General features: G+C 35.9%; 6 protein-coding genes and 1 long non-coding RNA gene across 7 annotated transcripts; 1 reads left to right on the plus strand and 6 right to left on the minus strand.

Moving 5' to 3' along the window:
* The first annotated feature begins 30,121 nt into the window (after positions 1-30,121).
* On the plus strand, positions 30,122-30,466 carry LOC140163465 (uncharacterized). The gene has a single exon (XM_072186780.1). It carries the CDS (start codon positions 30,122-30,124, stop codon positions 30,464-30,466), a length of 345 nt encoding a protein of 114 aa, XP_072042881.1.
* A 272-nt stretch (positions 30,467-30,738) lies between these two features.
* On the minus strand, positions 30,739-34,312 carry LOC140163467 (lactadherin-like). Its single transcript, XM_072186781.1, has 2 exons — positions 34,242-34,312; positions 30,739-31,000 (listed from the first exon to the last, which is right to left on the minus strand). Exons 1-2 carry the CDS (start codon positions 34,310-34,312, stop codon positions 30,739-30,741), a joined length of 333 nt encoding a protein of 110 aa, XP_072042882.1.
* Positions 34,313-44,907: 10,595 nt separating this feature from the next.
* On the minus strand, positions 44,908-96,456 carry LOC140163468 (uncharacterized). Its single transcript, XM_072186782.1, has 5 exons — positions 96,339-96,456; positions 95,768-96,031; positions 46,038-46,112; positions 45,367-45,435; positions 44,908-44,924 (listed from the first exon to the last, which is right to left on the minus strand). The coding sequence occupies exons 1-5, from the start codon at positions 96,376-96,378 to the stop codon at positions 44,908-44,910; spliced, it is 465 nt and encodes a 154-aa protein (XP_072042883.1). The 5' UTR covers positions 96,379-96,456.
* Positions 96,457-104,770: 8,314 nt separating this feature from the next.
* LOC140164338 (uncharacterized) lies at positions 104,771-107,925 on the minus strand. The gene is made up of 3 exons (XR_011860513.1): positions 107,828-107,925; positions 107,220-107,442; positions 104,771-104,810 (listed from the first exon to the last, which is right to left on the minus strand). It is a non-coding gene; the product is annotated as an uncharacterized lncRNA (long non-coding RNA).
* A 2,136-nt stretch (positions 107,926-110,061) lies between these two features.
* On the minus strand, positions 110,062-116,176 carry LOC140163469 (alpha-N-acetylgalactosamine-specific lectin-like). The gene is made up of 5 exons (XM_072186783.1): positions 116,132-116,176; positions 115,094-115,232; positions 113,165-113,335; positions 111,766-111,866; positions 110,062-110,265 (listed from the first exon to the last, which is right to left on the minus strand). The coding sequence occupies exons 1-5, from the start codon at positions 116,174-116,176 to the stop codon at positions 110,062-110,064; spliced, it is 660 nt and encodes a 219-aa protein (XP_072042884.1).
* Positions 116,177-122,007: 5,831 nt separating this feature from the next.
* Positions 122,008-128,726, minus strand: LOC140163470 (uncharacterized). Its single transcript, XM_072186785.1, has 6 exons — positions 128,687-128,726; positions 127,817-128,086; positions 125,334-125,411; positions 124,551-124,631; positions 124,224-124,367; positions 122,008-122,198 (listed from the first exon to the last, which is right to left on the minus strand). The coding sequence occupies exons 1-6, from the start codon at positions 128,724-128,726 to the stop codon at positions 122,008-122,010; spliced, it is 804 nt and encodes a 267-aa protein (XP_072042886.1).
* A 4,782-nt stretch (positions 128,727-133,508) lies between these two features.
* On the minus strand, positions 133,509-139,670 carry LOC140163471 (lactadherin-like). The gene is made up of 5 exons (XM_072186786.1): positions 139,508-139,670; positions 136,275-136,365; positions 135,629-135,854; positions 134,412-134,526; positions 133,509-133,594 (listed from the first exon to the last, which is right to left on the minus strand). Exons 1-5 carry the CDS (start codon positions 139,668-139,670, stop codon positions 133,509-133,511), a joined length of 681 nt encoding a protein of 226 aa, XP_072042887.1.
* Between the last annotated feature and the right edge of the window lie 4,509 nt (positions 139,671-144,179).

Below are 144,179 nucleotides of genomic sequence, written 5' to 3' on the forward strand. Positions count from 1 at the left end.
ATATAGAAGAAAAGTTTACTGGTTTGAATAAGTCACACAAAAAAAAGGAAAAAAAAGTGAAACTGTTGGGGCTCGAACCACTAGCCTTTCGTTTCACCGTCTGAAGTACTGTCCATTACACCACGCTGTCATGTTGAAATAATTACGGGATTCCGTGATATATGGGTGCGCATTGCATTCTCGTGATTATGAAAATGGTAAATCTCGACAGACGATTTACATTTGCTAAAATCAGTAAAATGTAAATAATGTTAGAGCTAACAAAACGTAAAATAGTAAAATTAGATGTAGTTTTGAACAAGCTTTCAAACAAAACACTTTCCAAATAAAAGTTGACACCAAATCGGCCTAAATTATGAATTTTGTCAACGGTTTACCATTTCTAAATTAAAGAAACTCCTTGTATTAATATTCAGTATTAGACTATGGTAAACCGTCAAATCACTATGTGATTCAATGGGACGATTTACAATCGCACTTTACCATTTCACGCAAATAAAATGATCAATTTTAAAGATATTTCTGCATGAGTAGGCCTACTTCATGAGCGTACTAATGCGATTTTTTTATTGGTTCGTTTTTTTTGTTTTGTTTTTTGCTTTGGGGGAGGGCGTTGATCTGAAAAAGGTGAAAAAGGTCGTTTTTTGACTATATTGCCCTGCACTGCAGCGTTCACGCGATACATATCCACTGAACTATATCATGCTGATCACTCACATCTGTAAGATTAGTAATGTTTGAAAAGAGCGCTATTGTATTCAATCTATGATTATAGACATACACAGGTGATGGGTGCAACCTGCTTGTAGTGCAGGGCGATATAGTCAAAATTGATACAATAAGTTGTTTTATTTTATATCCACATCATAGCTTATGCATTAACTAATATTCATTGAAAATTTGGAGTAATTCTATCAAGTAGTTTTAAAGTTACAGCCAAAAGTTTAAAATCAGATGTTAATTTTAGCGATTGCCTCATACAATCCCCGAAATATGTCTTGAAACATTAAAGCGTCTTTAGGGGGAAAATAAGTCCCCCCACTCCCCGTGCAATGTTGAAACGTGCAAATGTGTTCAGCGTGTCTCCAAAGTGTCGCAACATTGTATGATGGGGGGTGGGGAAGGACAAGTGTTAATTGATGGCCCAGCTTTCTTCTAATTCCTAATATTGAACATTTTTATCCACATTAAAAATACACTTTTGATTTCATTCAAGATGCCTAAAGCGTTTCAAGGACATTTTTCGGGGATTGTCTGAGGCAATCGCTAAAATTAACATCTGATTTTAATCTTTTGGCTATAACTTTAAAACTACTTGAAAGAATCACTCCAAATTTTCAATGAATATTAGATAGTGCATAAGCTATGATGTGGATATAAAATAAAACAACTAATTGTATCAATTTTGACTATATCGCCCTGCACTGCAAGCAGGTTGCACCTATCACCTGTGTATGTCTACAATCATAGATTGAATACAATAGCGCTCTTTTCATACATACTAATCTTACAGATGTGAGTGATCAGCATGATATAGTTCAATGCATAGGTACCGCGTGAAAAAATTTCCATGACTATTTATTAATAGATAGGCTATGATGTGGGCACAAAATAAAGCAACTAATCTTTTATTTAGATAGTGGTCAAATAATTCTTTTGTACTGCATCCATTTGCATATCTTCTGGAGCGTGCCTATAGAGGAGATGATTTGAACTAATGACCTTATGTGCAAGCACTCTATAAGTAAATACTTATGAAAACGTATGAAACTTGAACGTGGGGTGTGTGGGGAGGGGGTTACACGATAATCGATTATCGATTTTCCTCCACCACCCTCAACCACACAAATATAACACCCCCTAATCATCCTTAGCGACTGCGATTGAACATGACAGTCTGTGATCATCATTTCCGTGTTAGGTTTTAGAATTTAATTGAAAATTGAAAATTAATTGATCATTGATTGTCGGTTATCGACTGTCTATTACCCCCTCCCACCACCACCAACAACTCAAACACTGCTTAACAACGACATCTACCGGCGTGGCGTGTTAAATAAAGACTGTGATAACGAACTCCTAAACTAGTGGAAGTTTTGATGAGAAACGGACATTTTGATGAGAATCGGCCAAAATGGTGAGAATTTAATTTTCTCATTCTCTTGGATGAGAAACTTCCTGGTGTGTGTGTCAATCATTATTGTCTTATTAAAACTGGTGACAATTGCTAATCCCCGATTATTATTTTCTCATCCAAAAGAATGATAAAATTAAATTCTCACCATTTTGGCCGTTTCTCATCAAAATGTCCGTTTTCTCATCCAAAACTTCCACTAGTGTTATCTGACAATTGCTATATTGCCCATATTCATGACATTTAAAGATGTCGGATCTATGTGTGTCTTTATTACAATTAAAAAACCCAATCAATTATCATGCCATAGATAAATTAGGGTTTTAAAACTTATTTTCGTGTTTCACAATGTCAATTGTCATGAATATAGAAGAAAAGTTTACTGGTTTGAATAAGTCACACAAAAAAAAAAAAAAAAAGTGAAACTGTTGGGGCTCGAACCACTAGCCTTTCGTTTCACCGTCTGAAGTACTGTCCATTACACCACGCTGTCATGTTGAAATAATTACGGGATTCCGTGATATATGGGTGCGCATTGCATTCTCGTGATTATGAAAATGGTAAATCTCGACAGACGATTTACATTTGCTAAAATCAGTAAAATGTAAATAATGTTAGAGCTAACAAAACGTAAAATAGTAAAATTAGATGTAGTTTTGAACAAGCTTTCAAACAAAACACTTTCCAAATAAAAGTTGACACCAAATCGGCCTAAATTATGAATTTTGTCAACGGTTTACCATTTCTAAATTAAAGAAACTCCTTGTATTAATATTCAGTATTAGACTATGGTAAACCGTCAAATCACTATGTGATTCAATGGGACGATTTACAATCGCACTTTACCATTTCACGCAAATAAAATGATCAATTTTAAAGATATTTCTGCATGAGTAGGCCTACTTCATGAGCGTACTAATGCGATTTTTTTTATTGGTTCGGTTTTTTTTGTTTTGTTTTTGCTTTGGGGGAGGGCGTTGATCTGAAAAAGGTGAAAAAGGTCGTTTTTGACTATATTGCCCTGCACTGCAGCGTTCACGCGATACATATCCACTGAACTATATCATGCTGATCACTCACATCTGTAAGATTAGTAATGTTTGAAAAGAGCGCTATTGTATTCAATCTATGATTATAGACATACACAGGTGATGGGTGCAACCTGCTTGTAGTGCAGGGCGATATAGTCAAAATTGATACAATAAGTTGTTTTATTTTATATCCACATCATAGCTTATGCATTAACTAATATTCATTGAAAATTTGGAGTAATTCTATCAAGTAGTTTTAAAGTTACAGCCAAAAGTTTAAAATCAGATGTTAATTTTAGCGATTGCCTCATACAATCCCCGAAATATGTCTTGAAACATTAAAGCGTCTTTAGGGGAAATAAGTCCCCTCTCCCCCGTGTAATGTTGAAACGTGCAAATGTGTTCAGCGTGTCTCCAAAGTGTCGCAACATTGTATGATGGGGGTGGGGAAGGGACAAGTGTTAATTGATGGCCCAGCTTTCTTCTAATTCCTAATATTGAACATTTTATCCACATTAAAAATACACTTTTGATTTCATTCAAGATGCCTAAAGCGTTTCAAGGACATTTTCGGGGATTGTCTGAGGCAATCGCTAAAATTAACATCTGATTTTAATCTTTTGGCTATAACTTTAAAACTACTTGAAAGAATCACTCCAAATTTTCAATGAATATTAGATAGTGCATAAGCTATGATGTGGATATAAAATAAAACAACTAATTGTATCAATTTTGACTATATCGCCCTGCACTGCAAGCAGGTTGCACCTATCACCTGTGTATGTCTACAATCATAGATTGAATACAATAGCGCTCTTTTCATACATACTAATCTTACAGATGTGAGTGATCAGCATGATATAGTTCAATGCATAGGTACCGCGTGAAAAAATTTCCATGACTATTTATTAATAGATAGGCTATGATGTGGGCACAAAATAAAGCAACTAATCTTTTATTTAGATAGTGGTCAAATAATTCTTTTGTACTGCATCCATTTGCATATCTTCTGGAGCGTGCCTATAGAGGAGATGATTTGAACTAATGACCTTATGTGCAAGCACTCTATAAGTAAATACTTATGAAAACGTATGAAACTTGAACGTGGGGTGTGGGGGGGGGGGGGTTACACGATAATCGATTATCGATTTTCCTCCACCACCCTCAACCACACAAATATAACACCCCCTAATCATCCTTAGCGACTGCGATTGAACATGACAGTCTGTGATCATCATTTCCGTGTTAGGTTTTAGAATTTAATTGAAAATTGAAAATTAATTGATCATTGATTGTCGGTTATCGACTGTCTATTACCCCCCCCTCCCACCACCACCAACAACTCAAACACTGCTTAACAACGACATCTACCGGCGTGGCGTGTTAAATAAAGACTGTGATAACGAACTCCTAAACTAGTGGAAGTTTTGGATGAGACAACGGACATTTTGATGAGAATCGGCCAAAATGGTGAGAATTTAATTTTCTCATTCTCTTGGATGAGAAACTTCCTGGTGTGTGTGTCAATCATTATTGTCTTATTAAAACTGGTGACAATTGCTAATCCTCGATTATTATTTTCTCATCCAAAAGAATGATAAAATTAAATTCTCACCATTTTGGCCGTTTCTCATCAAAATGTCCGTTTTCTCATCCAAAACTTCCACTAGTGTTATCTGACAATTGCTATATTGCCCATATTCATGACATTTAAAGATGTCCGGATCTATGTGTGTCTTTATTACAATTAAAAAACCCAATCAATTATCATGCCATAGATAAATTAGGGTTTTAAAACTTATTTTCGTGTTTCACAATGTCAATTGTCATGAATATAGAAGAAAAGTTTACTGGTTTGAATAAGTCACACACAAAAAAAAAGGAAAAAAAAGTGAAACTGTTGGGGCTCGAACCACTAGCCTTTCGTTTCACCGTCTGAAGTACTGTCCATTACACCACGCTGTCATGTTGAAATAATTACGGGATTCCGTGATATATGGGTGCGCATTGCATTCTCGTGATTATGAAAATGGTAAATCTCGACAGACGATTTACATTTGCTAAAATCAGTAAAATGTAAATAATGTTAGAGCTAACAAAACGTAAAATAGTAAAATTAGATGTAGTTTTGAACAAGCTTTCAAACAAAACACTTTCCAAATAAAAGTTGACACCAAATCGGCCTAAATTATGAATTTTGTCAACGGTTTACCATTTCTAAATTAAAGAAACTCCTTGTATTAATATTCAGTATTAGACTATGGTAAACCGTCAAATCACTATGTGATTCAATGGGACGATTTACAATCGCACTTTACCATTTCACGCAAATAAAATGATCAATTTTAAAGATATTTCTGCATGAGTAGGCCTACTTCATGAGCGTACTAATGCGATTTTTTTATTGGTTCGGTTTTTTTTGTTTTGTTTTTGCTTTGGAGGAGGGCGTTGATCTGAAAAAGGTGAAAAAGGTCGTTTTTGACTATATTGCCCTGCACTGCAGCGTTCACGCGATACATATCCACTGAACTATATCATGCTGATCACTCACATCTGTAAGATTAGTAATGTTTGAAAAGAGCGCTATTGTATTCAATCTATGATTATAGACATACACAGGTGATGGGTGCAACCTGCTTGTAGTGCAGGGCGATATAGTCAAAATTGATACAATAAGTTGTTTTATTTTATATCCACATCATAGCTTATGCATTAACTAATATTCATTGAAAATTTGGAGTAATTCTATCAAGTAGTTTTAAAGTTACAGCCAAAAGTTTAAAATCAGATGTTAATTTTAGCGATTGCCTCATACAATCCCCGAAATATGTCTTGAAACATTAAAGCGTCTTTAGGGAAAATAAGTCCCCCACTCCCCCGTGCAATGTTGAAACGTGCAAATGTGTTCAGCGTGTCTCCAAAGTGTCGCAACATTGTATGATGGGGGGGGGGGAAGGGACAAGTGTTAATTGATGGCCCAGCTTTCTTCTAATTCCTAATATTGAACATTTTTATCCACATTAAAAATACACTTTTGATTTCATTCAAGATGCCTAAAGCGTTTCAAGGACATTTTTCGGGGATTGTCTGAGGCAATCGCTAAAATTAACATCTGATTTTAATCTTTTGGCTATAACTTTAAAACTACTTGAAAGAATCACTCCAAATTTTCAATGAATATTAGATAGTGCATAAGCTATGATGTGGATATAAAATAAAACAACTAATTGTATCAATTTTGACTATATCGCCCTGCACTGCAAGCAGGTTGCACCTATCACCTGTGTATGTCTACAATCATAGATTGAATACAATAGCGCTCTTTTCATACATACTAATCTTACAGATGTGAGTGATCAGCATGATATAGTTCAATGCATAGGTACCGCGTGAAAAATTTCCATGACTATTTATTAATAGATAGGCTATGATGTGGGCACAAAATAAAGCAACTAATCTTTTATTTAGATAGTGGTCAAATAATTCTTTTGTACTGCATCCATTTGCATATCTTCTGGAGCGTGCCTATAGAGGAGATGATTTGAACTAATGACCTTATGTGCAAGCACTCTATAAGTAAATACTTATGAAAACGTATGAAACTTGAACGTGGGGTGTGTGGGGGGGGGGTTACACGATAATCGATTATCGATTTTCCTCCACCACCCTCAACCACACAAATATAACACCCCCCCCCCCTAATCATCCTTAGCGACTGCGATTGAACATGACAGTCTGTGATCATCATTTCCGTGTTAGGTTTTAGAATTTAATTGAAAATTGAAAATTAATTGATCATTGATTGTCGGTTATCGACTGTCTATTACCCCCCCTCCCACCACCACCAACAACTCAAACACTGCTTAACAACGACATCTACCGGCGTGGCGTGTTAAATAAAGACTGTGATAACGAACTCCTAAACTAGTGGAAGTTTTGGATGAGACAACGGACATTTTGATGAGAATCGGCCAAAATGGTGAGAATTTAATTTTCTCATTCTCTTGGATGAGAAACTTCCTGGTGTGTGTGTCAATCATTATTGTCTTATTAAAACTGGTGACAATTGCTAATCCCCGATTATTATTTTCTCATCCAAAAGAATGATAAAATTAAATTCTCACCATTTTGGCCGTTTCTCATCAAAATGTCCGTTTTCTCATCCAAAACTTCCACTAGTGTTATCTGACAATTGCTATATTGCCCATATTCATGACATTTAAAGATGTCCGGATCTATGTGTGTCTTTATAAAAAAAAAAAAAACCCAATCAATTATCATGCCATAGATAAATTAGGGTTTTAAAACTTATTTTCGTGTTTCACAATGTCAATTGTCATGAATATAGAAGAAAAGTTTACTGGTTTGAATAAGTCACACAAAAAAAAAGGAAAAAAAAAGTGAAACTGTTGGGGCTCGAACCACTAGCCTTTCGTTTCACCGTCTGAAGTACTGTCCATTACACCACGCTGTCATGTTGAAATAATTACGGGATTCCGTGATATATGGGTGCGCATTGCATTCTCGTGATTATGAAAATGGTAAATCTCGACAGACGATTTACATTTGCTAAAATCAGTAAAATGTAAATAATGTTAGAGCTAACAAAACGTAAAATAGTAAAATTAGATGTAGTTTTGAACAAGCTTTCAAACAAAACACTTTCCAAATAAAAGTTGACACCAAATCGGCCTAAATTATGAATTTTGTCAACGGTTTACCATTTCTAAATTAAAGAAACTCCTTGTATTAATATTCAGTATTAGACTATGGTAAACCGTCAAATCACTATGTGATTCAATGGGACGATTTACAATCGCACTTTACCATTTCACGCAAATAAAATGATCAATTTTAAAGATATTTCTGCATGAGTAGGCCTACTTCATGAGCGTACTAATGCGATTTTTTTATTGGTTCGGTTTTTTTTTGTTTTGTTTTTTTGCTTTGGGGCAGGGCGTTGATCTGAAAAAGGTGAAAAAGGTCGTTTTTTGACTATATTGCCCTGCACTGCAGCGTTCACGCGATACATATCCACTGAACTATATCATGCTGATCACTCACATCTGTAAGATTAGTAATGTTTGAAAAGAGCGCTATTGTATTCAATCTATGATTATAGACATACACAGGTGATGGGTGCAACCTGCTTGTAGTGCAGGGCGATATAGTCAAAATTGATACAATAAGTTGTTTTATTTTATATCCACATCATAGCTTATGCATTAACTAATATTCATTGAAAATTTGGAGTAATTCTATCAAGTAGTTTTAAAGTTACAGCCAAAAGTTTAAAATCAGATGTTAATTTTAGCGATTGCCTCATACAATCCCCGAAATATGTCTTGAAACATTAAAGCGTCTTTAGGGAATAAGTCCCCACTCCCCCGTGCAATGTTGAAACGTGCAAATGTGTTCAGCGTGTCTCCAAAGTGTCGCAACATTGTATGATGGGGGGTGGGGAAGGGACAAGTGTTAATTGATGGCCCAGCTTTCTTCTAATTCCTAATATTGAACATTTTTATCCACATTAAAAATACACTTTTGATTTCATTCAAGATGCCTAAAAGCGTTTCAAGGACATTTTTCGGGGATTGTCTGAGGCAATCGCTAAAATTAACATCTGATTTTAATCTTTTGGCTATAACTTTAAAACTACTTGAAAGAATCACTCCAAATTTTCAATGAATATTAGATAGTGCATAAGCTATGATGTGGATATAAAATAAAACAACTAATTGTATCAATTTTGACTATATCGCCCTGCACTGCAAGCAGGTTGCACCTATCACCTGTGTATGTCTACAATCATAGATTGAATACAATAGCGCTCTTTTCATACATACTAATCTTACAGATGTGAGTGATCAGCATGATATAGTTCAATGCATAGGTACCGCGTGAAAAAATTTCCATGACTATTTATTAATAGATAGGCTATGATGTGGGCACAAAATAAAACAACTAATCTTTTATTTAGATAGTGGTCAAATAATTCTTTTGTACTGCATCCATTTGCATATCTTCTGGAGCGTGCCTATAGAGGAGATGATTTGAACTAATGACCTTATGTGCAAGCACTCTATAAGTAAATACTTATGAAAACGTATGAAACTTGAACGTGGGGTGTGGGGGAGGGGGGTTACACGATAATCGATTATCGATTTTCCTCCACCACCCTCAACCACACAAATATAACACCCCCTAATCATCCTTAGCGACTGCGATTGAACATGACAGTCTGTGATCATCATTTCCGTGTTAGGTTTTAGAATTTAATTGAAAATTGAAAATTAATTGATCATTGATTGTCGGTTATCGACTGTCTATTACCCCCTCCCACCACCACCAACAACTCAAACACTGCTTAACAACGACATCTACCGGCGTGGCGTGTTAAATAAAGACTGTGATAACGAACTCCTAAACTAGTGGAAGTTTTGATGAGAAACGGACATTTTGATGAGAATCGGCCAAAATGGTGAGAATTTAATTTTCTCATTCTCTTGGATGAGAAACTTCCTGGTGTGTGTGTCAATCATTATTGTCTTATTAAAACTGGTGACAATTGCTAATCCTCGATTATTATTTTCTCATCCAAAAGAATGAGAAAATTAAATTCTAACCATTTTGGCCGTTTCTCATCAAAATGTCCGTTTTCTCATCCAAAACTTCCACTAGTGTTATCTGACAATTGCTATATTGCCCATATTCATGACATTTAAAGATGTCCGGATCTATGTGTGTCTTTATTACAATTAAAAAACCCAATCAATTATCATGCCATAGATAAATTAGGGTTTTAAAACTTATTTTCGTGTTTCACAATGTCAATTGTCATGAATATAGAAGAAAAGTTTACTGGTTTGAATAAGTCACACAAAAAAAGGAAAAAAAAAGTGAAACTGTTGGGGCTCGAACCACTAGCCTTTCGTTTCACCGTCTGAAGTACTGTCCATTACACCACGCTGTCATGTTGAAATAATTACGGGATTCCGTGATATATGGGTGCGCATTGCATTCTCGTGATTATGAAAATGGTAAATCTCGACAGACGATTTACATTTGCTAAAATCAGTAAAATGTAAATAATGTTAGAGCTAACAAAACGTAAAATAGTAAAATTAGATGTAGTTTTGAACAAGCTTTCAAACAAAACACTTTCCAAATAAAAGTTGACACCAAATCGGCCTAAATTATGAATTTTGTCAACGGTTTACCATTTCTAAATTAAAGAAACTCCTTGTATTAATATTCAGTATTAGACTATGGTAAACCGTCAAATCACTATGTGATTCAATGGGACGATTTACAATCGCACTTTACCATTTCACGCAAATAAAATGATCAATTTTAAAGATATTTCTGCATGAGTAGGCCTACTTCATGAGCGTACTAATGCGATTTTTTTATTGGTTCGGTTTTTTTTGTTTTTTTTTTGTTTGGGGGAGGGCGTTGATCTGAAAAAGGTGAAAAAGGTCGTTTTTGACTATATTGCCCTGCACTGCAGCGTTCACGCGATACATATCCACTGAACTATATCATGCTGATCACTCACATCTGTAAGATTAGTAATGTTTGAAAAGAGCGCTATTGTATTCAATCTATGATTATAGACATACACAGGTGATGGGTGCAACCTGCTTGTAGTGCAGGGCGATATAGTCAAAATTGATACAATAAGTTGTTTTATTTTATATCCACATCATAGCTTATGCATTAACTAATATTCATTGAAAATTTGGAGTAATTCTATCAAGTAGTTTTAAAGTTACAGCCAAAAGTTTAAAATCAGATGTTAATTTTAGCGATTGCCTCATACAATCCCCGAAATATGTCTTGAAACATTAAAGCGTCTTTAGGGAAAATAAGTCCCCACTCCCCCGTGCAATGTTGAAACGTGCAAATGTGTTCAGCGTGTCTCCAAAGTGTCGCAACATTGAATGCTGGGGGTGGGGAAGGGACAAGTGTTAATTGATGGCCCAGCTTTCTTCTAATTCCTAATATTGAACATTTTTATCCACATTAAAAATACACTTTTGATTTCATTCAAGATGCCTAAAGCGTTTCAAGGACATTTTTCGGGGATTGTCTGAGGCAATCGCTAAAATTAACATCTGATTTTAATCTTTTGGCTATAACTTTAAAACTACTTGAAAGAATCACTCCAAATTTTCAATGAATATTAGATAGTGCATAAGCTATGATGTGGATATAAAATAAAACAACTAATTGTATCAATTTTGACTATATCGCCCTGCACTGCAAGCAGGTTGCACCTATCACCTGTGTATGTCTACAATCATAGATTGAATACAATAGCGCTCTTTTCATACATACTAATCTTACAGATGTGAGTGATCAGCATGATATAGTTCAATGCATAGGTACCGCGTGAAAAAATTTCCATGACTATTTATTAATAGATAGGCTATGATGTGGGCACAAAATAAAGCAACTAATCTTTTATTTAGATAGTGGTCAAATAATTCTTTTGTACTGCATCCATTTGCATATCTTCTGGAGCGTGCCTATAGAGGAGATGATTTGAACTAATGACCTTATGTGCAAGCACTCTATAAGTAAATACTTATGAAAACGTATGAAACTTGAACGTGGGTGTGTGGGGAGGGGGGTTACACGATAATCGATTATCGATTTTCCTCCACCACCCTCAACCACACAAATATAACACCCCCTAATCATCCTTAGCGACTGCGATTGAACATGACAGTCTGTGATCATCATTTCCGTGTTAGGTTTTAGAATTTAATTGAAAATTGAAATTAATTGATCATTGATTGTCGGTTATCGACTGTCTATTACCCCCCCTCCCACCACCACCAACAACTCAAACACTGCTTAACAACGACATCTACCGGCGTGGCGTGTTAAATAAAGACTGTGATAACGAACTCCTAAACTAGTGGAAGTTTTGGATGAGAAAACGGACATTTTGATGAGAATCGGCCAAAATGGTGAGAATTTAATTTTCTCATTCTCTTGGATGAGAAACTTCCTGGTGTGTGTGTCAATCATTATTGTCTTATTAAAACTGGTGACAATTGCTAATCCCCGATTATTATTTTCTCATCCAAAAGAATGATAAAATTAAATTCTCACCATTTTGGCCGTTTCTCATCAAAATGTCCGTTTTCTCATCCAAAACTTCCACTAGTGTTATCTGACAATTGCTATATTGCCCATATTCATGACATTTAAAGATGTCCGGATCTATGTGTGTCTTTATTACAATTAAAAAACACAATCAATTATCATGCCATAGATAAATTAGGGTTTTAAAACTTATTTTCGTGTTTCACAATGTCAATTGTCATGAATATAGAAGAAAAGTTTACTGGTTTGAATAAGTCACACAAAAAAAAAGGAAAAAAAGTGAAACTGTTGGGGCTCGAACCACTAGCCTTTCGTTTCACCGTCTGAAGTACTGTCCATTACACCACGCTGTCATGTTGAAATAATTACGGGATTCCGTGATATATGGGTGCGCATTGCATTCTCGTGATTATGAAAATGGTAAATCTCGACAGACGATTTACATTTGCTAAAATCAGTAAAATGTAAATAATGTTAGAGCTAACAAAACGTAAAATAGTAAAATTAGATGTAGTTTTGAACAAGCTTTCAAACAAAACACTTTCCAAATAAAAGTTGACACCAAATCGGCCTAAATTATGAATTTTGTCAACGGTTTACCATTTCTAAATTAAAGAAACTCCTTGTATTAATATTCAGTATTAGACTATGGTAAACCGTCAAATCACTATGTGATTCAATGGGACGATTTACAATCGCACTTTACCATTTCACGCAAATAAAATGATCAATTTTAAAGATATTTCTGCATGAGTAGGCCTACTTCATGAGCGTACTAATGCGATTTTTTTATTGGTTCGGTTTTTTTGTTTTGTTTTTGCTTTGGGGAGGGCGTTGATCTGAAAAAGGTGAAAAGGTCGTTTTTGACTATATTGCCCTGCACTGCAGCGTTCACGCGATACATATCCACTGAACTATATCATGCTGATCACTCACATCTGTAAGATTAGTAATGTTTGAAAAGAGCGCTATTGTATTCAATCTATGATTATAGACATACACAGGTGATGGGTGCAACCTGCTTGTAGTGCAGGGCGATATAGTCAAAATTGATACAATAAGTTGTTTTATTTTATATCCACATCATAGCTTATGCATTAACTAATATTCATTGAAAATTTGGAGTAATTCTATCAAGTAGTTTTAAAGTTACAGCCAAAAGTTTAAAATCAGATGTTAATTTTAGCGATTGCCTCATACAATCCCCGAAATATGTCTTGAAACATTAAAGCGTCTTTAGGGGAAAGAAGTCCCCCCACTCCCCCGTGCAATGTTGAAACGTGCAAATGTGTTCAGCGTGTCTCCAAAGTGTCGAAACATTGAATGATGGGGGGTGGGGAAGGGACAAGTGTTAATTGATGGCCCAGCTTTCTTCTAATTCCTAATATTGAACATTTTTATCCACATTAAAATACACTTTTGATTTCATTCAAGATGCCTAAAGCGTTTCAAGGACATTTTTCGGGGATTGTCTGAGGCAATCGCTAAAATTAACATCTGATTTTAATCTTTTGGCTATAACTTTAAAACTACTTGAAAGAATCACTCCAAATTTTCAATGAATATTAGATAGTGCATAAGCTATGATGTGGATATAAAATAAAACAACTAATTGTATCAATTTTGACTATATCGCCCTGCACTGCAAGCAGGTTGCACCTATCACCTGTGTATGTCTACAATCATAGATTGAATACAATAGCGCTCTTTTCATACATACTAATCTTACAGATGTGAGTGATCAGCATGATATAGTTCAATGCATAGGTACCGCGTGAAAAATTTCCATGACTATTTATTAATAGATAGGCTATGATGTGGGCACAAAATAAAGCAACTAATCTTTTATTTAGATAGTGGTCAAATAATTCTTTTGTACTGCATCCATTTGCATATCTTCTGGAGCGTGCCTATAGAGGAGATGATTTGAACTAATGACCTTATGTGCAAGCACTCTATAAGTAAATACTTATGAAAACGTATGAAACTTGAACGTGGGGTGTGGGGAGGGGGGTTACACGATAATCGATTATCGATTTTCCTCCACCACCCTCAACCACACAAATATAACACCCCCTAATCATCCTTAGCGACTGCGATTGAACATGACAGTCTGTGATCATCATTTCCGTGTTAGGTTTTAGAATTTAATTGAAAATTGAAAATTAATTGATCATTGATTGTCGGTTATCGACTGTCTATTACCCCCCCCTCCCACCACCACCAACAACTCAAACACTGCTTAACAACGACATCTACCGGCGTGGCGTGTTAAATAAAGACTGTGATAACGAACTCCTAAACTAGTGGAAGTTTTGGATGAGAAAACGGACATTTTGATGAGAATCGGCCAAAATGGTGAGAATTTAATTTTCTCATTCTCTTGGATGAGAAACTTCCTGGTGTGTGTGTCAATCATTATTGTCTTATTAAAACTGGTGACAATTGCTAATCCCCGATTATTATTTTCTCATCCAAAAGAATGATAAAATTAAATTCTCACCATTTTGGCCGTTTCTCATCAAAATGTCCGTTTTCTCATCCAAAACTTCCACTAGTGTTATCTGACAATTGCTATATTGCCCATATTCATGACATTTAAAGATGTCCGGATCTATGTGTGTCTTTATTACAATTAAAAAAACCCAATCAATTATCATGCCATAGATAAATTAGGGTTTTAAAACTTATTTTCGTGTTTCACAATGTCAATTGTCATGAATATAGAAGAAAAGTTTACTGGTTTGAATAAGTCACACAAAAAAAGGAAAAAAAAAAGTGAAACTGTTGGGGCTCGAACCACTAGCCTTTCGTTTCACCGTCTGAAGTACTGTCCATTACACCACGCTGTCATGTTGAAATAATTACGGGATTCCGTGATATATGGGTGCGCATTGCATTCTCGTGATTATGAAAATGGTAAATCTCGACAGACGATTTACATTTGCTAAAATCAGTAAAATGTAAATAATGTTAGAGCTAACAAAACGTAAAATAGTAAAATTAGATGTAGTTTTGAACAAGCTTTCAAACAAAACACTTTCCAAATAAAAGTTGACACCAAATCGGCCTAAATTATGAATTTTGTCAACGGTTTACCATTTCTAAATTAAAGAAACTCCTTGTATTAATATTCAGTATTAGACTATGGTAAACCGTCAAATCACTATGTGATTCAATGGGACGATTTACAATCGCACTTTACCATTTCACGCAAATAAAATGATCAATTTTAAAGATATTTCTGCATGAGTAGGCCTACTTCATGAGCGTACTAATGCGATTTTTTTTATTGGTTCGGTTTTTTTTTTTTTTTTTTTCTTTGGGGAGGGCGTTGATCTGAAAAAGGTGAAAAAGGTCGTTTTTGACTATATTGCCCTGCACTGCAGCGTTCACGCGATACATATCCACTGAACTATATCATGCTGATCACTCACATCTGTAAGATTAGTAATGTTTTAAAAGAGCGCTATTGTATTCAATCTATGATTATAGACATACACAGGTGATGGGTGCAACCTGCTTGTAGTGCAGGGCGATATAGTCAAAATTGATACAATAAGTTGTTTTATTTTATATCCACATCATAGCTTATGCATTAACTAATATTCATTGAAAATTTGGAGTAATTCTATCAAGTAGTTTTAAAGTTACAGCCAAAAGTTTAAAATCAGATGTTAATTTTAGCGATTGCCTCATACAATCCCCGAAATATGTCTTGAAACATTAAAGCGTCTTTAGGGAAAATAAGTCCCCACTCCCCCGTGCAATGTTGAAACGTGCAAATGTGTTCAGCGTGTCTCCAAAGTGTCGCAACATTGTATGATGGGGGTGGGGAAGGGACAAGTGTTAATTGATGGCCCAGCTTTCTTCTAATTCCTAATATTGAACATTTTTATCCACATTAAAAATACACTTTTGATTTCATTCAAGATGCCTAAAGCGTTTCAAGGACATTTTTCGGGGATTGTCTGAGGCAATCGCTAAAATTAACATCTGATTTTAATCTTTTGGCTATAACTTTAAAACTACTTGAAAGAATCACTCCAAATTTTCAATGAATATTAGATAGTGCATAAGCTATGATGTGGATATAAAATAAAACAACTAATTGTATCAATTTTGACTATATCGCCCTGCACTGCAAGCAGGTTGCACCTATCACCTGTGTATGTCTACAATCATAGATTGAATACAATAGCGCTCTTTTCATACATACTAATCTTACAGATGTGAGTGATCAGCATGATATAGTTCAATGCATAGGTACCGCGTGAAAAAATTTCCATGACTATTTATTAATAGATAGGCTATGATGTGGGCACAAAATAAAACAACTAATCTTTTATTTAGATAGTGGTCAAATAATTCTTTTGTACTGCATCCATTTGCATATCTTCTGGAGCGTGCCTATAGAGGAGATGATTTGAACTAATGACCTTATGTGCAAGCACTCTATAAGTAAATACTTATGAAAACGTATGAAACTTGAACGTGGGGTGTGGGGGGGGGGGGGTTACACGATAATCGATTATCGATTTTCCTCCACCACCCTCAACCACACAAATATAACACTCCCCTAATCATCCTTAGCGACTGCGATTGAACATGACAGTCTGTGATCATCATTTCCGTGTTAGGTTTTAGAATTTAATTGAAAATTGAAAATTAATTGATCATTGATTGTCGGTTATCGACTGTCTATTACCCCCTCCCACCACCACCAACAACTCAAACACTGCTTAACAACGACATCTACCGGCGTGGCGTGTTAAATAAAGACTGTGATAACGAACTCCTAAACTAGTGGAAGTTTTGGATGAGACAACGGACATTTTGATGAGAATCGGCCAAAATGGTGAGAATTTAATTTTCTCATTCTCTTGGATGAGAAACTTCCTGGTGTGTGTGTCAATCATTATTGTCTTATTAAAACTGGTGACAATTGCTAATCCCCGATTATTATTTTCTCATCCAAAAGAATGAAAATTAAATTCTCACCATTTTGCCCGTTTCTCATCAAAATGTCCGTTTTCTCATCCAAAACTTCAACTAGTGTTATCTGACAATTGCTATATTGCCCATATTCATGACATTTAAAGATGTCCGGATCTATGTGTGTCTTTATTACAATTAAAAAAAAACCCAATCAATTATCATGCCATAGATAAATTAGGGTTTTAAAACTTATTTTCGTGTTTCACAATGTCAATTGTCATGAATATAGAAGAAAAGTTTACTGGTTTGAATAAGTCACACAAAAAAAAGGAAAAAAAAAGTGAAACTGTTGGGGCTCGAACCACTAGCCTTTCGTTTCACCGTCTGAAGTACTGTCCATTACACCACGCTGTCATGTTGAAATAATTACGGGATTCCGTGATATATGGGTGCGCATTGCATTCTCGTGATTATGAAAATGGTAAATCTCGACAGACGATTTACATTTGCTAAAATCAGTAAAATGTAAATAATGTTAGAGCTAACAAAACGTAAAATAGTAAAATTAGATGTAGTTTTGAACAAGCTTTCAAACAAAACACTTTCCAAATAAAAGTTGACACCAAATCGGCCTAAATTATGAATTTTGTCAACGGTTTACCATTTCTAAATTAAAGAAACTCCTTGTATTAATATTCAGTATTAGACTATGGTAAACCGTCAAATCACTATGTGATTCAATGGGACGATTTACAATCGCACTTTACCATTTCACGCAAATAAAATGATCAATTTTAAAGATATTTCTGCATGAGTAGGCCTACTTCATGAGCGTACTAATGCGATTTTTTTATTGGTTCGTTTTTTTGTTTTGTTTTTTGCTTTGGGGAGGGCGTTGATCTGAAAAAGGTGAAAAGGTCGTTTTTGACTATATTGCCCTGCACTGCAGCGTTCACGCGATACATATCCACTGAACTATATCATGCTGATCACTCACATCTGTAAGATTAGTAATGTTTTAAAAGAGCGCTATTGTATTCAATCTATGATTATAGACATACACAGGTGATGGGTGCAACCTGCTTGTAGTGCAGGGCGATATAGTCAAAATTGATACAATAAGTTGTTTTATTTTATATCCACATCATAGCTTATGCATTAACTAATATTCATTGAAAATTTGGAGTAATTCTATCAAGTAGTTTTAAAGTTACAGCCAAAAGTTTAAAATCAGATGTTAATTTTAGCGATTGCCTCATACAATCCCCGAAATATGTCTTGAAACATTAAAGCGTCTTTAGGGGAAAATAAGTCCCCCCACTCCCCCGTGCAATGTTGAAACGTGCAAATGTGTTCAGCGTGTCTCCAAAGTGTCGCAACATTGTATGATGGGGGGTGGGGAAGGGACAAGTGTTAATTGATGGCCCAGCTTTCTTCTAATTCCTAATATTGAACATTTTTATCCACATTAAAAATACACTTTTGATTTCATTCAAGATGCCTAAAGCGTTTCAAGGACATTTTTCGGGGATTGTCTGAGGCAATCGCTAAAATTAACATCTGATTTTAATCTTTTGGCTATAACTTTAAAACTACTTGAAAGAATCACTCCAAATTTTCAATGAATATTAGATAGTGCATAAGCTATGATGTGGATATAAAATAAAACAACTAATTGTATCAATTTTGACTATATCGCCCTGCACTGCAAGCAGGTTGCACCTATCACCTGTGTATGTCTACAATCATAGATTGAATACAATAGCGCTCTTTTCATACATACTAATCTTACAGATGTGAGTGATCAGCATGATATAGTTCAATGCATAGGTACCGCGTGAAAAAATTTCCATGACTATTTATTAATAGATAGGCTATGATGTGGGCACAAAATAAAGCAACTAATCTTTTATTTAGATAGTGGTCAAATAATTCTTTTGTACTGCATCCATTTGCATATCTTCTGGAGCGTGCCTATAGAGGAGATGATTTGAACTAATGACCTTATGTGCAAGCACTCTATAAGTAAATACTTATGAAAACGTATGAAACTTGAACGTGGGGGTGTGGGGGGGGAGGGGGGTTACACGATAATCGATTATCGATTTTCCTCCACCACCCTCAACCACACAAATATAACACCCCCCTAATCATCCTTAGCGACTGCGATTGAACATGACAGTCTGTGATCATCATTTCCGTGTTAGGTTTTAGAATTTAATTGAAAATTGAAAATTAATTGATCATTGATTGTCGGTTATCGACTGTCTATTACCCCCCCCCCCACCACCACCAACAACTCAAACACTGCTTAACAACGACATCTACCGGCGTGGCGTGTTAAATAAAGACTGTGATAACGAACTCCTAAACTAGTGGAAGTTTTGGATGAGACAACGGACATTTTGATGAGAATCGGCCAAAATGGTGAGAATTTAATTTTCTCATTCTCTTGGATGAGAAACTTCCTGGTGTGTGTGTCAATCATTATTGTCTTATTAAAACTGGTGACAATTGCTAATCCCCGATTATTATTTTCTCATCCAAAAGAATGATAAAATTAAATTCTCACCATTTTGGCCGTTTCTCATCAAAATGTCCGTTTTCTCATCCAAAACTTCCACTAGTGTTATCTGACAATTGCTATATTGCCCATATTCATGACATTTAAAGATGTCCGGATCTATGTGTGTCTTTATTACAATTAAAAAACCAATCAATTATCATGCCATAGATAAATTAGGGTTTTAAAACTTATTTTCGTGTTTCACAATGTCAATTGTCATGAATATAGAAGAAAAGTTTACTGGTTTGAATAAGTCACACAAAAAAAGGAAAAAAAGTGAAACTGTTGGGGCTCGAACCACTAGCCTTTCGTTTCACCGTCTGAAGTACTGTCCATTACACCACGCTGTCATGTTGAAATAATTACGGGATTCCGTGATATATGGGTGCGCATTGCATTCTCGTGATTATGAAAATGGTAAATCTCGACAGACGATTTACATTTGCTAAAATCAGTAAAATGTAAATAATGTTAGAGCTAACAAAACGTAAAATAGTAAAATTAGATGTAGTTTTGAACAAGCTTTCAAACAAAACACTTTCCAAATAAAAGTTGACACCAAATCGGCCTAAATTATGAATTTTGTCAACGGTTTACCATTTCTAAATTAAAGAAACTCCTTGTATTAATATTCAGTATTAGACTATGGTAAACCGTCAAATCACTATGTGATTCAATGGGACGATTTACAATCGCACTTTACCATTTCACGCAAATAAAATGATCAATTTTAAAGATATTTCTGCATGAGTAGGCCTACTTCATGAGCGTACTAATGCGATTTTTTTTATTGGTTCGGTTTTTTTTGTTTTGTTTTTGCTTTGGGGAGGGCGTTGATCTGAAAAAGGTGAAAAAGGTCGTTTTTTGACTATATTGCCCTGCACTGCAGCGTTCACGCGATACATATCCACTGAACTATATCATGCTGATCACTCACATCTGTAAGATTAGTAATGTTTGAAAAGAGCGCTATTGTATTCAATCTATGATTATAGACATACACAGGTGATGGGTGCAACCTGCTTGTAGTGCAGGGCGATATAGTCAAAATTGATACAATAAGTTGTTTTATTTTATATCCACATCATAGCTTATGCATTAACTAATATTCATTGAAAATTTGGAGTAATTCTATCAAGTAGTTTTAAAGTTACAGCCAAAAGTTTAAAATCAGATGTTAATTTTAGCGATTGCCTCATACAATCCCCGAAATATGTCTTGAAACATTAAAGCGTCTTTAGGGAAAATAAGTCCCCACTCCCCCGTGCAATGTTGAAACGTGCAAATGTGTTCAGCGTGTCTCCAAAGTGTCGCAACATTGTATGATGGGGGGTGGGGAAGGACAAGTGTTAATTGATGGCCCAGCTTTCTTCTAATTCCTAATATTGAACATTTTATCCACATTAAAAATACACTTTTGATTGCATTCAAGATGCCTAAAGCGTTTCAAGGACATTTTTCGGGTATTGTCTGAGGCAATCGCTAAAATTAACATCTGATTTTAATCTTTTGGCTATAACTTTAAAACTACTTGAAAGAATCACTCCAAATTTTCAATGAATATTAGATAGTGCATAAGCTATGATGTGGATATAAAATAAAACAACTAATTGTATCAATTTTGACTATATCGCCCTGCACTGCAAGCAGGTTGCACCTATCACCTGTGTATGTCTACAATCATAGATTGAATACAATAGCGCTCTTTTCATACATACTAATCTTACAGATGTGAGTGATCAGCATGATATAGTTCAATGCATAGGTACCGCGTGAAAAAATTTCCATGACTATTTATTAATAGATAGGCTATGATGTGGGCACAAAATAAAGCAACTAATCTTTTATTTAGATAGTGGTCAAATAATTCTTTTGTACTGCATCCATTTGCATATCTTCTGGAGCGTGCCTATAGAGGAGATGATTTGAACTAATGACCTTATGTGCAAGCACTCTATAAGTAAATACTTATGAAAACGTATGAAACTTGAACGTGGGGGTGTGTGGGGGGGGGGTTACACGATAATCGATTATCGATTTTCCTCCACCACCCTCAACCACACAAATATAACACTCCCCTAATCATCCTTAGCGACTGCGATTGAACATGACAGTCTGTGATCATCATTTCCGTGTTAGGTTTTAGAATTTAATTGAAAATTGAAAATTAATTGATCATTGATTGTCGGTTATCGACTGTCTATTACCCCCCCTCCCACCACCACCAACAACTCAAACACTGCTTAACAACGACATCTACCGGCGTGGCGTGTTAAATAAAGACTGTGATAACGAACTCCTAAACTAGTGGAAGTTTTGGATGAGACAACGGACATTTTGATGAGAATCGGCCAAAATGGTGAGAATTTAATTTTCTCATTCTCTTGGATGAGAAACTTCCTGGTGTGTGTGTCAATCATTATTGTCTTATTAAAACTGGTGACAATTGCTAATCCCCGATTATTATTTTCTCATCCAAAAGAATGATAAAATTAAATTCTCACCATTTTGGCCGTTTCTCATCAAAATGTCCGTTTTCTCATCCAAAACTTCCACTAGTGTTATCTGACAATTGCTATATTGCCCATATTCATGACATTTAAAGATGTCCGGATCTATGTGTGTCTTTATTACAATTAAAAAAACCCAATCAATTATCATGCCATAGATAAATTAGGGTTTTAAAACTTATTTTCGTGTTTCACAATGTCAATTGTCATGAATATAGAAGAAAAGTTTACTGGTTTGAATAAGTCACACAAAAAAAGAAAAAAAAAGTGAAACTGTTGGGGCTCGAACCACTAGCCTTTCGTTTCACCGTCTGAAGTACTGTCCATTACACCACGCTGTCATGTTGAAATAATTACGGGATTCCGTGATATATGGGTGCGCATTGCATTCTCGTGATTATGAAAATGGTAAATCTCGACAGACGATTTACATTTGCTAAAATCAGTAAAATGTAAATAATGTTAGAGCTAACAAAACGTAAAATAGTAAAATTAGATGTAGTTTTGAACAAGCTTTCAAACAAAACACTTTCCAAATAAAAGTTGACACCAAATCGGCCTAAATTATGAATTTTGTCAACGGTTTACCATTTCTAAATTAAAGAAACTCCTTGTATTAATATTCAGTATTAGACTATGGTAAACCGTCAAATCACTATGTGATTCAATGGGACGATTTACAATCGCACTTTACCATTTCACGCAAATAAAATGATCAATTTTAAAGATATTTCTGCATGAGTAGGCCTACTTCATGAGCGTACTAATGCGATTTTTTATTGGTTCGGTTTTTTTTGTTTTGTTTTTTGTTGGGGGGGGGGGTCGTTGGTCTGAAAAAGGTGAAAAAGGTCGTTTTTGACTATATTGCCCTGCACTGCAGCGTTCACGCGATACATATCCACTGAACTATATCATGCTGATCACTCACATCTGTAAGATTAGTAATGTTTGAAAAGAGCGCTATTGTATTCAATCTATGATTGTAGACATACACAGGTGATGGGTGCAACCTGCTTGTAGTGCAGGGCGATATAGTCAAAATTGATACAATAAGTTGTTTTATTTTATATCCACATCATAGCTTATGCATTAACTAATATTCATTGAAAATTTGGAGTAATTCTATCAAGTAGTTTTAAAGTTACAGCCAAAAGTTTAAAATCAGATGTTAATTTTAGCGATTGCCTCATACAATCCCCGAAATATGTCTTGAAACATTAAAGCGTCTTGGGGGGAAAATAGGTCCCCCCCCCCCCACTCCCCCGTGCAATGTTGAAACGTGCAAATGTGTTCAGCGTGTCTCCAAAGTGTCGCAACATTGTATGATGGGGGGTGGGGAAGGGACAAGTGTTAATTGATGGCCCAGCTTTCTTCTAATTCCTAATATTGAACATTTTTATCCACATTAAAAATACACTTTTGATTTCATTCAAGATGCCTAAAGCGTTTCAAGGACATTTTTCGGGGATTGTCTGAGGCAATCGCTAAAATTAACATCTGATTTTAATCTTTTGGCTATAACTTTAAAACTACTTGAAAGAATCACTCCAAATTTTCAATGAATATTAGATAGTGCATAAGCTATGATGTGGATATAAAATAAAACAACTAATTGTATCAATTTTGACTATATCGCCCTGCACTGCAAGCAGGTTGCACCTATCACCTGTGTATGTCTACAATCATAGATTGAATACAATAGCGCTCTTTTCATACATACTAATCTTACAGATGTGAGTGATCAGCATGATATAGTTCAATGCATAGGTACCGCGTGAAAAAATTTCCATGACTATTTATTAATAGATAGGCTATGATGTGGGCACAAAATAAAGCAACTAATCTTTTATTTAGATAGTGGTCAAATAATTCTTTTGTACTGCATCCATTTGCATATCTTCTGGAGCGTGCCTATAGAGGAGATGATTTGAACTAATGACCTTATGTGCAAGCACTCTATAAGTAAATACTTATGAAAACGTATGAAACTTGAACGTGGGGTGTGTGGGGGAGGGGGGGTTACACGATAATCGATTATCGATTTTCCTCCACCACCCTCAACCACACAAATATAACACCCCCTAATCATCCTTAGCGACTGCGATTGAACATGACAGTCTGTGATCATCATTTCCGTGTTAGGTTTTAGAATTTAATTGAAAATTGAAAATTAATTGATCATTGATTGTCGGTTATCGACTGTCTATTACCCCCTCCCACCACCACCAACAACTCAAACACTGCTTAACAACGACATCTACCGGCGTGGCGTGTTAAATAAAGACTGTGATAACGAACTCCTAAACTAGTGTAAGTTTTGGATGAGACAACGGACATTTTGATGAGAATCGGCCAAAATGGTGAGAATTTAATTTTCTCATTCTCTTGGATGAGAAACTTCCTGGTGTGTGTGTCAATCATTATTGTCTTATTAAAACTGGTGACAATTGCTAATCCCCGATTATTATTTTCTCATCCAAAAGAATGATAAAATTAAATTCTCACCATTTTGGCCGTTTCTCATCAAAATGTCCGTTTTCTCATCCAAAACTTCCACTAGTGTTATCTGACAATTGCTATATTGCCCATATTCATGACATTTAAAGATGTCCGGATCTATGTGTGTCTTTATTACAATTAAAAAACCCAATCAATTATCATGCCATAGATAAATTAGGGTTTTAAAACTTATTTTCGTGTTTCACAATGTCAATTGTCATGAATATAGAAGAAAAGTTTACTGGTTTGAATAAGTCACACAAAAATAAAGGAAAAAAAAAAAAAAGTGAAACTGTTGGGGCTCGAACCACTAGCCTTTCGTTTCACCGTCTGAAGTACTGTCCATTACACCACGCTGTCATGTTGAAATAATTACGGGATTCCGTGATATATGGGTGCGCATTGCATTCTCGTGATTATGAAAATGGTAAATCTCGACAGACGATTTACATTTGCTAAAATCAGTAAAATGTAAATAATGTTAGAGCTAACAAAACGTAAAATAGTAAAATTAGATGTAGTTTTGAACAAGCTTTCAAACAAAACACTTTCCAAATAAAAGTTGACACCAAATCGGCCTAAATTATGAATTTTGTCAACGGTTTACCATTTCTAAATTAAAGAAACTCCTTGTATTAATATTCAGTATTAGACTATGGTAAACCGTCAAATCACTATGTGATTCAATGGGACGATTTACAATCGCACTTTACCATTTCACGCAAATAAAATGATCAATTTTAAAGATATTTCTGCATGAGTAGGCCTACTTCATGAGCGTACTAATGCGATTTTTTTATTGGTTCGGTTTTTTTTTGTTTTGTTTTTGCTTTGGGGAGGGCGTTGATCTGAAAAAGGTGAAAAGGTCGTTTTTGACTATATTGCCCTGCACTGCAGCGTTCACGCGATACATATCCACTGAACTATATCATGCTGATCACTCACATCTGTAAGATTAGTAATGTTTTAAAAGAGCGCTATTGTATTCAATCTATGATTATAGACATACACAGGTGATGGGTGCAACCTGCTTGTAGTGCAGGGCGATATAGTCAAAATTGATACAATAAGTTGTTTTATTTTATATCCACATCATAGCTTATGCATTAACTAATATTCATTGAAAATTTGGAGTAATTCTATCAAGTAGTTTTAAAGTTACAGCCAAAAGTTTAAAATCAGATGTTAATTTTAGCGATTGCCTCATACAATCCCCGAAATATGTCTTGAAACATTAAAGCGTCTTTAGGGAAAATAAGTCCCCCACTCCCCGTGCAATGTTGAAACGTGCAAATGTGTTCAGCGTGTCTCCAAAGTGTCGCAACATTGTATGATGGGGGGTGGGGAAGGGACAAGTGTTAATTGATGGCCCAGCTTTCTTCTAATTCCTAATATTGAACATTTTTATCCACATTAAAAATACACTTTTGATTTCATTCAAGATGCCTAAAGCGTTTCAAGGACATTTTTTCGGGGATTGTCTGAGGCAATCGCTAAAATTAACATCTGATTTTAATCTTTTGGCTATAACTTTAAAACTACTTGAAAGAATCACTCCAAATTTTCAATGAATATTAGATAGTGCATAAGCTATGATGTGGATAAAAAATAAAACAACTAATTGTATCAATTTTGACTATATCGCCCTGCACTGCAAGCAGGTTGCACCTATCACCTGTGTATGTCTACAATCATAGATTGAATACAATAGCGCTCTTTTCATACATACTAATCTTACAGATGTGAGTGATCAGCATGATATAGTTCAATGCATAGGTACCGCGTGAAAAAATTTCCATGACTATTTATTAATAGATAGGCTATGATGTGGGCACAAAATAAAGCAACTAATCTTTTATTTAGATAGTGGTCAAATAATTCTTTTGTACTGCATCCATTTGCATATCTTCTGGAGCGTGCCTATAGAGGAGATGATTTGAACTAATGACCTTATGTGCAAGCACTCTATAAGTAAATACTTATGAAAACGTATGAAACTTGAACGTGGGGTGTGTGGGGGAGGGGGTTACACGATAATCGATTATCGATTTTCCTCCACCACCCTCAACCACACAAATATAACACCCCCCCTAATCATCCTTAGCGACTGCGATTGAACATGACAGTCTGTGATCATCATTTCCGTGTTAGGTTTTAGAATTTAATTGAAAATTGAAAATTAATTGATCATTGATTGTCGGTTATCGACTGTCTATTACCCCCCCCACCACCACCAACAACTCAAACACTGCTTAACAACGACATCTACCGGCGTGGCGTGTTAAATAAAGACTGTGATAACGAACTCCTAAACTAGTGTAAGTTTTGGATGAGACAACGGACATTTTGATGAGAATCGGCCAAAATGGTGAGAATTTAATTTTCTCATTCTCTTGGATGAGAAACTTCCTGTGTGTGTGTCAATCATTATTGTCTTATTAAAACTGGTGACAATTGCTAATCCCCGATTATTATTTTCTCATCCAAAAGAATGATAAAATTAAATTCTCACCATTTTGGCCGTTTCTCATCAAAATGTCCGTTTTCTCATCCAAAACTTCCACTAGTGTTATCTGACAATTGCTATATTGCCCATATTCATGACATTTAAAGATGTCCGGATCTATGTGTGTCTTTATTACAATTAAAAAACCCAATCAATTATCATGCCATAGATAAATTAGGGTTTTAAAACTTATTTTCGTGTTTCACAATGTCAATTGTCATGAATATAGAAGAAAAGTTTACTGGTTTGAATAAGTCACACAAAAATAAAGGAAAAAAAAAGTGAAACTGTTGGGGCTCGAACCACTAGCCTTTCGTTTCACCGTCTGAAGTACTGTCCATTACACCACGCTGTCATGTTGAAATAATTACGGGATTCCGTGATATATGGGTGCGCATTGCATTCTCGTGATTATGAAAATGGTAAATCTCGACAGACGATTTACATTTGCTAAAATCAGTAAAATGTAAATAATGTTAGAGCTAACAAAACGTAAAATAGTAAAATTAGATGTAGTTTTGAACAAGCTTTCAAACAAAACACTTTCCAAATAAAAGTTGACACCAAATCGGCCTAAATTATGAATTTTGTCAACGGTTTACCATTTCTAAATTAAAGAAACTCCTTGTATTAATATTCAGTATTAGACTATGGTAAACCGTCAAATCACTATGTGATTCAATGGGACGATTTACAATCGCACTTTACCATTTCACGCAAATAAAATGATCAATTTTAAAGATATTTCTGCATGAGTAGGCCTACTTCATGAGCGTACTAATGCGATTTTTTTATTGGTTCGGTTTTTTTTTTGTTTTTGCTTTGGGTAGGGCGTTGATCTGAAAAAGGTGAAAAAGGTCGTTTTTTGACTATATTGCCCTGCACTGCAGCGTTCACGCGATACATATCCACTGAACTATATCATGCTGATCACTCACATCTGTAAGATTAGTAATGTTTTAAAAGAGCGCTATTGTATTCAATCTATGATTATAGACATACACAGGTGATGGGTGCAACCTGCTTGTAGTGCAGGGCGATATAGTCAAAATTGATACAATAAGTTGTTTTATTTTATATCCACATCATAGCTTATGCATTAACTAATATTCATTGAAAATTTGGAGTAATTCTATCAAGTAGTTTTAAAGTTACAGCCAAAAGTTTAAAATCAGATGTTAATTTTAGCGATTGCCTCATACAATCCCCGAAATATGTCTTGAAACATTAAAGCGTCTTTAGGGAAAATAAGTCCCCACTCCCCGTGCAATGTTGAAACGTGCAAATGTGTTCAGCGTGTCTCCAAAGTGTCGCAACATTGTATGATGGGGGGTGGGGAAGGACAAGTGTTAATTGATGGCCCAGCTTTCTTCTAATTCCTAATATTGAACATTTTTATCCACATTAAAAATACACTTTTGATTTCATTCAAGATGCCTAAAGCGTTTCAAGGACATTTTTCGGGGATTGTAGGTCTGGTCGATCAATTACCTGTACTGTGGTATCCGAATTCGGAAATCTTCTTCCAAGTCTTGACAGGAAAGTGAACACCAAAATCCACAAAATTACGGCTAATTGCTCCCGAAAATGCACAAATGACTTGACCATTTTGATCCTTGTGCAAATCCATGCATCAATCAGCACATTCGATCTGGTATTAGATCTGGTATTTACACAACATTTAGACGGAGCACCATACGAGAGCGACCTGTACAGGCGCTACGTATATGTACAGGTCGACTCTTTTCATTCCAATTTTAGCTGAAATTGTCAACGTGTCATTTAATACAGGTATTTTTCCCGATTCTTTGAAAGATGCTATCATAACACCCGTTATTAAGAAGCAGAGTATGGATCCTAATATTCTTAAGAACTACAGGCCCATCTCAAATATCAAGGTTGTTGCTAAAGTTGCTGAAATGGTAGCTTCTAGTAGGTTAACTGAGCATCTCAATCAAAATAACCTAAATGAATCGTTCCAATCTGCTTATAAACCATTGCATTCTACCGAGACAGCCCTGCTTAGGGTAAAGAATGACATTACCTCAGCAATTGACAACAAGAATGCAGTCTTTCTCGTCATGCTCGACTTATCGGCTGCATTTGATACAATCGATCACACCATATTTGTCAACAGACTTTGTCATACTTTTCATATTCAGGGTTGCGCTCTACAATGGTTTGCTAGTTACCTTAAAAACAGGACAGTTCTCCAACGAGCATGTATTGAATTTTGGCCTGCCGCAAGGATCCATCTTAGGACCCAGGGAATATACAATGTATACTCATCCTGTTGGGGACATTTTGCGCAGGAACAATGTGAGTTTTCATATTTATGCAGACGATACCCAGGTGTATGTTTCATTCGACCCGCGAATTCCTGATGAGTGTGAGCGAGCTCTCAATAGACTCAAGGCATGTGTACATCAAATAAAATCTTGGATGTCACAAAACAAGTTGCAGCTAAACCAGGAAAAAACTGAGTTTTATATTGCTGCGTCTTCGAGATTCATAAGTAATCTTTCGGGTATCAAGTTAAATATTGATGGTGTCATAATTGAGCCTACATTGACACTGAAGAATCTCGGAGTCATTTTTGATCCAGTTTTAAACATTTCATCAGTTGTGAAGTGCGTCAGTTTTCACCTACGCAATCTTTCCAGGATTCGTCGTTTTTTAGATCTGGACACATGCAAGCTGGCTGTTCAAGCTCTTGTATTTTCTCGCATAGACTATGGTAACGCCTTACTGTTTGGAGCCATTGAATATGACCTAACACGTCTGCAACGCCTACAAAATAGAGCCGCGAGACTTATAATGATGGTTGGCCGTGATACATCTAGTGCCCCTCTGTTACGCCATCTTCATTGGCTACCGATCCGTAAGCGTATCGAATTCAAGCTATTGGTCATCACATACAAGTGTGTCAACTCACAAGCTCCGGAATACCTGCAAGAACTGATCACATTTCGCAAACCAAAGTACGCCACTCGTTCATCACTTGACAGAACACTTCTCATTGTTCCGAAAACCAGGACTCTCACCGGTGACAAAGCGTATCAAACCGCAGGTCCTCGTCTATGGAATTCACTTCCAATCAACATCAGGCAGGCCAAAACACTGGACATTTTCAAAACCAATTTAAAAACTCATCTGTTTGTTTAATTCTTTGCTTATCTGGTAATTGTATGTTTATTATGTAGAATGCATTGATTTTTGTTTTATTATTATTATATGTGTTCTTTTTTCTGGAAAGCGCTGTGGTCCTTGGAGGGCGCTAAATAAATGCTTGGTATTGTATTTTTTTAAAATCTCAAAACATCCCCTGTTAAAAAATAAAAGAGATTCCCGTATAGCCGAATACAGCGCCTCAGTCTGGTGCCTGGGGTTTTCCTTTTAGGGTAAATTCATAAAAAAGACTTCTATAATCAATTCAATCACAGACCCCCTCCCAAAAAGAGGGGCATGCATAATACCTTTTCTCCTATTCCGTCGTTATCTTGTACATAGGAAAGTAATGTCTCCGACACCCCTGTCTTCACTCTGAATTCCTCCACACAGTATTCATGTGCCATAGTCTGGAGGCCTTGGGTTAAAATACCAATAATTTTCATCTCCTGTCCAAGATCGACCTGGATCCATGATGCATTGTCAGTCGACTGACTTGTCCACGCTTTATCGTGGTGCAGCCTACCATACCTGAAATAAAAGAAAAGTAAACACATATATTTCTAGAAATGAATTAGCTTACGTTATTTTGTATTATAATAATTTAGGACAAATAAGATGATTAACATTATGTTTTGTTACCTGGAGAGATTTGATCATGTCTAACCTCCTTTTTCAACCAAATCGATGGTAATAATTCTTGTAGTGAGGGATCAACATTTAACCACAAATTGCTTGTTAGGATTATGGTTAGCTGAGGGTTAGGATTAGGATTAGGGTTAGCTTACATGAAATAATTACATGAAGGATCGACCTGAACTTGACTGCAACCAAATCCACTAAAACGCGGACAGTAAACAAGATAATCCAAATAATCCAAAACTGATCTAGACGGATGAAATGTCAGTTGGTGAGTATTTTATCATCATTTCATCACTAATCTATTGGTTTTGTAGAAATAATCTGCAATATTTGAACAATAACAAACCTGCTGAATCTCTATACCCAGCAAACACAATATATTTTGGCTTTTGGTTTAGGTTAAAACGTTTTAATAACATTAAAATGTCGGGTTATATAAAGGTCATGAAAACGTTTTAAAACGTTTTGTATGAAAACACACTACAACAATATTTCTAAAATGTTTTCAAAAATGTTATTGTAAACTATTTTTGCAAACATTTTTTGCCACATATTTTGTCAACACTTAAATAACATTATGTTAAAATATTTGCCCCCAGCAAACACAAAAATGTTCTTAAAATGTTTTCTTCAAATCGTTTTAATAACATTTAAATGTCGGGTTATATAAAAGTGATAAAAACGATTTAAAACGTTATTGCAAATATTTTGGGCAAACATTTTTCGCAAAATATTTTTTCAACCCAAAAATAACATTCTGTTTAGAATGTTTTGTATCAGGTTTTCAAAAATGTTTTGGGAATGTTATTAAAACGTTTTTATACCATTTATATAACCCGACATTTAAACGTTTTCTGTAAAACATTTTGTGTTTCCTGGGCAGTAGATTATCAAAAAATGTTTTTCAATGTTATGAAAACGTTTTATACCCTTAATATACCCTTTATATAACCCGACATTTAAACGTTTTCTGACAACATTTTATAACCTTTTGCGAATGATGTCGAAAACGTTTTGTGTTTGCTGGGTAGTAACTACTCTAACAGTTCCATCATCTATGAATCCACATAGAAACGTCCTCATTTTAATACGTGAGCGTATCTTTTACGTGTCCAACTTCAACTTATTCCTCTCAAACTTTGAGAAAATGGCTAGCATTTTGCGATATGCAAAGAGCAACAAAACAATTGTTGTTAATACATAATCGATCCAAGGTTTTTTATTTCTTAATTAACATGTTGATTAGCTGACTGACTTGAATATGTCTTAACTTTCCGCCGTATAACTTTGAACCTTCGTGGTACATGAAGGAGAGTTGTTATAGTGCATAATAGCTCATAGTTCTTGAGTAAAGAGTACAACCCCTTTCTCCTTTCCACTACTGACACCCGGGGGGGGAGGGGCACTCAACACAAATGACCATACGGGTATGCTCCCCCGGAAAGACCCCCCCTTTTTGGGTTTCGCAGCTCCGAAAGACCCCCTATATTTGACCAAAATAAAGCTCCGAAAGACCCTTGATTTTGATAATTTCGGCTCTAAAAGACCCAAAATTGCTCATTCCTCATATTTCTTGTTTTTTCAGGCGATTTTCAACCAAAAAGCCAAGAAAGACCCTTGATTTTGACTTTTGCAGCTCCAAAAGACCCCATTTTACTTGTTCACAGCCCGGTGTTGTGCCCCCCCCCCCCCCGGGTACTGACAGAGCTCTTCCATGATTAGCTTCATTTCTCCTGACCATGAATAATAATAACTTCATGTTGTAAAAAGTTAACTAGCCACTGTTTTCCCGGCACTGCAGTCCATGCCGTCATCGTAGTCACCCTGTCCACCATGACCAAAAGTCCTATATAAACTGCAGCTAATGGTAGCATCTTTCTGATCATCTCTTGCGTGTATGTCTCATCCCATCGCTAGCCACTAGTGTTGATGTTGCGAACCCGTTATTTTGGGCTATCACAATGATTATATATAGGCCTCATTAACATACGAGCCAAATATATTGTTGGGGGTCAAACTACAAATTTCAGGGAGGTCATGCACACATTTTTGGAGTAACCCTCGGGCGATAATCGGGGGGGGCCCCCGAATATGAAAGTGCCGTAGCTGTGCCTACAGGAGTGCAAAACTAGGGTTCTATCGGAGGCGAAATTTGTTTTAAAATTTGCAGATTTGGTGTAAAGCTGTTGAAAAAAGGGGGTTCATTGGGTGGCAGATTTGAAAAAAATGGTCATTGGGTGTAAGCTGATGAAAAAGGGGGTCATTGCATGGGTGGCAGATTTGCCTAAAAAATGGGGGTCTATTGACAGGCACATGACGCGTACCAATATTATGAAAGTGCCCCCCCCCCTTCCGGGGCCTATTTTCTGGGCCCAGATCTGTGGATTTGTTCGCACCAAAATATTTGTAGTAGTGCACGGCCTTGGATCTGAATCTGTGGTTTTAGAACCACGCCTATTTTTTGGATCACCATCTGTGGTTCAGTTGGCTACACTTAATTTGAGAGTCATAAATTAATGATATACAATTCTTATATAGGCCATAAACGTGCATAATATTATCAAACATGATCTAACGGGATCATAACAATATTTTGAACACCACAGGGGCGACGAACTAATCACTTCTTCTGAAGAGGACATATATACATTTTAGACACATTTAAAAAAACCCATTATTTTCGCTTAATATTTCTACATCACATCTTTCACGATTGTGTGTGTCGACAGCGAGCCTAATGATTTACGTGTAAATAATGTTACAACATTGTGCGGAGCAATACCAAATATAGGCATAGCGTGGGTAATAACAACGATTTCCACAAGAGACATTTTTTCAGAAAAAGTTCACTTTGCGGAGTTTGCCCGAAAAAGTGAGCTCAAATCGCACAAGAAAAATCACATGTCAGAAAAAAGTCAGCGGAGATGCTTTAACTTAGGGATAAAGACAAGAAACCATTTTATGTCACTAATGAAGTTAGACGGTAGAAAATACCAGCCTATTTGATCTCTCTATTTACCAATCTTAAACCCACTATTTATTTCTTCATTAGCACACGATTCCAATTATACCCATCATATCGGCATATTCAATCGTGTATGAGCTACAGTAGAACACATAGATAACTTACTGAGGGAGGCGTTCATTCCCTTCATAAGATGATGCGGTAATCTTGTTGTCTGCTATCCCACCATTCTCCATTCCAAGAGGCCGCATACACTCTAAAGGAAGAAAACAAGAAAGTATATAGTCTATAATGTCTGTATAAGATGATGCGGTAATCTTGTCGTCTGCTATTTCATAATTCTCCATTCCAAGAGGTCTCATACACTCTAAAGGAAGAAAACAAGAAAATATATAGTCTATAATGTCTGTATCAGATGATGCGGTAATCTTGTCGTCTGCTATTTCATAATTCTCCATTCCAAGAGGCCTCATACACTCTAAAGAAAGAAAACAAGAAAGTATATAGTCTATAATGTCTGTATAAGATGATGCGGTAATCTTGTCGTCTGCTATTTCATAATTCTCCATTCCAAGAGGTCTCATACACTCTAAAGGAAGAAAACAAGAAAGTATATAGTCTATAATGTCTGTATAAGATGATGCGGTAATCTTGTCGTCTGCTATTTCATAATTCTCCATTCCAAGAGGCCTCATACACTCTCAAGGAAGAAAACAAGAAAGTATATAGTCTATAATGTCTGTATGAGATGATGCGGTAATCTTGTAGTCTGCTATTTCATAATTCTCCATTCCAAGAGGTCTCATACACTCTCAAGGAAGAAAACAAGAAAGTATATAGTCTATAATGTCTGTATAAGATGATGCGGTAATCTTGTCGTCTGCTATTTCATAATTCTCCATTCAAAGAGGCCTCATACACTCTAAAGGATGAAAACAAGAAAGTATATAGTCTATAATGTCTGCATAAGATGATGCGGTAATCTTGTCGTCTGCTATTTCATAATTCTCCATTCCAAGAGTCCTCATACACTCTAAAGGAAGAAAACAAGAAAGTATATAGTCTATAATGTCTGCATAAGATGATGCAGTAATCTTGTCGTCTGCTATGTCATAATTCTCCATTCCAAGAGGTCTCATACACTCTAAAGGAAGAAAACAAGAAAGTATATAGTTAGTCTATAATGTCTGTATAAGATGATGCGGTAATCTTGTCGTCTGCTATTTCATAATTCTCCATTCCAAGAGGTCTCATACACTCTAAAGGAAGAAAACTAGAAAGTATATAGTCTATAATGTCTGCATAAGATGATGCAGTAATCATGTCGTCTGCTATGTCATAATTCTCCATTCCAAGAGGTCTCATACACTCTAAAGGAAAAAAAAAACAAGAAAGTATATAGTCTATAATGTCTGCATAAGATGATGCAGTAATCTTGTCGTCTGCTATGTCATAATTCTCCATTCCAAGAGGTCTCATACACTCTAAAGGAAGAAAACAAGAAAGTATATAGTCTATAATGTCTGTATAAGATGATGCGGCAATCCTGTCGTCTGCTATTTCATAATTCTCCATTCCAAGAGGTCTCATACACTCTAAAGGAAGAAAACAAGAAAGTATATAGTCTATAATGTCTGTATAAAATGATGCGGTAATCTTGTCGTCTGCTATTTCATAATTCTCCATTCCAAGAGGCCTCATACACTCTAAAGGAAGAAAACAAGAAACTATATAGTCTATAATGTCTGTATAAGATGATGCGGTAATCTTGTCGTCTGCTATTTCATTATTCTCCATTCCAAGAGGCCTCATACACTCTAAAGGATGAAAACAAGAAAGTATATAGTCTATAATGTCTGTATAAGATGATGCAGTAATCATGTCGTCTGCCATTTCATAATTCTCCATTCCAAGAGGCCTCATACACTCTAAAGGAAGAAAACAAGAAAGTACATAGTCTATAATGTCTGTATAAGATGATGCGGTAATCTTGTCGTCTGCTATTTCATAATTCTCCATTCCAAGAGGTCTCATACACTCTAAAAGGAAGAAAACAACAAAATATAAAGTATACATTGTGTGTTTATAATGCACATGTCTAAATAATGAAAGTTATGAATACGAATTTGCACAAAAAACACTTATTTCCAAAATTTCAGTTACACATGTATTACAGTACCCCATAGTTGTAATCTATGTGTAAACATCTATGATATAATAACATACATTCCCCGTCGGCAGTCGGACAAACCTACAAACCTTAAGTGACATCTGGTAAAGATAACGCTGAATGTTTTTCACCACTATTAGCTACTATCCCTGAAGACAAGATCAGCCAGGCAGTTCTTTCTGTGATATCAAAGTACTTGAGTAGCTCATCCTCAATAAGATGTGAACCAACATTGTCTAATTTAGTCAGTTGGGAGGATGAGGCTGTGGATTGCCCTCTTTTAAATTTATTTAGTTAAATGCATTTTTAGACATTCTGGTTAACCGGGTTGAACGGAGTAAATAATGATCTCTGAACATGTCGCAGAGAGATACAAAATAATTAAAATATTATTTTGTAATATTAATATTAGTATCTCATTGGTATATTAATTACTTTGCATTGCATTTTTATATATCATAATTATTACTTATTTGTACCAATGTGTGTCGAGATTAAATAAACTGAACTGAACTGAACTGAGATATAAAATCAATCAAATTTTATTTGATTTATTATTTTAAAATAAGAGAAGAGATAACATACCCTCTATGCAACTAAAGCTGATTTCAAGGTATTTTGTAGTGCCTTTACACGGATCACCAAACACACCATTGCTAGCATTTGCTGCACACATTTGTTCCCCAGTACATTGATTTCGGACAACTTGCAGTGAGTTTTCAGAAGCGCAGCTCGTGTTTTTTACTGGTCCGGAACAATTTCTCTCATCTTGCCGACCGTAGATAGCAGAAGTAATATTAATGAATCGTCCTTCCTCGCATTCTAGATGCAATGTCTCGTGTTCGCAAACATATCTCAACGTTTCACCTGCGTATAATAATCGTAAGGAGTTCATAAAATATTATGTGAACAATCAGATGCATTACTGTCTTAGGAACCAGGAATGGGAAACACCAATAATCACTAGAATGTTAGTGAAAAATAATATAAATCAGTAAAATCACCCAACTATCAGGTCCTCGGGACATGGACCACTCCCAACACGTGTCCTGTAACGAGACTTTGTCCCACCGCCACATGTCCTGCTGCAAGAGTCCCAGGAACCCCACGAATCCAGAAAGCTATTTACTTCCCTCTACCCTGTGATATATATACGTCTAGCCCTGTTCTTTTGTGTCATTATCCATTGTATCTCTTTTGTTCAAAGTATGATCAACCAACCGTCGATTATATCAAGTAATGTGGACAGATGATGATCATCTTGGTCAGGTGACGATCATCTTCGTCAGGTGATGATCATCTTGGTCAGGTCAAGATCATCTTGGTCAGGTCAAGATCATCTTGAACAGGTTAATACTTGTAATCTTGGACAGGTTAATACATTTTGAACAAAAGAAATACATTTTCGTATTTAGAAACACTACATGGCTACATTATCGGACTTTTTTTGGATATTTCAACAAAATTAAAATGCATCAAAGTTCAATCATCAGTTAATTAGTTGGATGAAACGATCAAACTATCAGAGAACTCTAACGCTATAATAGAGAATTTAGAACTTATATACTCGTATGCTACACCTTATATGTCTCTTAAGGTTATTAATTATTTTAAACTGTTGTGATTTGGTAGTTCACAGCATCTTACGAATGATAGTGAGCTTTGGCAAAAACTGCATTGCTCAATTCATAGCGAGCGTGTAGAAGAATTAAAATATCACAGATATACTTTATAGGTGCTGCGGTTCTTGAGTTACGTTGTAAAGAGGGTACAAAACGTACATAACTCATTAACAACAATAAATTAAATAATGAAGAATGCTGGATTACCGGTGACCGGGGTTCAATCCCCGCTGAGTCCTGATTTTTTCTCTCTCAATATTTTCATATGCCAGTTTGCTCGAGCCCCAATCACGCCATTTATATGATTTAGATGTAGATAAGTTTGTTGTTTTTAAAAGTAAAAACCAACAGAACCATCCCACCACTAGGCTCTCTGCAGATCCTCTTATGTTATCTTTTCAGAGGTGTAAGACTGAATCCCACAAACAATCATACTTCAACCGCATTGTTCCCTTGTGGAACCAGCTGCCTCTGGAAACCAGATTATCTAATTCCATTTCTTCTTTCAAATTTCAAGCTTTGGATTTTTTGAAGTCTCAATTTTATTCCAAATTTGTTCCTTCTGATACCTGCACTTGGTTTTCCACTTGCCGTTGCCCAAATTGTAGGCCCATTTAAGGTCTTGCCCTGGCTTTCCATTCTTTTTCCAAATTATTTAGGTTTTTTCCTAGGTGGGATGGTTCTAGAGGTGAATTTACACCTGTTTATCCCAGCCTATTTGCTGGTCTTTTAACATGTTTTTTTAAAAAAAGCTTTTATATTATATTTTTCAAAATTTTGATGTGCAATAATGTTATACATGTTTGTACCAGTGATGAAGTCTAATAAATAAAATAAATAAATAAATAAATAAATTTAAATTATAATTTCTCGAGCTTGCATCGTTTATTTCCGATCCTCGTATATATTAATTTGTGCTTCGCATTGTCTTACGCCCTACTAGGGTGAAGCATATAGGCCGCCTCCTTCTTCATTATTTAATATATAATTGGCCGCTGAGACACAATGAGAGAGTTATCATGGGGACTTAAGTTGAGATTGCCCGAGTACCGACTGTGAACTCAGGTAGCACAGTGGTAAAGCTCTAGACCGGTAATCCAGCGACCGGGGTTCAATCCCCGCTGAGTCCTGATTTTTTCTCTCTCAATATTTTCATATGCCAGTTTGCTCGAGCCCCAATTACGCTATTTAAATTATAATTTCTCGAGCTTGCATCGTTTATTTCCGATCCTCGCATATATTAATTTGTGTTTCGCATTGCCTCATTTCAAATATTGAGTTTTAGTTTTGGTTTTGGTTTTGGTCACGTGGTTTCCTATTGTCCTGCCTAACCATTTGAATCACAAGATATCGAACTCATTGTTTCTACCTTTTGTTTATAAAACTAAACATTTGTGACAGGTAGTTTCGGTTTTGGTTTCAGTTTCTTATAAGTGGTGTGACGAAAAAAATTACAGGATTTTCGAGTTACATGATCTAAGTATACAAAAGAAATGTTTAAATTTCGCAGTGCAATATTCACGAGCAGAGAAGTCGAACAAAGCAGTCTACATTTGAAAGCATTGATTTAGTTTGAAAGCATTGACTTGAGACTACGAATTAGCCTAAGCTGATTTCACTGTGAAAATATATAGACCATCAAAATATTTCCACAGACATTACAATAGGCACTTGACAGATTATGACTTCAGTGATATAAACACTATTATACACAACTCTATTTATGTGCATGTCGCATGACGGAAGATCAATATCATAGAAAGCTGGTTTAAACTAACTTTTATTCAATTTATTTATTGGAGAATAGAGAGAGAGAGAGAGATAGAAGAGATCGCCAGGGAAAGAGGGTATGTGTGTGTGTGGGGGGAGGGGGTAAGGGTAAGGGAGAAAGAGAAACAGAGGGGAGAGAGCATTGGAAGTGGGAAGGGAAGGAGGGGGAGAGGGGGGCTCAAGAGTGGAGTGGAATAATAGGGAAGAGTCGATATCGAGTGCGGGGGGGGGGAGGGAGGAGGATATATATAGGTGGCGGAGGGAACATAGGTAAGAGGTATGGGTTGTGCTTTCCGGGGAATAATCTAATTCATCATCAAATCATCTACATCATCATGCATCGTTTATATTTCAGACAAATAAACAAAACACCCCCCCCCCCCCACCCCTCAATATATGCACATGATTTCTACATGTAGGTCTAGGCCTCGTATATATCCATCCTTTATGTCTCAACGATGTCTATGCATAACTTATCAAACGAATCTCGGAACTCGGGTGCAATTTTATGGTGTCATGGAAGTGTGCCACCTACGGCAGAGAGCATCAAAAGTCGCCGGCGTTGATAGATATCGATAATGAAAATGTTAGCACAATAGGCTATTTTATACGTATGGTTATAGGCCATTATACTTTTGATTATATATACCCTCTTGTGTCCTCCCAGCACGATAGTGTTATGATTGCATACCAGTTCATCTCCACATTTTAATCCCTTGATTTTTGGTTTCTGAACAATAGAGAAACCAAAACTATATATTTGAAATGAGGGATTGTCTTACGCCCTGCTAGGGTGAAGCATATAGGCCGCCTCCTTCTTCATTATTTAATATATAATTGGCCGCTGAAACACAATGAGAGAGTTATCATGGGGACTTAAGTTGAGATTTCCCGAGTACCGACTGTGAACTCAGGTAGCACAGTGGTAAAGCTCTGGACCGGTAATCCAGCGACCGGGGTTCAATCCCCGCTGAGTCCTGATTTTTTCTCTCTCAATATTTTCATATGCCAGTTTGCTCGAGCCCCAATCACGCCATTTAAATTATAATTTCTCGAGCTTGCATCGTTTATTTCCGATCCTCGCATATATTAATTTGTGTTTCGCATTGTCTTACGCCCTGCTAGGGTGAAGCATATAGGCCGCCTCCTTCTTCATTATTTAATATATAATTGGCCGCTGAGACACAATGAGAGAGTTATCATGGGGACTTAAGTTGAGATTGCCCGAGTACCGACTGTGAACTCAGGTAGCACAGTGGTAAAGCTCTGGACCGGTAATCCATCGACCGGGGTTCAATCCCCGCTGAGTCCTGATTTTTTTTCTCTCAATATTTTCATATGCCAGTTTGCTCGAGCACCAATCACGCCATTTAAACAATAAATTAAGAAAGTTTGCAAAGTATACGATTTGTAGAATGAACTTTTGCAAAACATCAAGGTGTTAATTTTCAATAATATATTGATCTAGATAATAAAAATCGACCAACAATACCTCGTCTACCCTTAAAGTTGGCATACTTAACTGAATAATTAGGCAATTAAAACATAGGACGATGGAATCGATATACCTTTGTCACCCCCCCTTTAAAGTGGATCTACTATTCAGCGTAGTACTAAAAGCCTGACAATTTCCGTCTGTTTAGTACTGATCAGAGTATAGGGGTAAATTATTTGATTGACAGATCCATATGGAGAGCCCGAATTTGTTGACACGAAATAAATAACAAAATAGCAATGTTATTTAACGAGTTTAACGAAACATTCGAGCACCAAATGAACACCCCCAATTCATATATGATTTTCTCATCATTATCTAACCATTATCTAACAGAGACAGCTGATGAAATAAAAATAAAACAAGAAATATATCACTTTAGATTGAATGACCTCTATCGTTGCCAGGGTACCAAAAGTCTACATGTAGCCGCACCGTTTGCCATGGTCTAGTTCATGAAGTGAAGAGTAGCTGGAGAACTAATTTACTTCGTCACCGCCTATAGTTTTTTAACTTCGCAAAAATGAAGAAGTGAATACCTTGTATATAAGCATATAACAATTCATTTTAAAATGGTTGACATTTCGTTATTTGTTCGTAGGTACATTAAAGCGCTTGGGGATGTTGTTGTATTTTAATTTAAAAAATCGGCGCGTAAACACTTGAACGGAAAATCACACGGACAACCGGAATTCGAAAGAAATAGCACATTATCATCTAAGCTATTAGATGTTCTTTCTCATTATTATCTAACAAAAACAAAGTACATTTTCCCGACATTTTTACCTTGAGTTGTAAGCTGCTCGGTACTTCCACGATTCGTGGTGACTTCACTTGTGGTTGATGCAACGACAGCTAAAACAAACAAACAAACAAACAAAGCCTGTCATCGGAGGTGTCAAGTACATCGTTTAAAGTGGGTCTACTTTTCAGTGTAGTACTCAAAGCCTAGCAAATCCCGCCTACTTAATACTGATCGAAGTATAACTTGAATACATGAATACAAAACCCACCCAAGTCCATACATTGGCCAAATTGAGTTAAGCATGGGAAATTGTTGCTATACATAGGCCTGTCATATGAATGAAAGAACAACTCAAATTCATCCTCTGTGTTTATTGAGCATGTGAAAAATAGCATGTATGAAAGAACCACCCAAGTCCAAGATTAGAGTCTTGTAACACATTGATTGAAATCCAGTATGTATAAAAAGTCCACGTGTAACACATTCATTGCTAGAGAGTAACTTTTGAAAAAAAATGGGTTTAATCATGGAAAGTGTGTGGTATATATTACATGGCAGTATGCTTATCAACATTATACATACCTGTGTGCTTTATTTTGTATTATATTACTAGTGGTAATCTCATTCCAATATTGTTGTCTTTGTATATGATTAAAAAACCACCCAAGTCCAGCATTTAAAATGAACCCCACGAAGTCCCTGAAAGGTTAATCGTCATACCTAATACAGTTTAACTCATTCATTTGCACGTAAATGAATAAAAGCCTGACAATTTCCGTCTGTTTAGTACTGATCAGAATATAGGGGTAAATTATTTGATTGGCAGATCCATATGGAGAGCCCGAATTTGTTGACACGGAATAAATAACAAAATAGCAATGTTATTTAACGAGTTTAACAAAACATTCGAGCACCAAATGAACACCCCAATTCATATATGATTTTCTCATCATTATCTAACCATTATCTAACAGAGACAGCTGATGAAATAAAAATAAAACAAGAAATATATCACTTTAGATTGAATGACCTCTATCGTTGCCAGGGTACCAAAAGTCTACATGTAGCCGCACCGTTTGTCATGGTCTAGTTCATGAAGTGAAGAGTAGCTGGAGAACTAATTTACTTTGTCACCGCCTATAGTTTTTTAACTTCGCAAAAATGAAGAAGTGAATACCTTGTATATAAGCATATAACAATTCATTTAAAAATGGTTGACATTTCGTTATTTGTTCGTAGGTACATTAAAGCGCTTGGGGATGTTGTTGTATTTTAATTTAAAAAATCGGCGCGTAAACACTTGAACGGAAAATCACACGGACAACCGGAATTCGATAGAAATAGCACATTATCATCTAAGCTAAGACGTTCTTTCTCATTATTATCTAACAAAAACAAAATACATTTTCCCCTCATTTTTACCTTGAGTTGTAAGCTGCTCGGTACTTCCACGATTCGTGGTGACTTCACTTGTGGTTGATGCAACGGCAGCTAAAACAAACAAACAAACAAACAAACAAACAAACAAACAAAGCCTGTCATCGGAGGTGTCAAGTACATCGTTTAAAGTGGGTCTACTTTTCAGTGTAGTACTCAAAGCCTAGCAAATCCCGCCTACTTATTACTGATCGAAGTATAACTTGAATACATGAATACAAAACCCACCAAGTCCATACATTGGCCAAATTGAGTTAAGCATGGGAAATTGTTGCTATACATAGGCCTGTCATATGAATGAAAGAACAACTCAAATTCATCCTCTGTGTTTATTGAGCATGTGAAAAATAGCATGTATGAAAGAACCACCCAAGTCCGCCTCACGATCGGGAGGTCACGGGTTCGAATCCCGGCAGGGCCATACCAAAGACTTTGAAAATGGTACCTACTGCCTTCTTGCCAGGCGTTCGGTATTGAAAGGAGTAGGGAAAGTTAAACACATAGCTACCAGTGGACTAACCCCTGCTGTAGCTTTTCTGCTTGCAGTAAACACTTGAACGGAAAATCACACGGACAACCGGAATTCGAAAGAAATAGCACATTATCATCTAAGCTATTAGATGTTCTTTCTCATTATTATCTAACAAAAACAAAGTACATTTTCCCGACATTTTTACCTTGAGTTGTAAGCTGCTCGGTACTTCCACGATTCGTGGTGACTTCACTTGTGGTTGATGCAACGGCAGCTAAAACAAAGAAACAAACAAACAAAGCCTGTCATCGGAGGTGTCAAGTACATCGTTTAAAGTGGGTCTACTTTTCAGTGTAGTACTCAAAGCCTAGCAAATCCCGCCTACTTAATACTGATCGAAGTATAACTTGAATACATGAATACAAAACCCACCCAAGTCCATACATTGGCCAAATTGAGTTAAGCATGGGAAATTGTTGCTATACATAGGCCTGTCATATGAATGAAAGAACAACTCAAATTCATCCTCTGTGTTAATTGAGCATGTGAAAAATAGCATGTATGAAAGAACCACCCAAGTCCAAGATTAGAGTCTTGTAACACATTGATTGAAATCCAGTATGTATAAAAAGTCCACGTGTAACACATTCATTGCTAGAGAGTAACTTTTGAAAAAAAATGGGTTTAATCATGGAAAGTGTGTGGTATATATTACATGGCAGTCAACATTATACATACCTGTGTGCTTTATTTTGTATTATATTACTAGTGGTAATCTCATTCCAATATTGTTGTCTTTGTATATGATTAAAAAAACCACCCAAGTCCAGCATTTAAAACGAACCCCACGAAGTCCCTGAAATGCTAATCGTCATACCTAATACAGTTTAACTCATTCATTTGCACGTAAATGAATAAACGCCTGACAATTTCCGTCTGTTTAGTACTGATCAGAATATAGGGGTAAATTATTTGATTCACAGATCCATATGGAGAGCCCGAATTTGTTGACACGGAATAAATAACAAAATAGCAATGTTATTTAACGAGTTTAACAAAACATTCGAGCACCAAATGAACACCCCAATTCATATATGATTTTCTCATCATTATCTAACCATTATCTAACAGAGACAGCTGATGAAATAAAAATAAAACAAGAAATATATCACTTTAGATTGAATGACCTCTATCGTTGCCAGGGTACCAAAAGTCTACATGTAGCCGCACCGTTTGTCATGGTCTAGTTCATGAAGTGAAGAGTAGCTGGAGAACTAATTTACTTCGTCACCGCCTATAGTTTTTTAACTTCGCAAAAATGAAGAAGTGAATACCTTGTATATAAGCATATAACAATTCATTTAAAAATGGTTGACATTTCGTTATTTGTTCGTAGGTACATTAAAGCGCTTGGGGATGTTGTTGTATTTTAATTTAAAAAATCGGCGCGTAAACACTTGAACGGAAAATCACACGGACAACCGGAATTCGAAAGAAATAGCACATTATCATCTAAGCTAAGACGTTCTTTCTCATTATTATCTAACAAAAACAAAGTACATTTTCCCGACATTTTTACCTTGAGTTGTAAGCTGCTCGGTACTTCCACGATTCGTGGTGACTTCACTTGTGGTTGATGCAACGGCAGCTAAAACAAACAAACAAACAAACAAACAAAGCCTATCATCGGAGGTGTCAAGTACATCGTTTAAAGTGGGTCTACTTTTCAGTGTAGTACTCAAAGCCTAGCAAATCCCGCCTACTTAATACTGATCGAAGTATAACTTGAATACATGAATAAAAAACCCACCCAAGTCCATACATTGGCCAAATTGAGTTAAGCATGGGAAATTGTTGCTATACATAGGCCTGTCATATGAATGAAAGAACAACTCAAATTCATCCTCTGTGTTTATTGAGCATGTGCAAAATAGCATGTATGAAAGAACCACCCAAGTCCGCCTCACGATCGGGAGGTCGCGGGTTCGAATCCCGGCAGGGCCATACCAAAGACTTTGAAAATGGTACCTACTGCCTTCTTGCCAGGCGTTCGGTATTGAAAGGAGTAGGGAAAGTTAAACACATAGCTTCCAGTGGACTAACCCCTGCTAGGCATGCTGTAGCTTTTCTGCTTGCAGACATGTGGTCTAGGGTTATGAAACGGAGGTAAGCGCCGCCCAATGGGCCGAAAGGCTTGGGAAGGATTTAACTTTTAACTATTATCTAACAGAGACAATCTATAATATTTACCTTTAGTTGCGATTTGTTCTTGAGTAGAAGCTTCCGATTCTGTAATGGTTTGGCTTGTTGATGATGCTATGGCAGCTGGTGAAATAAAAACAAAACAAGAAATCTATCACTTTAGATTCAATGACCTCTAGTGAAGTTTTTACCAGAGTACCAAAAGTCTAGCATCACCTTTTGTCACGGTCTAGTTCATGAGTAAAGAGTCACTTAGGGGATATCTCATGCATTCGAGATCGGCCTCAGGTTGAAGAACTACTTCCTAACCGCCTATAGTTCTTCTAGCTTCGCATAAATGAAGAAGTGAACCTTGCATATAACAATTTATCTAGTAAATGGTGACGGGAAATTACATGGACAACCGGAATCTAAGCTAAGGTGCTCTTTCTCATTATATAATATATCAAACATTATATAACAAAAGAAAGTACTTTTCTCCGATTTGTTTTTACCTTCAGTTGTGAGTTGCCCGGTGCTTGCAACGGCACCTAAAATAAACGAACAAAGGCTTTCATCTGAGGTATCAAGCACATCGCTTTTAAAATGAGTCTACTTTTCAGTGTAGTACTTAAGGGATCTAAAATGAGCGTTTATTGCGTTTCGACAGTATTTTTTGTAGGACATAAGAGCACCTCAGACCTATCGAATTGCATTCTGAATACGAAGCATGTCTTTCTGATATCAAATAATTTTCATTTTTGAAAATCACAATATAATACAAATTTTATGACAAATTATAAAAATTTGATATTTTTCAAATTTTGATATATACACTAGTGGAAGTTTTGGATGAGAAAACGGACATTTTGATGAGAATCGGCCAAAATGGTGAGAATTTAATTTTCTCATTCTCTTGGATGAGAAACTTCCTGGTGTGTGTGTCAATCATTATTGTCTTATTAAAACTGGTGACAATTGCTAATCCCCGATTATTATTTTCTCATCCAAAAGAATGATAAAATTAAATTCTCACCATTTTGGCCGTTTCTCATCAAAATGTCCGTTTTCTCATCCAAAACTTCCACTAGTGTTATCTGACAATTGCTATATTGCCCATATTCATGACATTTAAAGATGTCCGGATCTATGTGTGTCTTTATTACAATTAAAAAACCCAATCAATTATCATGCCATAGATAAATTAGGGTTTTAAAACTTATTTTCGTGTTTCACAATGTCAATTGTCATGAATATAGAAGAAAAGTTTACTGGTTTGAATAAGTCACACAAAAAAAAAGGAAAAAAAAAGTGAAACTGTTGGGGCTCGAACCACTAGCCTTTCGTTTCACCGTCTGAAGTACTGTCCATTACACCACGCTGTCATGTTGAAATAATTACGGGATTCCGTGATATATGGGTGCGCATTGCATTCTCGTGATTATGAAAATGGTAAATCTCGACAGACGATTTACATTTGCTAAAATCAGTAAAATGTAAATAATGTTAGAGCTAACAAAACGTAAAATAGTAAAATTAGATGTAGTTTTGAACAAGCTTTCAAACAAAACACTTTCCAAATAAAAGTTGACACCAAATCGGCCTAAATTATGAATTTTGTCAACGGTTTACCATTTCTAAATTAAAGAAACTCCTTGTATTAATATTCAGTATTAGACTATGGTAAACCGTCAAATCACTATGTGATTCAATGGGACGATTTACAATCGCACTTTACCATTTCACGCAAATAAAATGATCAATTTTAAAGATATTTCTGCATGAGTAGGCCTACTTCATGAGCGTACTAATGCGATTTTTTTTTATTGGTTCGGTTTTTTTGTTTTGTTTTTTGCTTTGGGGAGGGCGTTGATCTGAAAAAGGTGAAAAAGGTCGTTTTTTGACTATATTGCCCTGCACTGCAGCGTTCACGCGATACATATCCACTGAACTATATCATGCTGATCACTCACATCTGTAAGATTAGTAATGTTTGAAAAGAGCGCTATTGTATTCAATCTATGATTATAGACATACACAGGTGATGGGTGCAACCTGCTTGTAGTGCAGGGCGATATAGTCAAAATTGATACAATAAGTTGTTTTATTTTATATCCACATCATAGCTTATGCATTAACTAATATTCATTGAAAATTTGGAGTAATTCTATCAAGTAGTTTTAAAGTTACAGCCAAAAGTTTAAAATCAGATGTTAATTTTAGCGATTGCCTCATACAATCCCCGAAATATGTCTTGAAACATTAAAAGCGTCTTTAGGGAAAATAAGTCCCCACTCCCCGTGCAATGTTGAAACGTGCAAATGTGTTCAGCGTGTCTCCAAAGTGTCGCAACATTGTATGATGGGGGTGGGGAAGGGACAAGTGTTAATTGATGGCCCAGCTTTCTTCTAATTCCTAATATTGAACATTTTTATCCACATTAAAAATACACTTTTGATTTCATTCAAGATGCCTAAAGCGTTTCAAGGACATTTTTCGGGGATTGTCTGAGGCAATCGCTAAAATTAACATCTGATTTTAATCTTTTGGCTATAACTTTAAAACTACTTGAAAGAATCACTCCAAATTTTCAATGAATATTAGATAGTGCATAAGCTATGATGTGGATATAAAATAAAACAACTAATTGTATCAATTTTGACTATATCGCCCTGCACTGCAAGCAGGTTGCACCTATCACCTGTGTATGTCTACAATCATAGATTGAATACAATAGCGCTCTTTTCATACATACTAATCTTACAGATGTGAGTGATCAGCATGATATAGTTCAATGCATAGGTACCGCGTGAAAAAATTTCCATGACTATTTATTAATAGATAGGCTATGATGTGGGCACAAAATAAAGCAACTAATCTTTTATTTAGATAGTGGTCAAATAATTCTTTTGTACTGCATCCATTTGCATATCTTCTGGAGCGTGCCAAAAGAGGAGATGATTTGAACTAATGACCTTATGTGCAAGCACTCTATAAGTAAATACTTATGAAAACGTATGAAACTTGAACGTGGGGTGTGTGGGGGGGGGGGTTACACGATAATCGATTATCGATTTTCCTCCACCACCCTCAACCACACAAATATAACACTCCCCTAATCATCCTTAGCGACTGCGATTGAACATGACAGTCTGTGATCATCATTTCCGTGTTAGGTTTTAGAATTTAATTGAAAATTGAAAATTAATTGATCATTGATTGTCGGTTATCGACTGTCTATTACCCCCCCCCACCACCACCAACAACTCAAACACTGCTTAACAACGACATCTACCGGCATGGCGTGTTAAATAAAGACTGTGATAACGAACTCCTACACTAGTGGAAGTTTTGGATGAGAAAACGGACATTTTGATGAGAATCGGCCAAAATGGTGAGAATTTAATTTTCTCATTCTCTTGGATGAGAAACTTCCTGGTGTGTGTGTCAATCATTATTGTCTTATTAAAACTGGTGACAATTGCTAATCCCCGATTATTATTTTCTCATCCAAAAGAATGATAAAATTAAATTCTCACCATTTTGGCCGTTTCTCATCAAAATGTCCGTTTTCTCATCCAAAACTTCCACTAGTGTTATCTGACAATTGCTATATTGCCCATATTCATGACATTTAAAGATGTCCGGATCTATGTGTGTCTTTATTACAATTAAAAAAACCCAATCAATTATCATGCCATAGATAAATTAGGGTTTTAAAACTTATTTTCGTGTTTCACAATGTCAATTGTCATGAATATAGAAGAAAAGTTTACTGGTTTGAATAAGTCACACAAAAAAAAAGGAAAAAAAAAGTGAAACTGTTGGGGCTCGAACCACTAGCCTTTCGTTTCACCGTCTGAAGTACTGTCCATTACACCACGCTGTCATGTTGAAATAATTACGGGATTCCGTGATATATGGGTGCGCATTGCATTCTCGTGATTATGAAAATGGTAAATCTCGACAGACGATTTACATTTGCTAAAATCAGTAAAATGTAAATAATGTTAGAGCTAACAAAACGTAAAATAGTAAAATTAGATGTAGTTTTGAACAAGCTTTCAAACAAAACACTTTCCAAATAAAAGTTGACACCAAATCGGCCTAAATTATGAATTTTGTCAACGGTTTACCATTTCTAAATTAAAGAAACTCCTTGTATTAATATTCAGTATTAGACTATGGTAAACCGTCAAATCACTATGTGATTCAATGGGACGATTTACAATCGCACTTTACCATTTCACGCAAATAAAATGATCAATTTTAAAGATATTTCTGCATGAGTAGGCCTACTTCATGAGCGTACTAATGCGATTTTTTTTATTGGTTCGGTTTTTTTTTTGTTTTGTTTTTTTGCTTTGGGGCAGGGCGTTGATCTGAAAAAGGTGAAAAAGGTCGTTTTTTGACTATATTGCCCTGCACTGCAGCGTTCACGCGATACATATCCACTGAACTATATCATGCTGATCACTCACATCTGTAAGATTAGTAATGTTTGAAAAGAGCGCTATTGTATTCAATCTATGATTATAGACATACACAGGTGATGGGTGCAACCTGCTTGTAGTGCAGGGCGATATAGTCAAAATTGATACAATAAGTTGTTTTATTTTATATCCACATCATAGCTTATGCATTAACTAATATTCATTGAAAATTTGGAGTAATTCTATCAAGTAGTTTTAAAGTTACAGCCAAAAGTTTAAAATCAGATGTTAATTTTAGCGATTGCCTCATACAATCCCCGAAATATGTCTTGAAACATTAAAGCGTCTTTAGGGGAAAATAAGTCCCCCACTCCCCCGTGCAATGTTGAAACGTGCAAATGTGTTCAGCGTGTCTCCAAAGTGTCGCAACATTGTATGATGGGGGGGTGGGGAAGGGACAAGTGTTAATTGATGGCCCAGCTTTCTTCTAATTCCTAATATTGAACATTTTTATCCACATTAAAAATACACTTTTGATTTCATTCAAGATGCCTAAAGCGTTTCAAGGACATTTTTCGGGGATTGTCTGAGGCAATCGCTAAAATTAACATCTGATTTTAATCTTTTGGCTATAACTTTAAAACTACTTGAAAGAATCACTCCAAATTTTCAATGAATATTAGATAGTGCATAAGCTATGATGTGGATATAAAATAAAACAACTAATTGTATCAATTTTGACTATATCGCCCTGCACTGCAAGCAGGTTGCACCTATCACCTGTGTATGTCTACAATCATAGATTGAATACAATAGCGCTCTTTTCATACATACTAATCTTACAGATGTGAGTGATCAGCATGATATAGTTCAATGCATAGGTACCGCGTGAAAAAATTTCCATGACTATTTATTAATAGATAGGCTATGATGTGGGCACAAAATAAAGCAACTAATCTTTTATTTAGATAGTGGTCAAATAATTCTTTTGTACTGCATCCATTTGCATATCTTCTGGAGCGTGCCAAAAGAGGAGATGATTTGAACTAATGACCTTATGTGCAAGCACTCTATAAGTAAATACTTATGAAAACGTATGAAACTTGAACGTGGGGTGTGTGGGGGAGGGGGTTACACGATAATCGATTATCGATTTTCCTCCACCACCCTCAACCACACAAATATAACACTCCCCTAATCATCCTTAGCGACTGCGATTGAACATGACAGTCTGTGATCATCATTTCCGTGTTAGGTTTTAGAATTTAATTGAAAATTGAAAATTAATTGATCATTGATTGTCGGTTATCGACTGTCTATTACCCCCCCCCCACCACCACCAACAACTCAAACACTGCTTAACAACGACATCTACCGGCATGGCGTGTTAAATAAAGACTGTGATAACGAACTCCTACACTAGTGGAAGTTTTGGATGAGAAAACGGACATTTTGATGAGAATCGGCCAAAATGGTGAGAATTTAATTTTCTCATTCTCTTGGATGAGAAACTTCCTGGTGTGTGTGTCAATCATTATTGTCTTATTAAAACTGGTGACAATTGCTAATCCCCGATTATTATTTTCTCATCCAAAAGAATGATAAAATTAAATTCTCACCATTTTGGCCGTTTCTCATCAAAATGTCCGTTTTCTCATCCAAAACTTCCACTAGTGTTATCTGACAATTGCTATATTGCCCATATTCATGACATTTAAAGATGTCCGGATCTATGTGTGTCTTTATTACAATTAAAAAACCCAATCAATTATCATGCCATAGATAAATTAGGGTTTTAAAACTTATTTTCGTGTTTCACAATGTCAATTGTCATGAATATAGAAGAAAAGTTTACTGGTTTGAATAAGTCACACAAAAAAAGGGAAAAAAAAAGTGAAACTGTTGGGGCTCGAACCACTAGCCTTTCGTTTCACCGTCTGAAGTACTGTCCATTACACCACGCTGTCATGTTGAAATAATTACGGGATTCCGTGATATATGGGTGCGCATTGCATTCTCGTGATTATGAAAATGGTAAATCTCGACAGACGATTTACATTTGCTAAAATCAGTAAAATGTAAATAATGTTAGAGCTAACAAAACGTAAAATAGTAAAATTAGATGTAGTTTTGAACAAGCTTTCAAACAAAACACTTTCCAAATAAAAGTTGACACCAAATCGGCCTAAATTATGAATTTTGTCAACGGTTTACCATTTCTAAATTAAAGAAACTCCTTGTATTAATATTCAGTATTAGACTATGGTAAACCGTCAAATCACTATGTGATTCAATGGGACGATTTACAATCGCACTTTACCATTTCACGCAAATAAAATGATCAATTTTAAAGATATTTCTGCATGAGTAGGCCTACTTCATGAGCGTACTAATGCGATTTTTTTTTTATTGGTTCTGGTTTTTTTGTTTTGTTTTTGCTTTGGGGGAGGGCGTTGATCTGAAAAAGGTGAAAAAGGTCGTTTTTTGACTATATTGCCCTGCACTGCAGCGTTCACGCGATACATATCCACTGAACTATATCATGCTGATCACTCACATCTGTAAGATTAGTAATGTTTGAAAAGAGCGCTATTGTATTCAATCTATGATTATAGACATACACAGGTGATGGGTGCAACCTGCTTGTAGTGCAGGGCGATATAGTCAAAATTGATACAATAAGTTGTTTTATTTTATATCCACATCATAGCTTATGCATTAACTAATATTCATTGAAAATTTGGAGTAATTCTATCAAGTAGTTTTAAAGTTACAGCCAAAAGTTTAAAATCAGATGTTAATTTTAGCGATTGCCTCATACAATCCCCGAAATATGTCTTGAAACATTAAAGCGTCTTTAGGGAAAATAAGTCCCCACTCCCCGTGCAATGTTGAAACGTGCAAATGTGTTCAGCGTGTCTCCAAAGTGTCGCAACATTGTATGATGGGGGTGGGGAAGGACAAGTGTTAATTGATGGCCCAGCTTTCTTCTAATTCCTAATATTGAACATTTTTATCCACATTAAAAATACACTTTTGATTTCATTCAAGATGCCTAAAGCGTTTCAAGGACATTTTTCGGGGATTGTCTGAGGCAATCGCTAAAATTAACATCTGATTTTAATCTTTTGGCTATAACTTTAAAACTACTTGAAAGAATCACTCCAAATTTTCAATGAATATTAGATAGTGCATAAGCTATGATGTGGATATAAAATAAAACAACTAATTGTATCAATTTTGACTATATCGCCCTGCACTGCAAGCAGGTTGCACCTATCACCTGTGTATGTCTACAATCATAGATTGAATACAATAGCGCTCTTTTCATACATACTAATCTTACAGATGTGAGTGATCAGCATGATATAGTTCAATGCATAGGTACCGCGTGAAAAAATTTCCATGACTATTTATTAATAGATAGGCTATGATGTGGGCACAAAATAAAGCAACTAATCTTTTATTTAGATAGTGGTCAAATAATTCTTTTGTACTGCATCCATTTGCATATCTTCTGGAGCGTGCCAAAAGAGGAGATGATTTGAACTAATGACCTTATGTGCAAGCACTCTATAAGTAAATACTTATGAAAACGTATGAAACTTGAACGTGGGGTGTGTGGGGGAGGGGGGTTACACGATAATCGATTATCGATTTTCCTCCACCACCCTCAACCACACAAATATAACACTCCCCTAATCATCCTTAGCGACTGCGATTGAACATGACAGTCTGTGATCATCATTTCCGTGTTAGGTTTTAGAATTTAATTGAAAATTGAAAATTAATTGATCATTGATTGTCGGTTATCGACTGTCTATTACCCCCCCCTCCCACCACCACCAACAACTCAAACACTGCTTAACAACGACATCTACCGGCATGGCGTGTTAAATAAAGACTGTGATAACGAACTCCTACACTAGTGGAAGTTTTGGATGAGAAAACGGACATTTTGATGAGAATCGGCCAAAATGGTGAGAATTTAATTTTCTCATTCTCTTGGATGAGAAACTTCCTGGTGTGTGTGTCAATCATTATTGTCTTATTAAAACTGGTGACAATTGCTAATCCCCGATTATTATTTTCTCATCCAAAAGAATGATAAAATTAAATTCTCACCATTTTGGCCGTTTCTCATCAAAATGTCCGTTTTCTCATCCAAAACTTCCACTAGTGTTATCTGACAATTGCTATATTGCCCATATTCATGACATTTAAAGATGTCCGGATCTATGTGTGTCTTTATTACAATTAAAAAAACCAATCAATTATCATGCCATAGATAAATTAGGGTTTTAAAACTTATTTTCGTGTTTCACAATGTCAATTGTCATGAATATAGAAGAAAAGTTTACTGGTTTGAATAAGTCACACAAAAAAAGGAAAAAAAAAGTGAAACTGTTGGGGCTCGAACCACTAGCCTTTCGTTTCACCGTCTGAAGTACTGTCCATTACACCACGCTGTCATGTTGAAATAATTACGGGATTCCGTGATATATGGGTGCGCATTGCATTCTCGTGATTATGAAAATGGTAAATCTCGACAGACGATTTACATTTGCTAAAATCAGTAAAATGTAAATAATGTTAGAGCTAACAAAACGTAAAATAGTAAAATTAGATGTAGTTTTGAACAAGCTTTCAAACAAAACACTTTCCAAATAAAAGTTGACACCAAATCGGCCTAAATTATGAATTTTGTCAACGGTTTACCATTTCTAAATTAAAGAAACTCCTTGTATTAATATTCAGTATTAGACTATGGTAAACCGTCAAATCACTATGTGATTCAATGGGACGATTTACAATCGCACTTTACCATTTCACGCAAATAAAATGATCAATTTTAAAGATATTTCTGCATGAGTAGGCCTACTTCATGAGCGTACTAATGCGATTTTTTTTATTGGTTCGGTTTTTTTTGTTTTGTTTTTGCTTTGGGGGAGGGCGTTGATCTGAAAAAGGTGAAAAAGGTCGTTTTTTGACTATATTGCCCTGCACTGCAGCGTTCACGCGATACATATCCACTGAACTATATCATGCTGATCACTCACATCTGTAAGATTAGTAATGTTTGAAAAGAGCGCTATTGTATTCAATCTATGATTATAGACATACACAGGTGATGGGTGCAACCTGCTTGTAGTGCAGGGCGATATAGTCAAAATTGATACAATAAGTTGTTTTATTTTATATCCACATCATAGCTTATGCATTAACTAATATTCATTGAAAATTTGGAGTAATTCTATCAAGTAGTTTTAAAGTTACAGCCAAAAGTTTAAAATCAGATGTTAATTTTAGCGATTGCCTCATACAATCCCCGAAATATGTCTTGAAACATTAAAGCGTCTTTAGGGGAAAATAAGTCCCCCACTCCCCCGTGCAATGTTGAAACGTGCAAATGTGTTCAGCGTGTCTCCAAAGTGTCGCAACATTGTATGATGGGGGGTGGGGAAGGGACAAGTGTTAATTGATGGCCCAGCTTTCTTCTAATTCCTAATATTGAACATTTTTATCCACATTAAAAATACACTTTTGATTTCATTCAAGATGCCTAAAGCGTTTCAAGGACATTTTTCGGGGATTGTCTGAGGCAATCGCTAAAATTAACATCTGATTTTAATCTTTTGGCTATAACTTTAAAACTACTTGAAAGAATCACTCCAAATTTTCAATGAATATTAGATAGTGCATAAGCTATGATGTGGATATAAAATAAAACAACTAATTGTATCAATTTTGACTATATCGCCCTGCACTGCAAGCAGGTTGCACCTATCACCTGTGTATGTCTACAATCATAGATTGAATACAATAGCGCTCTTTTCATACATACTAATCTTACAGATGTGAGTGATCAGCATGATATAGTTCAATGCATAGGTACCGCGTGAAAAATTTCCATGACTATTTATTAATAGATAGGCTATGATGTGGGCACAAAATAAAGCAACTAATCTTTTATTTAGATAGTGGTCAAATAATTCTTTTGTACTGCATCCATTTGCATATCTTCTGGAGCGTGCCAAAAGAGGAGATGATTTGAACTAATGACCTTATGTGCAAGCACTCTATAAGTAAATACTTATGAAAACGTATGAAACTTGAACGTGGGGTGTGTGGGGGAGGGGGTTACACGATAATCGATTATCGATTTTCCTCCACCACCCTCAACCACACAAATATAACCCCCCCCCCCCTAATCATCCTTAGCGACTGCGATTGAACATGACAGTCTGTGATCATCATTTCCGTGTTAGGTTTTAGAATTTAATTGAAAATTGAAAATTAATTGATCATTGATTGTCGGTTATCGACTGTCTATTACCCCCCCTCCACCACCACCAACAACTCAAACACTGCTTAACAACGACATCTACCGGCATGGCGTGTTAAATAAAGACTGTGATAGCGAACTCCTACACTAGTGGAAGTGTTGGATGAGAAAACGGACATTTTGATGAGAATCGGCCAAAATGGTGAGAATTTAATTTTCTCATTCTCTTGGATGAGAAACTTCCTGGTGTGTGTGTCAATCATTATTGTCTTATTAAAACTGGTGACAATTGCTAATCCCCGATTATTATTTTCTCATCCAAAAGAATGATAAAATTAAATTCTCACCATTTTGGCCGTTTCTCATCAAAATGTCCGTTTTCTCATCCAAAACTTCCACTAGTGTTATCTGACAATTGCTATATTGCCCATATTCATGACATTTAAAGATGTCCGGATCTATGTGTGTCTTTATTACAATTAAAAAACCCAATCAATTATCATGCCATAGATAAATTAGGGTTTTAAAACTTATTTTCGTGTTTCACAATGTCAATTGTCATGAATATAGAAGAAAAGTTTACTGGTTTGAATAAGTCACACAAAAAAAGGAAAAAAAAAAGTGAAACTGTTGGGGCTCGAACCACTAGCCTTTCGTTTCACCGTCTGAAGTACTGTCCATTACACCACGCTGTCATGTTGAAATAATTACGGGATTCCGTGATATATGGGTGCGCATTGCATTCTCGTGATTATGAAAATGGTAAATCTCGAGAGACGATTTACATTTGCTAAAATCAGTAAAATGTAAATAATGTTAGAGCTAACAAAACGTAAAATAGTAAAATTAGATGTAGTTTTGAACAAGCTTTCAAACAAAACACTTTCCAAATAAAAGTTGACACCAAATCGGCCTAAATTATGAATTTTGTCAACGGTTTACCATTTCTAAATTAAAGAAACTCCTTGTATTAATATTCAGTATTAGACTATGGTAAACCGTCAAATCACTATGTGATTCAATGGGACGATTTACACTCGCACTTTACCATTTCACGCAAATAAAATGATCAATTTTAAAGATATTTCTGCATGAGTAGGCCTACTTCATGAGCGTACTAATGCGATTTTTTTTATTGGTTCGGTTTTTTTTTGTTTTGTTTTTGCTTTGGGGAGGCGTTGATCTGAAAAAGGTGAAAAAGGTCGTTTTTGACTATATTGCCCTGCACTGCAGCGTTCACGCGATACATATCCACTGAACTATATCATGCTGATCACTCACATCTGTAAGATTAGTAATGTTTGAAAAGAGCGCTATTGTATTCAATCTATGATTATAGACATACACAGGTGATGGGTGCAACCTGCTTGTAGTGCAGGGCGATATAGTCAAAATTGATACAATAAGTTGTTTTATTTTATATCCACATCATAGCTTATGCATTAACTAATATTCATTGAAAATTTGGAGTAATTCTATCAAGTAGTTTTAAAGTTACAGCCAAAAGTTTAAAATCAGATGTTAATTTTAGCGATTGCCTCATACAATCCCCGAAATATGTCTTGAAACATTAAAGCGTCTTTAGGGGAAAATAAGGCCCCCACTCCCCCGTGCAATGTTGAAACGTGCAAATGTGTTCAGCGTGTCTCCAAAGTGTCGCAACATTGTATGATGGGGGTGGGGAAGGACAAGTGTTAATTGATGGCCCAGCTTTCTTCTAATTCCTAATATTGAACATTTTATCCACATTAAAAATACACTTTTGATTTCATTCAAGATGCCTAAAGCGTTTCAAGGACATTTTTCGGGGATTGTCTGAGGCAATCGCTAAAATTAACATCTGATTTTAATCTTTTGGCTATAACTTTAAAACTACTTGAAAGAATCACTCCAAATTTTCAATGAATATTAGATAGTGCATAAGCTATGATGTGGATATAAAATAAAACAACTAATTGTATCAATTTTGACTATATCGCCCTGCACTGCAAGCAGGTTGCACCTATCACCTGTGTATGTCTACAATCATAGATTGAATACAATAGCGCTTTTTTCATACATACTAATCTTACAGATGTGAGTGATCAGCATGATATAGTTCAATGCATAGGTACCGCGTGAAAAAATTTCCATGACTATTTATTAATAGATAGGCTATGATGTGGGCACAAAATAAAGCAACTAATCTTTTATTTAGATAGTGGTCAAATAATTCTTTTGTACTGCATCCATTTGCATATCTTCTGGAGCGTGCCAAAAGAGGAGATGATTTGAACTAATGACCTTATGTGCAAGCACTCTATAAGTAAATACTTATGAAAACGTATGAAACTTGAACGTGGGGTGTGTGGGGGGAGGGGGTTACACGATAATCGATTATCGATTTTCCTCCACCACCCTCAACCACACAAATATAACACTCCCCTAATCATCCTTAGCGACTGCGATTGAACATGACAGTCTGTGATCATCATTTCCGTGTTAGGTTTTAGAATTTAATTGAAAATTGAAAATTAATTGATCATTGATTGTCGGTTATCGACTGTCTATTACCCCCCCTCCACCACCACCAACAACTCAAACACTGCTTAACAACGACATCTACCGGCATGGCGTGTTAAATAAAGACTGTGATAACGAACTCCTACACTAGTGGAAGTTTTGGATGAGAAAACGGACATTTTGATGAGAATCGGCCAAAATGGTGAGAATTTAATTTTCTCATTCTCTTGGATGAGAAACTTCCTGGTGTGTGTGTCAATCATTATTGTCTTATTAAAACTGGTGACAATTGCTAATCCCCGATTATTATTTTCTCATCCAAAAGAATGATAAAATTAAATTCTCACCATTTTGGCCGTTTCTCATCAAAATGTCCGTTTTCTCATCCAAAACTTCCACTAGTGTTATCTGACAATTGCTATATTGCCCATATTCATGACATTTAAAGATGTCCGGATCTATGTGTGTCTTTATTACAATTAAAAAACCCAATCAATTATCATGCCATAGATAAATTAGGGTTTTAAAACTTATTTTCGTGTTTCACAATGTCAATTGTCATGAATATAGAAGAAAAGTTTACTGGTTTGAATAAGTCACACAAAAAAAGGAAAAAAAAAGTGAAACTGTTGGGGCTCGAACCACTAGCCTTTCGTTTCACCGTCTGAAGTACTGTCCATTACACCACGCTGTCATGTTGAAATAATTACGGGATTCCGTGATATATGGGTGCGCATTGCATTCTCGTGATTATGAAAATGGTAAATCTCGACAGACGATTTACATTTGCTAAAATCAGTAAAATGTAAATAATGTTAGAGCTAACAAAACGTAAAATAGTAAAATTAGATGTAGTTTTGAACAAGCTTTCAAACAAAACACTTTCCAAATAAAAGTTGACACCAAATCGGCCTAAATTATGAATTTTGTCAACGGTTTACCATTTCTAAATTAAAGAAACTCCTTGTATTAATATTCAGTATTAGACTATGGTAAACCGTCAAATCACTATGTGATTCAATGGGACGATTTACAATCGCACTTTACCATTTCACGCAAATAAAATGATCAATTTTAAAGATATTTCTGCATGAGTAGGCCTACTTCATGAGCGTACTAATGCGATTTTTTTCAATTTTGACTATATCGCCCTGCACTGCAAGCAGGTTGCACCTATCACCTGTGTATGTCTACAATCATAGATTGAATACAATAGCGCTCTTTTCATACATACTAATCTTACAGATGTGAGTGATCAGCATGATATAGTTCAATGCATAGGTACCGCGTGAAAAAATTTCCATGACTATTTATTAATAGATAGGCTATGATGTGGGCACAAAATAAAGCAACTAATCTTTTATTTAGATAGTGGTCAAATAATTCTTTTGTACTGCATCCATTTGCATATCTTCTGGAGCGTGCCAAAAGAGGAGATGATTTGAACTAATGACCTTATGTGCAAGCACTCTATAAGTAAATACTTATGAAAACGTATGAAACTTGAACGTGGGGTGTGTGGGGGAGGGGGTTACACGATAATCGATTATCGATTTTCCTCCACCCCCCTCAACCACACAAATATAACACTCCCCTAATCATCCTTAGCGACTGCGATTGAACATGACAGTCTGTGATCATCATTTCCGTGTTAGGTTTTAGAATTTAATTGAAAATTGAAAATTAATTGATCATTGATTGTCGGTTATCGACTGTCTATTACCCCCCCCCACCACCACCAACAACTCAAACACTGCTTAACAACGACATCTACCGGCATGGCGTGTTAAATAAAGACTGTGATAACGAACTCCTACACTAGTGGAAGTTTTGGATGAGAAAACGGACATTTTGATGAGAATCGGCCAAAATGGTGAGAATTTAATTTTCTCATTCTCTTGGATGAGAAACTTCCTGGTGTGTGTGTCAATCATTATTGTCTTATTAAAACTGGTGACAATTGCTAATCCCCGATTATTATTTTCTCATCCAAAAGAATGATAAAATTAAATTCTCACCATTTTGGCCGTTTCTCATCAAAATGTCCGTTTTCTCATCCAAAACTTCCACTAGTGTTATCTGACAATTGCTATATTGCCCATATTCATGACATTTAAAGATGTCCGGATCTATGTGTGTCTTTATTACAATTAAAAAACCCAATCAATTATCATGCCATAGATAAATTAGGGTTTTAAAACTTATTTTCGTGTTTCACAATGTCAATTGTCATGAATATAGAAGAAAAGTTTACTGGTTTGAATAAGTCACACAAAAAAAAGGAAAAAAAAGTGAAACTGTTGGGGCTCGAACCACTAGCCTTTCGTTTCACCGTCTGAAGTACTGTCCATTACACCACGCTGTCATGTTGAAATAATTACGGGATTCCGTGATATATGGGTGCGCATTGCATTCTCGTGATTATGAAAATGGTAAATCTCGACAGACGATTTACATTTGCTAAAATCAGTAAAATGTAAATAATGTTAGAGCTAACAAAACGTAAAATAGTAAAATTAGATGTAGTTTTGAACAAGCTTTCAAACAAAACACTTTCCAAATAAAAGTTGACACCAAATCGGCCTAAATTATGAATTTTGTCAACGGTTTACCATTTCTAAATTAAAGAAACTCCTTGTATTAATATTCAGTATTAGACTATGGTAAACCGTCAAATCACTATGTGATTCAATGGGACGATTTACAATCGCACTTTACCATTTCACGCAAATAAAATGATCAATTTTAAAGATATTTCTGCATGAGTAGGCCTACTTCATGAGCGTACTAATGCGATTTTTTTATTGGTTCGGTTTTTTTTTGTTTTGTTTTTGCTTTGGGGAGGCGTTGATCTGAAAAAAGGTGAAAAAGGTCGTTTTTGACTATATTGCCCTGCACTGCAGCGTTCACGCGATACATATCCACTGAACTATATCATGCTGATCACTCACATCTGTAAGATTAGTAATGTTTGAAAAGAGCGCTATTGTATTCAATCTATGATTATAGACATACACAGGTGATGGGTGCAACCTGCTTGTAGTGCAGGGCGATATAGTCAAAATTGATACAATAAGTTGTTTTATTTTATATCCACATCATAGCTTATGCATTAACTAATATTCATTGAAAATTTGGAGTAATTCTATCAAGTAGTTTTAAAGTTACAGCCAAAAGTTTAAAATCAGATGTTAATTTTAGCGATTGCCTCATACAATCCCCGAAATATGTCTTGAAACATTAAAGCGTCTTTAGGGAAAATAAGTCCCCCACTCCCCGTGCAATGTTGAAACGTGCAAATGTGTTCAGCGTGTCTCCAAAGTGTCGCAACATTGTATGATGGGGGGTGGGGAAGGGACAAGTGTTAATTGATGGCCCAGCTTTCTTCTAATTCCTAATATTGAACATTTTATCCACATTAAAAATACACTTTTGATTTCATTCAAGATGCCTAAAGCGTTTCAAGGACATTTTCGGGGATTGTCTGAGGCAATCGCTAAAATTAACATCTGATTTTAATCTTTTGGCTATAACTTTAAAACTACTTGAAAGAATCACTCCAAATTTTCAATGAATATTAGATAGTGCATAAGCTATGATGTGGATATAAAATAAAACAACTAATTGTATCAATTTTGACTATATCGCCCTGCACTGCAAGCAGGTTGCACCTATCACCTGTGTATGTCTACAATCATAGATTGAATACAATAGCGCTCTTTTCATACATACTAATCTTACAGATGTGAGTGATCAGCATGATATAGTTCAATGCATAGGTATCGCGTGAAAAAATTTCCATGACTATTTATTAATAGATAGGCTATGATGTGGGCACAAAATAAAGCAACTAATCTTTTATTTAGATAGTGGTCAAATAATTCTTTTGTACTGCATCCATTTGCATATCTTCTGGAGCGTGCCAAAAGAGGAGATGATTTGAACTAATGACCTTATGTGCAAGCACTCTATAAGTAAATACTTATGAAAACGTATGAAACTTGAACGTGGGGTGTGTGGGGGGAGGGGGGTTACACGATAATCGATTATCGATTTTCCTCCACCACCCTCAACCACACAAATATAACACTCCCCCCCCCCCCCTAATCATCCTTAGCGACTGCGATTGAACATGACAGTCTGTGATCATCATTTCCGTGTTAGGTTTTAGAATTTAATTGAAAATTGAAAATTAATTGATCATTGATTGTCGGTTATCGACTGTCTATTACCCCCCCCTCCCACCACCACCAACAACTCAAACACTGCTTAACAACGACATCTACCGGCATGGCGTGTTAAATAAAGACTGTGATAACGAACTCCTACACTAGTGGAAGTTTTGGATGAGAAAACGGACATTTTGATGAGAATCGGCCAAAATGGTGAGAATTTAATTTTCTCATTCTCTTGGATGAGAAACTTCCTGTGTGTGTGTCAATCATTATTGTCTTATTAAAACTGGTGACAATTGCTAATCCCCGATTATTATTTTCTCATCCAAAAGAATGATAAAATTAAATTCTCACCATTTTGGCCGTTTCTCATCAAAATGTCCGTTTTCTCATCCAAAACTTCCACTAGTGTTATCTGACAATTGCTATATTGCCCATATTCATGACATTTAAAGATGTCCGGATCTATGTGTGTCTTTATTACAATTAAAAAAACCCAATCAATTATCATGCCATAGATAAATTAGGGTTTTAAAACTTATTTTCGTGTTTCACAATGTCAATTGTCATGAATATAGAAGAAAAGTTTACTGGTTTGAATAAGTCACACAAAAAAAGGAAAAAAAAAGTGAAACTGTTGGGGCTCGAACCACTAGCCTTTCGTTTCACCGTCTGAAGTACTGTCCATTACACCACGCTGTCATGTTGAAATAATTACGGGATTCCGTGATATATGGGTGCGCATTGCATTCTCGTGATTATGAAAATGGTAAATCTCGACAGACGATTTACATTTGCTAAAATCAGTAAAATGTAAATAATGTTAGAGCTAACAAAACGTAAAATAGTAAAATTAGATGTAGTTTTGAACAAGCTTTCAAACAAAACACTTTCCAAATAAAAGTTGACACCAAATCGGCCTAAATTATGAATTTTGTCAACGGTTTACCATTTCTAAATTAAAGAAACTCCTTGTATTAATATTCAGTATTAGACTATGGTAAACCGTCAAATCACTATGTGATTCAATGGGACGATTTACAATCGCACTTTACCATTTCACGCAAATAAAATGATCAATTTTAAAGATATTTCTGCATGAGTAGGCCTACTTCATGAGCGTACTAATGCGATTTTTTTTATTGGTTCGGTTTTTTTTGTTTTGTTTTTGCTTTGGGGGAGGGCGTTGATCTGAAAAAGGTGAAAAAGGTCGTTTTTTGACTATATTGCCCTGCACTGCAGCGTTCACGCGATACATATCCACTGAACTATATCATGCTGATCACTCACATCTGTAAGATTAGTAATGTTTGAAAAGAGCGCTATTGTATTCAATCTATGATTATAGACATACACAGGTGATGGGTGCAACCTGCTTGTAGTGCAGGGCGATATAGTCAAAATTGATACAATAAGTTGTTTTATTTTATATCCACATCATAGCTTATGCATTAACTAATATTCATTGAAAATTTGGAGTAATTCTATCAAGTAGTTTTAAAGTTACAGCCAAAAGTTTAAAATCAGATGTTAATTTTAGCGATTGCCTCATACAATCCCCGAAATATGTCTTGAAACATTAAAGCGTCTTTAGGGAAAATAAGTCCCCCACTCCCCGTGCAATGTTGAAACGTGCAAATGTGTTCAGCGTGTCTCCAAAGTGTCGCAACATTGTATGATGGGGGGTGGGGAAGGACAAGTGTTAATTGATGGCCCAGCTTTCTTCTAATTCCTAATATTGAACATTTTTATCCACATTAAAAATACACTTTTGATTTCATTCAAGATGCCTAAAGCGTTTCAAGGACATTTTCGGGGATTGTCTGAGGCAATCGCTAAAATTAACATCTGATTTTAATCTTTTGGCTATAACTTTAAAACTACTTGAAAGAATCACTCCAAATTTTCAATGAATATTAGATAGTGCATAAGCTATGATGTGGATATAAAATAAAACAACTAATTGTATCAATTTTGACTATATCGCCCTGCACTGCAAGCAGGTTGCACCTATCACCTGTGTATGTCTACAATCATAGATTGAATACAATAGCGCTCTTTTCATACATACTAATCTTACAGATGTGTGTGATCAGCATTATATAGTTCAATGCATAGGTACCGCGTGAAAAAATTTCCATGACTATTTATTAATAGATAGGCTATGATGTGGGCACAAAATAAAGCAACTAATCTTTTATTTAGATAGTGGTCAAATAATTCTTTTGTACTGCATCCATTTGCATATCTTCTGGAGCGTGCCAAAAGAGGAGATGATTTGAACTAATGACCTTATGTGCAAGCACTCTATAAGTAAATACTTATGAAAACGTATGAAACTTGAACGTGGGGTGTGTGGGGGGAGGGGGGGTTACACGATTATCGATTATCGATTTTCCTCCACCACCCTCAACCACACAAATATAACACTCCCCCCCCCCTAATCATCCTTAGCGACTGCGATTGAACATGACAGTCTGTGATCATCATTTCCGTGTTAGGTTTTAGAATTTAATTGAAAATTGAAAATTAATTGATCATTGATTGTCGGTTATCGACTGTCTATTACCCCCCCTCCACCACCACCAACAACTCAAACACTGCTTAACAACGACATCTACCGGCATGGCGTGTTAAATAAAGACTGTGATAACGAACTCCTACACTAGTGGAAGTTTTGGATGAGAAAACGGACATTTTGATGAGAATCGGCCAAAATGGTGAGAATTTAATTTTCTCATTCTCTTGGATGAGAAACTTCCTGGTGTGTGTGTCAATCATTATTGTCTTATTAAAACTGGTGACAATTGCTAATCCCCGATTATTATTTTCTCATCCAAAAGAATGATAAAATTAAATTCTCACCATTTTGGCCGTTTCTCATCAAAATGTCCGTTTTCTCATCCAAAACTTCCACTAGTGTTATCTGACAATTGCTATATTGCCCATATTCATGACATTTAAAGATGTCCGGATCTATGTGTGTCTTTATTACAATTAAAAAACCCAATCAATTATCATGCCATAGATAAATTAGGGTTTTAAAACTTATTTTCGTGTTTCACAATGTCAATTGTCATGAATAGAGAAGAAAAGTTTACTGGTTTGAATAAGTCACACAAAAAAAAGGAAAAAAAAAGTGAAACTGTTGGGGCTCGAACCACTAGCCTTTCGTTTCACCGTCTGAAGTACTGTCCATTACACCACGCTGTCATGTTGAAATAATTACGGGATTCCGTGATATATGGGTGCGCATTGCATTCTCGTGATTATGAAAATGGTAAATCTCGACAGACGATTTACATTTGCTAAAATCAGTAAAATGTAAATAATGTTAGAGCTAACAAAACGTAAAATAGTAAAATTAGATGTAGTTTTGAACAAGCTTTCAAACAAAACACTTTCCAAATAAAAGTTGACACCAAATCGGCCTAAATTATGAATTTTGTCAACGGTTTACCATTTCTAAATTAAAGAAACTCCTTGTATTAATATTCAGTATTAGACTATGGTAAACCGTCAAATCACTATGTGATTCAATGGGACGATTTACAATCGCACTTTACCATTTCACGCAAATAAAATGATCAATTTTAAAGATATTTCTGCATGAGTAGGCCTACTTCATGAGCGTACTAATGCGATTTTTTTTATTGGTTCGGTTTTTTTTGTTTTGTTTTTGCTTTGGGGAGGGCGTTGATCTGAAAAAAGGTGAAAAAGGTCGTTTTTGACTATATTGCCCTGCACTGCAGCGTTCACGCGATACATATCCACTGAACTATATCATGCTGATCACTCACATCTGTAAGATTAGTAATGTTTGAAAAGAGCGCTATTGTATTCAATCTATGATTATAGACATACACAGGTGATGGGTGCAACCTGCTTGTAGTGCAGGGCGATATAGTCAAAATTGATACAATAAGTTGTTTTATTTTATATCCACATCATAGCTTATGCATTAACTAATATTCATTGAAAATTTGGAGTAATTCTATCAAGTAGTTTTAAAGTTACAGCCAAAAGTTTAAAATCAGATGTTAATTTTAGCGATTGCCTCATACAATCCCCGAAATATGTCTTGAAACATTAAAGCGTCTTTAGGGAAAATAAGTCCCCACTCCCCCGTGCAATGTTGAAACGTGCAAATGTGTTCAGCGTGTCTCCAAAGTGTCGCAACATTGTATGATGGGGGTGGGGAAGGACAAGTGTTAATTGATGGCCCAGCTTTCTTCTAATTCCTAATATTGAACATTTTATCCACATTAAAAATACACTTTTGATTTCATTCAAGATGCCTAAAGCGTTTCAAGGACATTTTTCGGGGATTGTCTGAGGCAATCGCTAAAATTAACATCTGATTTTAATCTTTTGGCTATAACTTTAAAACTACTTGAAAGAATCACTCCAAATTTTCAATGAATATTAGATAGTGCATAAGCTATGATGTGGATATAAAATAAAACAACTAATTGTATCAATTTTGACTATATCGCCCTGCACTGCAAGCAGGTTGCACCTATCACCTGTGTATGTCTACAATCATAGATTGAATACAATAGCGCTCTTTTCATACATACTAATCTTACAGATGTGAGTGATCAGCATGATATAGTTCAATGCATAGGTACCGCGTGAAAAAATTTCCATGACTATTTATTAATAGATAGGCTATGATGTGGGCACAAAATAAAGCAACTAATCTTTTATTTAGATAGTGGTCAAATAATTCTTTTGTACTGCATCCATTTGCATATCTTCTGGAGCGTGCCAAAAGAGGAGATGATTTGAACTAATGACCTTATGTGCAAGCACTCTATAAGTAAATACTTATGAAAACGTATGAAACTTGAACGTGGGGGTGTGGGGGGGGGGGGGGTTACACGATAATCGATTATCGATTTTCCTCCACCACCCTCAACCACACAAATATAACACCCCCCCCCCCCCCTAATCATCCTTAGCGACTGCGATTGAACATGACAGTCTGTGATCATCATTTCCGTGTTAGGTTTTAGAATTTAATTGAAAATTGAAAATTAATTGATCATTGATTGTCGGTTATCGACTGTCTATTACCCCCCCTCCACCACCACCAACAACTCAAACACTGCTTAACAACGACATCTACCGGCGTGGCGTGTTAAATAAAGACTGTGATAACGAACTCCTACACTAGTGGAAGTTTTGGATGAGAAAACGGACATTTTGATGAGAATCGGCCAAAATGGTGAGAATTTAATTTTCTCATTCTCTTGGATGAGAAACTTCCTGGTGTGTGTGTCAATCATTATTGTCTTATTAAAACTGGTGACAATTGCTAATCCCCGATTATTATTTTCTCATCCAAAAGAATGATAAAATTAAATTCTCACCATTTTGGCCGTTTCTCATCAAAATGTCCGTTTTCTCATCCAAAACTTCCACTAGTGTTATCTGACAATTGCTATATTGCCCATATTCATGACATTTAAAGATGTCCGGATCTATGTGTGTCTTTATTACAATTAAAAAAACCCAATCAATTATCATGCCATAGATAAATTAGGGTTTTAAAACTTATTTTCGTGTTTCACAATGTCAATTGTCATGAATATAGAAGAAAAGTTTACTGGTTTGAATAAGTCACACAAAAAAAAAGGAAAAAAAAGTGAAACTGTTGGGGCTCGAACCACTAGCCTTTCGTTTCACCGTCTGAAGTACTGTCCATTACACCACGCTGTCATGTTGAAATAATTACGGGATTCCGTGATATATGGGTGCGCATTGCATTCTCGTGATTATGAAAATGGTAAATCTCGACAGACGATTTACATTTGCTAAAATCAGTAAAATGTAAATAATGTTAGAGCTAACAAAACGTAAAATAGTAAAATTAGATGTAGTTTTGAACAAGCTTTCAAACAAAACACTTTCCAAATAAAAGTTGACACCAAATCGGCCTAAATTATGAATTTTGTCAACGGTTTACCATTTCTAAATTAAAGAAACTCCTTGTATTAATATTCAGTATTAGACTATGGTAAACCGTCAAATCACTATGTGATTCAATGGGACGATTTACAATCGCACTTTACCATTTCACGCAAATAAAATGATCAATTTTAAAGATATTTCTGCATGAGTAGGCCTACTTCATGAGCGTACTAATGCGATTTTTTTTATTGGTTCGGTTTTTTGTTTTGTTTTTGCTTTGGGGAGGGCGTTGATCTGAAAAAGGTGAAAAGGTCGTTTTTGACTATATTGCCCTGCACTGCAGCGTTCACGCGATACATATCCACTGAACTATATCATGCTGATCACTCACATCTGTAAGATTAGTAATGTTTGAAAAGAGCGCTATTGTATTCAATCTATGATTATAGACATACACAGGTGATGGGTGCAACCTGCTTGTAGTGCAGGGCGATATAGTCAAAATTGATACAATAAGTTGTTTTATTTTATATCCACATCATAGCTTATGCATTAACTAATATTCATTGAAAATTTGGAGTAATTCTATCAAGTAGTTTTAAAGTTACAGCCAAAAGTTTAAAATCAGATGTTAATTTTAGCGATTGCCTCATACAATCCCCGAAATATGTCTTGAAACATTAAAGCGTCTTTAGGGGAAAATAAGTCCCCCCACTCCCCCGTGCAATGTTGAAACGTGCAAATGTTTTCAGCGTGTCTCCAAAGTGTCGCAACATTGTATGATGGGGGGTGGGGAAGGGACAAGTGTTAATTGATGGCCCAGCTTTCTTCTAATTCCTAATATGGAACATTTTTATCCACATTAAAAATACACTTTTGATTTCATTCAAGATGCCTAAAGCGTTTCAAGGACATTTTTCGGGGATTGTCTGAGGCAATCGCTAAAATTAACATCTGATTTTAATCTTTTGGCTATAACTTTAAAACTACTTGAAAGAATCACTCCAAATTTTCAATGAATATTAGATAGTGCATAAGCTATGATGTGGATATAAAATAAAACAACTAATTGTATCAATTTTGACTATATCGCCCTGCACTGCAAGCAGGTTGCACCTATCACCTGTGTATGTCTACAATCATAGATTGAATACAATAGCGCTCTTTTCATACATACTAATCTTACAGATGTGAGTGATCAGCATGATATAGTTCAATGCATAGGTACCGCGTGAAAAAATTTCCATGACTATTTATTAATAGATAGGCTATGATGTGGGCACAAAATAAAGCAACTAATCTTTTATTTAGATAGTGGTCAAATAATTCTTTTGTACTGCATCCATTTGCATATCTTCTGGAGCGTGCCAAAAGAGGAGATGATTTGAACTAATGACCTTATGTGCAAGCACTCTATAAGTAAATACTTATGAAAACGTATGAAACTTGAACGTGGGGTGTGTGGGGGGAGGGGGGGTTACACGATAATCGATTATCGATTTTCCTCCACCACCCTCAACCACACAAATATAACACTCCCCCCCCCCCTAATCATCCTTAGCGACTGCGATTGAACATGACAGTCTGTGATCATCATTTCCGTGTTAGGTTTTAGAATTTAATTGAAAATTGAAAATTAATTGATCATTGATTGTCGGTTATCGACTGTCTATTACCCCCCCCTCCACCACCACCAACAACTCAAACACTGCTTAACAACGACATCTACCGGCGTGGCGTGTTAAATAAAGACTGTGATAACGAACTCCTACACTAGTGGAAGTTTTGGATGAGAAAACGGACATTTTGATGAGAATCGGCCAAAATGGTGAGAATTTAATTTTCTCATTCTCTTGGATGAGAAACTTCCTGTGTGTGTGTCAATCATTATTGTCTTATTAAAACTGGTGACAATTGCTAATCCCCGATTATTATTTTCTCATCCAAAAGAATGATAAAATTAAATTCTCACCATTTTGGCCGTTTCTCATCAAAATGTCCGTTTTCTCATCCAAAACTTCCACTAGTGTTATCTGACAATTGCTATATTGCCCATATTCATGACATTTAAAGATGTCCGGATCTATGTGTGTCTTTATTACAATTAAAAAAACCCAATCAATTATCATGCCATAGATAAATTAGGGTTTTAAAACTTATTTTCGTGTTTCACAATGTCAATTGTCATGAATATAGAAGAAAAGTTTACTGGTTTGAATAAGTCACACAAAAAAAAGGAAAAAAAAAAAAGTGAAACTGTTGGGGCTCGAACCACTAGCCTTTCGTTTCACCGTCTGAAGTACTGTCCATTACACCACGCTGTCATGTTGAAATAATTACGGGATTCCGTGATATATGGGTGCGCATTGCATTCTCGTGATTATGAAAATGGTAAATCTCGACAGACGATTTACATTTGCTAAAATCAGTAAAATGTAAATAATGTTAGAGCTAACAAAACGTAAAATAGTAAAATTAGATGTAGTTTTGAACAAGCTTTCAAACAAAACACTTTCCAAATAAAAGTTGACACCAAATCGGCCTAAATTATGAATTTTGTCAACGGTTTACCATTTCTAAATTAAAGAAACTCCTTGTATTAATATTCAGTATTAGACTATGGTAAACCGTCAAATCACTATGTGATTCAATGGGACGATTTACAATCGCACTTTACCATTTCACGCAAATAAAATGATCAATTTTAAAGATATTTCTGCATGAGTAGGCCTACTTCATGAGCGTACTAATGCGATTTTTTTTATTGGTTCGGTTTTTTTGTTTTGTTTTTGCTTTGGGGAGGGCGTTGATCTGAAAAAGGTGAAAAAGGTCGTTTTTGACTATATTGCCCTGCACTGCAGCGTTCACGCGATACATATCCACTGAACTATATCATGCTGATCACTCACATCTGTAAGATTAGTAATGTATGAAAAGAGCGCTATTGTATTCAATCTATGATTATAGACATACACAGGTGATGGGTGCAACCTGCTTGTAGTGCAGGGCGATATAGTCAAAATTGATACAATAAGTTGTTTTATTTTATATCCACATCATAGCTTATGCATTAACTAATATTCATTGAAAATTTGGAGTAATTCTATCAAGTAGTTTTAAAGTTACAGCCAAAAGTTTAAAATCAGATGTTAATTTTAGCGATTGCCTCATACAATCCCCGAAATATGTCTTGAAACATTAAAGCGTCTTTAGGGGAAAATAAGTCCCCCACTCCCCCGTGCAATGTTGAAACGTGCAAATGTTTTCAGCGTGTCTCCAAAGTGTCGCAACATTGTATGATGGGGGGTGGGGAAGGGACAAGTGTTAATTGATGGCCCAGCTTTCTTCTAATTCCTAATATTGAACATTTTTATCCACATTAAAAATACACTTTTGATTTCATTCAAGATGCCTAAAGCGTTTCAAGGACATTTTTCGGGGATTGTCTGAGGCAATCGCTAAAATTAACATCTGATTTTAATCTTTTGGCTATAACTTTAAAACTACTTGAAAGAATCACTCCAAATTTTCAATGAATATTAGATAGTGCATAAGCTATGATGTGGATATAAAATAAAACAACTAATTGTATCAATTTTGACTATATCGCCCTGCACTGCAAGCAGGTTGCACCTATCACCTGTGTATGTCTACAATCATAGATTGAATACAATAGCGCTCTTTTCATACATACTAATCTTACAGATGTGAGTGATCAGCATGATATAGTTCAATGCATAGGTACCGCGTGAAAAAATTTCCATGACTATTTATTAATAGATAGGCTATGATGTGGGCACAAAATAAAGCAACTAATCTTTTATTTAGATAGTGGTCAAATAATTCTTTTGTACTGCATCCATTTGCATATCTTCTGGAGCGTGCCAAAAGAGGAGATGATTTGAACTAATGACCTTATGTGCAAGCACTCTATAAGTAAATACTTATGAAAACGTATGAAACTTGAACGTGGGGTGTGTGGGGAGGGGGGTTACACGATAATCGATTATCGATTTTCCTCCACCACCCTCAACCACACAAATATAACACTCCCCTAATCATCCTTAGCGACTGCGATTGAACATGACAGTCTGTGATCATCATTTCCGTGTTAGGTTTTAGAATTTAATTGAAAATTGAAAATTAATTGATCATTGATTGTCGGTTATCGACTGTCTATTACCCCCCCCCACCACCACCAACAACTCAAACACTGCTTAACAACGACATCTACCGGCATGGCGTGTTAAATAAAGACTGTGATAACGAACTCCTACACTAGTGGAAGTTTTGGATGAGAAAACGGACATTTTGATGAGAATCGGCCAAAATGGTGAGAATTTAATTTTCTCATTCTCTTGGATGAGAAACTTCCTGGTGTGTGTGTCAATCATTATTGTCTTATTAAAACTGGTGACAATTGCTAATCCCCGATTATTATTTTCTCATCCAAAAGAATGATAAAATTAAATTCTCACCATTTTGGCCGTTTCTCATCAAAATGTCCGTTTTCTCATCCAAAACTTCCACTAGTGTTATCTGACAATTGCTATATTGCCCATATTCATGACATTTAAAGATGTCCGGATCTATGTGTGTCTTTATTACAAAAAAAAAACCCAATCAATTATCATGCCATAGATAAATTAGGGTTTTAAAACTTATTTTCGTGTTTCACAATGTCAATTGTCATGAATAGAGAAGAAAAGTTTACTGGTTTGAATAAGTCACACAAAAAAAAGGAAAAAAAAGTGAAACTGTTGGGGCTCGAACCACTAGCCTTTCGTTTCACCGTCTGAAGTACTGTCCATTACACCACGCTGTCATGTTGAAATAATTACGGGATTCCGTGATATATGGGTGCGCATTGCATTCTCGTGATTATGAAAATGGTAAATCTCGACAGACGATTTACATTTGCTAAAATCAGTAAAATGTAAATAATGTTAGAGCTAACAAAACGTAAAATAGTAAAATTAGATGTAGTTTTGAACAAGCTTTCAAACAAAACACTTTCCAAATAAAAGTTGACACCAAATCGGCCTAAATTATGAATTTTGTCAACGGTTTACCATTTCTAAATTAAAGAAACTCCTTGTATTAATATTCAGTATTAGACTATGGTAAACCGTCAAATCACTATGTGATTCAATGGGACGATTTACAATCGCACTTTACCATTTCACGCAAATAAAATGATCAATTTTAAAGATATTTCTGCATGAGTAGGCCTACTTCATGAGCGTACTAATGCGATTTTTTTTATTGGTTCGGTTTTTTTTGTTTTGTTTTTGCTTTGGGGGAGGGCGTTGATCTGAAAAAGGTGAAAAAGGTCGTTTTTGACTATATTGCCCTGCACTGCAGCGTTCACGCGATACATATCCACTGAACTATATCATGCTGATCACTCACATCTGTAAGATTAGTAATGTTTGAAAAGAGCGCTATTGTATTCAATCTATGATTATAGACATACACAGGTGATGGGTGCAACCTGCTTGTAGTGCAGGGCGATATAGTCAAAATTGATACAATAAGTTGTTTTATTTTATATCCACATCATAGCTTATGCATTAACTAATATTCATTGAAAATTTGGAGTAATTCTATCAAGTAGTTTTAAAGTTACAGCCAAAAGTTTAAAATCAGATGTTAATTTTAGCGATTGCCTCATACAATCCCCGAAATATGTCTTGAAACATTAAAGCGTCTTTAGGGAAAATAAGTCCCCCACTCCCCGTGCAATGTTGAAACGTGCAAATGTGTTCAGCGTGTCTCCAAAGTGTCGCAACATTGTATGATGGGGGGTGGGGAGAGGGTAAAGTGCGAAGGTCGGCGCCAGCTTTCTTCTAATTCCTAATATTGAACATTTTTATCCACATTAAAAATACACTTTTGATTTCATTCAAGATGCCTAAAGCGTTTCAAGGACATTTTTCGGGGATTGTCTGAGGCAATCGCTAAAATTAACATCTGATTTTAATCTTTTGGCTATAACTTTAAAACTACTTGAAAGAATCACTCCAAATTTTCAATGAATATTAGATAGTGCATAAGCTATGATGTGGATATAAAATAAAACAACTAATTGTATCAATTTTGACTATATCGCCCTGCACTGCAAGCAGGTTGCACCTATCACCTGTGTATGTCTACAATCATAGATTGAATACAATAGCGCTCTTTTCATACATACTAATCTTACAGATGTGAGTGATCAGCATGATATAGTTCAATGCATAGGTACCGCGTGAAAAAATTTCCATGACTATTTATTAATAGATAGGCTATGATGTGGGCACAAAATAAAGCAACTAATCTTTTATTTAGATAGTGGTCAAATAATTCTTTTGTACTGCATCCATTTGCATATCTTCTGGAGCGTGCCAAAAGAGGAGATGATTTGAACTAATGACCTTATGTGCAAGCACTCTATAAGTAAATACTTATGAAAACGTATGAAACTTGAACGTGGGGTGTGTGGGGGGGGGGTTACACGATAATCGATTATCGATTTTCCTCCACCACCCTCAACCACACAAATATAACACTCCCCCCCCCCCCTAATCATCCTTAGCGACTGCGATTGAACATGACAGTCTGTGATCATCATTTCCGTGTTAGGTTTTAGAATTTAATTGAAAATTGAAAATTAATTGATCATTGATTGTCGGTTATCGACTGTCTATTACCCCCCCCTCCCACCACCACCAACAACTCAAACACTGCTTAACAACGACATCTACCGGCATGGCGTGTTAAATAAAGACTGTGATAACGAACTCCTACACTAGTGGAAGTTTTGGATGAAAACGGACATTTTGATGAGAATCGGCCAAAATGGTGAGAATTTAATTTTCTCATTCTCTTGGATGAGAAACTTCCTGGTGTGTGTGTCAATCATTATTGTCTTATTAAAACTGGTGACAATTGCTAATCCCCGATTATTATTTTCTCATCCAAAAGAATGATAAAATTAAATTCTCACCATTTTGGCCGTTTCTCATCAAAATGTCCGTTTTCTCATCCAAAACTTCCACTAGTGTTATCTGACAATTGCTATATTGCCCATATTCATGACATTTAAAGATGTCCGGATCTATGTGTGTCTTTATTACAATTAAAAAACCCAATCAATTATCATGCCATAGATAAATTAGGGTTTTAAAACTTATTTTCGTGTTTCACAATGTCAATTGTCATGAATATAGAAGAAAAGTTTACTGGTTTGAATAAGTCACACAAAAAAAAGGAAAAAAAAAAAAGTGAAACTGTTGGGGCTCGAACCACTAGCCTTTCGTTTCACCGTCTGAAGTACTGTCCATTACACCACGCTGTCATGTTGAAATAATTACGGGATTCCGTGATATATGGGTGCGCATTGCATTCTCGTGATTATGAAAATGGTAAATCTCGACAGACGATTTACATTTGCTAAAATCAGTAAAATGTAAATAATGTTAGAGCTAACAAAACGTAAAATAGTAAAATTAGATGTAGTTTTGAACAAGCTTTCAAACAAAACACTTTCCAAATAAAAGTTGACACCAAATCGGCCTAAATTATGAATTTTGTCAACGGTTTACCATTTCTAAATTAAAGAAACTCCTTGTATTAATATTCAGTATTAGACTATGGTAAACCGTCAAATCACTATGTGATTCAATGGGACGATTTACAATCGCACTTTACCATTTCACGCAAATAAAATGATCAATTTTAAAGATATTTCTGCATGAGTAGGCCTACTTCATGAGCGTACTAATGCGATTTTTTTATTGGTTCGTTTTTTTTGTTTTTTTTTTTGCTTTGGGGGAGGGCGTTGATCTGAAAAAGGTGAAAAAGGTCGTTTTTTGACTATATTGCCCTGCACTGCAGCGTTCACGCGATACATATCCACTGAACTATATCATGCTGATCACTCACATCTGTAAGATTAGTAATGTTTGAAAAGAGCGCTATTGTATTCAATCTATGATTATAGACATACACAGGTGATGGGTGCAACCTGCTTGTAGTGCAGGGCGATATAGTCAAAATTGATACAATAAGTTGTTTTATTTTATATCCACATCATAGCTTATGCATTAACTAATATTCATTGAAAATTTGGAGTAATTCTATCAAGTAGTTTTAAAGTTACAGCCAAAAGTTTAAAATCAGATGTTAATTTTAGCGATTGCCTCATACAATCCCCGAAATATGTCTTGAAACATTAAAGCGTCTTTAGGGGAAAATAAGTCCCCACTCCCCCGTGCAATGTTGAAACGTGCAAATGTGTTCAGCGTGTCTCCAAAGTGTCGCAACATTGTATGATGGGGGGTGGGGAAGGGACAAGTGTTAATTGATGGCCCAGCTTTCTTCTAATTCCTAATATTGAACATTTTTATCCACATTAAAAATACACTTTTGATTTCATTCAAGATGCCTAAAGCGTTTCAAGGACATTTTTCGGGGATTGTCTGAGGCAATCGCTAAAATTAACATCTGATTTTAATCTTTTGGCTATAACTTTAAAACTACTTGAAAGAATCACTCCAAATTTTCAATGAATATTAGATAGTGCATAAGCTATGATGTGGATATAAAATAAAACAACTAATTGTATCAATTTTGACTATATCGCCCTGCACTGCAAGCAGGTTGCACCTATCACCTGTGTATGTCTACAATCATAGATTGAATACAATAGCGCTCTTTTCATACATACTAATCTTACAGATGTGAGTGATCAGCATGATATAGTTCAATGCATAGGTACCGCGTGAAAAAATTTCCATGACTATTTATTAATAGATAGGCTATGATGTGGGCACAAAATAAAGCAACTAATCTTTTATTTAGATAGTGGTCAAATAATTCTTTTGTACTGCATCCATTTGCATATCTTCTGGAGCGTGCCAAAAGAGGAGATGATTTGAACTAATGACCTTATGTGCAAGCACTCTATAAGTAAATACTTATGAAAACGTATGAAACTTGAACGTGGGGTGTGTGGGGAGGGGGTTACACGATAATCGATTATCGATTTTCCTCCACCACCCTCAACCACACAAATATAACACTCCCCCCCCCCCTAATCATCCTTAGCGACTGCGATTGAACATGACAGTCTGTGATCATCATTTCCGTGTTAGGTTTTAGAATTTAATTGAAAATTGAAAATTAATTGATCATTGATTGTCGGTTATCGACTGTCTATTACCCCCTCCCACCACCACCAACAACTCAAACACTGCTTAACAACGACATCTACCGGCATGGCGTGTTAAATAAAGACTGTGATAACGAACTCCTACACTAGTGGAAGTTTTGGATGAGAAAACGGACATTTTGATGAGAATCGGCCAAAATGGTGAGAATTTAATTTTCTCATTCTCTTGGATGAGAAACTTCCTGGTGTGTGTGTCAATCATTATTGTCTTATTAAAACTGGTGACAATTGCTAATCCCCGATTATTATTTTCTCATCCAAAAGAATGATAAAATTAAATTCTCACCATTTTGGCCGTTTCTCATCAAAATGTCCGTTTTCTCATCCAAAACTTCCACTAGTGTTATCTGACAATTGCTATATTGCCCATATTCATGACATTTAAAGATGTCCGGATCTATGTGTGTCTTTATTACAATTAAAAAAAAACCCAATCAATTATCATGCCATAGATAAATTAGGGTTTTAAAACTTATTTTCGTGTTTCACAATGTCAATTGTCATGAATATAGAAGAAAAGTTTACTGGTTTGAATAAGTCACACAAAAAAAAAGGAAAAAAAAAGTGAAACTGTTGGGGCTCGAACCACTAGCCTTTCGTTTCACCGTCTGAAGTACTGTCCATTACACCACGCTGTCATGTTGAAATAATTACGGGATTCCGTGATATATGGGTGCGCATTGCATTCTCGTGATTATGAAAATGGTAAATCTCGACAGACGATTTACATTTGCTAAAATCAGTAAAATGTAAATAATGTTAGAGCTAACAAAACGTAAAATAGTAAAATTAGATGTAGTTTTGAACAAGCTTTCAAACAAAACACTTTCCAAATAAAAGTTGACACCAAATCGGCCTAAATTATGAATTTTGTCAACGGTTTACCATTTCTAAATTAAAGAAACTCCTTGTATTAATATTCAGTATTAGACTATGGTAAACCGTCAAATCACTATGTGATTCAATGGGACGATTTACAATCGCACTTTACCATTTCACGCAAATAAAATGATCAATTTTAAAGATATTTCTGCATGAGTAGGCCTACTTCATGAGCGTACTAATGCGATTTTTTTATTGGTTCGGTTTTTTTTTTTTTTTTTTTGCTTTGGGGGAGGGCGTTGATCTGAAAAAGGTGAAAAAGGTCGTTTTTTGACTATATTGCCCTGCACTGCAGCGTTCACGCGATACATATCCACTGAACTATATCATGCTGATCACTCACATCTGTAAGATTAGTAATGTTTGAAAAGAGCGCTATTGTATTCAATCTATGATTATAGACATACACAGGTGATGGGTGCAACCTGCTTGTAGTGCAGGGCGATATAGTCAAAATTGATACAATAAGTTGTTTTATTTTATATCCACATCATAGCTTATGCATTAACTAATATTCATTGAAAATTTGGAGTAATTCTATCAAGTAGTTTTAAAGTTACAGCCAAAAGTTTAAAATCAGATGTTAATTTTAGCGATTGCCTCATACAATCCCCGAAATATGTCTTGAAACATTAAAGCGTCTTTAGGGAAAATAAGTCCCCCACTCCCCGTGCAATGTTGAAACGTGCAAATGTGTTCAGCGTGTCTCCAAAGTGTCGCAACATTGTATGATGGGGGGTGGGGAAGGGACAAGTGTTAATTGATGGCCCAGCTTTCTTCTAATTCCTAATATTGAACATTTTTATCCACATTAAAAATACACTTTTGATTTCATTCAAGATGCCTAAAGCGTTTCAAGGACATTTTTCGGGGATTGTCTGAGGCAATCGCTAAAATTAACATCTGATTTTAATCTTTTGGCTATAACTTTAAAACTACTTGAAAGAATCACTCCAAATTTTCAATGAATATTAGATAGTGCATAAGCTATGATGTGGATATAAAATAAAACAACTAATTGTATCAATTTTGACTATATCGCCCTGCACTGCAAGCAGGTTGCACCTATCACCTGTGTATGTCTACAATCATAGATTGAATACAATAGCGCTCTTTTCATACATACTAATCTTACAGATGTGAGTGATCAGCATGATATAGTTCAATGCATAGGTACCGCGTGAAAAATTTCCATGACTATTTATTAATAGATAAGCTATGATGTGGGCACAAAATAAAGCAACTAATCTTTTATTTAGATAGTGGTCAAATAATTCTTTTGTACTGCATCCATTTGCATATCTTCTGGAGCGTGCCAAAAGAGGAGATGATTTGAACTAATGACCTTATGTGCAAGCACTCTATAAGTAAATACTTATGAAAACGTATGAAACTTGAACGTGGGGTGTGTGGGGAGGGGGTTACACGATAATCGATTATCGATTTTCCTCCACCACCCTCAACCACACAAATATAACACTCCCCTAATCATCCTTAGCGACTGCGATTGAACATGACAGTCTGTGATCATCATTTCCGTGTTAGGTTTTAGAATTTAATTGAAAATTGAAAATTAATTGATCATTGATTGTCGGTTATCGACTGTCTATTACCCCCTCCCACCACCACCAACAACTCAAACACTGCTTAACAACGACATCTACCGGCATGGCGTGTTAAATAAAGACTGTGATAACGAACTCCTACACTAGTGGAAGTTTTGGATGAGAAAACGGACATTTTGATGAGAATCGGCCAAAATGGTGAGAATTTAATTTTCTCATTCTCTTGGATGAGAAACTTCCTGGTGTGTGTGTCAATCATTATTGTCTTATTAAAACTGGTGACAATTGCTAATCCCCGATTATTATTTTCTCATCCAAAAGAATGATAAAATTAAATTCTCACCATTTTGGCCGTTTCTCATCAAAATGTCCGTTTTCTCATCCAAAACTTCCACTAGTGTTATCTGACAATTGCTATATTGCCCATATTCATGACATTTAAAGATGTCCGGATCTATGTGTGTCTTTATTACAATTAAAAAAACCAATCAATTGTCATGCCATAGATAAATTAGGGTTTTAAAACTTATTTTCGTGTTTCACAATGTCAATTGTCATGAATATAGAAGAAAAGTTTACTGGTTTGAATAAGTCACACAAAAAAAAGGAAAAAAAAAGTGAAACTGTTGGGGCTCGAACCACTAGCCTTTCGTTTCACCGTCTGAAGTACTGTCCATTACACCACGCTGTCATGTTGAAATAATTACGGGATTCCGTGATATATGGGTGCGCATTGCATTCTCGTGATTATGAAAATGGTAAATCTCGACAGACGATTTACATTTGCTAAAATCAGTAAAATGTAAATAATGTTAGAGCTAACAAAACGTAAAATAGTAAAATTAGATGTAGTTTTGAACAAGCTTTCAAACAAAACACTTTCCAAATAAAAGTTGACACCAAATCGGCCTAAATTATGAATTTTGTCAACGGTTTACCATTTCTAAATTAAAGAAACTCCTTGTATTAATATTCAGTATTAGACTATGGTAAACCGTCAAATCACTATGTGATTCAATGGGACGATTTACAATCGCACTTTACCATTTCACGCAAATAAAATGATCAATTTTAAAGATATTTCTGCATGAGTAGGCCTACTTCATGAGCGTACTAATGCGATTTTTTTTATTGGTTCGTTTTTTTTGTTTTGTTTTTTGCTTTGGGGAGGGCGTTGATCTGAAAAAAAGGTGAAAAAGGTCGTTTTTGACTATATTGCCCTGCACTGCAGCGTTCACGCGATACATATCCACTGAACTATATCATGCTGATCACTCACATCTGTAAGATTAGTAATGTTTGAAAAGAGCGCTATTGTATTCAATCTATGATTATAGACATACACAGGTGATGGGTGCAACCTGCTTGTAGTGCAGGGCGATATAGTCAAAATTGATACAATAAGTTGTTTTATTTTATATCCACATCATAGCTTATGCATTAACTAATATTCATTGAAAATTTGGAGTAATTCTATCAAGTAGTTTTAAAGTTACAGCCAAAAGTTTAAAATCAGATGTTAATTTTAGCGATTGCCTCATACAATCCCCGAAATATGTCTTGAAACATTAATTGCAATACTGGGTAAAAACCACATGTGCCTGCTAACGGTCAAAAAATTTTTATTGCATGAGGTGAAAGGGGTTTGGTAGTAGGTTACAAAATGTCACATAAAAAATTCCTCCGGAGCTCGTTGCCACAGCAACGGCAGATTTTATGATTTTGACGATTTTTGCTTATTTTGGGGTGAAAATAAAGGAAAATATGTACTTTTCTGAATTGCTCCTGACTTTAAATTTGAGGTCACATTAAAAAAACAAAATTACCACCATAAAGTACTATCTTTGTGCTTTCCCCAGATACAAAAAATATTTCAATAATATTTCCCTATGTGCAATTTTAGGGCTGGGCAACATTGCCAATTTAGCATTTTGAAAAATGTAATTTTTACCCTATCTTTGAAGTCTAAAAACTAATTTTGCTTGAGCACCGAGAATTATTTTCTCTTTGTTGGTACTTGGGCAGACATTGCCCCTTCCAAATTTGGTAAAAAATCTCTGGGGCTATTTGACCTGTAAAGCCAGTGTTGCCAGAAAGTTTAATAATTTTCAAAAAATGCATTTTTCAAAATAATGCATTTTCTACATATTTACTCATGTAACCTTTAATACCACCAACTTAATTGAAATATTTGCACACTTTGCACACATGATTAGACACACACTGCAACATAAGCAGCACTTTGAGGCTGGGGACAAGTCCTGTCCTGCAAAAACCGGTATTGCCAGAAAATCTTACTTTATTAATCCAAATTTCCAATTTGTGTGTTTTACAATTATTTATTCGGCTAATTTTATACTATCAATGTTAGTTGAATAGAATGTGCATTCAAACATCATCTGATACAATACAGGTTCAGACACATGGGCGAGTTTATCGACAGGTGGCATAGCAAGCCATAGGCTTAGGGGACCTTGAGTATACTAAGCCTAGTTTTGACCAAAAATAGTCATTTTTGCATGGAATTTTTTTTTTAATGACATAATTATATGCATCTTGATTGAAAAGTGCATCAGCTTACTAAGATGGATGTTTGGATCAGAAAAGTAAATCACAACATTTTTCTGTGACCTGTGGTTTTTGACCTATGACCTCTTGGAATTCATAAGAAAGCCTAAAATGTAGGATTTTAATGATTTTGGTCATTTGGGGCAAAAATGGGACCTTTTTACCACCATCTCAAACAGGTTTTGAAACTTAGGCAATATAATGGTGTTACCAGATTATATGACAATTAATTTACCCATAACGTAACTTTTGAGTTCGTCAAAACATGCGTGCATTTGTTTAGAAATATAGCCCGGTAAAATGAATGATACGAAATAATATAAACTTCAAACTCCCATGCGGGCATCAATATTGACGTTTGCATTATTTGACACCCTCATTGAAATTCTCCCCTAAATTAAGACATCCTTATTGTTCCGATGCCATCAATTTCTACTTCTACCTCTACTTCTACGTTTATACTGGAACAGGACCTGTTGACGGGATACTTGTCCAGGGTGGAAAGGTAACATCACTGTCTTCACATGTTCACATGGAAACAACCATGCAGACAATATTTTACCAGTTTACAATCCAACTGGTGATGAAGCTAGTGGGTCATGATGTGCTGTTGCAATTAAAACACTCCCTATTTTCAACCATTTTCCCTAGTTTCTAACACAATCCTCAAAATAATTTTCTATCCGTTTGTGTATGCTATCAATTTGGTTAAAATTGCCATTCCAAAAGTATCATGGTAACAATGATATGATCATTAATGGGAGAAAAGATATAATACATAATACCCTAAAGGATGTTGAGGTCGAAGGTCATTTAGGGGTTGAAATAGCTGTGATTGGGCTCAAACTTGGTAAATATAAACCGCGAGGGGAATATGTTAAAATCACAGCAGAGGCCACTTCAGGTCAAACTTCATGTACGGGTCAAATTTCAAAATTGCTCTGATTAATTTGATTGTGAATAATAAATTGCTAAATACATTTGACACAGAAGAAGACCTCTCTTACTTCCATACCCTTACTAAAGCTTCCCTTTGAAAGGGCCGATGTTTAACATGTTCCCTGAAAGACTCACAATTTTAAATATTCCCCTCCCGAGATGCCCAGATTCAGGTATGTAAGGATGTGATCAACTGTGGAAGATAACATTCGATGGTCTTTATAATAAAACATGAAGGATCTAAAGATTTACCAAATCCTGCATACCAGAAAAATATTTATGTATGTGGGCCTAGATCCCAGTCCACATTGAGTGTTTGGGGCGAATAAAGTGGGCTATAGAAGAATCCATTGAGCCAAGTGATGGTCAAAATTCAGTTGGCCATTACTGGGTCCCGTCTGCATCAAACTGGTGTTGTTACTGCCCAATTGGTTGGATTATATCGGCTTAAAAATCAATGTTGAATTCAATGAATATTGTGTTGTAAACTTTCATCATTCGGGTGATGGAATGCAGTTTAATATCCCCGCTAAGGCCCAGACGTGAATTCAGGGGGGGCAGCTTCCTCCTTCCAGCCACCCTCCCCCTCAAAAAAAAAAAAAAAAGAGGAAAGGAGAGAAGAGAAGAGAAAGGGGAAGGGAAAAGAGAAGAGAAAGGGAGGAATGGCGATTAATTTAACAAACATTTCTGACAGCGAAGTTAACATCCTGTAAAAATTCTTCTGAAAAGTTGTAAAATTACGTAACAATAAAGTATATTTTCTTATACACTTGTGTATTTCTTTAGAAAATTTCACCGGAACAATAGAGGCAATGTTGCTGCCAGAAATTACCGTAAAATTACTGCATGTATTTTACAATGGATGTTTTTGTGATAATTTCTTCAGATTTGTTCAGTAAATTTTGTAATTTTTTGAGTATTGATAGGCCTATTGTTAGTATAAAGCAGTGGTTTAAATCAGAGAATATACTTGAAACTGTTTTTCGTTGATACGAGTTCACTCGGCCATGCCTTTTGGATTCGTAATCAAGAATCAGCAGTTTCGAGTATACGCATTAACAGGATTATCATCAAGCCAAAAAAACTGTTTTATTGGCATAAAATTTTAAGCTATTAGGAGAATTCAAAGAGAAGACAGTTTCCATGGAAACGGCCATTTACATCCATTTTTTTACTAATTTTACTGGGAAATTAGCTCTATTTTACAGATATTTACTTAAAAATGAGCATTATAAAATAGCCGTTGCCGTGGAAACTGCATACTCGTTGAATTCTCTCAATAGCCTAAACTTAAAGAAGCCCTATTTGTCAATAAACTTAAGTGTAATTTAAACTTTTGTAATGCAAAACATTGCTAAAAATGGTTAAAAAAAAGGTCAATTTTTGCCCAAAATCACCAAAATCATTAAAAACCTGCATTTTGGGCCCACTTATGAATTCCAAGAGGTCATAGGTCAAAAACCATAGGTCACAGAAAAATGATGTGATTTACTTTTTTGATTCAAACATATATCTTAGTAAGATGATACACTTTCCAAGATTATGTCATTTTTCAAAAAAATTTCCCATGTAAAAATTACTTTTTTTTGGTAAAAACTAGGCTTAGTATCCTCAAGGTCGCCTATGCCTAAGGTGTACGAAGGCACCTGTCGAAAAACTCGCCCATGTGTCTGAACCTATATTGTATCATATGATGTTTGAATGCACATTCTATTCAACTAACATTGATGGTATAAAATTAACTGAATAAATAATTGTAAAACGCACAAATTGGAAATTTGGATATAATAAAGTAAGATTTTCTGGCAATACCGGTTTTTGCAAGACAGAGCTTGTCCCCAGCCTCAAAGTGTTGCTTCCGTTGCAGGTGTGTCTAATCACGTGTGCAAAGTGTGCAAATATTTCAATTAAGTTGGTGGTATTAAAGGTTACATGAGTAAATATGTAGAAAATAATGCATTATTTCGAAAAATGCATTTTTTGAAAATTATCAAACTTTCTGGCAACACTGGCTTTACAGGTCAAATAGCCCCAGAATTTTTTTACCAGATTTGGAAGGGGCAATGTCTGCCCAAGTACCAACAAAGAGGAAATAATTCTCGGTGCTCAAGCAAAATTAGTTTTTAGACTTCAAAGATAGGGTAAAAATTGCATTTTTTCAAAAGTGCTAAATTGGCAATGTTGCCCAGCCCTAAAATTGCACATAGGGAAATATTATTGAAATATTTCTTGCATCTGGGGAAAGCACAAAGATAGTACTTTATGGTGGTAAGGTTGTTTTTTAATGTGACCTCAAATTTAAAGTCAGGAGCAATTCAGAAAAGTGCATATTTTCCCCTATTTTCACCCCAAAATAAGCAAAAATCGCCAAAATCATAAAATCTGCCGTTGCTATGGCAACAAGCTCCGGAGGAATTTTTGATGTGCCCTTTTGTAGACTACTACCAAAACCCTTTCACCTCATGCAATAAAAAAAATTTGACCGTTAGCAGGCACATGTGGTTTTTACCCAGTATTGCAATTAAAGCGTCTTTAGGGGAAAATAAGTCCCCCACTCCCCCGTGCAATGTTGAAACGTGCAAATGTGTTCAGCGTGTCTCCAAAGTGTCGCAACATTGTATGATGGGGGGTGGGGAAGGGACAAGTGTTAATTGATGGCCCAGCTTTCTTCTAATTCCTAATATTGAACATTTTTAAACACATAAAAAATACACTTTTGATTTCATTCAAGATGCCTAAAGCGTTTCAAGGACATTTTTCGGGGATTGTCTGAGGCAATCGCTAAAATTAACATCTGATTTTAATCTTTTGGCTATAACTTTAAAACTACTTGAAAGAATCACTCCAAATTTTCAATGAATATTAGATAGTGCATAAGCTATGATGTGGATATAAAATAAAACAACTAATTGTATCAATTTTGACTATATCGCCCTGCACTGCAAGCAGGTTGCACCTATCACCTGTGTATGTCTACAATCATAGATTGAATACAATAGCGCTCTTTTCATACATACTAATCTTACAGATGTGAGTGATCAGCATGATATAGTTCAATGCATAGGTACCGCGTGAAAAAATTTCCATGACTATTTATTAATAGATAGGCTATGATGTGGGCACAAAATAAAGCAACTAATCTTTTATTTAGATAGTGGTCAAATAATTCTTTTGTACTGCATCCATTTGCATATCTTCTGGAGCGTGCCAAAAGAGGAGATGATTTGAACTAATGACCTTATGTGCAAGCACTCTATAAGTAAATACTTATGAAAACGTATGAAACTTGAACGTGGGGGTGTGGGGGGGGGGGGGGGGGGTTACACGATAATCGATTATCGATTTTCCTCCACCACCCTCAACCACACAAATATAACACTCCCCTAATCATCCTTAGCGACTGCGATTGAACATGACAGTCTGTGATCATCATTTCCGTGTTAGGTTTTAGAATTTAGTTGAAAATTGAAAATTAATTGATCATTGATTGTCGGTTATCGACTGTCTATTACCCCCCTCCCACCACCACCAACAACTCAAACACTGCTTAACAACGACATCTACCGGCGTGGCGTGTTAAATAAAGACTGTGATAACGAACTCCTACACTAGTGGAAGTTTTGGATGAGAAAACGGACATTTTGATGAGAATCGGCCAAAATGGTGAGAATTTAATTTTCTCATTCTCTTGGATGAGAAACTTCCTGGTGTGTGTGTCAATCATTATTGTCTTATTAAAACTGGTGACAATTGCTAATCCTCGATTATTATTTTCTCATCCAAAAGAATGATAAAATTAAATTCTCACCATTTTGGCCGTTTCTCATCAAAATGTCCGTTTTCTCATCCAAAACTTCCACTAGTGATAACAGTCCTCGAAGTAAATTATATAAATCTAATGATATATTCTTAAAGTGTATGTAGCAGGGAGGAAAAAGCCGACGGTCAATTGAAAATTTTGACCTTTCATATTGAAGATATGGATTTTTTTCCCAAAAAGACCTATTTTTTTTGGTGTTTTGGGAAAAAAAATCCATATCTTCAATACGAAAGGTCAAAATTTTCAATTGATCGTCGGCTTTTCATCCCACCTACACATACACTTTAAGTATAAATCATCAGATTTATAAAGTTTACTTCAAGTACTGTTAAATATCAAAAATATCAATTTTTAATGATTTGCCATAAAATGTGTATTAAATTGCGAATTTCAAAAATCAAAATTATTTGATATCAGAATGACATTCTTCGTATTCAGAATGCAATTCGATATGTCTGATGTGCTCTTATGTCCCAAAATAAATACTGTCCAAACGTTCATACCCCAGCCCTTAAGCCATTATAGATATATGGCTTGAAAACCACATTGACGCATCTTGCCAGTTATCGGACGCCTATGCCAGTTATTGGACACTACCCAGCTAGTTAACGGACACCCGCAAAAAAAAAAAAAAAATGGCACACGTCTATTTGTTCAACTCAACTAAATGCAGTAAGTATCCGTTCTTTCATTTGCTGCGATATAAATTCACGTTAACTTGAAGAAACGACTGCACATGCTCCAAATCACGTAATCGTCCGGTAACTGGCGTTGTCCGATAATTGGTAGTCCTACCCTATCGTTGTTAAGTTGACTGTGTATTCATGTATTTCAGGTGTGTTAAAAATGACTCAATTAAAGTACTCTAACTTTGAACTTGATTTGCACCGTTTCTTTCTTTTTAATGTGCCGGTGTTCAAATTTTTGTAACTTTGTAACCAAACGTCTTATTGACAGCAGGTTTTCACTAAGCTTTGTATAGTACGCTGGAAATGAAAATGTAAGAATTCCAAAATTGATCCGGCTTACATCAGACTGATTTTGCTTGATCGCATCACATTTATGCTTGTATGGAATTCTACGGTATTTAATATCGTATAATTAATTTGTATGACTGTGACGAACTTTATACCAGTGAGATTTATCGGTAAAGGCTTGTCCATTTCGCGGAAGGACTATATGCCCCCCCTGGTACCTGTCAACGTATTAAACCAATCCAATAATACTCAACAATCTGATTGACATGTTTGGACAGTGCCGCCGACAAGGGGTGAGTAAGGGTGCGTTACCCACCGGGGCCGGGGTCCTAGGGGCCCGTAAGAAGTGAAGAAAACATACTTGTTACTATCATACTCTGGGCCCGTAAAAGCAAATAAAAGGGACCTCAGGGGCCCTTAAAAAGTCAAGAAAAGATGCCTTGTAATAAGGCATCTTTTCTTTGCTTTACTATACTTATCAACTATATAGGTCTTTTTTCTTGTCCATTATGATAAGCTTTTTTACATGCTCAATATCTCTTGTCTTCCTTTTATGGGCCAATCGTATATCTTCTTTTGCTTTTCACGGGGCCACTCCGATCTCTTTTCTTTGACTTTACGGTGCCCTCCTCCCTGTTTAGAGTGTTGGTGCCCCGTCTTCTAATCTCCATGTCTACGATCCACTTCTGAAGTCTGCAAAAGAGACTAAGAAATACCGGAAACCACTCAAACTTGTTTGCCGGGAAAGTGGATCAGATGACCTAAATCAGTCATACCTGATGAAGTCCTCCGACGCATAGGACGAAATATTGTAGTGAGTTTAATTTCACTTGGTTTCGAAAAGCAAAACATCCAAAATGTTTATTTATTGAACAAACCTGATGAATCTATTCAACGAAGTTAGAAACGTATACGGGCAACCAACGGTCAAGAAAATACGTGACTTGGAGAATGTAAACAAGAAAATCTCTAGACATAAAAACCATCTGACATTCACGCACCGCTGCAAGGATCTGAATCTAACGCCGGTAAGCCTGAAACTGAAGTGCCCTATTCGGACTAATAACGCCAAAAAGATCGTTGAAAAGGTGGAAAAAGATCTTGTTCGGGAACGAATTCGCGTGATCAGCAATAAATTAGTTTCCCTAAACCAAAAACACAAGGTAATCAACAAAGAAATAGAAACGATCGTCAACCCGGAAGTAAAATCACAGGTCGATTTTCATGTCAACAACACGCGTGTTACGGAAAATGAAAAATGCAAAATCCGTCAAACCGCGAAGTTAGAGAAGTTGAAAGACAAAAATGTGAGCAAAATATCGCTACTAAAGCGCTACGATAATGTAGACCTTTCTGGAAATCAGCTCAAGAAATGGATGACGAACCTTTCCAAGCAGAAGCTTACGGATCCGGAGGAAAAAATCTTACAAAAAGGCTTGAACTTCGCGGTAAGTTGTGAACATGTACCAAATGAAGATTTCATAGTAGCAACCGAAAAGGCGTGTAGTTTCATCCCCGCGAATGATAGGCCAGCTTTGAGAGCTGAAGTAGTTGGTGTGCTACGAAATGCCAAGCCTCCCCAGTCAAACATATCTAAAGAGGAGAGGGCGGCTATTAATTCATTAAAGAAAAATGATTCCATCCTGATTATGGGCGCAGATAAAGGTAGATCAACAGTTGTACTTGACAAAGAGAATTACGAGGAGAAAGTACACGAAATGTTAAAAGATGAAAAGACATATGAAACTTTGAAAGCCGACCCTACACCAAAGTACAAGCGCAATTTAATTGCTATCCTCTCTAGACTCCAAAAGGAAAACAAAATTGATCATGCTCAGTATAGGCTGCTATATCCCACCACAGCCAATACCCCAAGACTGTATTGTACGACAAAAATTCACAAGCAGGGTAATCCAGTAAGACCTATAGTTGATTACACAGACTCTCTCGGTTATGAAACATCTAAAGCGCTAGCCGACCTACTCAATCCTCTCATCGGGAACACTGAGCACCATGTAAAAATTCCAAAGACCTTGCAAAAGAACTCAGTGGTGTTTTCATTGAAGATCATGAAATTTTTAATTCCCATGATGTTGTTTCACTCTTTACAAATACTCCAATCAAAGAAGCCCTCTGCATAATTAAGCAAAGGCTGATTGGGGACAAAGACTTAAAAAAGCGCACTAAACTTGATGTCGACGACATTTTGAATTCCGGGGCACCATCTACAGACAACGTTTTGGCGCCGCGATGGGCAGCCCAGTTAGCCCCATCATTGCTAATTTTTTCATGGAATTTTTGGAGCAACAGGCCATCGCGACAGCCCCTTTAGAGTTTAAGCCACGGTATTGGCGGCGCTATGTCGACGACGTGCTCGAAATAATTTAAGAGGGTCAAGTACAAAACCTAACTGACCATCTGAATTCTGTCGACGAAACTGAGAGTATCAAATTTACCTTTGAAGAGGAACAAAATGGCCAAATCCCATTTTAGATACTTTGATTGTCAGAAAGCCAGATGGATCTATCAAGCTCTTAGTATATCGCAAACCAACTCATACAGACCAGTATCTGAATTTCAAATCAGAACACCCTCTCCACAAAAAATGGGTGTAATAAGAACCCTGTTTGACCGCATGAACTCCGTTGTAACGGAAACGGAAGATAGAATCAAAGAAGAAGAGCGAGTGCGTGCAGCCTTGAAAAATTGTGGCTACCCGGATTGGGCCATGGACAAAGTAAAAAATCAAATGCATAATAAAACCAAAGATGCTGAAAAACTGAGATCAAAGAAAACAAGACCGCCGAGGAAAAAAGCAAAGGCATGGTGGTCATTCCTTATGTCAGCGGCCTTTCGGAACGTATCCAAAGAGTATATAAAAACACAAAGTTGACACGGCAATGAAACCCCACCGCACTCTCAGACAAATACTAGTCCACCCAAAAGACAAACGTGAAAAGGAAAAAAAACCGGCAATTGCATTTATGAAATCGGCTGCAAAAACTGTCATCTCTCATATGTCGGTGAAACCTCACGGATGTTCGGCACTAGACTTGCTGAACATAAAGCGGAAGTCAAAAAGGAAAATGAAAAAAAGTTCACTCGCTCAGAACGCAGGACATCGGAAATGGAACAGACCAAATCAGCCATATCAGATCACGTAGCAAGGGCAAACCACGTTATAGATTGGGAAGAATCAAAGATACTTGGACGGGAGCACGACAAAAGATCCAGAGAAGTCAGAGAAGCAATGGAGATTAGAAGACGGGGCACCAACACCCTAAACAGGGAGGAGGGCACCTACCTCTTGAGTCATGTCTACGATCCACTTCTGAAGTCTGCAAAAGAGACTAAGAAATACCGGAAACCACTCAAACTTGTTTGCCGGGAAAGTGGATCAGATGACCAAAATCAGTCATACCTGATGAAGTCCTCCGACGCACAGGACGAAATATTGTAGTAAGTTAAATTTCACTTGGTTTCGAAAAGCAAAAAATCCAAAATGTTTGCTTCTATTTTCAATGTTGAGCTATATTTTGTATTTCTAACTTGCGACATTATTTCACAGAAACTTAATACTACACCTATACCACCATATTGGGTAGTTTTCCGTAAGCTTAACTTTTGTGATTTTGGTAACTATTTTATATTTATTTGTGAAATCAATCTCAACTAGGCATTCTAAATTGTACTCACCATTTACATCCAAGGTATATTAGCATATCCACCTTGCACTTCTCGATATATATCCAGTTAAAGACAGAATATCAAAATTATGCCTCATTATGATATCACAGACTCTCACATGTGTATTCAAAATTGATGCTTAAATTTGACCTGAACCAATTGACCTATAACCTGACATACGGTGACCTAATAGCCTTTTCTTCTCCTAACAACACATTATAGTATTAAATTGACTAATGACTATGCATCCATTGTGTAAGTGTTTATTTAATTTATTCAGTGTTAATATTAACTGTTATTTTGCATGCAGCACTGGATTTTCTATAGAGAGTATAACAAAGGATTTAATGTATTCTATTCATGTACCCTACTTGAACATGTTGAATGGAATAAATTATGGTTTGTTATGAAACACACATTTGAGTTACTAGGATACAGTAAACAAAAAAATATATAGGGCTAAAATGATTTACTAAAGTGGGTTTAAAAGCACTTTGTATGTAGATATATTTTGATGAAAATCAGGTATTATTCCCCTTAACAATGCAAGATAGTCTTTGACCAACACTTTGTAATTATTTCAATTGAATTATGTTACTCTCTGCTTTTGCAATTATGATCATCCTCGATATAATGAACTTTGAAATGAACTAATTGAACTTTGGCGGCTTTAACGCTGAAGGTGGACATGACAATACAAATTGCACCAAAATTGTGAATTAAGTATTTGTTTGTGATTTCTTATGTTAAGGGGAGTAATTTGACACCAGTTTCGATGAAATCGGACCATTTTTAAATTTTGAACTCTGTGTATGAAAGTTTTGGCATTTTACCTATTCGACTTTATAACTCCTGAACTAAGCACCGCAGAAAAATATGACAATTGACTTTTTTATTTCCTATGGTGAGAGAAACAATTTGAGATACATTACAACATGATGGCTATTTTTAGGTTTTGGCCCCACTGTGACCCCTCGTGGGAACCATAGGGGGCATAGAAAAAATGGAACCAATCAAATTTTGATCCTTTTAGATTTAAGAATGCCAACAAAATTGGTTCCACTAATGTAGCAAATGAAAATCCCAAACCCATAGCGACCTGCAGTCACAGCTAGCCAGTTAGCAGAGAACTTGAGGATGAATTTGCTTCCATTTTTACAACAATCTGACTATTTGACATTCGACCTGTTGAGCCTCAAGCCTCATAACGTATTTATTTTACATTTTGAGATCATTATGCCAAGTCCAATTATAATTGGATACGTTTTTTAATGAATTTGGAGAATGTTTAATTTTTGCACCCTGAAGGGTCATGTGCTCAAATACAGATTGGCAGACAAAATAATTGAAATCAGCATACTTCAATTAACAAAACTCACTTTACCATATTTATGCTTAAATAAGCACATATTTTCAAAATAGAACCAGTCTATCTATATGGAAAGTGATATGAATATTTTAGGTACATATGGTATGAGACAGTGGGAAAGCTATTGGGCATAACATGATAACCACGAACATGATCAGTGCACTTTACTGTAGAGTCAATAAATGTTTCATCCTTTTATATTGATGAATTTGAATGTCGCAAAATTTAGGAATTTGCATGGTCTAATAGCTGCATTCTACTTAAATACGTTGTCAGAAAATAGTAGGCGAAGACATAAATTATTACTCATGCAGACCTGTGTTCAATTTAGACATTTTAAATATGCACATGTCATACCAATTTGATATATATAATTTAGAAGACCAATCCCATGGCAACGTCCGAAAAATAGTGCAATATTTTTTCCTTGAATACAAGCTAGTGCTATTGTACCATGCCGTTTTCATCCTTTTAAAGAGGAATTGATTATGATAGGCAGAAAATAATTCAATCAATAGAGGCCATAGGGTATACAATTAACTGTTTTGACTTTCGGCACCGCACCCATATCATTTCGCATCGTATTTTTCAAACCACCGGGTGTCTCTTATTAGACTCCCACACAGTTTCGGTTCCGATTCTGGTTAATAGCGAAAGTGCCTCACAGACAACCCTCATTATAAATATCGATCATGTAGATTGGATCACTTAAATGATGGTTAGTCCGATTGAATGCCTCACACAAAACCAACTTTCCAACAATAAAATGGTGATCGTATTATGAATGTGGCATGATCGAGGGGAATTATATAAATAAACATAATTTTTCACCAGGTTCGACGTCGCAAGAAATAAAGAAAGGAGACAGGCAGAAACAGTGATCCCACCTGGGAATCCAACATAGGACCTCGGGTTTACAAGAGCTCGCCAAATTAAAGGTGCTGGATAAATTATGCTTCAACAACTTCGTCCAACCCATACCCACGTCAAAAAGAAATCTACACCACTGGACACTAAAATCAGGAAATAGTTATGGGTAGACGAGGTATTGTTGGTCGAAGCAACCAAAAAATTTTTTCATTATCCATATCAATATATTATTGACAAATAACACCTCGATATTTTGCAAAAGTTCATTCTACAAATAATATATTTTACAAACTTGCTTAATTTATTGTTGTTATTGAGTTATGTACGTTTTACAAAACTGTTCTTGTTTCAAGAACCACAGGACCAACAAAAGTATATCTGTGGTATTTGAATTCTTCTACACGCTCGCTATGAAATGAGCAATGCAGTTTTTGCCGAAGCTCACTACCATTGGCAAGATGCTGTGAACTACTAAATCGCAACAGTTTGAAATAGTTAATAACCTTAATTGTGTGAAATAAGGGTCAAAGATGGGTATTGCTTTTGTTGAAACACCCTGTATCATATTTATTTAATACATGTGAATACATACATACCTTTGGAATCTGCTGTTGCACATCCTAGTCTCTCACGTAGCTCTGTGACATTGTCATTGTTGACCAGCGTTAACGGATCATCCGGGTAAAAGAAGTTCTTTGATCCTGGGAGAGGTGTCGGGTTCATTCCTCCGAACATAATTTTGGTACAAGTACATAAGACGTCCTTATTAGACAGGACCCAACGCAAGCCCAATTTAGGGTGATCTGAGTCGGGTTGCTGCCACATGAAGCAGTTGTTGGCTCCACAGACACAGACAATGGCTATGTATAAACAACATATAATAAAACAAAACACACCTTTAAAAAATATATCAAGATTCAACTAGCTGGTATTTTAGGACAAAGTTCCATAACAGTACTAATAATTATATCAAAAACAACAATACACTCTGTATCCCAACACTAACCACAAATATTATGAACAAAACAAGTTGAAAAAGTATAAGCATGCAAACTTGAATAGTTACAATGTAAAACGAAATGGCCTGATTGAAAAGATAAAATGACTTTAGTGACGACAATTCCGACTTTGTCTTCAAATGTTTGTTTGTTGTTTAAGGTTTCTTACCTGTCAAAGCCGCTATAGCGACTTTAATCGCCACAGACATGTTGAGGAAAATTTGGTAATTCTAAATCATCTTCCAATCCTATGTATATGATTCCAGAGAATGATGTACACATCTTCCTCGCTGGTAGGCAAGGAGGAAACTAATAATACTCCTCCCAAAGATAAAACGATCGCAGCGTTGTCTGTTACCATAGTGACACCGGGGGAACCTGTCCCGACGATATGTTATTATGACGTTTGTTATATTAAAGAAATTAGTGTTTTGACCAATTTTGGACCTTATTTTTGTGAAATGCTCCTGATATTGCACGGTTCATCTTAATGTGTACGTTTGATAAAATAGTAAATACGGTAAATATTCCAGCACTGTAGTTATGTGGAATATGTCCTGGTATATTGCAAATGAAAATGTATAGTGACAAAATTTTATTGATATTCCAGTCATTTATGATGAGCTCCCCTGTAATACATGAGCTGGTATAATCTAGGGTAATTCTAGGCATTGGACGTTGTCAATGTTTCAGCTATTTTTGGAGTTATTCCATTATTTAGATGCCAACAAATGCGTTTCCAATGATACCTCAATTATTAATGCTTAATATCCGTCATTATTGCTATTCGTATTTTCAATGTCATATAAACATCATGACCATGAATCATTTTGAAGCCTGGTATACTGTTAATCGATGTTAATTTAATAGGTTAAGTGCTTCTTGTTGATGTTGATATTGTTAGTAAAGTAGGTAATGGGGATATGCATCCTGCACAAGAACAGGTATTGTAGTTTTCTTGTACCTCTAGACGTTGAAGTTTGTGCTTTTGAACCGCATTTCGCAAACTCTCTATCATATTAAAAGGTTTGACTACAAAAGCAATTCTCTTAAATATAAATGCATCTACGCACAGTTTCCACCTCGATACACCCGAGCACACAGAAATTTCCAAGCAGAATGAGTCTAGACCGTACGCAGACTGCGTTATACTACACGGTTGAGTGCATAGCATCATAAGAGCTGTGTGAGATCAAGTGGAAAATAGAAATCTGTGATTGGTTTTCGTCAAAACCTCAAGTATTCCCTTCATCCAATCAGAATTTTTTTATATCGAACGAAAGCTACCCTTTTCTCATTAGGTCAACAGATAACGCAATGCAATGTTTATAGCAAGGCGAATGTGGTAAATCTGTTGAAAACGACCTATCCCAAAATTACCAAAATCTAGGTTTTAAAACTCAGAACCTCAAGTGTTCCTTACATTATTCCTTATATTATTTTTCAACTTTTATGTAATTAAATGAAAGAGCACACTTATTTTGTCCATATACTGGCCTCATTAGAATGAGCATTGGCCAATTCTCTTTAAATTGCAAATCTTGTGCAAAAAGTTATTTTATTCGCCTGGTTTGTCATACGGTTGTAACAAATTCAATGAACTATGACTTTGCTAAAGAGCGCTTACAAATAGTCGGAATTGATGAAAAATGGTGCAATCAAATCTAGATGACATATTATAGCCCTATTGGAAATATCTTTCATTTAAAAGCAAAAACGTTGACCCCCCCAAAAAAAAAAAAAAGTCAAGTGGGAAGTTCAAGCCGGTGAAAATCGAAAATCTGACACTAGAAGTCTAAATGTTACACCTAAATTTAACACCAGGGTTTGAAAAAATATACAGTACCAAGAATTATAGTTTTTTTCTGACATTTACCGAACACATCCATGAGGCGCATTTAAGTAAAACGCTCAAAAAAAACCTAGAAAACAGTACGGACATGCTTAAACATGACAATATTTTCCTGGTATTAAGGTTTGCTTTGGAAGAATTATATTCAGGCTTTTACAATCCGTATCCCCGGGTCCGTATCAAGACTGATGGGTACCAGTCCTTTTGATATTATACAAATATGAGTGTAATGGTCGAAATATAATCACTCGGTGAAAGATGGATTGTTCCATTGGAATGGAACAATACATCTTTCACCGAGTGATTTCAACCATTACACGAATTTAAGACAGTTAATATTTGTTTTATATCACTCAAACATAAATTCTGTTGCTCAAAAATACTATTTAAATTAGGGAATACATTTTTTTCATTTTTGCCGTGACATAATTTCACATTGTACAGTATCTATGAACAGAGGTGTACTAAAACCCAATTCAGACATTAAATACCCATTTAGAGATTAATTATTTGGCTAAAAGCACCACCAAACGCGAACAACAATAATTATATAATCTGAATGTTAACGAATTTTATAGTGATCTGGTTCAGCAAACTGCTCAATAGAAAATAGACACATTTGACACCACAACGAGAGTTTATTTGAGTTTTATTTTCTCTTTATAATAATTACAGATAGTACATCAAGTTTGCCTAAATATTGGTTTACCATTTTAAATTAAGGGGGTACTACGCCCATTGCATTTTTTTGCATTTTTTTGCATTTTGTAAAGAAATGAGAAAAAGAAATTGGACAAAGTGGTATGCAAAATGAAGGGGCAAATCTTCTCGTTCAATTGGTGGCATCAGTATCAATGACGCGTACATACTTCTAATGGTATAAGCCAAAAAGTGGTACATCAGTGATGTTTTAAATTCACTTCATTTTGGAAAGCTTACTATCAACAGATTTCGTTAAAATTTTGGATATGTGTTGCTAACACATTAGGGAAATAATGTTGATATGTAAAATGGGAATAAGTGGTCCCTGATTTCTTTTATGACTTCATGAACTTGGTGCTCCACAACTATCAAAAAACGAACCGGTTAAAATGCTTCTATTTTCAATGTTGAGCTATATTTTGTATTTTGAACTTGCCACACTATTTCACTGAAACTTAATTAAGCCATAGGTAACAGGTTACCACAACCACACTACAGCAATGTTGAAAAAGATTGTATTTTTTGTCACCTATACCACCATATTAGGTAGTTTTCCGTAAGCTTCATTTTTGTGATTTTGGTAACTATTTTATATTTATTTGCCCAATCCATCTCAACTAGGCAATCTAAATTGTACTCACCATTTACATCCCAAGGTATTTTAGTATATCCACCTCACCCATTTCCATTATATATCCAGTAACAGACAAAATATCAAAATTGATGCCTCATTATGACATGTATGATATCACAGACTATCACATATATTCAAAATTGATGCCTGAATTTGACCTGAACCAATTGACCTATAACCTGACCTTTGATGACCTTATAGCCTTTTTTAATCTCTTTTCCTAACAACACATTATAGAAGATACATACATGGTGTAGTATTAAATTGTCTATGTGGAAGAGATTAGGCGTATTTAATTTATTCAGTGTTATAATCAGTGAGTACATTTCTATAGATAGTATAACAAAGGATTTAATGTATTCTATTCATGTATTCTACTTGGACATGTTCAATAGAATAAATTATGGATTGTTATGAAACACACATCTCAGTTACTAGGATACAGTAAACAGAAAATATATAGGGCTAAAATGACTTACTAAAATGGTTTAAAAACACTTTTTATGTAGATATATTTTATAAGTTCATGACATGAGGTGATGAACATATAAATGTACTTTATAAATTTGCAAGAAAAAAAAGAAGAGGGTACTGATGAAAATCAGGGTATTATTCCCCCTTAAGCACCTTTATGTGATTGTTAAGGGGTTGTGCAATAACTATGAGCCCTGGGGAGAGTAATATCGCGTGTGTGTGTGTGGGGGGGGTATTTAAATGTAACCAGCATCAGAATGGTTGGTCTTAATAATAAGGGTAGGGTTTGAAATGTTAGGAAGATTAAGGTTTATTATTATTTACCATGTTTATTTTGATTATGTCATTCTTAATTAATGTAGGTTTTTGGTTTCATATCAATTGAAATTATATTTCTATCTGTTGTGTAATTAATCGATCATAATCATTATCAAGTTATTATTATTTTCCATCGTAATCATCATTGTCTTTGAAACTGTTTTTAATAGATCATGGTTTATCTTTAATTTGAAAAGGTCATTTACCTCATGTAGGCATCCTTTGATTTTCAAGTTTATGAGTACTCCAAATGTTTATGTCTTCATTGTTTATTGTCTTCCATTCATAGAAGTTTTAAGAGCACTAAATAGCAATTGATTCCTTTTATATGAGTGTGTATTGTTATCCTAAAAACTTAAGTGTGGTGTAAATTATTGCCACTTATCTTTTGATTGTACTATTTGTAAGTGATCTACTTATAAATTATTCATGAGAAAGTTTTATCTCTTAAACAGGTTGTGTATTGTTAAGAGTAGTCATAAGGTAAATGCTTAGTTAAGGTTATTATTTATGCTGTTGTAGAGATGGTACTTAAGTTGGATTTCAAGTGTTTTCCCATATGAACTTGTTTCTTAGTTATTTTATTTCTCACTTCCATCCGAGCATTCAACTGATAAACATCAAAACTTCCATCCAGGCATCCAACTTGTAAACATCAATTCAATCGTCATCATATTTATTAAATATATTTATATTGCATCCATCTTGCATAATGTTATAAACACCCACCCCGCGCATCGCACTTTGTATAACCCATCTGAAACGACTCTCACACCATACTCAGACTCTGAAATCGCGAATGCAACAAGTGCCAACGCAAGTAAGATCTTCTGCAACCATCAACATACTAACTTGGAACAATACGGACATTTGCTTGATAAATTATGTCACCTATTTTACATTAGTAAGGAACAAGAACTCATCACCACTACATTATACAACTGTTATCGAAGATGGAAGGTATATTATCAGCGAGCAGCAGAACAACAAAAGTAAACTGACTTTTGAAAAACACTTCAAATATAATGACATTATCATACAACATTTAAATTTCAAATTATTGTGCGATCTACATGTTTTTGTCATCTGAAATTATATCATTCAAAGACTGACTATCAAAATATTACATGTATAATGAAGTGTTATGTTGCTAAAATCCAGATCAAACATTATTTTTATCATGTTTTAAAGTGTCATAATATAAATGTGGAGGACGCCATTTCCTCACAGCAGAGTTGAATGTAGCTTACCCCTATCTGAGTAAGTTCATATTATGTTTGTCCAATAATGTTTCTTAATGCTTCATTTTATGATCATGATTAAGTTTGTTGTCTTCTTCATGTACAACTTAAATTCTTAAATCATTATTTTAGAGGTGTTTATCATGTGTATAGTTTTGCAAAGAGTAAGTTTGAAGACGTGCACTCATTCAAACTTAGTTCCTCTTTCAAATTAAGAGTTGCGGTCCTCTTTTGCGATTTTATTATTTTGCTCATTAAAATCTGAGTATGTCAAGGCATTTTATTAATCATGTTATTGCTTTGAGTTTGAAGCCATTGCTTGCTGCATTATTTTATTTCACTCCATGTTTTATATTGGCGAAAGGAGTTAAGTTGAGCATAAAAACTGCTCACATCCAATTTCTCTTCAAAACAGAGTCTTTGATAGTCTCCTGTTGTTTTACATGTTTATTGATTTTCATTATGCAAACTGATGTTTTATGAATTGATTTGAACAGGTTTTTAAACTTAACCTATTGTTGTGGTATTTTGTGTTTTGGCATATTTTCGATCATTACCAAAAGTGATCCAATTTGCATGCAATTGTCAATCCAAAATTATCATCAAATCATCTGAATATTTGTGTTTGGCATCAGTTATTTAAACAAAAGCATTTTTCATTTCCATCATGATACCATCTTTAGTAATTTGCCAACCAATTTATCTCATAATTTATTTTTCTTTAAACATGTCTTTTGATATGACCTGAGCTTTAACATTGTGTTCAATAATCATATCATAAAGATTATGGTTTGCTAGGATAGTTTTTAGAAGTTTTTATATAAGGTTATATCTAAGGACCTATTTGGTTCACTATTTTGTTTGAGTAGTGTAGGTTTTACAAATTAAACCTATATTTTATTAATTATGTTTTTGGCATGAGGATCACAAAAAAGATGATCTTAATTTGCGCAACATGTCATCACATTTTTTTCCAAATAGCTACTCACCAATGTTTATTATTTTATGATATCATGTCTCATTCATCATCATGATATTGATTTTATTGATATGTCATCTACATGAAAGAGTTATTGCAGAACCATCAATCTTGTGTTCTATTTTGTTCTTGATTTCATTGCCAGGAATAGTAATGATTTGTTAATTATGTATCCTCCATCTTAAGTTCATTAAGTTCATAATTATCTTGTCATCTTATAATTTGTTTGTTTTCCATCGTATTCATGCAAAGTTATTCACTTATTTATTTTTGATCTGTGTCATTTTCACATGACTAAATTAAAAGTAGAATCTCAAAAATGTATTCTACATTGATGTAGGCCTTTATTTTCTTCCAAATTGGTCTTGCATTCAAAACATTGCGAAGTTTTGTATCTTCCAAAGTGTTAATTGTTTTATGAAAAGTTTCTTTTGATTCTAAGTCAGATTTGGATGAGGTCATGAAAGTCATAAAAGTGGAAGTGTGGTTATTGATTCTTTTGTATTGTTTGATATTTACAGCAAAGTGTACCTTTTGGATTTCATACCAAATTAGCAGGTCATAATACACTTTAAATTGAAAAGAGATAGTTACATCACTTAAGTATGTACATGTATTTTGATTATTATATTTTTGCTGAAATTTGCACCATTCAAATTATCATTTTCCAAATTTCATGTAAAATGCCGCGGACGTCATTTTCTTTGCAGCAGGGGTGAATGTAACCGGCATCAGAATGGTTGGTCTTAATAATAAGGGTAGGGTTTGAAATGTTAGGAAGATTAAGGTTTATTATTATTTACCATGTTTATTTTGATTATGTCATTCTTAATTAATGTAGGTTTTTGGTTTCATATCAATTGAAATTATATTTCTATCTGTTGTGTAATTAATCGATCATAATCATTATCAAGTTATTATTATTTTCCATCGTAATCATCATTGTCTTTGAAACTGTTTTTAATAGATCATGGTTTATCTTTAATTTGAAAAGGTCATTTACCTCATGTAGGCATCCTTTGATTTTCAAGTTTATGAGTACTCCAAATGTTTATGTCTTCATTGTTTATTGTCTTCCATTCATAGAAGTTTTAAGAGCACTAAATAGCAATTGATTCCTTTTATATGAGTGTGTATTGTTATCCTAAAAACTTAAGTGTGGTGTAAATTATTGCCACTTATCTTTTGATTGTACTATTTGTAAGTGTCTACTTATAAATTATTCATGAGAAAGTTTTATCTCTTAAACAGGTTGTGTATTGTTAAGAGTAGTCATAAGGTAAATGCTTAGTTAAGGTTATTATTTATGCTGTTGTAGAGATGGTACTTAAGTTGGATTTCAAGTGTTTTCCCATATGAACTTGTTTCTTAGTTATTTTATTTCTCACTTCCATCCGAGCATTCAACTGATAAACATCAAAACTTCCATCCAGGCATCCAACTTGTAAACATCAATTCAATCGTCATCATATTTATTAAATATATTTATATTGCATCCATCTTCATTGGTTCTACATATTATTATATTAAAGCCGGAGCTTAACATTGTATATCTACCAAGTTTTCCATCCATCCGTGTATTTTAATTATTTCTTTGTGTCTCGGGATAATTTTCCATCCACCCCCGTAACATAAATAACACGCTCCAAAAAGGAAAACAGTATAGAAACGTTCAAATATGTACCATTTCCTGCTGCGCACGCAATATAAAGTAGTAATTTAAATGCCTATAACACACAATTCGAGCCTCGGACCGCTCGCATGCCACGCAGAAGATCACCGACCTGTAGCCACGGAGGTTACGCTGCCCTGGGCAGCGACCCCCTAGGTATATATGACTTAGGCTGATTGCGTCATCAAGTCACGTGGGATACATGCGCGCACAGTGGTTTTAGTAGTGAGATTTAGTGAGACCTGGTTCAGTTAGGGTTGAGAAGGCCTTAATCTAGGAAAAACATGCTACATAATGTCCTTAAATTAGGTGGAACGTATGCTGCATTTTGATGTAGCAGTTGTGTTCATAATCACTGGTAACTGATGGGTACCAATCATTTTGATACATCCTATATTAACCACCACGTTTTGTTAAACAGCGCAGCCGCAGCACCATTTCCGTACAACTACTACTCCCACCGCCACCCCATCCACTACCACGACTATGTTTACCACCACCAGCAAGACTACCAGCACTGCCACCACCGCCACCAGCGCCAAAGACATTCTGCTTCACTCTCTAAATCCTCCTCTGATACTTCATTGGACATGTTGAAAAAGGGGGAAAGACATCCCAACACTTCAAATCGCAGAACGCAGATATCAATAGTACCTCCATTCCTGTAGCACTTGGTTGGTTCTATTCGGACGAACTGAGCACGAGGACGAGACTGAAACTCACTCATTACAGCAGCATTAGGATTATCTACACAATTGACAGTAAATGTCTGAAACAAAACGAAAGAAACCAAAGTTACTTCAAAACTAAGTCATATAAGTCCTGTGATTGTCTCCTAATTGTATATACATTAAGATTGTAAAAATATAAAAGAACATGAGCGATGTGGCGCGACGGTGGACTTTGCGGTGCATATTTGCGAGTGAAATTACGCGGATTGAAAAAAACTTTTAATGGTTAATCAGCCGTTATTCTGTTTCCCCTCTGAGTGGACAAAATTCAGACAGACTTGGCTTTTGCCATTTGCCTTTCATGCCATTTGTTACCATGGTTACGAGCCTGTGTAGTGTGCACGATCTTTGTAGGGATGATAATGTGCTCGGTGCACAGTCACAACACGCCGTTAGTCCGACATCCACGCCGCTAGTCCGACACGCCACTAGTCCGACAACACAAATTCACTACACTTAGAGGTGCGTCAGTCCGAAAATGAAAAGCACGGCGCTAGTCCGAAAAAAAGCATGCGCTAGCCCGAAAATGAAAACTACTGCAACAGTTCGACACGCCGTTAGTCCGAATCTGAAAACACATGAAAGGCACGGACTAGCGCAGTGTTTTTCAAATTCGGACTAGCGCAATGGTTTTCAGTTTCGGACTAGCGCAGTGTTTTTTAGATTCGGACTAGCGCAGTGTCGACTGAAGGAGTGTTGTCCAGATTCAGACTAGCGCAGTGATTCTCAATTTCGGACTAGCGCAGTGGTTTTCACTTTCGGACTAGCGGCGTGTCGGACTGGCAGAGTGTATTTTAGATTCGAACTAGCGGCGTGTCGGACAGGTGCAGTGCATTTCAGATTCGGACTAGCGGCGTGTCGGACTAGCGGCGTGTCGTACTAGCGACGTGTCATACTAGCGGCGTGTCGGACTAACGCCCTGTACCCCAGTCACGCACCTAGTGAGGTTCCCGAGGTGGAGTAATTTATACATCAATGTCTCCACGAGTGAAATTAGTACACACCCTCTATTCATTAAATGGCGATTTACAAACATATCCGCTATAAATATCCCAGCAAACGTACTTAAAACATTTTAAACAGGTTGCATTTTGGGTTTTCATTTTAGTAAACAGATTTTGATAACATTAAATGTCGGGTTATAATACTGGGATAGTGACATGGTATAAAGCTGTTGCCATGTATGAAATGTATAATCAAAGTAGGTATAATATATACTCTCCCTGATCCCAGTTCCTGATCGGGCAATGTCCAAGATAATGTCTACCTAAGGGAAACCCCTGGTCTACCACTGTCTCAGTCCAAGTCCTGAAGACTATGTTTTCATTATCCTAGCTGCTATAATAGTGTTTTCTAAATCGTCTATGTTGACCGTATGCTCGTCTCTGGGAGATTTCTTGAGCAAGCTATCTGCTCCATTTGACAGTCAGATAACACACTATGCTAGTCCAGCAAATGACCACAGTTTGTTGATGGAGATATTTCAGTCTGTCACTTCTTTGAGTGACAAGACAATCAAGCACTATGGGCGTTTACTACCGCCTTTGGCATATATTCTTCTCTCCAACACATAAGAACCGCGAAACGAAGTTTGAAGACTTCCAACAATTAATTATGGTAACTTTTGTACAACCACTGGCTAACATAAGGTTGACAGAGTTCTCTGTTATAACTCTACACTACTGCCCAAATCATTATTATCCAGGCTTTATATACAATGTGTTACCATTCTAGAATAATCTTCACTATTCATGGCATATTACAGCATATCTAAGAATAGCTCATTACCTCAACACAAATCAAAAAGAGTCATTCACCTGTGTTCATGATTACTGTAATAGCGCCACCACTTACTACTGTGGCAATCATGATCATTCTAGCAGTTCACTTTATGTACGATTGCCTGCTAGCATGTTCCATTGAACTTCTAGAACCTTCCATGTGCAAACAAATGGAGATACAAATCAAAACAAGTGAAAACTAATGTCTGACGACAAAATACTTTAAATGAATATTATAGAATATTTTGTTGCACACATAACAACCTAAAATTGGTAGTGGTGGAGGAGGTGGTGGTGGTGGAGGTGGTGGGGTGTGTGTGGGGGTGGAGATGTTTGTTATGGAAATTAATATTAATACAATATTAAAAACTCTACCAAATCAAATCAAAAAAATCAAATTTATTTATTTCCATATACATTATACATATCTATAAAAAATTGTACATCAAAACAAACAGCAAACAAAAAAGACAATATGGAGGAGTTGACCGGAAGACCAATGAGGCCTGAATAAGCCAACCCCTAAACAAAATTCGTTGCAAAAATAACAAGAACAAAATCACATGAGACCTAACATGCAAGGCCAATAAGACAAGACGGACAGTGACTACCATTGCCAATATGCGAAACTTCACCTCAAAGGGTGTGGCATACTAGGCATAGTACCTTTTCTCTTGTTCCGTCGTTATCTTGTAGGTAGGAAAGGGATGTCTCCGTCAGCCCTGTCTTTACTTTGAATTCCTTCACACAGTACTTGTAACTTGATGAATCCCACTGATGACCTTGGGTAAAAATCCCAGTCACTATCATCTCATCTCCAAGATCCACCTGAATCCATGATGCATTTTTATAATCTGCCCACGCTAAATCGTTGTTCAGCCTCCCATACCTGAAATTAATTTATATAATTTCCAGAACATTGAAGACCTCGAAGATATGAGTTCTTTGGAGTTACCACTTAAATATCTATTTTACAGCTACCTTGAAACGTTGTGGGTTTCACGTATCATTTCACCTCTACTTTTTTCATCACTTGTGCAATCCCACGTGTCATAATTTCTTGACGTCTCTGCTGCCGTTCTCTATGAAGCTTTGGAGTCTAACGCTAAAATACTGGGAAAATCGGAACCGAAAAAATACTTTTGGATTGGAAATTTGGAGCTTTTTTGAAATACATTCTACAGAAATATAACATTATTTATTATTCTGAATCCGAGCCGCCTGTTATCGCGGAAATAGTGCTTGGGCTGCAGTAGAATATATAGATAACTTACCGAGGGAGGAGATCATCGCCTTCATAAGATGATGCATAAGAGTCTGCGTAAGATGATGCGGTAATCTTGTCGTCTGCTATTTCATAATTCTCCATTCCAAGAGGTCTCATACACTCTAAAGGAAGAAAACAAGAAATAGTCTATAATGTCTGTATAAGATGATGCGGTAATCTTGTCGTCTGCTATTTCATTATTCTCCATTCCAAGAGGCCTCATACACTCTAAAGGAAGAAAACAAGAAAGTATATAGTCTATACTGTCTGTATAAGATGATGCGGTAATCTTGTCGTCTGCTATTTCATAATTCTCCATTCCAAGAGGTCTCATACACTCTAAAAGAAGAAAACAAGAAAGTATATAGTCTATAATGTCTGCATAAGATGATGCGGTAATCTTGTCTTCTGCTATTTCATAATTCTCCATTCCAAGAGGCCTCATACACTGTAAAGGAAGAAAACAAGAAAGTATATAGTCTATAATGTCTGTATAAGATGATACAGTAATCTTGTCGTCTGCTATTTCATAATTCTCCATTCCAAGAGGCCTCATACACTCTAAAGGAAGAAAACAAGAAAGTATATAGTCTATAATGTCTGTATAAGATGATGCGGTAATCTTGTCGTCTGCTATTTCATAATTCTCCATTCCAAGAGATCTCATACACTCTAAAGGAAGAAAACAAGAAAGTATATAGTCTATAATGTCTGTATAAGATAAAGGTGTCTTCTATGTAACCTTCTTTTCACCTATAGCTAAACTAGCAACAACCTAGATCGAATCGGCTATGTATATTAATTAATAAGTCATGCAAACAAACATTCAAAAACAGTTCTTACACTAGATTGTCATTCTCCCACTCAAACATGTACAACGGCTCCATATTTCTAACAACTGTGGATTAAATTAAGACTTCCGCTCTCCCCATGCGGTATTTAGAATTGGATAAAAGAAACCATGAAATATTACATTATTCGTTGTCAGTCACATGTACATGTAGACTTCTCCGTAGTCCACTTGCCCATTTTGCATACTCTGGCCATTACATTTAAGCATAAAACTCTGATTTATATTGATTTGTGTGCAACTGATAGATTTTCTGTCTCTGATCTTTTCAGTCACCGCGCTCCCTCTGTTTGTTAGCTTCCCAAGTGGACTACTGACTTTGCCTTGCGGTTAAGATTTTTAACACGGGACTCTATGGAAAGTTAGGCCAATTTCTGGCCTAACTAAAATTGGCCATGATGTAATGCATCTTTAAATGGATCTGCCTTGTGATTGGTCGCCCATATCTCGCTATTGTTTAAATCTTCCGGGCCCGCGCCATTACCATTAAGGCTATACACAATCTTGAACTGTTGTGATTTGGTAGTTCACAGCATCTTGCGAATAATAGTGAGCTTTGGCAAAAATTGCATTGCTCAATTCTTAGCGAGTGTGTAGAAGAATTCAAATATCACAGATATACTTTTGTAGGTCCTGTGGTTCTTGAGTTATGTTGTAAAGAGGACTGAAACAACAACACTTTTGCAAAAAGTACATAAATCATTAACAACAATAAATTAAGCACGTTTTCAAAGCATATGATTTGTAGAATGACCTTTTGCAAAACATCAAAGTGTTATTTTTCAATAATGTATTGATTTAGACAATGAAAATCGATTTTTTGGCTGCTTCGACCAACAATACCGCATCTACCCTTAACTACACCGTACAAATGTACATAACTATATCTGTGGTATTTGCGGCGCTTTTGTGTTGACGCGAAAGTTAATCTCTCATCAAACATCCAGCGCGTCTTGTACTATACCATGCTTAGTACTTGTGGTTAATTTACTGATAAACAAGTATGATTGACTGTGTGTTTTTAGAGAGCAAAGTCCCGGGGTAAAGTTCTGCTTAAAATTCAAAGTCCATAGTCGGATTTTCGGGGTTCGCTATCAATAAACTGGTAGATTCCAAAATCAGAATTGTTCAGTATTAAAGTGAGCCATTATAATTATGCAAGATAATGTTGCATTCAGTTACTTTTATTGTCACTATTATCTGATATTTTTAAACTCTTTATGACCATTTTACTATTGAATACTTTAATTTTAATAAACATCAGTATAATTTTGAGTTCAACGAAATGGGTTCACCATGACTAATAATAACATATTTTTAATAAAATTCGACTATGGCATAGTCTACATGTACATGTGACCTGATGCTCACTATACACAGCAGCGCTTTCACTATTCTGGAAAGAGTGCCATAAAAATCACATAAACAATACCAATACCTTTGAATGCTCGGCAGATATAGGCCATTGAAGCATCGCACTGGAAGCTATTCCACAGACCACGGGAGTCCTGCTGGGTAATGTTGCCATACATTCCCGCACAATCTTCATCGCCGACATTATTTGGTTCATCTTCATTCCATGCATTAAAGTCCACCTGCATGGTAGTAACAGAAGTTTGCATCGGAAATTAACTTAACCCTAACAGGACGGTATACTACAAAATACTACTTGATATATGCGCTGTTCGTGCATGCATCCCACGTGGTGTGATGACGTAATCGTCCTAAGTGATATATAGGCACGGTTTCGCTGGCCAGCGAAGCCCAAGACCCCAGTGCCTGGCATGCGAGGGGTCTCGGGTTCGAATCCTACCCAGAGCAAACAACTTCTTTCCTTCTTTTCTCTCTTTATTCCTTCCTTCTTTCCCTTCCCGTCGCCAAAAAGCCCTTAGGCGGTTAGGGTTAAGCGAATCGACCATTTGATTTTGTTCAAAAGATAATAAAACAAAACACAATTAATATGTTTTTGAGTTCCGAAGCGGGACATAATTCATGCTTAAAAATATGCGTATTGCCGCTACTGCTATTGCATAATATCCTATCGAATACCACGTCGCACATCCTCATTTAAATAAAATTAGGCCCTCTGTAAGTTACCACGGGGCAATTCGCATGATAATACAATAAAACAGGTGATAGGTATGAAGATCTGTCTCTCTGTCACTCAGAACTTAAAAACCAACATGTCTGCCATTTTAATTGTTATGGATGCTTTGACCTATGATGCATAAGTTTACATTCAGAACACCCTCTGCAGTTTCAAACCAGGCAAAATAATACAGGAGTGTCTATGACAGACCACATAAATCTTTTCAAAACCCAACTTTTAAAACCTTGTTGTTGTTTTGATAACATTTTTAGTATTATTTGCTTTGAAACCAAAGTTAATAAAAAAAAAAAAACTTCTTCCATGTGAACTATAGTGTTTTTTGCCTGGCAGTTTTCATCTCAGGCCAACAGAGGGCGCATCAAATTATAAAGAAAGGTCAACTCATCTATACCGTTTCAGTTGAGTTTATTCGATAAGATACCGTGAAGTATTGGGTAAAAATATCCCCCCTTCTATACAATGGTAGATTGCGAAAGCTTAAAATCAATTATGTTGAACAACTAAATAGACAAATCCAATTTCACACATTCCAACACCTCAATGGTAGATATTGCTGGTTTCCATCCCATTTGAAATAAATGATGCAGCCTTGGTGGGGATTTTATGCGAATTTGTTGCTGCATCATTATAGGTTCTTTCCTATTGCTGTTTACTTTTATTCCCTGCTGGTGCTATGCAGAAATAAGAGACTATGATTGGGCATTCTTGTTGATTGCCTGGAATCATAGGTAACTGAATTTTAAATGAATTCCAGCATTTCTTTTTATATGCCGACTCGAAAATCTTCTATGCAGCCCACTACCATGACTAATAAATTAACCTGCACGATTAATTTGCTGCTTTCAAAATACAACCGAATCATTGTTTTTCCAAAAACCTTTTACAACAATCATGTTGAATAGCGCCAGATTAAAGAGTACTACTTCTTATAAGGACGGTATAACATACTTGTAACTTGGTTATTGTAATAAAGTCTTTAACAAACCTGGGTTCCGTCAGTCCACTTCCAAGTAGTCTCATCATCAATATTATTCAAACCAATATAATAGCCCACGGAAGCTACTTGCTGATGATCTCTGATATGACCTACAACAGTTACAAGAAAAGTCTAAATTTTACTAAGATGGCGTAAGTTGGTCGATTCCTCTATTTTTATCACTTCTTGTTATTACAAACAATGCAAAATCATAGAAACTATCATTAGAAACTTAATTATTATTGTTGGTCTCGCTGAGGAATTAACTAGATTTTGTTACACTTTCTAAACTAAAGTTGTGGTACAACACCCATCTGATTTCTAGTTCATGTATTATATGATACCTACCGGATAGTATCATGCATTTTTGCACTTGCACTTGCTTTATATCTTAGAAAAACACGATTGGGCTCTATGTCACTTAAAATAATTTTGTATGAGCGTAGATTAAAATCATGGAACTTCATTTTTCTTGCCCATGAAGTAGAGATGTCTACCATACCCACTAGGTACGGTGCTATGTCAAAATATTTCACTAAAATAAGCATAAAGGATAGTCCCAGGATTAGTGTACGTCATTTGGTGCCTTATTTCAGCGCAACGGAGTTGGAAAACCATCAGGGTACGGGGTATGGGGTGGCGCATGAGGGGGGGGGGCGCATGTGGTAAAATCGATTGATTTTTCAGAAAATCAGTGAATTTTGTTTTATTCCGTGTTAAATTATGACAAACGGAAAATATTTCGCACACAAATTTGCTCAATTTCGGTGCTTTAAAGAGCAATTGGGCACATTGGTCTCCACTGAAATATACATAAATCGCTGAAAACGTACCCCGTACATCTTCAACCAAGAAGACCCCCGGGTGGTATGGGGTGGGGTTGTATTAATATACTTAAACAACAGTACTTGCAACAGATAGGAATGTGCATTCCAACTGTAAGCTTGCTGACATGACATGTGGTAGCCAAAAAAATGCTATCATTTTGCGCGCATATCTAGAACAACAATTCGTCGGTTGCAACACATAGTGGCGTATAGTGATTTTCAAAATTTTCCTTTTCACATAGTGGCGTATAGGTTTAGAGCTAGCTATTACCCTTTAATGTTTATTCCTTGTTAACTATTAATGATACAGTATAGTAGATTGAACCTTTAACTTCAATTACAAATGGAATGGGGCCACTGAGAGATAACAGTGGTGGAGTATCGACTCCGTTACTAGTAGCATATCCTTCAAAAATGTTTTGATCGGAAACGTACTTTGTCCTTCACGTACGCCACTATGTTTAGCGACCGACGAATTATATAGGTATAATTATGTTGAAAATTGACATGCTTGGCAATTTAAAACTTTACGCCACAAAACACAACTTAATAATATTAAATTATATAAATGATACGCTTACCTGCCAGAAAATCCTGTTCTTCTTGACTGTGGATACTAGCTAACTGAGATCCCATGTCAGAGCATGACTTATTTGACTCAAAGTATGTCAATGTTCCGGCGTGATCGAAGGAATAGCAGTAATTATTGTAACCTTCCCATCCTGGATTGCAACCTCTGATGTTTACAACAACTGTGAAAATAAAAAGAGATATTTTGTACATTGAAATCTTGAAATCTAACTGTTTCTTTCTTTCTTTCTTTCTTTCTTTCTTTCTTTCTTTCTTTCTTTTCTTTCTTTCTTTCTTTCTTTCTTTCTTTCTTTCTTTCTTTCTTTCTTTCTTTCTTTCTTTCTTTCTTTCTTTCTTTCTTTCTTTCTTTCTTTCTTCTGGCAACAGGTCCACTGCTCCTTTATGCTGAGGTCGATTTTGACCTAACTTGGTCACAAGCATCACTGTCCAAGATGTAACATGAAACATGACCAGTTCCGGGTCAAAGGTCACGCAAAGGTCACAGGGGTCAAAAACGTGATTTCAACTTAAATTGCTACTCCTTCCATAAATTTCATGGCTCAGAGTTGGGACTTGCACACATGCACTGCCCTTCGTAGGTACACAAAAGTTGCTCACCGATTTGGGATCAAAGGTCATTTAGGGGTCACTTCCGGTTATTTACGAAATATCTTCAAAATGCTATTTCTCGCACAAATTAAGTAGTACAGACTTGGTACTTACACACATGCATTGACCTTAACAGGTTATTCTCCGATTTTGGGTCAAAGGTCATTAAGGGGTCATTTCCGGTTAAAATCTAAAAATCTCAAAAATTCATATCTGCTACATGTAACATAGTATGTTGATGCAACTTGCACAGTAATGATCCTTATTACATCTTAAACGTGTAAAAATATTTATGACCCCAAATGTTAAAATTAGTCTGATCGAGCTCAAATTCAACAGGAATGATCCTTGCAGCATTCTAAACATGTTAAAAATATTTATGACCCTAACGGTCAAAGTTTAGGGGTCATTTCGTCAAAGGTCATTTAGGGGTCACTTCTTCTTAACGGCTACGGCTAGGTTTAGATCTATAGCTAGATCTAGTTTATCCTGTATCTATCGTGCTATACAAAGGTTGGTTCGGTTTGACCAGGAATATGAGACAACTTATATCCCTGGTTTAGCCTACGATGGGTTGTATTGTTAAATTGTATAATGGTTTGTCCCTGTGCCCTATTTGATGTTTAATGGTTATTGTCTTGAGACCCTTTTATTAGCGGCTGTCGTATGCGTATAAAGTGTGTGGCGCGTGGTTTGGCATATCATTCCGTACTCGTACCGTAGGCCTACATGATTCAATTATGTCTTGAGAAGCATATTTGACGAATATCAGGAAAATCTCGTTTGGCAGCTGGATTATACGTAAAAGCCCCCTTCATTGGCTTTCCAGCCGTTCGATTGTGGGTGCAAAAGTCACTTGGTTGTTTATTTGTGGAAGTTGGCATGCTGGACCCGGTGGCGTAACCGGTCCCCCACAAAACAAAAATGGGAAAAGGACTAGAGCAAAATAGTCAAAAATAATAGGCACATAAAATAACTTTTGATCAGAAATTGGCAAATTCTTAAATCTTGCCCCTCGGAAGGTCAGGTCTGATTACGCCACTGCTGGACACCCGGGCTGGATGGAAAACCAAAGAGGGTAATCCCTGAAATCCTCACAGAACGATGGTTATTCAGTTAACTACAATTTAAATCCAATAATACATTAACCCACACTAACCATGCTAACAAAAACAGGTATGTCGGTGCCCAGGTCGCTGCTTTGCGCTTCTAGCCATCTGCAACCGCCGCGCCTTGCGCTCTCTATTGGGGCATCTCGATTTGAGCGAAATCGGGAGCGAAATGACTTTGAGCAAGCGCTATATCATGGCTATAGCTAGAACATGTTTTACCTTCACAACCAACAAGTTCAAAACGTATGCTGATGTGACCGTACCATTCCGTAGGCAGTATTCGGATGTAAGACGCTATAACTGGTGTATGGAAAAGATTGGTGACAACCGTAGTTTGGTCGGTGTTACCATCAAATATCTGTGATCAATATCAATAAAAATGCATTTTATATATCCCCGTGTATATCTTGCTAGGTTTGTATGATATTTTAGACTATGCAAAGTAAGATATACAGTAAGCCAAAAAATTAAGGCACCAGTTATGTTCACCTCCTGTATATCCTAAACAAAGACAGTTATGTCATAATTGGAACCTGCAGCCAATAGCTGCATCCTTTTCAGCTCGAATTTAAGACCTCATTCGTTTAAATTGTTCAAGAAATAAAGATGCGGCAATGTAAAAAGCTGTAAAAGTTGCAGTTTCCTTCATTGCATGCCCTATTGATTTGTACACTAAGCGTTAGTGAACAAGAGAACTAGCGCCGCGCTTCCATTGATTAGCACGTTAAAACTAGCGTCGTGCTTTCACTGATTTCAACAAATAAGGTCTTAAATCCGAGCTAAAGAGTACAGGTATTGACCGCCTGTTTTAATTTGGACATATTTGTCTTTATTTAGGATATACAGGGGTGAACACAACCCGGGAACACAACTGGTACCTTAATTCTTTGGCTTACTGTAGTTTGCCTGCATTGTACTAGGCATTCTTGAGAATAGCTTGGCTACTTGTCTTGCTATTGTTTTATCCAAAAAATGAATAAATAACAAAGCGTACAATTCATGGCATGTAATGACAAGGGGTTATCCATGCTGGATGGATACTATGCTTCATTTTTGGCAAGGTAAAATATCTCATGTTATAACACATTCATTCTTTCAGTTATTTTTCCTCTTACATCTAAGCAGGAGAATAAGGCACATACATACGTAGTTCATCAAGTACACATAAAGATACTTACTATTTCCCCATTTGCTTTCTGAACAAACTTCCAAACGTCACGGACATTGGTGTATTGAACTTTGAATTTGGTCACCCACTGTGCAGCGTCTGCCCTTCCTTGAATCAACACACCAGTTACCCATGTTGGGAGACCAAGAGCTGCCTGGATCCACTGGTTGACATCATTGAACTGTGCGCTCCATGCTCCAGTAGTACCTGCCTGCGCAACGCGGTTCAGACGAGCATTGGTAGCCCCGTAGTTACTAGCCCATTCACTAGAGGCTGTGATATGGTCGCCACTTATCCGACCATCCTCAACCCCGAGACGGTCTTGGCAGGCTACCAATAGTTAAAAATATACAAGAATAACATTATATAATTGGGGTTAAGTTTATTTTGAAACTAAATAACAATACCATTATAATCACAGGAGGAGATATTGGGGCGATTGGGGATTGTATGGATTATAATGGCCTGTATAGCTTATAATCACCCTCCCCTACATGTTATTAACAAAAAATTGGCCCACTAGGGAGACGGAAAAAAGTACCTCACTGTGAGTAAAAAAAAGTCTTTAAATAATGTTTTTGATCTCATAAGTGGATATAGAGACGAACCGACCGGGGACTGAGGGAGGGGAGGGGGGCAAGTAGCTCCTCATGGCTCCAAATACGGGAAAGTTGTAACGTGCATAATCCGCAGGCCCGGTTTTATACTTTTGGCCCATTTTAGCAATAAAATTGCACATTTTCGCGCGCTTCGGCATTTGTCCCGATGAAGTCATTTTACGGTACGTGTCAGCGAGGAATTGGGAAATAAAATGCCCCCCCCTGGCTCGGTGGCCCCGGTACGCCACTGCTCATGACGGATACCAACACTATGGTTTATTAAACCCCAGACATAATTATATCCGTATGCGCAAAAGAGTTAGACCGGGTCTAAAGTTAGACCTGGTCTAAGTGGAATTTAGTTCCATCAGGATTAGTCCTTTACTCTTATTTCCTTCCTAGAGTAGCTAGCAAATTCTAAAGATTTAAGTGCAAAGTTCAAAAATAATACAAATTAACTTAAGAAAATGTAAATGAAAATGTCCTCTCTCCTGGTACTAAATTCCACTTAGACCAGGTCTAACTTTAGACCCGGTATAACTCTTTTGTGCATACGGACCATAGAGTTTAACCCCTGATTGTCCCAATCCGTCCCGGTGTCTGTTTGGATATCTATCCCGGAGCTGTTTTATTCACAATCTATTTTTTTTGCAGACAGGCCTGCGCTAATGGCTGTTTTGACTCCTGTGGAAAAGACGTTATACAAACCCCATGATAACATAGCCGGCAAAACCTTCCCCTATGGTTTGTTAGGGGACATCACCCACACCGAAAACACTAATAGATGAAATATAAGTCTTAATTAGCTTTAATTGTCAGTTCTGTGCATCGGAGAACACCCGTGTTTTAGGGCCAAAATGGGGGTAAAATTACTCAATTTTGCGCGCTTTAAAATAAGTACCTTTATAGATAAATAAAATGAATAAATTAAATACTTTTGAATTTTCGGCAGATATAGGCCATTGAACCATTGCACCGGAAGCTATTCCACAGACCTCGAGAGTCCTGCTGGGTAATGTTGCCATACATTCCCACACAATCTTCATCGTCGACATTATTCGGTTCATCTTCGTTCCATGCGTTAAAGTCAACCTGCATGGTTAAAATTAAGGCAATTTGTGTTTAAAAAAATAAACAGTGAAATAGAGAATCGGAAATTATCACATTAAATTTAGTGAATTGTTTATAATGGGTCTTACAGTTTCATTGATGCACGTATTACCAATAATAGTTGTTTCCCTCTCGTCAGCCCCACTTCTTCTAAATATTTTTTTTACTTTACTGCTACCTAATAGAAATAATAGATTATGATTGAACGTTATTTAAAAAATTCACCTGTAGACTCCTATTAAATAAACCTACACCATTCATTCATAATGATAATTATAAAAAGTCTTTAATAAACCTGGGTTCCGTCAATCCATTTCCACGTGTTCTCGTTATCAATGTCATTTAAACCAATGAAATAGCCAAAGCTTATTACTTGATGATGATGATCTCTGACATGACCTACAAGAGAGGTAAACAGTGTAGAAAATTCAATATAGTAAGATTGCCTTAATTTGCCAAGTCCATGAAGTCCTTGTGATTGCCAACAATCTACAACGAATCAAAACAAAATAGGCCAGTCAAAGTATGAAATCACCCACTATCAATTGCAACAGAGTCCATTTAGTCATTTTTAACCCTCATCATTTAACCATCCATTTCAGAAAAGCAAACTTAATAACACATCAAAGGCCCCCAAAAATCCCCGAAGTGGAACAGTGCCTAATTTGCAGGGTGAAATTTCAAAGTTGGTCAAATCTTAATAAAAACCACACGGAGACACATCAAGCTATACTTTTTCTGAATTCTTATGATGAGAGCAATACATTGGTATGATTTTTTTTTAAATTTGACCAACTTTAAAATTTCACCCCCTGCATAATTTGGAAAATTGCAAATTAAGCACTGTTTCACTATTTGGAATTTCGGGGACTTTGGATGTGTTATTAAATATGCGTTTCTGAATTGAATGGTGATTAGATGGGTTTTGTTGCGATTAGTGGTAAGTTAACCACTTCTTTTTTAAATTTGACTAGCCTAAAAGCAACACAGTAAAAACTATCATTAATAAAAATTCCTTTAAAAAGGAACAGGGCGAGCAAATGAGGAAGTGTCATAAGAGCGTTAATGTTTTGTACATGAAGTTAACGTCTTTGCTACATAGCTAGTTGTTAAAGGTCCGTAACCCGATCGACAGCATCACCCCCCCCCCCCTCCTGAAATTTGACGCTCCAAGTCGATGTATTTCCGGAGAAATCATGAATCACAGCGGTTTTTTACAGGTTACCAGTTTGTAAACAATGGTAAATACTTTGGATTTCTGGGAGGGAATTATGAACGAAATATCAGTCACCGCAACAGCTACTTTGGTTTCGCGTCATACACATTCTGTGAAAAAAGCGAACCACACTAACTGCTGAGGAGACGGTGCGCCGTATATAGTTATGAAAACGGCAGCAGTTATCGTGGTGTGCTAAATAGCTCAATTGATTAGCGCGTTTGTTTTTACCCGAGAGGTACCCGGTTCAAAACCCGGTATCGGAAGGTTTTTTTCCTCTCCATTTTACCCAAACTTTTTTATATTCATTTGAAATGTACATATTGCAAGGGAAATATATTTTGTTTCCTTTTTTCTGAAACGGTACGAAAAAAAAAAATTCCGTTCAATACGGGCCGGGCATTGTACAGCATGTCAGCATTCGTCATTGCCTGCCCAGAATGCAATTCACGTATACCAAGGTATTGGATTGCAAATTTGGCTATTTATTTACATTTACGCTGAAAATGCTCTCGTTTTTTCACAAAGCAGCATAAAGGAGGCGATATTTGATATTATTATGTAATTTTAAAGACAATCCATATCCAAAACCAATAGGGTTACCCCCCTTTAATACATCGAAAATGTGACTAGAGATTTACAATTTGATGACATTCAAAATAATTTTAGTATTGAAGAATTTCAACAAATTACAGAACTTTCATTTGTTGACATACTAGCAATACCGTAAAATTCCGTCTACAAGCATATATGCCTCTAAACGAGGTTTTTTTGACACAAGAGACAAGAGGCAGACACTCTTAACAAAAACGTTATTTGGAGTTTGAACAACTATATTACTGATAAAGACGGCTGTACAAACATGTATATTTGTAAGACCAATCTATTGCAATGTTTTTGAGAAGGGTATTGGCCTTTCATATCTTTCGTTAAAAAAAACCTCGTTTGGAGGCATTATATGCTTCTAGACGGAATTCTACGGTATTGTTAACAATGTTGAAAATCATGTTCATAAGCGTAACATATCCTCTATAGGCATACATCTATTTATTAATGTTCATATACGTATAGCAATTTGATACATCTATGTCTTAATACTCATAAACGTAACATCCTCGATACATCTATTTATTAATGTTCATAAACGTCCTTGATACATCTATTTCTATATATTTCAATGCTATTTTATCTCCGTGTTCTGACAATAAATTTGACCCGAATAACTTTTGTAAGAGGTAGAAACCTTTCAGGCGGCGAGTGGCATGATAGAGCCGGCAACTTGTGACACCGCCCGGCCGTATGGCATTTTCCAATATACTCGGTTAATTTTGTGGGGTTCATTATCGAACCCCAACGGTTTTAGCTTGTATTTATATTATTTATTAACATAGGCCTATTTGTTTGTGATATTCCAAGCGTTTTAAAATTTCAAAATAATCCCATTCAATTACACGGTTGACGATGGAAATTTACTGAATTTAGAGAATGCACTGCGAGCACCACCTGAAAACTATCAAAATAGTATTATTAACTAATCCCATAACTGTTCAAATATTTATAATATGTTAACATGTTTTAATGTCAACAACAGCCCTCACTAAACAGACATTAATTCTCAATCGGCAGGATCCATAAGTGCTAAAGTAAATATATTTTCTCTTATCGCCTGCCTAAGTTTCCCCATTTAAGGGGTGGGGTATGAACGTTTGGACAGTATTTATTGTGGGACATTAGAGCACATCAGACATGTTGAATTGCATTCTGAATACGAAGAATGTCCTTATGATATAAAATAATTTTGATTTTTTTTTTAAATTCGCAAATGATGATTGTTACTTAAAGTGTATGTAGGTGGGATGAAAAAGCCGACGATCAATTGAAACTTTTGACCTTTCGTATTGAAGATATGGATCTTTTTCCCAAAACACACACAAAAAATCCATATCTTCAATATGAAAGGTCAAAATATTTCAATTGATCGACTTTTCCTCCAAGCTACATACACTTTAAGAATATGTCATTAGATTTATAAAATTTACTTCGAGGACTGTTATATATCAAAAATATGAAAAATATCAAATTTTAATAATTTGTCATAAAATTTGTATTACATCGTGATTGAAAATTATTTGATATCAGAAAGACATTCTTCGTATTAGGAATGCAATTCGATATGTCTGATGTGCTCTCATATCCCACAAAAAATACTATCGAAACGCTCATTCCAGATCCCTTAAGTACTCTCTTTAATTTACTCAAGGTTGTGTTTGTATAAATGAATTCAGTTATATAAACACAGCCTCGTGAAAAGGACATGTTGACAAAAATTAATTGACTGTGTGGTTATAGTATCATTAACAGATTCTATACGCTATAGCAGAGCAACAAGCACATACAGGCAAGTATTTTGCCAGTATCAATAAAACTATAATGAGGCTATTAATGTAGCCCAACTGTACGTATAATCTGGCAATACCGCTAAATCTTAAAAAAATGAAAAATATCTGTTGCAATTTTCGGATTTGCATAAAAGTAATTCTAGTTCATCCAAGTTGTAAAACAATTATTTCTTTTAATACAAACACATTCCTTGGTAAGACAACTTTATAGCACTGTTTGAATATCAACATGAAGTAGTAATGACAAATTTAAATGTACACTATCGCCTCTGTAGTTTCCTGATTACATAGACAGCACGATTATTTTATTTTTATTCTGCAACGCTGTGAGGAAATAAGTAGGCCAAAACTCATCGCAATAAGGTCGAAAAACCTAATCATTAATATTGATTTTTAATACCGAGGTATTTTCTCTCTGTATTGCTTTACTTAAATATTTTTGACGTTCTATATGATAACAATTGATAGCTATGTGGATTTTGAAATAATTCCCAACATCACAGATTGATAAACGTCTTTTTAAAAGCTTTTAAATGTATAATTCTTCTTTAAATCTTCAAGAAATAGCGTGTGAAAAAATATATCTACGGAGGAATTTTGAGTAAGGCTTGTGATACAAATGATACGTCTACCTTATACGATTAAGCAAAAGACATAATACCTCCCAAAAAGTCCTGTTCTCCTTGACTGTGGATACTAGCTAACTGAGATCCCATGTCATAGCATGACTGATTTGCCTCAAAGTATGTCACTGCTGCTGCGTGATCGAAGAAGTAACAGGAATCGTTGTAACCTTTCCATCCATGCTTGCAACCTATGCTGTTTACCACAACTGAATAAAACGTAAAGAGATGTACAGATAATTTGGCAATATAGGGAGAAATAATTTGTTCATTTGACATGGTTGTTGACCATGTTGACAAAATAGGTTCAATGATGCCCTAATATGGTGTTAATTTGTCTTTGGATTTAGTGTCTAATAGTTCGACCTCGTACAGAAACCATTAATCATAACGATTAAGATGAGTAAAATTATTGTCAATTAGGTGTCACGAATTTAAAACAAGCGCAAACAAGGGCAATGGGGGGGGAGATGTGGTGTTTCATTTGAGAGGTCGCCAATTATAATCCGAATAAAGTATAGTACAGGATAAGTTTTCGTAAGGAGGCACTTAAACACGTGATGTTATGTGATGTTGATGTAAACCTTGAATGACATCAAATTTTTGAATGGTTTTTAATGGTGTTTTGATGAATTTTTTATGATTGTAAATATTGTGTTTATGTCATGGGTACTGTGTTATTTTGTAACATGAGCAACTACTTTTATTATTGAATGAGTTTCCGTGATTAAATAAAGATTAGACTATACTATACTAACTCCACTAATTATCGTCAATTGTTTTCATGCTAAATTCGCCATTTCTTTTTGTAAGCTTTCAACATAAACCCCGATTTTTATTCATCATTAGTCACTTCAGTGACGTAACGTAGTCAACGTCTTGAGACCAGGATACACCACATTACAAATGTAACAAGGAGTAAAAACAATAAGTCTTGAGCATGATGAAAATGTTAATGATTAACCTAAGCTGGAAATTGAAAACCATGATGCAGTCATGTCTACAGTAGAATTCACCACGACCTTTGCAGGACTTAAACCCCATTAAAAGCTATTAAACCAAGATAACACTAATTGAAAACAGCTCAACTGATTAAATCAGATCTTTTCTGGTTAAATCCACACTACACTATGTTTCTGTTTTACCTGTGCAATGAACAATGAGCTGGTATTATAGTTTCAGTTGGGTAACCGATTATAAAGCAAACGCAAGCTAACAATACTAGTTCACAAAATGAGACAATAGTCTGCTTATTGTTAACCAGCATTCTTGAAAATGAGAAACACATATGGTTGTTGACTTAACACGGTTTGGAAATAATTTCTTCATATTTTTTGGTGTTATCTGTCGTTTTACATATCCTTCCTAAAACACAAAAGTGCGAATATTTCCAAACACGTAAATTAGCTACAAATTTAGGACATGTTACAAAACTATATTTTCTAGAATTTCAGAGAATACTTTAAATATTGGCCGGTTATTTTTCACACAGTGACGTTAACTAGGCAATATCCTATACTTTTAACATACACTATTTGTAGAGGTCACGCGTCAATGGTGAGAGCACTGTGTATTGTGTATAGGAAAACGAACAGTAACTGCAGTATGCTTACGGCACGATCGAGTATTACAGCTTTGTGAAGAACTATCAGATCCGGGACATGGACCACTCACAGCACACGTCCTGTACCGATATTTTGTCCCACTGTTACATGTTCTGCTGCAAGAGCTCCAGGAATCCCATGAAGACCAGGAGGCTGTTAATAGAATTCAGGAATAAATCTAAAGATGATTGCATCATCTACAACAATAATAAAGACAAAATAACAACAACAACAACAACAACAACATTAACAATAATCGATTTTGGTTTGTTGCAATACATTTTTTGTTGTATCAATGATGAAACTATTGCCATCCGATCCCGCTCAACCACCAGAATAGCTCGAGCTGACACGGTTCATGGCGGCTTATCCGTTGTATAGCTGTATTCGGATGCCTACTGAAACTTGTAGCCTTTAAATAAGATAACCAACGCAAGGTTCACATATTCAAGTATTCAAATACCTTATTTATTGGAAGTAGTCATAGCTAGCCAGTTAGCATTTTGTTTATAGTTTGATGAGGCAATTTAGAGCAATTACGAAACTGACCGTGGGTAAAAACCTAAGTCATGAAACAGTATTTAAAGTAAACATAATTAAGCTTTAACAAGGAGGATATTGAAAACCTACGACACGATTCAGTGTTACAACTCTCTGAAGAACTACCAGCTCCGGGACATGCACCACTCCCAACACATGTCCTGTTTCGATTCTTTGTCCCACCGCCACATGTTATGCTGCAAGCGCCCCAGGAACCCCATGAAGCCCAGAAAGCTGTATAGGATTCAGGAATAAATTGAAAATATTATTGTACCGTCTCATGGGGCATTGTGTTATATCAACAATAACAGTAACAATTCGCACGAACAACTGAGATTCGCAAGAAATACCATATCACCTAAAATATTATTTTTCATATTTACCACATACATCTTACAGAAATAAATTGTATTTTACCTTCAGTTGTGAGCTGAGCGGTAGCAGAAGTACTTGCAATCGAGATGGCTTGGCTTGTGGTTGCTTTGACGGTATCGGTAGCTAAAACAAACAAACATACAAGCAAAACACCAGACAGTCATCTGAGATAGTAAATATTGTACTCATTAGGAAACGAATTTGGAGAAAACCTTCTGTTAATAAAATACTATGCTGAGCCACCAGCCTGGGTGGCTCACGCTCCAGTAATTTCAGATGATTGAGCTCAGTAATACATCAAAGAATGTCTTCCAATTCATGAAAACAAATAGATAATCAGCTTATCGGATTAAAAGCTTAGAGGGAAGGTCTTGCTGCTCAGCGAGTGTTTGTAATTATCAGAAGGTTTTCTCCAAATTCATTCTCTAATGTACATGTATAGGCTATGCAGTATATAAAGCTATAATCATTAAGCCAAAAGTCACACGAAATTCTCAAGAAATATCAGACTGTCACCCAAGGTATTTTTTCTCTTATACATAAGGGACCGTTCACAAACACTCGTTGGGGGCCTGATGCAAAACATTTTCGAGTTTTCGGCTCCCCCACCCTTAACAGACCTCAAAAATTTCAGGCCCCTTTTTTGACATGAAAATTATGGGTCAACACCATAGAAAAGCATATAAACTCAATTTTTCAGCCCCCCACCACCACCACCCTTAGGAGGGTCAACAAATTTCAGGGCCCTCTTTTTTGAATCAGGCCCCTAATAAGTGTTTGTGAACGGTCCCTAATGAACATCATCCTACAGAAATCAGTTTTTACCTTCAGTTGTGAGCTGCTCAGTAGCAGAAGTACTTCCAGGACTCGTGGTGACTTTGCTCATGGTTGATATAACGGCAGCTGAAACAAACAAACACAATAAAAGACGGAAATCTGGGGTGTTTGTGTTCACACACCCTCCCATTTGAGTGCAGGTCTGAGTCTGGCTATGGTATGAAAAGCTATTGGTCATAACCATGATGATGAACTTTAATGAATAATTTTACCTTCAGCTGTGAGCTGCTCAGTAGCGGAAACACTTTTAATATTCGTGGTGACTTGGCTTGTGGTTGATTCAAAGGCATCCACAACAAACAGAAAAATAAAACACCAGACTGTCATATGTCATGCTCATAATGAACATTTGCTTGGTTCAAATTTTTCGCATTGCATAACAATAGTATTTGCAACATAGTACTACATACTAAACTATAGTACTACACAACTATTTTTCATTTGAGCCACTGGTGTTTGTAGGGGAGAACTATTTTTCATTTGAGCCACTGGTGTTTGTAGGGGAGACCGTAGCCTTCTCTGTAGTCCACTTGCCCATTGTGCTACTCATTGGCTATTACATTAGCATAAAACTCTGATTGTATGTGTAGATTTGATAGATTTTCACATCTGATCTTTTCAGTCACCGTACGTATCATATCAGATTTAATGTAGGATTGGCTACATTGTTTTGGATTCTAAGGCCTATTTCTTAACTTAAAATTTAAAAACTTAAATTTATTCACCTGGTATTTTTTTTGGAACACCCTGTACACTATATTCATTTGAGCCACTGGTGTTTGTACTGATTGGTTCAAATCGTTCGTATTGCATAACAATAGTGTTTTGTAACGTAGTGATATAATACTCTTATCATAGTATTATTATTATTATTCATTTGAGCCACTGGTATTTGTATGAACAGCTGCTTGGTTCAAATCTTTCATATTTGTAAGAAGTTTTCTTAAGAATACAAGTACATCACAAATGATTACATGTATATTAATACAAATTTGGTATCCATTTGGGGCTCGGTTACTACGATATAATTCAAGAATCTGGTCGAATACAAATTTTAATTCAATATTTAACTTATTTTCGCAAGGCGGATGTCACACAAGCGACAATATTACTGCCCAAAAGATAGACGAAAGTTGATATGAATAATTTAAGAACGTATGGTATGATTTACCATGTATATATATAGAGTTTTATCCTTTAATTAAAGAATTTTAATATCAAAAATGTGTAGAGACAAGCATGGTCTAAGTAATTGCATTCAACATGTTTGATACATTTTAGAAAGCAGTAGATGAAGACATAAAATATTCAATATGTAGAACAGAATTTAATTAAAAAATTGGCAATAAAAGTCACATATCGGAGCAATTTATTAAGATCAAGCATATCAGGAGACTGATCCCATGGTAACGGCAAACATTATTAAAATAGAATGAGCTTGAATACAAGCTAGTGCTACCATAACGCGCAGATTTTTATTTTTTAATTAAAGAGGAATTACGGTGGACAGAAGAGGATACACCGGCCAAATCCGTTTTAAATATTTGAAACTTTGCCCCTCTAAACCTATTTAAATCAGGATTTATAAATCGGAGTTGGCACCGTACCCATCCAATTTCGAAATGAGATTGTCAAACAACCGCATATCAATTTGTATGTCTGCAATTACACTGCAATTACAAGTTTTAGATTCAAATGCATTCTGCAACATACAGGTTATTAGGTATTTTCAACATTGTAAAAAAAGCTAAATATTTTCATTTTCTAAGAAAAAATTGCAACTAATTGGCCCTCTGTGGCGCACCAATGAAGTGGTGCATTGCAACACCAAGGTTTCTAACTACCTTAGAACCTTTTGATAAAAGATTTTTATGAGCGCATCTAATAATTATAAACCAGCAAGGTTGATCGGTAAACATACGTAAATGCATGTCCATAGCGCAGAAGGACTACCCAGTCCCCCTGGCGACTAGTTATCTACCTCATTCACCAATTGGGTATGCAAGTTCAAAAATCTCATTGAAAGTGTATGGATAGGTTCGTGGAGGATGTTTCGTTGATAAAAAAAAAGCATGCAAAGTTAGGTGTTTTAATCGAGTTGAAGGGGAGCAAAACGGCATGGAATGACGGGTTGTCCCAATGACGTGGCTTAAGAATTTAGAGTTATGTTGGCCAAAAGGCAATGAAAACATTTTTAAAAGTACAGACAAATAACACAGTAACAACATCTTACAAATGTTGTCATTGTTAAATATAGTTTTGGCAAACAATTTGCAAAATGTTTTGTCAACATTTCAAAACATTATGTCAGAATGTTTTGCATCAAGATTTCAAAACTATTTTCTGAATGTTATTAAAACTGTTTTATACCCGGCATTTAAATATTTTCTAAAAAACGATTTGAGTTTGTTGGGTAGCATTTTATTGAGACACCATACGTGTATTTATTTACAGTTAAATAAAAAACGTACCTTTCGAATCTTTACACCCTAGTTTCTCGTGTAACTCCGTGACATTGTTATTGTTGATTAGCGTTAATAGATCATCGGGGTAAAAGAAATCCTCTGATCCTGGCAGAGGTGTCGGGTTCATTCCTCCGAACATAATTTTGGTACAAGTACATAAAACGTCCTTAGTATAAGACAGTGCCCAATGTAAACCTAACTCAGGACGATCTGGGTCACGTTGCTGCCACATGAAGCAGTCATTGGTTCCACCATGTCCACAGGCACAGATAATGGCTGTATATAACAAAACCATTTAAAAATCATCATTTTTTAAATTTCAACTAGCTACGTGTAATTTTAGGATGAAATTTGACAATACATTAACATTGCCTAATTATAACAAAAACAAAACGGAATAACTATACTGCTTCCTAACACTAACCATAACCCTAACCCTATGATAAAAACAGTGGCCTAAGTAGCAGGGGCAACTGCATATATCTTCTGTAAGATCCCTTGTCCTAAACCACCCCGGCTATAGCCAACAACCATGACCAAAAAACAAGACAATAATTTAAACTAGAAAATATGAAGAACAAAACATAATAATGATAATGACAACAAAAACATTTTGGCAACCTATATATAACCAGGTTTATAATATTATGTTTGATTTTGAAATACCAAATGTTTTTATATTGTTAGCTACTTATTTGTTCTCGGCGTTGAATATTAATGGTCAGCATTATGACTATGTGAAAAAGTAAATAATGTAAATATTAATGGTTACAATGTATACATACACGATGACTTCATTGAAGCGATCAAATGACTCAAGTGACGACAATCCCGACTTTGTCTTCAATTTTTTGTCTGTTGTTTTAGGTTTCTTACCTGTCAAAGCCGCTATGGCGACTTTTATCGCCTTAGTCATGTTGAAGAAAATTTGATAACTCTAAGTCATCTTCCTTATGTATATGATTCCAGATAATGATGTACACATCCTCCTCGCTGGTAGGCAAGCAGGAAACTAATACTCTTCCCAAAGATAATTATAACTATAGCAGCGCTGCCTGTTACCATAGTGACACTAGGGGAACCAGTTATTTTGACGTCTGGTATATTATTTGGAGTTTTGACTAATTTTGTACCTTATATTTGTGAAATGCTCCTGATATTGTACGGTTTAATCTTGATTTGTAAGTTTGATAAATGAATAAGATATATTATAGGAATGTGAAGTGAGGCTCTCACATCCCTGGTTTGATCATTTCAAGTACTGTAGAAATATTGCCTGGTAAACGTACAGTGAAAATGGTTTCACCTTGATATTCCATTAATTTATGGGGGGGACAGGAATATCTGAGCTGGTATAATCAAGGGTAATTCTAAAGTATTGTACGTTGTCAATGATTCAGCTATTTTGGAACTGTTCCATTATTTAGGTGTCAATAAATGCGTATCCATCAATACCTCAATGTCATGATAATTAATGCTAATTATTCGTCACTATTGCCATGATTGCTATTCGTATTTTCAATGTCATATAAACATCGAATCCTTTTGAAGCATGGTATACTGTTAATCGATGTTAATTAGGTTAAGTGCTTCTTGTTGATGTTGTTGTTTCTTGTACCTCTAGACGTTGAAGTTTGTGCTTTTAAACCGCATTTCGCAAACTCTCTATCATATTAAAAGATTTGACTACAAAAGCAATTCTCTTAAATATAAATGCATCTACGCACAGTTTCCACCTCGATACACCCGAGCACACAGAAATTTCCAAGCAGAACGAGTCTAGACCCTACACAGACTGTGTTTTACTACAAGCATTCCCTTCATCCAATCAGATTTTTTTATATATATCGAACAAAAGCTAACTTTTTCTCAGGTAATGCAATGCTTAGAGCAAGGCGAATGTGGTAAATCTGTGGAAAACGACCTATCCCAGCACAATTTTTGAAACGCAAAAACGTTGACCCCCCAGCTCAAGTGGCAAGTTCAAGCCAGTGAAAATCGAAAATCTTACACTAGAAGTCTAAATTTCACACCTAAATTTAACACCAGGGTATCAAGACTGATGGGTACCAGTCCTTTTGATATTATACAAATACTAACTGTCTATGAGTTTAATGGTCGAAATATAATCACTCGGTGATTGGAATGGACAATACATCTTTCACCGAGTGCTTTCAACCATTACACGAATTTAAGACAGTTAATATTTGTTTTTTATCACTGAAACATAAATTCTGTTGTTCAACAATACTATTTAAATTAGGGAATACATTTTTTTAATTATTTTGGCCGTGACATAACTTCACATTTTGGTATCCACCCCATAACTAAATCGGCGAGTCTAAAAGTCAGCGCACGGCTTGGCGCAGCACTATGATGGTAAATAAATAAATAAATAAATAAATAAATAAATAAATAAATAAATAAATAAATAAATAAATAAATAAATAAATAAATAAATAAATAAATAAATAAATAAATAAATAAATAAAAAATAAAAAATAAAATAAATAAATAAATAAATAAATAAATAAATAAATAAATAAATAAATAAATAAATAAATAAATAAAAAAAAAAAAACTATCACACGGAGAGGCTGATGGTAAAAATGATAAATGGCAATCAACCAATGAACTGTCTGGAATTTGTGTATGATTGATATAAAGCATGATATTATTATACATTTTGTTGCTGTCATTGTCGTTGTCGTTAGGGCTAAAATACACGTTTAATAATTTGACAGTATGTACGAGCAGAGGAGTACCAAAACCCAATTCAGACATTAAATACCCATTTAGAGATTTTCAGTACAAATTATTTGGCTAAAAGCACCACCAAACGCGAACAACAATTATATAATCTGAATGTTGATGAATTTTATAGTGATCTGGTTCAGCAAACTGCTGAATAGAAAATAGACACATTTGACACCACAACAAGAGTTTGTTTGAGTTTTATTTTCTCTTTATAATAACAGATAGTACATCAAGTTTGCCTAAATATTGGTCTACCATTTTAAATTAAGCACATTTATTTGTGACCTGCTACCACGAAATCAGTGTAAAGTCGCAAGGTGTTAGTCACTCAAAACGCCCTGGCTACTGCCTTGGTGTTCACTCACCTGTTAAAGCCACTAGGTATGTCTGTATGTCCTTTGTGAATGGGGGCACAATTGGCCATACACGAAGGATAATACTACTGGCTTGTACAGGTGACGGCAAACAAACAACATCAACTTAGACCAAATATCTCGAAACTACCTACTCAACAAAATGAGTATAAAGTCGCGGCGACCTTACATTGATTTCGTTGTAGCAGGTCACATTTGATTGTTAAGGGGCTGTGCAATAACTATGAGCCCTGGGGAGAGTAATATCGCGTGTGGGGCGATATTTAAATAAGTTCAAATATGTACAATTTCCTGCTGTGCATACAATATAGACTAGTCAATTTAAATGCCTATAACATAATGAATTGTACGTCGGAGATATGTCAAACTATACTTTTTTGAAAAATCCTAATAAGGAGAGGAATGCAATTAGATGGTTTTTGGCCATATTCTGCCAATTTTGGATATATGCAAATTACAAATTTTCCACTGTTTCCTTTTTTCTCCTTTTTGGACATGTTGGAGGGTGTTTAGAATCAAAAGCAAGCAAAAACATTGCTGTCCCATATTTGTCTAACTCAAACATAAATTGACTCGTCCAATATATAGGCTATAGACCATATAAGATTAACAAATTGGTAGCTCAAAAATGTGCTTTGTGCAAAGGGGAGAGCACATATTTTTTTGGCAGGCCAAAAGGTGGGCAAGCAATTTTTGTCAGGCCGAGGGGGGGGGAGCAAGTATTGGCACGCTGTTCGAAATTTTCCCCTAGGCTCATAATTATTGCTTGCCCATATGACACAAATTATACATAACTTTTGTTTTGATCGAACTAAGTTAGTCAATGACCCGATGCCAAGCGGGGAGCCATGTTTTTGAATGATGTTCAAAAACTCCCCCTTCTTTTAAAGAGGAGGAGGTGGGATTTGCCCCTCACTCATTGAAAATTTTGTTGGGTTCCTAAACAATGATAACTATACCTGAACACGTACCTCAGCTGCGCTGATACACGTACTATATACTTGTAACATCACATACACATGTACACATATCACTTACATATATACATACATACATGAGAGCTTTTGTTACACGCCATTTCAAAAGATCACAGCGTGAAAAACCAAAAATCACTTGTTTCTGTAATATTGAGGTTCTATACCATAAGCTTAGCTTATTTACATTTTTACAAGACCTTAGATAAAAGCAATGCAGAAATAGGACAGCAAGGTTGTTAGTCTGAAATTTAGGGTCAAAGTTAGGAGGAAGGGCAACGGTACAGGTCTTAGTACAAGCTGGAGTTGGCCCCTTCTTCCACTAATATAACTGTAAGTGCCAGTTCCGTAAGCAGATGTGTTATAAATAGCTACAGAAATTTGATAATTATCCATTATTTTCACATGTGATATGTTAGCAATAAAGTTTATTGTTGTGAAAAGCAGTTTTCATGGATGAACAAAATTCCATTTTAACCCAATATTCGTGGAAGAAGGACCCAACTCCATAGAGCTGGGCCTTTCTTCCATAAAAACCATGATTAAGTGTACGTGGAATTCTATTTAGAGAGTGAATTTTGGCTCATCTTTCACACACAAGTCTGCTGACAATAAAATGCTGGGTTTAACTCATTTTTGTAAAAAAAATGGAGTTGGGCCTTTCTTCTACCCACGGTTGTTTGATGGGTTCATTTATTAGTTTTTCAAACAAAACATCATGTACAACCAAATTTTAAGCTTAAACAGCTAAAATTGATATCATGCTAATGTATTCAGATGCTTTTGAGTCATTCTCAACTTTAATTTCTCCTCTTTTATAAAATTATTCACTTTTATAGTATTTTTAAAGCTTTTTCCGGATAAAAATGTATCTATTAATGGCAAAATTGGTGGCGCTATTTAGTTACTGGAAATTACCCTTTCAAGCTTTTAATACAAATGAATCCTTTTATTGTTTGATAAAATATATTTATAAAATCTCCATGTTGATTGTTTCACCTATTCCAACTGTTTTAATGGCAGTATTAATCACCAAACCCTTGCAAATAAAGAAATATGATTTAGGATAAATAGCGTTTAGTTAATAATGAAGCCAATTCTATATACATCAAACAACCGTGTACCCAGGTATTCAATTGGATCGCACACATCGCGTTTATTAATGAGGTTATGAATTGGTATTAGGGTTAGAGTTATGAAGTTCAGGATTAGGGGTAATATAATGTTTAGGATTTATAAGTTATTGGGTTTTCGGACTATTGATCCTTCGAATAATAGTTTACAATACCACCATTACACAATGCAACAACAAATTCTACTACAAATTACGAGATCATCATGATCATACACTTTAGGATTGTGATACAAAAGCAAACTGTTGATTTGGTCCATACCAAATCATATATAATAAATTCAATTATCGTTTCGTATTTTTGTATCATGTTTGATTATCTCGCGAATCTTAGCTTCTCATTATTTTGGCTACAATCGAAAAATGTTAAAAAAAATGCTCAAAACAATTCAAACTATACATTTCATACCAATAATATGAAGGCGTGTGATGCAAATCATGAACAGAAACGTAGAGGTATCCTATCTCTCTTCATCATCAATGTTAGAGGCTCTATCGGACTCGGACCTGATGACAACATGGCTTTGTCCAACATTGATTTGGGAAACTGGGACAAAGATTCACCAAAAGACAGTCAAAAAGTGCAACATTTTCCCATGATTTTAGGTACCCTTGTAATACTCTGACCATCATTACCATAATTTGCTGTGTAATATATATCACATACTCGTATGTATTTCCCGACCCATTCATATTTCCAACGATTAATCTCACTTTCAGGAGTATACAGGTCTCTTGGACCAAATCACCTTTTTGCTTTAGTAGCCATTCGTTTTTTTACTTTGAAATGTTACCTAAAATTTACCCCATTAACGTCAAAGGGGCATACTATGATTTCTTCATAAATTGTTTTTATTTTCAATACAGATTAATAAATAAATAAATAAATAAATAAATAAATAAATAAATAAATAAATAAATAAATAAATAAATAAATAAGTAAATAAATAAGTAAATAAATAAATAAAGAAGTAAATAAATAAATGTAACTTAATCTACATTTGTCTGAATTTTGGTGCATTTTTGCATCATAATATATACAAACATAATGCACAATTAATACACATCTATTTTCGTGATAAATAGATAGATAATAGATTTTCGTGATAACACAAATTTAATGCTCTTAAATTAGGTGCATCGTATGCTGCATTTTGTACAACTACTTCTCCCACCACCACCCCCCTACAATGACTATGTTTATCACCAGCAGCAAGACTACCAGCACTGCCACCACCGCCACCACCGCCAAGGACACCCTGTTTCACTCTCTAAATCCTCCTCTGATACTTCATTGGACATGTTGGAAAAGGGGGAAAGACATCCCAACACTTCAAATCGGAGAACACAGATATCAATAGTACCTCCATTCCTGTAGCACTTGGTTGGTTCTATTCGGACGAACTGAGCTCGAGGACGAGAATGAAACTCACTCATCACAGCAACATTAGGAGTATCTGCACAATTGGCAATAAATGCCTGAAACAAAAAGAAAGAAACCAAAGTTACTTCAAAATTAAGTCATAGAAGTCCTGTGATCGTCTCCTAATTGCATATACATTAAGGTTGTAAAAATATAAAAGAATAATTATGAGCGATATGGCGCGACGGTGCACTTACGGTGTTACACAGAGGGCAGAATGGGCTGCCTCCTCGGAAAAATATTTGCGAGTGAAATTACGCGGATTGAAAAATCCTTTAATGGTAAATCAGCCGTTATTCTGTTTCTCCTCTGACATGTCTGAGGTGACAAACATCTCAATAACAAACTTGGCTTTGCCGTTTGCCCTTCATGCCTGTGTGGTGAACACGATCTTTGTAGGGACGATAACGAGTTTGGAATACAGACACGCACCTTGTGGAGTTCACGAGGTGGAGTAATTTGTACATCAACGTCTCCACATATAAAATTGGTACACACCCTGTATAATTCATTAACAGCGATTTACAAACATCTACGCTATAAAATAACATACTTATATATTTGTTGTCCCAAGCAAACACAAAACGTTTGACAGAAAACGTTTTATTGTTGGGTTATATAAAGGGTATATAACGTTTAATAACGTTCCAAAAACATTTTTGAAAAGTTTTGCAAAACATTCTAGCATAATGTTATTTAAGAGTTGGCAAAATATTGTGCAAAAATATTTTACAATAACATTTTGACAACATTTTTAATTGCTGTTGTAGGATTTTCATATAAAACCTTTTAAAAATGTTTTCAAGCCCTTTATATAAGCCGACATTTAAATGTAATTAAAACGTTTTGAATAAAACCAAAACCTGTCACACGTTTATAATATTTTAAAACATTTGTGTGTTTGCAGGGTCTCCACATCATTCACAATGCAAGTCTCCACAAGGCCGAGAATTAGTGGAGCTGGTTTACCCACCTAAATGGTTAGTGTGTTGTGGTGCGGGTGTGTGGGGGGTATGGGGCTGTCCGGTATGTGGGGATGGGGATGTGTGTTCATGGTAGGGGTAAATTAATATTAATGTAATACTAAACAATCTACCATATAGCCAATATGCGAAACGTGAATGCTACGGCGTTAACGAGTCATGCCAGGCATAATACCTTTTCTGTTGTTCCGTCATTATCGTGTAGGTAGAAAAGTGATGCCTCCGTCAGTCCTGTTTTCACCTTGAATTCCTCTACACAGTATTTATGCCCTGATTCACTCTGATGGCCTTGTGTAAAAACCCCAGTCGCTATCACCTGCTGTCCAAGATCGACTTGGATCCACGGTGTATTGTCATTCGAATTACTTGTCCATGGTAATTCGTTATTCAGCCTACCATACCTAAAATCAATTATGGATTGGAATTTTTGAGGGTTTTTTGACACATCGTGCAGGAATTTGATATTATGAATCCGAATCATAGTTTCTGTAATAGTGTTTGGGCTATAAACTTACTGCGGGAAACGATTATTGCCCTCATACAGTCATAAGATGATAGAAACTGATGATGCTGTTATATTAGTGGTATCGCTTAATATTTCACCTCTACTTTTCTCCTCACTTGTGCAATACTGTTTGTCATTTTCATGACGTCTCTGCTGCCATACACTCTATATGAAAATCTACGGAGTCTAACATTAAAATACTGGGAAAATCGAAACCGAAATAAACACCTTCGGATTGGAAATTTTGACAGTATGAATCCGAACCAGAGTTTCTGTAATATTGTTTGATCTACAGTAGGACACAAAGATAACTTACTGAGGGACACGATCATCACCATCAAAAGATGATGCACTAATCTTGTTATCTGCTATTTCATAGTTTTCCATTCCAAGAGGTCTCATACACTCTAAAGGAAGAAAACAAGAAAGTATATAGTCTATAATGTCTGTAAGATGATGCGATAATCTTGTCGTCTGCTATTTCATAATTCTCCATTCCAAGAGGCATCATACACTCTAAAGGAAGAAAACAAGAAAGTATATAGTCTATAATGTCTGTATAAGATGATGTGGTAATCTTGTCGTCTGCTATTTCATAATTCTCCATTCCAAGAGGCATCATACACTCTAAAGGAAGAAAACAAGAAAGTATATAGTCTATAATGTCTGTATAAGATGATGCGGTAATCTTGTCGTCTGCTATTTCATAATTCTCCATTCCAAGAGGCATCATACACTCTAAAGGAAGAAAACAAGAAAGTATATAGTCTATAATGTCTGTATAAGATGATGTGGTAATCTTGTCGTCTGCTATTTCACAATTCTCCATTCCAAGAGGTCTCATACACTCTAAAGGAAGAAAACAAGAAAGTATATAGTCTATAATGTCTGTATAAGATGATGCGGTAATCTTGTCGTCTGCTATTTCATAATTCTCCATTCCAAGAGGTCTCATACACTCTAAAGGAAGAAAACAAGAAAGTATATATTCTATAATGTCTGTATAAGATGATGAGGTAATCTTGTTGTCTGCTATTTCATAATTCTCCATTCCAAGAGGTCTCATACACTCTAAAAGAAGAAAACAAGAAAGAATATTGTCTATAATGTATGTATAAGATGATGCGGTAATCTTGTTGTCTGCTATTTCATAATTCTCCATTCCAAGAGATTTCATACACTCTAAAGGAAGAAAACAAGAAAGTATATAGTCTATAATGTCTGTATAAGATGATGCATTAATCTTGTCGTCTGCTATTTCATTATTCTCCATTCCAAGAGGTCTCATACACTCTAAAGGAAGAAAACACGAAAGTATATAGTCTATAATGTCTGTATAAGATGATGCGGTAATCTTGTCGTCTGCTATTTCATAATTCTCCATTCCAAGAGGCCTCGTACACTCTAAAGGAAGAAAAAAGGAAGTATATAGTCTATAATGTCTGTATAAGATGATGCGGTAATCTTGTCGTCTGCTATTTCATAATTCTCCATTCCAAGAGGCCTCATGCACTCTAAAGGAATAAAACAAGAAAGTACATAGTCTATAATGTCTGTATAAGATGATGCGGTAATCTTGTCGTCTGCTATTTCATAATTCTCCATTCCAAGAGGCCTCATACACTCTAAAGGAAGAAAACACGAAAGTACATAGTCTATAATGTCTGTATAAGATGGTGCGATAATCTTGTCGTCTGCTATTTCATAATTCTCCATTCCACGAGGTCTCATACACTCTAAAGGAAGAAAACAAGAAAGTATATAGTCTATAATGTCTGTATAAAATGATACAGTAATCTTGTCGTCTGCTATTTCATAATTCTCCATTCCAAGATGTCTCCTACACGCTAAAGGAAGAAAACAAGAAAGAATATTGTCTATAATGTCTGTATAAGATGATGCGGTAATCTTGTCGTCTGCTATTTCATAATTCTCCATTCCAAGAGGCCTCATACACTCTAAAGGAAGAAAACAAGAAAGTATATAATCTATAATGTCTGTATAAGATGATGCGGTAGTCTTGTCGTCTACTATTTCATAATTCTCCATTCCAAGAGGTCTCATACACTCTAAAGGAAGAAAACAAGAAAGTATATAGTCTATAATGTCTGTATAAGATGATACAGTAATCTTGTCGTCTGCTATTTCATAATTCTCCATTCCACGAGGTCTCATACACTCTAAAGGAAGAAAACAAGAAAGTATATAGTCTATAATGTCTGTATAAAATGATACAGTAATCTTGTCGTCTGCTATTTCATAATTCTCCATTCCAAGATGTCCCCTACACTCTAAAGGAAGAAAACAAGAAAGAATATTGTCTATAATGTCTGTATAAGATGATGCGGTAATCTTGTCGTCTGCTATTTCATAATTCTCCATTCCAAGATGCCTCATACACTCTAAAGGAAGAAAACAAGAAAGTATATAATCTATAATGTCTGTATAAGATGATACGGTAGTCTTGTCGTCTACTATTTCATAATTCTCCATTCCAAGAGGTCTCATACACTCTAAAGGAAGAAAACAAGAAAGTAAATATTCTATAATGTCTGTATAAGATGATGCGGTAGTCTTGTCGTCTACTATTTCATAATTCTCCATTCCAAGAGGCTTCATACACAAGAGGCCTCATACACTCTAAAGGAAGAAAACAAGAAAGTATATAGTCTATAATGTCTGTATAAGATGATGCGATAATCTTGTCGTCTGCTATTTCATTATTCTCCATTCCAAGAGGTTTCATACATTCTACCACCACCGGCGTGTCCAGGATCTGTTCCTGCGGGGGGGCTCAGGGGGGCTTTCAGAGTTATGCGGGGGGCTTAATGGCTAAAATGGTCGAAAACGGCTGATTTTACATGATTTTTAACAAAGTGCGGAGGGCTTCAGCACCCAAAGCCCCCCCCCCCCCTTCCTGGAGACGCCACTGTCTATAGGAGCAAAACAAACAAAATGTAAAGTTTATAGCATGTATAATTGCACGGGTCATACTAATGAAAGATATGACTGGCAATTATTTTACTTTCACCTGCTTTGAGACAATAACGGTATCTTATATTTACCTTCTCTTGACCTTCCTTAAATCTCTATTCCTACCCTCTATCGTATATTTGTTTTCTTATAACTGGAAGCGTCCGAAACAAAGCATTTGTCAGACTTCAAATACCTATGGACAGACGACGCAAGCCAACCCGGAAACCTACAGCCAAACAAACCTAGATCTGATCGGCTATGTATATTATTTAGTAAGTCATACAAACAAACAAAATTCAAAAACAGTACTTAAAACTAGATTTTCATTCTCCTAATCGAACATGTACAACGAATTTAAAAGGGCAACACCCGTGGATTAAATTTAGACTTCCGCTCCATGCGGCATTTAGAATTGGGTATTATAAACCATGAAATAATCCGTTATTTTGGCGGGGACCCAAAATAGCCTTAGTCACATTAACATGTGACCTGATCCTGATATTCACTATAAACAGCAGCGCTTTCACTCCTCTGGAAAAAGTGCTTTACAAATAACATAAATAAAACCAATACCTTTGAATACTCGGCAGATATAGGTCATTGAAGCATTGCACCGGAAGTCATTCCACAAACCGCGGGAGTCCTGCTGGGTAATGTTGCCATACATTCCCACACAATCTTCATCGTCGACATTATTCGGTTCACCTTCGGTCCATGCGTTAAAGTCCACCTGCATGGTTAAAATTAACATAATTTTGCATCGGAAATTAACCTGAGCGACATGACTGTTAAATACTATTCAAAATATATAACAAAACAAAACACAATATTAAATAAATTGATTTGTTTCGGGATCTGTTTTTGAGTTTAGAAGTGCCACATAATGCATGTTTAATAATCTGCTCGTTGCCGCTACTGCCATTGCATTATACCGTGTTCGTTCTTCCCATTGCCTGGAATCATAGGTAACTGAATTTTTAATGAATTTCAACATTTCAACGATTAATTTGCTGCTTTCACAATACAACTGAATCAATGTTTTTCCACAAAAACCTTTACAACATGTTGAATAGCGCCAGATTAAAAAGTAGGCCTGCTACTTCTTATAAGGACGTTATAACATACACGTAACTTGGTTATTGTAATAAAGTCGTTTACAAACCGGTGTTCCGTCAGTCCATTTCCATGTGGTTTCATTATCAATGTCATTTAAACCAATAAAATAGCCCAAGGAAGTTACTTGCTGATGATCTCTGATATGACCTACAACAGTGACAAGAAAAGTCTACTAAGATGGTGTAAGTTGATCTATTTCCCCTTTTTTTTATTACTTCTTGTAATTACAAACTATGCAAAACGAAGAAAGCAAAATAATAGAAACTCTCATTAGAAACTTAAAGGGGCATTTCGTGTTCCACGTCCTCGTCCCCACTTTGTTACACAGTTGCCTATGTAAGCAATGTAATAACACATCATCATGCATAACTCGTAAACGCAAAATCGGAAATTCTGGGAATAAGCTTTTTTCGTGGATATCTACTGAAAAAGAGAGGATGCTAGGATCACGAAATTCTCTTTTAATCATTATTCTTGGTCTTGCTAAGGAATTAATTTGTTTTTGTTACAATTTGCTATACTAAAGAGGCGGTACAACACCCCTCTGTGTTCTGGTAAAAATCCTTTTCATGTACTAGGCCTATATGATACCAACCTACCGGACAGTATCATGCATTTCTGCACTTGCTGCTCGAAATGGATATAGCCATGAATCGGTACAACCAACATTCACCATAGTAACGTCATAATGTGAGTTTCCCCTTCCTTTCCCAAAAATAGTTGAGCTGGGCCTAAAACTATATCACTTCAAACATTTTTTTATGAGCAAAGATTAAAACCACGGGGCATCATCAACTTCCCCTTGTCCCCGGAGCACTAAGTACGGCGCTCAAAAGTAATCATAAGGATGATCCCAGGATTAGCGTATGTCACATGTAGCGGTTTTCAACGTTTTAGTGCACCGGGTTGGAAAGCCATTAGTACGGAAGTAACTAAGGGCCATGCGGTTTGCTTTATAACTCAAGAAGTCAGGATCTTGTGAACACAAATCCCGACTTCTTGTGTTCCTGACTTAGCCAGTTAGAAATAAAGAGATGGTAAAGATATAAAAATAAAGAAATAGTTAAGACAACTCACGATCTCAAGAACTCATGAAATCTGTTCAATTTTCACGGCGTCAGTATTTTAATTGTTAGCCTATCCACTTTTGTTATCTCGAGATCCTATTTTCATGACTTAAAGTCAGGAACTCGTGAACTCACGCCGCGCTTTAACTCCTTGAACACAGGATCACGACTTCCTGACTTTATGTCAGGAACTCGCGATCTCGAGATCCTAACTTCATAGCTTTAATTCAGGAAGTCAGGAATTCAAGAACACGAGATCGTAACGTTCTTGAGTTTCTGACTACTTTGCTTTCAGGCGTCTGTCTAGAATAACAATAATACAGGTATTATTATGTTTGACATGCTGGAAATTAAAAACATCCCGCCACAGAACACAACTTCGTAAACGTTAAATGAATTTTTACTAACTAAATACCTGCCAGAATGTCCTGTTCTTGTTGACTGTGGATACTAACTAACTGAGATCCCATGTCAGAGCATGACTTATTTGCCTCAAAGTATGTCACTGCAGCTGCGTCATCGAAGAAATAACAGTAATTATTGTAACCTTCCCATCCTGGCGTGCAACCTATGCTATTTACAACAACTGTGAAAATAGAAAGAGATATTTTATGCAGAAAATGAAAGAGACATAATCGTTTATAATATCATGATTATTGATAATAATTGGGATTTTATTCCAGTCCTATCGTTGTAAACATACTGTTGGTTGTCGTCTTGGTTTGGCCAATAATGCATTATATTGTAGGATGGCATAATGGTAATATTAAAAGTGTGTGGAGGTCGCGTGGTTTTTTGCATATCATTCCGTACTCGTACCATATTGTACATGACTCTGTATACCCGTACTCAAAATTGCTAAAATATTGCTAAAAACCGTGACAAATTATTATTTTTGTTATAAGGATTTCTAACAATATTTGAGTAATTTGCAATTTTGACCTCTCATTTACCTTAGACTGTACGCAACTGTCTGCATCTCAAAATGCCCAATGCTGATCAATGGCAAATAAACTTTTTTTTTTTCAAATTAGATGTTTTGAGAAGCAAAATCCAAAAACAAAACCCCCCAAAATAAAGGTAAATAAATCAGGCCATTTGCATTTGACAGCTGGATATTACGTGAACCCCTTTCTTGGCCTTCCAGCTGTTCGATTGTGTTAAATAATGGTGCAAAAAATGGCAAAGTCACGTTGTATATCTGTGTAAGTTGGCATGCTGGACGTCAATCTACTCTAGTCCTACCAACAGAGGTATATCGGTGCTTCGCGCGTCTAGCCTTCTGCTCGCGCCCAGCGCTCTCTAGTCGGGCATCGCGATCGCGAGATAAATGACTTTGAGCTAGCACTATTATGGCTACTAGCCAGAACATGTTTTACCTTCACAACCAACAAGTTCAAAACGCATGCTGATGTGAACGTGCCATGCTGTAGGGAGTATTCGGATGTAAGACGCTATAACTGGTGTATGGAAAAGATTGGTGACAACCGTAGTTTGGTCGGTGTTTCCATCAAATTCAAATATCTGTGATAGGGAATGAGATCAATGTCAATAAAAACTGCATTATGTATTATATCTTGTTAGATTTGTTTGCTATTATTGACTGTGTAAACTAAGATTTATCTTGCCTGCCTTTTTATACTGGGCATCCTGGAGAATATCGTGGCTGCTTATTAGCCATCCGCTATTTTTTTTGTCAACAAAAATTGTAACAAATACATAAGCAAATCAAAATTGATACACTTTCTTATACTGTAAAGGGGATATATTTGTAGGGTGGCTACAATAATTACGGTCCGGCACGGTAAAATATCTCGCATTATAACGCATATTTATTGTTCCTCTTATTATCTCACAGACTCAGCCCTATACGGTTCATCAAGTACACATGAAGATACTTACTATAATTGTCCCGTTGGGATCCTGAACAAACTTCCAATCGTCAGGGTCATGAGAGTATTGAACTTTGAATTTTGTCACCCATTGCGACAAATCTTCCCTTCCTTGAATCAACACGCCAGTAACCCATGTTGGGACGCCAAGAGCTGTCTGGATCCATTGGTTGACATCATTGAACTGTGCGCTCCATGCTCCAGTAGTACCTGCCTGTGCAACGCGGTTCAGACGAGCATTGGCAGCCCCGTGGTTACTAGCGTGTTCGGTCGAAGCTGTGATTTGGCTGTCACTTATCCGACCATCCTCAACCCCGAGACGGTCTCGACAAGCTATCAATAGTTAAATATATACAAGAATAGCATTATATAACTGGGGTAAAAACTAAATAACGGTCCTATTGTAATCACATGAGAAAAAATGGGGCGATTGGGAGAGGTTGTATGGATCATGCATGAGAATATCTTACAATCACCCTCCCCTGCATTTCGCTCTCTAGTAAGGCGGAAAATATCGCCTATAAAGTACGAGTAAGAAATAAATTCCCCAAAATATCAATAATTATGAGTAAGGATATAGGGGCTGGTTATTCCGATTGTTAAAATTTCCCAAAAAGGGGAAAATAACATTACCATTTTACTTGCAATATATATAATATTGCTGTTTTATTATATAACTGGGGTAAAGTTTATTTGAAAACTAAATAACGGTACTATTATAACATTGTATAATCTCAGCAGAATATACTAGGGCGATTGGGGGAGGTTGTATGGATCATGATGGCCTGAATAGCTTGTAATCACCCTCCTCCTACGTGTTATTAACAAAAACTTCGCCCACTTAGAGTTTAAAAAATATCCCCAAATTGTGTTTTTGATCTTGGATATAGAGGCGTTACGACCTGTGGTAGCGGGGGGGGTAAGTTGCTCATCATGCTCATGGCTAGAGAAATACCTGGACAAAACTGACCAAAAGGTGTTATGTGCATCTTCCTTTGACCTGGTTTTATGCCACAATTGTCCTCCTTTTGACCCATTTGAGCAATATTTAGTACATTTTCGCACGCTTCGGCATTCGTCCCGATAAAGTCATTTTAGTACAGCGTCAGCGGGACGATTGGGAATTGTTGCCCCCCCCTCCCCCCGGCTCGGTCGCCCGGTACGCCACTG

Source organism: Amphiura filiformis, chromosome 11 (genome assembly GCF_039555335.1).
Source record: "Amphiura filiformis chromosome 11, Afil_fr2py, whole genome shotgun sequence".
In the NCBI taxonomy this organism is placed as follows: Eukaryota; Metazoa; Echinodermata; class Ophiuroidea; order Amphilepidida; family Amphiuridae; genus Amphiura; species Amphiura filiformis.

What these genes read in the sequence shown, in the direction of transcription:
- LOC140163470 (XM_072186785.1), bottom strand. Translation starts at nt 128,726, where the DNA reads ATGACTAAGGCGATAAAAGTCGCCATAGCGGCTTTGACAG. An exon ending in TGAGCAGCTCACAACTGAAG is followed by an intron (nt 124,632 to 125,333) that starts GTAAAAACTGAT and finishes TGTTTGTTTTAG; the next exon opens with CTACCGATACCGTCAAAGCA. An exon ending in TTGTAACACTGAATCGTGTC is followed by an intron (nt 122,199 to 124,223) that starts GTAGGTTTTCAA and finishes CGTTTTATTCAG; the next exon opens with TTGTGGTAAACAGCATAGGT.
- LOC140163471 (XM_072186786.1), bottom strand. Translation starts at nt 139,670, where the DNA reads ATGCAGGTGGACTTTAACGCATGGACCGAAGGTGAACCGAATAATGTC. An exon ending in ATGACGGAACAACAGAAAAG is followed by an intron (nt 134,527 to 135,628) that starts GTATTATGCCTG and finishes TTTTTGTTTCAG; the next exon opens with GCATTTATTGCCAATTGTGC. An exon ending in CAAGTGCTACAGGAATGGAG is followed by an intron (nt 133,595 to 134,411) that starts GTACTATTGATA and finishes TCTTTGTCCCAG; the next exon opens with TTTCCCAAATCAATGTTGGA.
- LOC140163467 (XM_072186781.1), bottom strand. Translation starts at nt 34,312, where the DNA reads ATGGAGAATGGTGGGATAGCAGACAACAAGATTACCGCATCATCTTAT. An exon ending in GGGAATGAACGCCTCCCTCA is followed by an intron (nt 31,001 to 34,241) that starts GTAAGTTATCTA and finishes CTTTTATTTCAG; the next exon opens with GTATGGTAGGCTGCACCACG.
- LOC140163469 (XM_072186783.1), bottom strand. Translation starts at nt 116,176, where the DNA reads ATGGGTAACTGGTGTGTTGATTCAAGGAAGGGCAGACGCTGCACA. An exon ending in GGAAGGGCAGACGCTGCACA is followed by an intron (nt 115,233 to 116,131) that starts GTGGGTGACCAA and finishes TATTGATCACAG; the next exon opens with ATATTTGATGGTAACACCGA. An exon ending in TGAACTTGTTGGTTGTGAAG is followed by an intron (nt 113,336 to 115,093) that starts GTAAAACATGTT and finishes TTATTTTCACAG; the next exon opens with TTGTTGTAAACATCAGAGGT.
- LOC140163465 (XM_072186780.1), top strand. Translation starts at nt 30,122, where the DNA reads ATGGTTGGCCGTGATACATCTAGTGCCCCTCTGTTACGCCATCTTCAT.
- LOC140163468 (XM_072186782.1), bottom strand. Translation starts at nt 96,378, where the DNA reads ATGTCTGTGGCGATTAAAGTCGCTATAGCGGCTTTGACAG. An exon ending in TGCAACAGCAGATTCCAAAG is followed by an intron (nt 46,113 to 95,767) that starts GTATGTATGTAT and finishes TTATTTCACCAG; the next exon opens with CTGCCATAGCATCATCAACA. An exon ending in AGAACAAATCGCAACTAAAG is followed by an intron (nt 45,436 to 46,037) that starts GTAAATATTATA and finishes TGTTTGTTTTAG; the next exon opens with CTGCCGTTGCATCAACCACA.